General features: G+C 37.2%; 3 long non-coding RNA genes and 3 pseudogenes across 3 annotated transcripts; 2 read left to right on the top strand and 4 right to left on the bottom strand.

The window, feature by feature from the left end:
• Positions 1 to 12558: 12558 nt before the first annotated feature.
• LOC104103817 (very-long-chain aldehyde decarbonylase CER1-like) lies at positions 12559 to 71778 on the bottom strand (annotated as a pseudogene).
• LOC104103470 (very-long-chain aldehyde decarbonylase CER1-like) lies at positions 13127 to 15937 on the bottom strand (annotated as a pseudogene).
• Positions 32043 to 38675, top strand: LOC117278612 (uncharacterized). Its single transcript, XR_011408245.1, has 4 exons — positions 32043 to 34755; positions 35923 to 36033; positions 36678 to 36912; positions 38280 to 38675. It is a non-coding gene; the product is annotated as an uncharacterized lncRNA (long non-coding RNA).
• On the top strand, positions 65329 to 68229 carry LOC138893155 (uncharacterized). The gene is made up of 2 exons (XR_011408246.1): positions 65329 to 66150; positions 67617 to 68229. It is a non-coding gene; the product is annotated as an uncharacterized lncRNA (long non-coding RNA).
• Positions 71779 to 91149: 19371 nt separating the features above from the next.
• Positions 91150 to 91966, bottom strand: LOC138893150 (uncharacterized). The gene is made up of 3 exons (XR_011408244.1): positions 91825 to 91966; positions 91512 to 91731; positions 91150 to 91301 (listed from the first exon to the last, which is right to left on the bottom strand). It is a non-coding gene; the product is annotated as an uncharacterized lncRNA (long non-coding RNA).
• A 23110-nt stretch (positions 91967 to 115076) lies between these two features.
• LOC104107715 (very-long-chain aldehyde decarbonylase CER1-like) lies at positions 115077 to 119508 on the bottom strand (annotated as a pseudogene).
• Positions 119509 to 121083: the final 1575 nt, after the last annotated feature.

The following is a 121083-nucleotide window of genomic DNA, read 5'->3' as shown; positions in this document are numbered from 1 at the left end:
ATACTTCATATTAATAATAATTAAATTAAAGAAAATCAACTTCAAATAATGCACGGAATAAAAGAAACCAAGTTTCAACTAAACGGGTAAAACAATTAGCAGGAAAAGGTCAAGCAAATTTAAAGTATACAAATCAAATCAATGATGGAGAATATAACAAGATTTAATAATTTAATTAATATGCAACAGTGATCTTCACAATTTAAAAACATAATCCTTTACATTTAATTCGTGTACACACTTGTCACCTCGTGTACACGACTTTTATCACATTACAATTAGTACCAATGCTAGGGGAAATTTCTCCCACACAAGGTTAGACAAGTCACTTACCTCGACTTGCTCCAATTTAACCAAGTAGTATGTTTTTCCTCAATTTTCCGATTTCGGTCGACTCGTATCTAGTCATAATTAATTCGCTACAGTCAACAAAAATTATAGAATTAATACTATAAGAAAATACTATATTTTTCAATAAAAATCCGAAATTAACTCAAAAATAGCCTGTGGGCCCACGTCTCGGAATCCGGCGAAAGTTACGAAATATGAACGCCCATTCAACCACGAGTCTAACCATACCAAAATGAGTAAATTCCAATAACGATTTGACCCTCAAATCCTCAAATCTATCCAAGAGGGCTTTCAAATTTTTTCAACTTAAATCACCAATTAAATGTTAAAAATAGTGATGGATTCGGATAATCTAACCAAGATTGAGTTAAGAACACTTACCCCAATAGTTTTTCTTGAAAATATATCAAAAATCGCCTCTGCTCAAGCTTCAAGTTGTTAAAAATGGTGAATGGGATGAAGCCCCCCTGTTTTTATAACTTATAGATCTATCCAGGCTGACTTCGATCGTGGAGTCCGATCCTGGACCTCGATCATGGGAGTCCGATCATGGCCCTCGGCCCTGGGGCTCATTCACAGCCATCGATCATGGCTATTGATCATGTCTTCGATCTTCCCTTCGATCATGGCTCTCGAGCTTGCCTTCGACCATGGATCTTGAGCCTGCCTTAGATCCTCGGCTCGATTTCTGGCCTTCGATTTTTGGGCTCGATTACACAGCAAAAGAAAATTTGCAGCAGCTTTTGCAGCAACTGTTTAAGTCCCATTTTTGATCCGTTAACCATCCGAAACTGACCTCAACCAAACATACCAACAAGTCCTAAAACATCATACGAACTTATTTGAAATCTCAAATCACATAAAACGACGCTAACACCACGAATAATGCTCCAATTCAAGCTTAATGAAACTTAAAATTTCTAACTTCTACATTCGATGTCGAAACCTATCAAATCAAGTCCGATTGATCTCAAATTTTGTACACAAGTCATAAATGACATAACGGAGCTGTGAAAATTTGCAGAACTGGATTCCGACCCCGATATCAAAAAGTCAACTCCCCGGTCAAACTTCCAAACTTTAAATTCCTATTTTAGCTGTTTCAAGCCTAATTTTACTACGGACTTTCAAATAAAATTCCGATCATGCTTTGAAGTTCAAAATTCTCATACGGAGCTGTTGGAATCATCAAAATTTTATTCCGGGGTCGTTTGCACATAATTCGATATACGGTCACTATTTGAACTTAAACTTTTTAATTTTTCATCGCAATTCCATATCTCGGGTTAGGGACCTCGGAATATGATTCCGGGCATACGCCCAAGTTTCAAATCACGATACGGAGCTACCGGAACTGTCAAAATACTGATCCGAGTCCGTTTGCTCAAAATATTGACCAAAGTCACTCAGTTGAGTTTTAAAGCTAGAATTCACATTTTAATCCATTTCTTTTTCACATAAAAACTTTTCGAAAAATTTTAGGGACTGCGCACGCAAGTCGAGTATTGATAAATAGTTCTTTTCGAGGTCTTATAACACAAAATTAATTATTAAATTTAAAGATGGTATTTTGGGTCATCACATATATACACTCCAATCATGTGATTTGACCGAGTATATGTTGTTGTTGCTACAACTTAAGTTTTAATATAGCACTGCATCTTATAACACTATATATTTTATTTTTAAATGTGTTATAGAGTGTTAGATGCCGATTCTGTGTCAATTAATCCACTGATGAAGTATCCGAGCAAAGTACTAATAATTATATAAGGTGATTGAGAATAAAACATTCAAGACTGTGTCGATTGTACACATCTTGGAGCATCTAGTCACTCATTGTACCGGAGTATCTAATCACTTAAACTCCAAGATTTATTTTCTTATTTAGTCACCGATCAAGCATTCGAGTATGAACAGTTGAGAATAAATTATCAACGCTAGTCATATGTATGGAAGTGCAAATTATCATAAATGAAATAAAATCATACACTCTATTAGAATCTATTACACGTATACGGATATGAAGTGTAATTTATACGAAAGCACACGGATGATAAATATTATATATATAATTGATCGAGAATTGATCGAGTTTAATTGATATAGTCGTTATATATATATATATATATATATATATATATATATATATATATATATATATATATATATATATATATATATATATATATATTAAATAACAATAATTTATAAGTGGCTGACTATTTTTGACCACTAATACCGACTGGAATCAGTCGGTATATTCATAATAATTTTAAAAACTTATTTTGTTAATGGGAAAAAAATAATTGAGCCTGGACAAGAAAAATTAAATCAAAATTTTCGACTGAATTCGGTCGGTATACTTGAATATTTTTAATTAAACTTATTTTTGGTAGATAATATGCAAGTGTGACCATGACTTGGTCAAATATTGACCAATTTCCGACCGAAATCGGTCGAAATATTTATATGTGTCAGATAAAGTACTGTTTCTTTATTGTGGGACCAATTTTTCCGACCGAAAGTGGTCAATATGTTTTAGGAAAAAGAATTATTTGACTTTTGCGACCGATCTAGTTATTTTCCGACCGATTTCGGTCGGTATGGATTGGACGGATTTTGGCAAATTTCTAGTAGTGATTATTCTTAAATGTCAAAGGAGAAATGAACAATATAGGAATGGGGAACCGGGTACAGGGGCAGCGGAACTACAGTTCTGTGTAGAGTTCAGAAGAACTTAACATCTGTATTTGTATTAAAAATCTACTTAATATGTATGCATAATTTATATAGAATTAAAAAAATACCTTTTTAAAAATTTAAAATTCATAAACTTAAAATTCTAACTCCACTTCTGAGCGGGTACTGTTCTTTACCTACTTGTTGCTGCCAGTGTTTAATTGTGCTTTACAATCTTTAGAACAAGACTACTAGTGTGTTTAATTCTAGTAAAAGTTGGCAGCCAAATATAGCTGACATTATTATAATGCGAATGTCAAACTACAACAACTTAGCATTTGGTATCAATAAGATACTTTTCAGAAAATACGTCACCTTTTATATATAGTTGCCAAAAGCTATTTTTTAGGGAAAAAGTTTTTTCCATCAAATAGGAAGAAATGACTATACACACTTTTGGGTGGAAAACATATTCTTTCACAACTATCTCAATTATTAACTTTATATTATTATTTCAATCAACGCTTAATTAGACATGAATATCAAAATGTTATAATTAGTTTTTGCTAACAATATTATCAATATTTTAGTAAATAGTTTTTTGGAATATATTTTTCACTCCCAATCGAATACCATAAAACATTTTTCAAAAAATAAGTCATTTCCCCCAAATATATTGTTTGTCATAGAAAAAACACACCCACAAATAAAGGTAATGAATACAACTTGGTAATAAAATTTCTTTATTTACCAAAAAAAAAAAGTAATGAATACAACTCACATAGTGAATAGTAATATCATATTATTTATTAATCTCTTCTCTGTTCTTGTTACACTTGAGTCTTTTTAGCTCAACATATGCATGATAGATTGTAAAACTGTGATACACAAATTAAAGTTTAGGAAAGTTTTGATCAATACATCTATCTCTCCTTTTCAAGATTGTAACGACCTAATCGGTCGTTTTGACTGTTAGAACCTCGTTCCCCTAAATAAAACTCCCCGTATGTGCTTTTACTAATTTATGACTTGCGGGGATGGTTGGTTCGGGATTTGAAAGTGTTCGGGTTGAAATCAGAGCAATTGGTTCCTTAGTTGGCTTTAAAAAGGGCGAGTTTAACTTCGGTCAACATTAGTTTTAGAAAATAACTTCGGAATCGAGATTTGATGATTCCAATAGGTTCGTATAATGATTTTGGACTTGGGCGTATGTTCGGATCGGGTTTTGGATGACCTGGGAACGTTTCAGCGCCTATTGTAGAAGTTGGCATTTTGGAAGAATTTCATAAATTTGGGTTGAAGTGTACTTTAATGTTATAAATGTCCGTTTGGGATTTTGAGCCTGGGAATAGCTCAGTGTGATGATTCTGGTCTTAGGAGCGCATCCGAATATTAATTTGGAGGTCCGTAGGTTATTTCGGAGTCATTTGGCGGAAGTTAGAAATTTGAAAATTTTTAAAAAGTTTGACCGGGAGTGGATTTTTTGATATCGGGTTCGGATTCCTATTCCGGAAGTTGAAGTAGTTCCGTATGGTGATTTAATACTTGCACGCAAAATTTGGTGTCAATCCGAGTAGTTTAAGTATGTTTCGGTGCGTTCGGAATAAGTGTGAAAAATTTGAAAATTCTAAGTTGAATCAATTTGGTTTGAGGTATGATTTGTGATTTTGATGTTATTTGATGTGATTTGACGCCTCGAGCAAGTTTGTGTTAGGTTATGGGACTGGTTGGTGTGATTAGACGAGGTCCCGGGGGCCTCGGGTGTGTTTCAGGTTGGTTTCGGATCGAATTTGGATGAAAAGTTGTTGTTGGTTTGCTGGTTCTGGTTTTTTTCTTCGCGAATACGAAGGGAGTCACGCTTTCGCAAAGAAGGAAAATGGTGGCTGCTATCTTGTGCTTCGCGAATGTGAAGAAGGGCTCGTGAATACGGAGGAGTGCTTGATGAACCTACGCGAACACGGTGGGCCAGTCGCGAATGCATAGAAAAAATGGAGGAGATGTGCCTGAGGTCGTTGGCCTTCGCGAACGCGAACGTGAAGAAACAAGGTCAACTGGCCATCGCGAATGACGAGGAGGTCGCGAACGTGAAGAACAATTTTGGCCATTTTCACTTCATTTCCGCCATGGGAGCCGATCTTGGAGCGATTTTGGAGCTACATCTTCATCATCTATATCAAGATAAGTGATTCCCACCTATTGCAAGTTTAATACTTGGATTATATATGGATTTTGATAAGAAAATTTGTAGAAATTTCATATTTTGAAGAAAAACCTAGAAATTGGTATTTTTGGATTTTAACCACGAAAATGGCTATGGAATTGGATGGAAATGGTATATTTGAGTTCTTGAGGTTATGGGTAACGATTTCCACTGAATATTTCCGGAATCCGGGCACATGGGTCCAGGGTGAATTTTAAACATTTTACCATTTTGGATAGGGTAATTTATTTAATAGTCTAATTTTGAATTATTGAGCATGTATTAATTATTTTATATAACTTTTGGATAGTTTTGGATTTTCGGCACTGAATTGAGATTATTCGCGACATTGTGATCGGAAAGTGAGCTTTGAGACAAGGTAAATCTTTGTCTAACCTTATAACACGGAATTTACCCCATAGGTGATTTAAATTAATAATTGTTACTAATTGTGGGGGCTACGTACGCACGAGGTGATGAGAGTCCATGCGTAGCTAATAATATTGCTAAAGTCCGGGCAGTTTAGGACTCAAATCATGAATTACTTGTGATAATTGTATCCTTGTTTAATTAAAGCAATAGAATTATGTTGCAAATTGTTAGAGAAAATGATAATGAAATCTCACATACTTGAAATTTTGTTCAGAATATTTAACTGTTGTAGAAATTTGTACATTCTCCTGCGTTAAATCTCAAAAATGTATATATATATATTTTTATTCCGGAGGTTCATAATAAAATGTCTTCCTTTCTTGTGGAGCGGGCTGAACGCCTCGGTAGTATAGATGCATCTATGGATCACGCCGCACGTCTCTCGGCAGTGTACACGATACTCTGGATCGGGTCGAATGACCTTGGCAGACATCGTGCCTAATAATAATAATTACACGATGCCTTACATTTCTATAAATTATGTTGATTTAAATATTTCTATTTTTAATATTATTGACCCTTAGTGAGTGTCAAAGTCAACCTCTCGTCACTACTTCTTTGAGATTAGGCTTAATACTTATTGGGTACACATTTACGTACTCATCTACACTTGCTGCACATTTTTGTGCAGGTACAGATATGTCTAGCGGCCTTGTGGGCGCAGAGGTGTGGTTAAAATGCGGGGACTTAGGTAAGCTGCATTCTATATTACGATCCGCAGCCAACAGAGTCTCCTTCAGAGTTATTTATATTTTCCTGTCTAATTTGTATTCCGGTCAGATGTTGTATTTTATTTTACTCTCTAGTTAATGCTCATGCACTTGCGACACCGGGTTTTGGGAGTGGTTATGGGTTGTTTAGTAATTTTAGTTGCAAAAAAATATTTATCACTTACTCTGTGAGTTCTATCTTTACTATTTAATTGAAGAAAATTTCGATTCAAAAATACTAAATTGAGTAATTAAATTAATTAATCAAGGTTGGCTGGCCTGACATCGGTGTTAGATGCCATCACGATCTTCAATGAATTTTAGGTCGTGACAAAGATAATGGGAGAGATACACAAGATTATATATTAGATTTTGAGAGAGGTAGAGAGAGAGCCAAAAGAGAAAAAAGAAGGGGGTAGGATAGAGAATTCACTCATATAATTGAAGGAAGAAGAAGGTCATTTGGGGGATTAAATTTGTGAGGGGACTCAATTAGATATTTTGGCTAATTGGAAGATGAATCCTGGTGAAATACTTGAAGGACATGCACATATTGTGTGTCTATTCGCCACTAGAAGGCCTTAGGGGTAGTTTGGTTTCCAGGTAGGGATACACAATCTTATGGTTTGCCAAAAATGCATATATTTAACCATTGTTGCCTCATATTCTAGTACTTTTAATTATCTTTCGAGTATTAATTATATTACTTTATGCTTACTATTATATTTTAACTATGTAGGAATAAAGCGATGTGAAGATTAAGAGATTTGGAGCAAAATTAAATAAAATGCGAAAGAAAAAAAAACAAAATTAAAAGAATAAAAAAAGGGGATACCCTTTGGGTTTTGTCTCCCAAACAGAAGACAAGAGTAAGCTATGGAATGCCAAGCAAAATGCAGCAAAGAAGGATTGCAAAATGTTACTGGTTTCTGCGCTAGCCTTGGACGCTGGAGGCGAGATTTTTTCTAGTTCACTCGGGACAAGATTATTTCGGTCCTACATGGCCAAACTCATATAAAAGGGGTTCTAAACCTATTTTAATGGGGAGACGACATTTTTGAGAGGAAAACACAAGCACAAAGCCGTCGTGGAGGCCGGAATTCATCAAATTTCATCTTTCTTCCACCAAACTTAGTAATATTTATGTTTCTTTGTATGATTTGTTATTTGGCTACCATGTCTATGTGGAGCTAAACTTCACGTTCTAGGGTTGTGATTCTTTCATGACTATTATTATTCGGATATTGATTTTATTTTCTTGATTTATCATATTGATTTATTTATTCAATCTTGCGCTTAATTATTTAATTGCTTGATCACCAATTGAATACTATCTACGAATCTAGAGTTGAACTCGAAAGTGAGAATTCTAGATTACGCACATGATTGAGTAGAGCAAGTTCTTGAACTTGGGCATCGGGGAACAAATTTACAGTTAGGATAGACATATACCCAATTGCCTTGTTTGGTTGATGTACATAAATTATAAATGCGTTCTTGTTAGTCTAATTCCATAGACATATAGACTTTAGGTTAGCTTGAATAGGCGAGTACGAACTCGACAGATTCTTATGAGCAATATTAACCCTGTCAACCAATGAACTAGATGAATTAGTTAGTCAATTTAATTGAAGAATACAATAGGAATGTTAGATAGCCCATAACCCTAGATCGTTTTTAGTACATTGATAACATAAATATTTGCACTTCCTTTGTTCAGAGTTCATTATTTTTTTTTTTTAGTTTAATTACTTTAGCATCACTACTTTTGGGTTTAATCCTTATTTAGATAATTAGGATAGTCTAATCTAGTTAATAGTTGATAACAAATCTCCGTGCGAACGATACTTTACTCACTACTCTATTACTTGACGACCGCGTATACTTGAGTGTGCGTTTGGCCGCAATAAGTTTTTGGCGCCTTTGCCGGGGACTTAGAATTAGCTATTTTTCTAGATTATACATTTATTTTTTATTTTTTCAAGTTTTTTTGTTTTAATTTAGTTAGTATTTTTTATTTATTTTAACATGGTATCTTGGAATGAAAATTATTCGAATGATGGTTATTCTTATTTTGATGATCCTACTCCATATTGTGGAGGACCTCACTGGTGGAAAAATTATCATAATATTCCCGAAAGCGAGTTGTGCGCACAATCTCAATCCTTTGAGTTGAATATTTGTAATATGTGTGGTGGTCAAGATGGCCTTTGGGATGGTTGTCCTAATTCTTTTCATTCTTCTGTGAGCCCTTATTATGATCTTTCTAACAGTATTTGTGAGTTTGATAGGAGCAATGAAGTATAGGATATGGAACGTGATACATATATTAGGGATATTTTGAGGCAAGTAACAGAACAACAGGATGAACTCAAAAAAGATATGAAAAGAATGAGGGCAATAATCACAAGAATGAAGGCCAATATGGAAGAATTAAATGAAAAGAGCATGTACCAGCAAGAGAACAATTTTGAAAAAGAGGAGATTTTGAGCCAAACTTGGCTGGTGGAACAAGCTGAAAGATTAGAAATATATGAGACTCAATGTGAGGAAATTACAAATGAGATGAGATACATTATAGAAGTAAAAGTTGAACTGGGACAAGAGATCGATAAATTTGGCACTACTATTCACGACTTAGAGGCTCAATTGAATGCAAAGGTTGATACATCTAACGGACAACAAAATAGTAATGAGTTGTGTGAAGCTGAAAAGGAGCTTATACGCCAAATTGAGGAGCTAAAAGTGGAGAGCCAATCATTCGAGCATATTTTTGTTGATGATACCCATGTTGAGAAAAGTACACTAGAGCCATGTGAGGAAAAAAATAATGTTATATTTGAAGACTCTTGTGCATGTAAATATGAGGATGTAAAGAGTAATACAATTCTAGATTTAGGGCGTATTGGTCCTCATTCTATTCATTTTTCAACATTGTGTTTGGATGATGACATGGAAATCGAGTCATCTGAGCCTTTGGAGGAGCCAATGGACGAGGAACGGGGTGCTTACATTCTTGAATTCGTCGTGCCAGAGAGACAGAATTACATATCTCATCCGAAGGCCAAGAAGTGTAGAATGCGATATTGGTTGCTTGGCCCAATTAAATTTGTCTCACCGCCCCGGGAGCATAACAGAAAGCTTGAAGCCAAATTAGGGTCTCAATTCATAAGTTCGAGGTGGAGACAAAAAGTGATTCACGTTGTGCCGCGATGTTAAATTAGGCATTTGTTGAGAGGCAACCCAACTTTACTGCTTTCTTTTAGTTTTGATTTTTTTTTCTTATTGTATTATTTGTGTAGTGTTATTTTATTTTGTAGGATTTTGAGCATAGGGAGCAAAGCCATAGGAAGTGTGCAAAAGTGAGTCATGTGGCTGGAACTAAGTGTGGGGTGCCGGCACAAAGGCTCATACTTGGGAGAAATCTGAGTATCCCATGAGCTGCTAATGCTTCGGCCTTTGGCCTACCAAGGAGTCTCTTTTACCCTCTTGTTGTTTACAGTATGCATTGAGCACATTGCACAATTTTAAGTGTGGAGTGAGGAGATTGTTTGGATGATTTTTCGTGCTATCCTAGGTTAGTTGTAGTATTCTTTCTTAGTATAGTAGTTTTTGTGTAAAGAAAAAAAATATTTGAAAAAAAAAAAAAGAAAATTGAAAAAAAAGCAAAAATTTTGGATTTTTCCCGACGATAGATTTTGTGGACAGCTTTCTTGAGGGATTAAGGTTCAATGAAAAACAAATCTAAAAATATTTTCTTTTGTGTTCTAGTTAGTCTTAGTTAGATAATAATCCCCCTTTGATTTTTTTTTTTTTTGCATCGGTTTTCTCCAGGGGATGTAACTTGAACCAGGTAATTTTTTTTATTTTAAGGATTAGATTGTTTTTAGGAGTAGTAAAAGAGGGAGAAGAAAAACCTTTGTGACTTGTTTGATACTAGCATATTTAGGCCTGAGTTTGAGTAGTACTTTTCTCTAAGTGCTTGAGTAATGAATAAAATAGCAGATTTTCTGACACCTAAGCTCAGGGTTGCGACTCTATATATAGCTTATTCTTATTTTGTTGTTCGCTATGATCATGTCTGTCTTAGAGTAAAATTGATCCATCTTGATTGATACTTGTACCATGTGTGGTGAGGATTTCTTACATATATTCCATATTTTGCATCTTAGTCTAGAGCTTACCCTGCATGTTATTGAAGCGAAATAAAAGTGTTGCTCTGTTTAGTATATGATAATAGGCTTTCTTTGATATGTCTTGTAAATTTTAAGCTTTTCAGATATTGTACCACTAGTTAGCCCTTTGAGCCTATAACATTTTGTTTGGAAGCCGTATTTTTGCCTTGATCCATTTATTGAATTTCTAGTTTTTGCACCCTGCTTCCTTGAGCACTGTTGCTTAGATTGTGATATTAATTGATAAATTTGAAGAAAGGGATGATTAAGTGAAAAAGGTAACCAATGATAGCTACAAAGTGATAAAAAAGCCCTCTTGAAAAGAATGTGACATGAAAAAAAAATTAAAAAAATTGCTATGAAAAAAAAATAAAATGTTCATGATATGAGGGATATACTTGTGAAACAATTGATGAAGAGAGGGCTAAAAAATAAAATTAAGAGCTGAAAATAATGGGTGATGAAGTCTAAAGTGCAAAGTGCTTAGGGAAGTATAAGTCACTATTATATAGTTCTCCTACCCGTTCCCTAGCCAACATTACAACCCGTTAAAGTCATATTTGATTCTATTTGAGCATACTTAATTAGTATAGATATACATAATGGGCACGCCTATGGTTCTTTGTGTATACATATGAATTCGTTTCTGAGTGCAAGAGTTGTTCTTTGATGCTAAGTCCTTAAATTATATTCATTATTTGATTTGAGTGTATGGACTATTTATTCTTGTGAGGCTGGTTTCATGATAAATATGTGATGTTATTAGCTTTATTTGACAGAGTAGGTGAGCGAGCTTAAATTTGGTGAGTTAGAGTCCCTCTCTAGGTTAGGAGGTTAGAAGTTTGTTGTTTGTTTGTGACTTGTATATCTTGCACGATGATTAGGAAGTGTATATTTGATGGTTTGAGTTTCCATAGGACCTAGTTGTTAGTATCAACCGAAGTGGTGGTATTTCTAGGCTTGATTTATTGAGAATGATTTTAATGCTTACTCGAGGAGCAAGAGTTTAAGTGTGAGGTTGTGATGTTTGGCTAAAAATGCATATATTTAACTATTGTTGCCTCATATTCTAGTACTTTTAATCGTCTTTCGAGTATTAATTATATTACTTTATACTTAATATTATATTTTAACTGTGTAGGAATAAAGCGATATGAAGATGAAGAGATTTGGAGCAAAATTAAATAAAACGCAGAAGAAAAAGAAATAAAATTAAAAGAATAAAAAAAGGGGGGGACACCCTTTGGGTTTTGTCCCCCAAATGGAAGACAAAAGGGTAAGCTATGGAATGCAAAGCAATTTGCAGCAAAAAAAGGATTGCAAAACGTTACTGATTTTTGTGCCAGGGCCAGCGCGAGGCGCTGCCCTGGACGCAGGAGGCGGGATCTTTCCTAGTTCGCTCGGGACAAGGTTATTTCGGTCCTACACGGCCCCAACTCATATAAAAGGGGTTCTAAACCTATTTTAGAGGGGAGGAGACGTTTTTTAGAGGAAAACACAAACAGAGAGCCGTCGTGGAGGCCGGAATTCATCAAATTCCATCTTTCTTCCACTAAACTTAGTAATTTTTATGTTTCTTTGTATGATTTGCTGTTTGGCTACCATGTCTATGTGGAGCAAAACTTCACGTTCTAGGGTTGTGGTTCTTTCATGACTATTGTTATTCGGATATTGATTTTGCTTTCTTGATTTATCATATTGATTTATTTATTCAATCTTGCGCTTAATTATTTAATTGTTTGATCACCAATTGAATACTATCTACGAATCTAAAGTTGAACTCGAAAGTGGGAATTCTAGATTGCACACAGGATTGAGTAGAGAAAGTTCTTGAACCTGGGCATTGGGGAACGAATTCGCAGTTAGGATAGACATATACCTAATTGCCTTGCTTGGTTGATGTACAGGAATTATAAATGCGTTCTTGTTAGTCTAATTCCATAGACATATAGGCATTACGTTAGCTTGAGTAGGCGAGTAAGAACTCGACAGATTCTTATGCGCAATATTAACCTTGTCAACCAATGAACTAGATGAATTAGTTAGTCAATTCAATTGAAGAATACAATAGGAATGTTAGATAGCCCATAACCCTAGATCGTTTTCAGTACATTGATAAAATAAAATTTTCTTGGAACAACTTCTAGAAGGCAACACCTTGTGCAACAAAATAGTTCTGTTGCAAAAGTGTTGGAGGAAATATTTGACAAGCTTGTAAGTCACCACAGATCCAAGATACAATAATAGCAGGAGCAGTCTATTTATAATTTTAACCCTTTGAATAAGCAGCCGAAGTCATGGTTAATGGGTGAAATCCATGATCAAGACTAGCTTTCCACACTTTCTCAATATCAAGCATCATGTCACCACATTCATGTTCGTTCCAACCTTCCAATGCATGCAAAATTCCAGCTATTCTCCAGGCACTCATCACTCTTCTTGGCAGCCAATTCTAGAATTAAAACAAAATCACTCATGAATTTCTTTAATTATCAAAACACGATCAAATTAATATAGAGAATTAAGAAGATTAAATGATCTTTTCTAACCTCTCAAGAGTCTACATTTTCAAGATGTTTTGGAGTAATCATGGCTGCTGTGTTGAAGTAGAATCAATCTTTGCGAGCTTTTCTTGGTGGAAACTGTGAAAAGGGAATAAATAATGTTCCTTTTGGTGCTTTCAATTGTTCATCTTCACTCAACTCATCGCCTACTAGCCATGTCTGCAGTAAAGAATCTCTTTTGAAGTATATAGACAGAAGACAGGAGACGTGGGGGGAGGATTCTTTTCTATATTTAGACTTGCTAAACTCCATAATTGTTCAAAGCTCGACAAAATGACAAAACTTTGGGTTAGGAGAGGAGGGAGGGGGGAGGCGAAAGGAATTGTTATAAATTATCAAGATTTAGGTCAGTATTTTCAATGTAATTTGGTTTATACCTTTGATAAATAAGGTTTTGACAGGATCAAATTAGTTGCAGCCTCAGGGGTAAGCCTTGTTTTAAGTCTATTGTACTCTTCTTCATCTAACATGACAACCTATATATAAAAATATGATGAATGAGAAAAAGGGAAACCAAAATGATGGAGGAGATTAATAGTGAGAGATACCCGAATTCTTTCTTGGCACAAGGCTAGGGCAATGAAATAAGCAACTTTGGACAAACGGCCTCGAACGACAGCTTGGGAAGTTCCCTTAGGAATGGAATTTATGACCAAAGCAACAGCTAGGCTACTTCAGCTTCCCTCTTTAGTGACTTTTCATACAATGTATCTGACGACTTGTCCATTGTATCATAGATATAGTCATACATTGGCATAAAAAGCGAATAGTTTGTTCTGAATTAGGTGTGATGTAGTGAGTGGTACCTGTGCCATCAAAACATTGATATTAGTGGCAAAAGAATAAACATAATCTTGACAAATACAAAACTTCAGTGATTGCTAACCTGCTCAATCTATAGGAAAAGTACTTTTAAGAGAGGAATTTAATTTCTACTGTTTCTATTTATTTCCCCGAGTAACTAAAGTTGGAAGCAGAAGCCAAATTTAATAGAACTTTCCTGCTCGCTGTGCCCTCTCTTGTAGGTACAAGAGCTGCATCTCTCTTGTAACTTTAATCAGGCCACTGTACTACCGTTTAGATATGCATGATTAGTTACACCTTGGGATTCAGTGATTCTATATCTAAATAAAGTTTGAGATGTTTCAGAAGTTCCACCAGAAAATTTCTTAGCTGCAGGCTTACATAAAGGTCTAGTAAACAATGTAGACATCCTATAGAAATGTACTAATAATTCTTTTGAAACAAACATAAAAATTTAGATATGATAAAAATTATATATACTAATAGGATAAAGATCTTTTACAGCCCATAATAGTAGGTTAGTTACCATTTTTATCAGGTTACTAGTTAGTGTTTAATTTATCATAAAAATTTACTTGTAATTATCGTATAAATGACATGATGGCGTAAAAATCGTTGTATCATAGAACTTAATCTTATTAAGTATGTGGAAGAAGACTCACGAGGGCGTATACATCAAGTATTTGAGAGGGGGAAACATAGATAACATCCACTTAGGAATGAGCTCGAAGTTGCAATGACCCATGTTGTTCATGAAATCAATATAGGTGACATAAGCACCAAATGCAGCTATAGAGGCAGTCCCAGTGAATACAGTTGTGAGCGCTGGTATGGCAAAGAGCGTGTAATATGCTAGCATCTCAGCAAATGGATGAATCACAGCTGCAAAAATACAAATATTTACTTCCGCGCAAATTGGTAATTGATTGTCCTTTTCTTTTAACTATATTCCTTTTTCAGTTGTGGGATTACATATATCTAAACAATGGCTGTAAAGTTGTACATTTCATCCGTTAGTTATGTAATCTCTGAAATATTTTAATGATGACAAAAGCTGAAGCATTGTGAAATTTGACTAACTCACAGCTATTTGTATGACATGATACAGTAATATCAAAGTTGTATGATTAAATATGAAGAGATAAGTCAGAAGGAAAATATCTTCAAACAAGCTAAACCAACCTACAAAGTACTTCATTCTCATATATTTTATTTTACCTGACATCTTTTTTTTCTTTTGTTGTCTAAAACTGTAATACATTTTCTCCGGATTGATCATTCTAACTCTTGTTTGAAAAGACGACTTACAAGTGATGGGCTCAGTAACAATGGAGGAGTGATGATGGGAATGATAACGAGAATAGAGAAAATGGTGATGCAGAGCTCTGTGAAGCCAATAATAGAGAAACTCGACAGGACCAATATGAAGCAACGCAATAATAATGATGCCATCAGTTCTCCACAAAGGCATGAGATGAGCTTTTTCCAGCATCAGGTATCCCATATAGTAAAACAGCCCATTAATTAAGTATGATCTGATCATCCCTACAAAACCATATATTCAACCTTAAATCAATCATGTCATGTACACTTTAATTTACGGTGTCTTTTCCTTTTGTTAGATCCCTTTGTAGATACAGAAACTATCTATCAAGTACAATGTTGACGTTTTGTAAGGTAAAGCTTATATTATGAGAAATAGCTTTCAAACAATCTTTAGCTTACAGAAAATCTATATAAAAGGGCCTTAATAACCAATAGGGGTTCAAGTTTGCTGCCTAAACCTCCCGTACAAAACAGTGAAGAGCAGCTCGTCAAAATAGTAACTCTTTCATTTTAAACTTTCTTTGGGGAAAGAAGAGGGGGAACCCAGAATGGTAAAAATTGATGTTTACACCAAATTAAGAAATGCACAACATGTGTCTTTCTTATAACCATGGTTATGTTATATAAATTTCACTTTAACTTGGAATTGTAAAGGTTAAACTGATTGGTTTGATGTAAGAACTAGGTGCAAGTAAATATTTATTAGAACGATGGTGAGTATGTTAGCACTTACTACTATGTAGTGGGTGAAGAATGAAAGGGTGAGGGTGAAAAGTTCAGTTTGAAAATACAATAATTTAATACAATACAAAATTTCATAAATATTAACATGAACACTCCCCAAAACCTGGTGTCACTGAGTACATAAGCATCTAATATGAATACAAGTCTGAAAAATATTGTCTATAATAGTCTGAAACCAAATACAGTAAACAAGGAGATAGAAAAAGGAGAGACAAGGTTTGCGGAACAAAGCAGCAACCTCAAAAACTCCTAAAAATCAACTACGCGAAATGATCAACACCCGCTATGTTCAGGAATACCTGGATCTGCACACGAAACGCAGGGTGTAGTATGAGTACAACCAACTCAGCAAGTAAAAATAGTAACTAAGGAACTGAAGATAATGACGAGCTACACAATTATAGTTCACTTTCAGTAATTCCAGCAAAGAATAGACATTGTAACGACCCGACCGGTCGTTTCGAGATTATAGTCCCGTTCCCCCCATTTCTGCTTCTTTATGTGTTAATTAGATGTATTGTATTATACCGAGTTAGTTGGTTCGAGTCTGGAGTGGTTTCGGAGTGGAATGAGACACTTAATCTCTTATTTAGAACTTTAAGTTGAAAAAGTCAACCGGATGTTGACATATGTGTAAACGATCTCGGATTTGAATTCTGATGGTTCTGTTAGCTCCGTTAAGTGGTTTTGGACTTAGGAGTGCGTCCGGAATGTGATTTGGAGGTCCGTGGTAGAATTAGGCTTGAATTGGCGAAATTGGAAATTTGGCGATTTCGGTCGGCAGTGCAAAATTTGATATCGGGATCGGAATGGAATTTCAGAAGTTGGAGTAGGTTCGTAGTGTCATTTGTGACGTGTGTACAAAATTTGAGGTCATTCAGACGTAGTTTGGTCAGTTTCGGCATCGGTTACCGAATTTGAAAATTTAGAAGTTCTTAGGCTTGAATCCAAGGGTAATTTGGTGTTTGGATGTTGTTTTGAGTGATTCGATGGTTCGACTAAGTTTGTATGTTGATATATGACTTGTAAGTATTTTTGGTTGAGGTCTCGAGGGCCTCGGGTGAGTTTCGCGTGATTAACGGATAGTTTTTGGACTTTGCAAAATGGCTGGTATGAACTTTCTGGGTTCCTTATACACGATCGTGTGGGTAGGTCTGCGATCGTGTAGGCTTATTTGGGGGCATAGGCGAGTTGTTCTGTGCGATCGCAGGATTTGGGACGCGATCGCGTGCGTTTGAAATTCTTCCAGACACGCTCCTAAATCCAAAATTACCATACGGAGCTATTGTAATTATCAGAATTCGAATCCGAGGTCGTTTACACATAGGTCCATATCCGGGCAACTTTTCTATCTTAAAAGTTTTAATTATGAGACTAAGTGTCTCATTTCACTCCAAATTCCTTCCGGACCCGAACCAACTAACCCGATAAGTCATAAATTAATTGTAAGGCATAAATTGAACAGTAAATGGGGAAACGCGATTATAATATTCAAAATGATCGGCCGGACCGTTACACCATGCATGGTATTCTCCATCATGAAGTTCTATAATTTCATAGCAAGATTACGGGAGAAACTCTAAATCCTAATTCGCTGGGGAGGAGAAATCTGAAATATTATGAATTTCTTTATCACCTTTTTTTAATCTATCACTCATGCCCTCAAACCATATTCAGTAGTAGAATTGTAGAAACTGAAGCAAACCCACAAATGGCTATCGTCATTTGCATCAATTACTCATGCTTTACTACAACAACATACTAGTATAATTCTACATAGTGAGGGTTTGAGGAGAGTTGGGTGAACACAAACCTTACCTCTATCTTGTGGAGAAAGAGGGGTTGTTTTAAATTACTCATGCTTTACAACAATAACAAGAACAACAAAATTAGTGTAGTATTCCTGCTTTATTAATTTATTTATTTTATCAAAAGTAAAATATTAAATTTTATTGGTAGCAATCCCATAATATTTATTTTAGCGAGGAGAGTTGTGTGAACACAAGTCTTACTCTTATCTTGTGGAGATAGAGGGGTTGTTTCAAATTACTTTTATTTTACAACAACAACAACAAACCTAATGTAGTATTTCTGCTTTATTAGTTAATTAATTTTTATCAAAAGTAAAATATTAAACTTTATTGGTGGCAATCCTATAATATTTATTTTAGTCGTGATTGGGCCGAAAGATGATGATTTGGAGAAGGATAAACGGCATACTATAAAAGCGTATCAACCGGGAATCAAACTCACGCGCCTGGGGAGAAAAGGCCCTCTACCACTGGCACCTTACGCCAGCTTTTCAGTTGGGTGTAAACATTAATATTTAGTCAATGTCTTCTACATATATACAGCTACATGCATATATGCATAGAGTTTCAACCAAGTCGCCCGGGTGGCGTGGCACCCTCAAGCTTGTACATAGATCCGCCCCTGATTATAGTATAAGAATTTTTTGCTATTGTATATGAAAGTTAAATTTTTTACATTATTTTCGCATTTTTTGACCGTGGTATCACTTTAACAAAATCTACTTTCTAACAACATGTTTGATGATTCGTTTTTTTTTTCTTACTAAGAAAGTCAAAAAAATCAAAGCCTTCGTACACATATAGTTAATTGCAAGATACCCATAATCTGGACCATGTCATCAATTAGCAACTCTAGTCCACCTAGAAGTAGCTTATGCTACATTGTGTGCTTGCGTATAAATTGGAAATATGCATCAAATTAAAGTGTGAACACATGTCAATGCTATGATTCATGACAAGTTGGAGTAAACAGAAAGATGCAATTGTAATGTCTTATCCGCTTCCTATAGTACCATGCAATTGCTTCCTTTTTAGTAGCACTATCAGATTTTTCATTTGAGTTTAACTATAGTATGATCCACATATTACTAATCGATTTTTAATTCATACATATTAATTTGTATAATCATTTTATAGACATATTCTCTATAATGTTTGGTAATGTACTAATCTATTACTGAGTTTTACTAATTGTGAGGCTGCAGGACTTGCCAGTTATTTAAGCACGTATGTGTTTTCATTTAAACTTCAGTTCATCAGAGACAGTTTTGACAATCACCACAATGTTTATTTTGTATTTTTTTCACTTGATCATTATGTCTGAAAGTAGCACTAAATTGTGCATATAATTTGTTTCTATGCACGTAAGTGTTTTAACTTAAATTTCTTCGTCTTCTTTCCTTATCTCTTGAGGAAAACATAGGTTAAAGTCATGATCTGAATCAGATTGTTGAGGAATGTATTGATACAGGACAAGTAGTTAGTGGGAGTTAGTTGTTATTTAAACCATAGTTAGCTAACTAGAGTACATAATAGTAACTATAGTTGAATTAGAGGTTAGTTAGTATAAATACACTTAGTCGGTAGTTGTACATTATTTTTTCAATTGAATGGAATTATGAGCTTTCCATTTCCAGCTCTTCTTCCTCTCGTCTTCATCTTCTTATTCTCTCAGATCAAATTATCAATTGAATGAATTCATCAAATTGACATGGTATCAGAGCAGATAATCGATCAAATCTAGGGTTCTTCGCTGTGAATTTGTTGAAGAACGGGGGATTCATCGATCCTCTATTTTTTGTTTTTTGTTCAAAACCCTAATTTTTCTCCAATGGCGATTGATGAAGTTACTGATCAAAGCTCGATTGTGATTGATCACAATCATCCTCTATATTTACATCCATCCGATACACCTGGAGCGTTTTCATTAGGTTTCCAGTTGATTGGAATGGAAAATTACACTATGTGGAGCCAAGCTATGGAAGTTTCGCTGTTGACTCGCAATAAGCAGGGATTTGTTGATGGAACCATTACACGCGACACCTATGGAGATAAGTATGCTAACCTATGGGACCGATGTAATGCTATAGTTAAATCATGGATTATGCATAATGTTAGTCGTGATTTGTTAAGCGGTGTTCTATTTCATTCAAATGCATGTGCAATCTGGGCTGATCTGCGTAAATATTTTGACAAGGTGAATGCTTCACGCATGTATTATCTTCACAGAGAAATTTTCACATTGACTCAAGGAATGTCTACTGTGTCTGTATATTACTCTAAACTGAAGGACCTCTGGAATGAATATGATTCAATAATGCCACCTCCTATTTGCTGTGATAAGTCTAAAAAGTTTGTAGATCATCAACAATATCAGCGACTATGGCAATTTCTGATGGGGCTTAATGATAATTACAGCCAAGCCCGTAGTCAAATTCTCATGAAATCTAAAATTTCCACTATTAATCAAGCATATGCAATGATTCTGCAAGATGAAAGTCAAAACATTGTAGCTGGTAATAGTTCATATGTATTTGATTCCTCAGATCCCACAACCTTGTACTCATCAAAGGTGGGACAAAAGATGAAGAAAAACTACCATTTGGAGTGTGACTATTGTAATATGAAAGGGCTGCTGCAAATTATTGAGGTGTGAATATTGCAACATGAAAGGGCATTTGAAGACAAACTGTTATAAGTTGAATGGCTACCCTGCAGATTTTAAGCTAAAGAAGAAAGCAAACATGACCAGTAGTCTTCCAGGCCAAAATTCTTATACTTCATCAGATGGAATACCAACTAAGCCATAGAATTATGGTCAACAAGGCCTTGGACAAGGACAGTAGCGGTTAGGGAAACAACAGTATGCTCCTGCACCTATCTTTACACCTGAGCAATATCAACAGATCTTTACTATGCTGAACAAATCACATGTCTCAGAATCTCCTGCTCGTGCACATATGGCAGGTAATGTTTCATATGTTCAACAGTCTGATGAAAAGTGGATTGTAGATACTGGAGCTACTAATCACATGGTTGAAAATCAAAATGCTTTGCATGATAAAGTGACAATAGGAAATGCAGGCAGTGTATAGATTCCTACAGGTGATTCAGCTAAAGTGTCTCATGTTGGAACTTGCCAACTGAGTTGAGGAGAAACTATTACAGGTGTTTTATGTGTGCCAACATTCAAGTTTAACCTATTGTCTGTGTCTCAATTGACAAAGGCTTTTAAGTGTTGTGCTGCCTTTTATCCTGATTTCTGCATTTTACAGGATCTCTTCACTAGGAAGGTAGAGGAGATTGGTAAGAAGGAAGGGGAACTTTATGTGCTTCATACACAAAGAAGATTAAAGGATCCAGCTAAGTCATTTATAGTAGTAAGAGATGAGGTTGAATTGTGGCATAGGAGGCTGGGACATGTTTCAGTCATTAAGAAGTTGTCTAGTTTCAATTGTAGCTATAGTACTGGAATAAGCCATTGCGATATTTGTCCATTGGCAAGACAAGCTAGAATTTCATTTCCTATAAGTACTACTAGAGCAGCAAATTATTTTGATTTACTGCATATGGATGTATAGGGGCCTTACAAAGCTTTAACTCATAATGGAAAGAGATATTTTCTCACAATTATAGACGATTGTTCTAGATGGACTTGGGTTTTCTTATTTCATCTTAAATCTGGTGTAGTTACAGTACTCAAGCACTTCATTACTATGGTAAGAACACAGTTTGGCAAGATGATAAAATGTTTTAGATCTGATAATGGCACAGAGTTTTTTAATCAGAATTGCAATGAATTTTTCTCAGTGCACGACATTATACATCAAAGTTCTTGTCCATACACTCCACAATAAAATGGAGTGGTGGAAAGAATACACACACATATCTTAGAGACAGTAAGGGCTATAAAGTTTCAGGGTCACTTGCATATTCGATTCTGGGGGGAATGTGTGGAGGCAGCAGTGTATATCATCAACAGGATACCCTCCACTGTTCTGAACAACAGATCACCATTTGAAATATTGTTTGGCAGAAAAGCTTCTATATCTAATAAGAGAGTTCTAGGATGTCTATGTTTTGCCACTAATCTAGTGAGGGGAGACAAATTTGGTCCTCGTGCAATAAGATCTGTATTTTTGGGATATGCTCCTACACAAAAGGGTTACAAGTTATATAATATTGAGAAAATGTCTATATTTGTGAGCAGGGATGTAGTATTCCATGAAGATGCATATCATTTTCAACATATTACTGAAGATTTCAGAGCATTCCCTCAGACAACTTACACAGTCAACAATGATTGTATGGTGTCACTTGTTGATAGCAGGGGTGATGATTCTCTTGAGACTGCTCATAGGGGTGATGATTCTCTTGAGACTGCTCATATTGATACAGAAGCTAATGCACTTATACATGGGATGCATGCCACATCATCTTCTATTCCCAGCAATGCAGAAGAGGGTACTATTTCTGTTTCAGAGATACAGTCATCAGCTATTGAAAATGAGGCATCTGTTATGGGACAAAATGAGGCACCTCTTGTTTGTGATCAGAGAAAATATGGTAGGACCACTGGACCCCCTATTTAGCTCAAGGATTACATTGGACCTCAAAGAGGGTCAAGTTATGCAAATCATTACTTCTACCCAATTGGCAATGTCATACACTATGATAGCCTCTCAGCCAAATATCAAGCTTACGTTGCTAAGGTTTCATTAAAAACTGAACCTACATCTTATTATGAAGCAGCCAAAGATGCAAGATGGATTGAGGCCATGAAAGTAGAGATTCAAGCTGTAGAAGACAATCACACATGGGAAGTGGTAGCATTACCTCATAGTAAGAAGGCAATTGGTTGTAAATGGGTCTATAATATTAAGTATACAGCTTTTGGAGATATAGAAAGGTTCAAGGCTCGTTTGGTGGAAAAAGGGTATAGCCAAAAGGAAGGCTTGGATTATCAGGAAATTTTTTCACCTGTAGTGAAAATGGTCACAGTTAGGTCTGTGATTGCTATTGCAGCTACAAAAGGTTGGTTTTTGCACTAAATGGACATGTATAATGCTTTCCTGCAAGGTGATTTGGAAGAAGAAGTATATATGCATCTGCCTCAGGGATTCTCACATTCAGCAAAGACACAAGTTTGTCGACTGCACAAGTCTCTTTATTGACTTAAACAGGCTTCACGCCAATGGAACATCAAGTTAACCACTGCTCTTCTTCAGTCAGGATTCAAAAAAAGTCATCTAGATTATTCTTTGTTCACCAAACATATCAATAGGAGAATAGTCATCATTTTAGTGTATGTGGATGACTTGCTCATCACTGGAGATGGTGATGTCCTTATATCAGACACTAAAGCTACACTTCATCAAAATTTCAAAATCAAAGATTTGGGGGAGCTAAAATATTTTTTGGGAATTGAGTTTGCAAGGAGTAAGGAAGGGATTTTGTTACATCAAAGGAAGTATTCCCTTGCACTTATCTCTGATGTTGGTTTGGCAGGGGAAAAACCTGCAGGGGCTCCTGTTGAGGTGAATCAGAAGTTAACCACATCTGAATTTGATCATCAATTTGGACTTACCAATGATACTTTGCTTGCTGATCCTGGAGCTTATCAGAGATTGATTGGTAGGCTTCTTTACTTGACCATTACTAGGCCATATATCTCCTTTGCCGTGCAATGTTTGAGCCAGTTCATGCATGCTCCTAAGACATCGCACTTCGAAGCTGCCTTAAGAGTGATTAGATACATGAAAAAGACTCATGGTCTGGGAATCCTTATGTCATCTACAGCTTCTAACAAGTTGTAAGCTTATTGTGATGCTGATTGGGCCTTTTGCCCAAATAAAAGGAAGTATGTGACTGGTTATATGGTCACACTTGGTGATTATCTCATCTCTTGGAAATCCAAGAAGCAAAATACTATCTCTCGTAGTTCAACTAGGGCTGAGTACATGAGTTTGGTATCAACAGTGGCAGAGATAGTGTGGTTGGTTGGTCTGTTCAGTGAATTGGGGGTATCTATCACTCTGCCAATTCCACTCTATTGTGACAGTAAATCTGCTATGCAAATTGCTGCAAACCTAGTCTTTCACGAAAGAACTAAACACATTAATATAGATTGCCATTTCATTCATGAGAAGGTACAACAGGGATTAGTTGAGACTATGTACTTGCCTTCTGCCGAGCAGCCAGCTGATCTCTTGACAAAGGGGTTAAGTTGCCTTTAGCATGACCATTTGTTATCCAAGATAAGTGTGATGACCCAAAATGTCATATTTGAATTTAATAAGTAATTCTATATTCTAAGACCTCAAAAAGCACCATTTAGCTATCCTCGACTTACGTGCGCAGTCCGTATAATTTTCTGGAAAGTTTATATGTAAAAAATGGATTAAAATATAAAATAGAGCTTTAAAACTCAACTGAGTTGACTTTTGTTAATATTTTGAGAAAACAGACCCGGATCAGTATTTTGACAATTTTGGTAGATCCGTATCGTGATTTGGGACTTGGGCGTATGCCCGGAATCGAATTTCGAGGTCCCTAGCCCGAGATATGGAATGTTGATGAAAAATTAAAAGCTTGAAAGCTTAATGATTTTTAAGAAATTACTGATATTGGATTTATTGACCCCGGGTCCGTATTTTGGTTTCAGAGCTCGGTATAGGTCCACTATAATATTTATGACTTGTCTGCCGAATGTGATGAGAATCGAAGTTGATTTGACGTGATTCGGACGTCCGGTTGTGAAAATATAAGTTTTAAAGTTTTCTTGAAAACTTCCTTTGATTTGATGTCTGATTCGTAGTTCTAGGTGTTATTATGGCAATTTAATCGCGCGAGTAAGTTCATATGATATTTTAGGACTTGGGTGCATGTTTGGTTTGGAGTCCTGAGGATTCGGGTGAGTTTCGGATAGGCTACGGGATGATTTTGAACTTAGAAAATCTGGTTTTTGAGCTTTTGCTGTCATCTGGTGCATTGTGCTTCGCGATCGCGAAGAGAAAATTCTAAGCCGTGAGTTTTACTCTTCGCGTTCGCGAAGATAGGCACGCGAACGCGAAAGGCTAGCTCCCAGTGCACTGCGAACGCGAGCTCAAAACTGCGATCGCGAAGAAGGAATGAGGCAGAAGCTGAAGCAGTGAAATTGTGCTACGCGATCGCATAAACCTGTACGTGATCGCGTAAGGCTGAGAAATTATTCTCTACGATCGCATGGACTTATACGCGATCGCGTAGTGTTAAACAAACCTGGGCAAATTTTGTTCTACGCGATCTCGAATGAATTTTCGCGATCACGATGAATAAAAATCTGAAAAACAGAACTTTAAGTTCTGGAAATGGGGTTTCAACCCATTTTCAACTTTTTTCCATTTTTGAGCCCGGGTAAGGCGATTCTTGGGCAATTTTTACGGGAAAATATTGAGGTAAGTGTTCATTATCCTATATTGATTATATTTCATGATTTCATACTCATTTATATCATGAATCCGTGAATTTATGGAAGAAAATCAGATTTTTATAAAATCTTCCAAAAACGAAAATTTAAGATTTGAAGGTTTATTTGACATCGGAATTTGATAAATTTTGTATGGTTGGACTCGTATCGGAACGGGTGTTCGGATTTCGTAAGTGTTTTCGAGAATTGAGATGTGGGTCCCATTGTCGAATATTTTAATGAATTTCGGATTTTTATCCGAAAAATTAGTAAATTCATATGGAATTAATTCCTATGATTCGTATTGAGTATATTGAATTGTTTATGAATAGATTTGAAGCTTTTGGATACAAATTTAAAAGAAAAAGTTGTGGTCGAGTAATTGATTGGAATTTGGAAAGCAAGTGTCGTGGTTAACCTTGACTTGAGGGAATAGAACCCTTAAACTATTTGTTATGTGAAATGCATGTGAACGACGTATAAGTGAGGTGACGAGTGTCTATATGTCGTCAAATTAATTATTTGCATAAATACTTGAAAAATCATAAATTATTTTAAATCATGAATTAATTAGGATAATAATTGTTTCTCTCATATTCTTTGCCAAATATTAATTCTTGAATTCCTGCATTAATTGTTACATGCTACTTGAATTATTTGTCTTAATTGTTATTTGACATTTAGCATATTAAATATTAAAATATCTATTTTTTCCCTGATTTCCATAATAATTTGCTATTTGACATTGTTTGTTTCATAATTAAATCATAATTATTGTATGCTAGTTGTCTTATAATTTCATATTAATTGTTGTATTTATTGGGGAAATTTCTTCTATAAGAATTGGTAAATGAATATATTAGAGGATCGGGTAGCACGCCGCAACAGACTTAGTAAAAGGTCCATATTGGGGGATCGGGTTGCATGCCGCAGCAGACTTTATTAAAATAAATTTATGGGAGGAGCGGGTTGCACGCCGCAACAGAATGGAATATGAATATATTGTGAGAGCGGGTTGCATGCTGCAACGGAAATTGATGGAAATGATAATTGGTTATGATTACTGAGTTGGCTTCAATTATTATAAATGAGTTATCCGATTTATTTTGATTATTTGTTATTGTTACTAATATTGCGTACAGGTTAATGTGAGTGTCCCGCCTTAGCCTCGTCACAATTTCGTCGAGGTTAGGCTCAGCACTTACCAGTACATGGGGTCGGTTGTACTGATACTACACTCTGCACTTCTTGTGCAGATTTCGTAGTTGTTCCCAGCGGCGCACCATAGACTTGCTCGGATTTCAGCTACTAGAGGAGACTTGAGGTATAACTGCATGGCGTCCGCAGTTCTGAAGTCCCCGTCTATTTTACTTTAGCTGTGTATTTATTTCCAGATAGCTTTATTTTATTCAGACCTTTATTTGTATTATTCTAGAAGCTCGTGCACTTGTGACACCAATTCTGGGATGGTATTTAGACACTATTATTTTTAAGAATTATTCACTACATTTCAAACCTTACTTCTGCATTTGTTCTTTGTTATTAATAAATTTAAAAATTATTTTAAAAATGGATAATATTATTCTGACGTTGGCTTGCCTAGCAAGTGAAATATTAGTGTGATGACCCAAAATATCATCTTTAAATTTAATAAGTAATTCTGTATTCTAAGATCTCAAAAAGCACCATTTATCATTCCTCGACTTACGTGCGCAGTCCGTAAAATTTTCCGGAAAGTTTTCATGTGAAAAATGGATTAAAATGTGAAATAGAGCTTTAAAACTCAGCTGAGTTGACTTTGGTCAACCTTTTTAGCAAACGGACTCGGATCAGTGTTTTGATAGTTTCGGTAGCTCCGTATCGTAATTTGGAATTTGGACGTATGCCCGAAATTTAATTTGGAGGTCCCTAGCTCAAGTTATGACCATTTAACGGAACTAGCAATTTAAAGGCTAAAGACTTCCAAGTTTAACCACGGGATTGACTTTTTGATATCGGAGCCGGTATCCGATTCTGAAAATTTGAATAGCTCCGTTATGTCATTTAGGACTTGTGTGCCAAATTTGAAGTCATTCCGGATTCATTTAATATGTTTTGGCACGAGATTTGCAAATGAAAAAGTTTAAAACTCAAAGTTCGAATCGGGGTGTGAATTGTAATTTCAGCGTTGTTTGACGTGATTTTTGACCCCGAGTAAGTCCGTATTATTTTACGGGACTCGTTGGTATATTCGGACGGGGTCCCAAGTACCCCGAGTGTGACTCGAATTGAAATCGGAACAAGAATTGAACTTAAGCAAAATCTGAAATTTTGCCTTCTGTTGTTATCACACCTGCGGATTTTTGACCGCAGGTGCGAGCTCGCAAAAGCGAGCCTTCCATCACAGAAGCGGCCTGGGTAGGCTGGGCAAAGGTCCGCAGGTGCGAAAACTTGCACGCACTCGCGCGTCCGCAGAAGCGGACTTGGTAATCGCAGAAGCGGAAGGCAGCGCAGGTGCGCATTTTTCCTCCGTAGGTGCGAGGCCTCGCCTGGCAGCCCCCAATTCGCAGATGCGAGCTCGCATGTGTGAGTCCAGGCACCGCAGGTGCGGAAATGCCTGGGCAATGTATATATCGAAGAGTCCGATATTATTTTCACATTTTGGTCATTTTGAGCTCGGTTAAGGCGGAGTTTTGGGCGATTTTCACGGAAAACATTGGAGTAAGTGTTCCTTATCCTATATTAATTATATTTCATGATTCCATACTCGTTTATATCATGAATCCGTGAATTTATGGAAGAAAAATCAGATTTTTCTAAAATCTTCCAAAAACGAAAAATTTAGATTTGAAGGTCCATTTGTTATCGGAATTGGATAATTTTTGTATGGTTGAACTCGTAGCGGAACGGGTGTTCGGATTTCGTGAGTTTTTTCGGAATTTGAGACGTGGGTCCAACTGTCAAATATTTTAATAAATTTCAGATTTTTATCCGAAAAATTAGTAAATTCATATGGAATTAATTCCTATGATTCGTATTGAGTATATTGAATTGTTTATGAATAGATTTAAAGCTTTTGGAGATAAATTTAAAAGGAAAAGTTGTGGTTGAGTAATTGATTAGAATTTGCAAAGCGAGGTAAGTGTCGTGGTTAACATTGACTTGAGGGAATAGAACCTTTAAATTATTTATTATGTGAAATACATGTGAACAACGTATAGGCGATGTGACGAGTGTCTATACGTCGTCAAATTAATTGTTTGCATATTTACTTTAAAAATCATAAATTATTTTAAATCATGAATTAATTGTTATAATAATTATTTTTCTCCTATTCTTTGTCAAATATTAATTCTTGAATTCCTGTATTAATTGTTACATCTTATTTGAATTATGTGTATTAATTACTACTTGACATTTAGCATATTAAACATTAAACTGCCTATTTTCTCCATAATTTTCATAATAAATTGCTATTTGTCATTGTTTGTTTCATAATTAAATCATAATTATTCTATACTTGTTGTCTTAAAAGTTTTTATTAATTGTTGCATTTATTGGGGCAATTTCTTTTATAAGAATTGGTAAATGAATATATTGGGGGATCGGGTTACACGCCGCAACAGATTTATTAAAAAGTTCATATACATAATAGAATTGATTGAAATGAATATATTGGGGAATCGGGTTGTACGTCGCAACAGACTTATTAAAAAATTCATATACTTAATAGAATTGATTGAAATGAATATATTGGGGGATCGGGTTGCACGCCGCAATAGACTTATTAAAAAGTTCATATTGGAGGATTGGATTGCATGCTGCAATAGACTTATTTAAAAGTCAATATATATACTTGATTAAAAATAATTATATGAGAGGATTGAAAATGAATATATTGTGAGAGCGGGTTACACGTTGCAACAGAATTGAATTTGAATATATTGTGAGAGCGGGTTGCACGCTGCAACGGAAATTGATGGAAATGATAATTGGTTATGACTGCTGAGTTGGCTTCAATTATTATAAATGAGTTACCTGATTTATTTCTATTATTTGTTGTTGTTACTAATATTGCGTACAGGTTAATGTAAGTGACTTGCCTTAGCCTCGTCACTACTTCGTTGAGGTTAGGCTCAGCACTTACCAGTACATGGGGTCGGTTGTACTGATACTACACTCTGTACTTTTTGTGCAAATTTTAAAATTGGTCCTAGCAGCGTACCATAGACTTGCTCGGATTTCAGCTACCAGAGGAGACTTGAGGTATAACTGCATAGCGTTCGCAGTTCTAAAGTCGCCGTCTATTTTACTTTAGCTGTGTGTTTATTTTTAGACAGCTTTATTTTATTCAGACCTTTATTTGTATTTATTCTAGAAGCTCGTGCACTTGTGACACCAATTCTGGGATGGTATTTAGACACCATTATTTTTAAGGATTATTCACTACATTTCAGACTTTACTTCCGCATTTGTTCTTTGTTATTAATAAATTTAAAAATTATTTTAAAAATGGATAATATTATTCTAACATTGGCTTGCCTAACAAGTGAAATGTTAGGCGTCATCACGGTCCAAAGGTGGAAATTTTGGGTCGTGACAGTTATGCGCCATCACGGTCCGAAGGTGAGAATTTCGAGTCGTGACACTAGGCCTAAAGAACATCTTCCTTAGACCTAGCTTGATTGGAGGGTGGGGTGTTAGAGGAATGTATTGATATAGGACAAGTAGTTAGTGGGAATTAGTTGTTATTTAAACCATAGTTAGCTAACTAGAGTATATAATAGTAACTATAGTTGAATCAGAGGTTAGTTAGTATAAATACACTAGGGTCGGTGGTTGTACAATATGTTTTCAATTGAATGGAATTATGAGCTTTCCATTTCCAGCTCTTCTTCCTCTCGTCTTCATCTTCTTATTCTCTCAGATCAAATTACCAATTGAATAAATTCATCAAATTGACACAGATGAGCTAAATTTAAATTAGATTAATGTTTTAAATTTTTTTAAGATAACTGTTCGCGATTCAAGAATCTAAGAAATGATCAAAATATATTTTCATATACTATTGTTTAAGAAAATAGCATTTTTGGGAGTCCATCACTCAAATGGTCACTCGGCTATTCGAAATTATCTAGTAAACCTATATTTCTTTTATTTGTAAGAGAAAAATTACCTAACTATGCCTATAGCACTAAAAAAATCACTCAACCAAATTTCTCAAACTTTCGTTGGTCAAATACTTATTTTACCCTCTAAATTATCATCTTGTCTTTTATTTTTTTTACTTTTTAAATTTTATGGTATTTTTTCCTCCTTTTAATCTGTATTATGACTTATCTATAGAACAAATAAATATTATTTTTAACATAAAAATGTGGAATATAATTTTCAAGGTATATTCCAAGCATATATAAATTTGGAATATAAAATTATTAAACATAATTTTTAAGCATATATAATGTTGGAATAAAAAAATTGAGCATAATTTTGAAGAATATATAATGTATGTTATAAATTATGCCTCTATTTTAAATAATTGTTTTTTTTGTATTACTTGCATAGAATATATGTTTAAAAAGCTTTTATTCTTTTTCTTTCTCAATTGTGTAAATAAATTTTTGAGAGTTTGTTATCAAAATTGTTGATACGAATAAATAATTCTATTTAAATTTTGTGTTGTGCTAAATTATTTTATTATTTCAATATTATACATGTTTGAAAAATCTTTTTAAATTTTACTTTATAAATAAGATTTATTGTTTTAATTAGACACGTTTTTAGTGTTCGTGTTGTTTAATGGAGCATTTAATTTCAAGTGAACGTAGAGAGACATTTGGTCCCTGTTAGGTGAAAGCCGACTTTCTTGTCGTAATTAAAGGCATTTCAGGTTTCTGGTTCAAAAGGAGACAAGTAGTAGAAGCAAAAAATGGTTCTCTGACATCCACGGTGATTTTACGAAGTTTTAATTTGGCTATTACAAGTAGTAGCTTGTTCTCTCTCTAGGGTGTCAATGGTTTTTAGAAAAAAGGATTACACTAAATAATGGGTTAAAATAAAGGTTAGTTGTATTAATCATCATACTATACTATATTAAAAGTAGAAACATTGTAAGTCAAAAGTTAATTTATAAATTCACCCATAAAAAATTAAGTGACAATTTTGCCCTTTCAATCAATCACTATTTCAACAATATTTGTATAAAAAGAGGTAAATATATATTCTAATGAAGATTAAAAAAGTGTTAAATTAAAGAAAGAATTACAAGAAAATACACGTGATTTCACACCATAACAAAAAATTGCCCATGTTTTTAAATTTTACCCGACCTAGCCCATATTGTATATATATTGAAATCACTAGCAAATTCAAAATTTGTGTTCTTACAACCATTGCTTCTAAAAACTATAGAGTTAAATCTGTGTTCTTACAACCATTGCTTTCACTCTCTCTTCTTCTTACATCTTCTACATATGCTTCAAGGGGTCGTGTATTTTCTGCTTCTCCCCATGTGTCACCTGGTTGCAATATAAGAAAGTTGAAGAGTAGAAGTCCACCATTGAAGGCCATTCAAAGTTTTATTTTGAAAAATAGGATTTTTTGAGTTTGTTACTTGTTTGGATTGGGTGTTGTTCCAATTGATTGAAAATATCAAAAGGAGTTCAAATTTTAAATTTGAAGTGATTTGGAGTAGATTTAAGCAAGATTTGAGTTAAATTTCAAAAAATACGCACGGAAGAAGACGAAGTCAGTTTTTTGTATAATTATGTATAATCTTCTATAATAGTGTATATGAGTGTATAAACACGTCTTATACACTATTATACACTTTTATACAAGCTTCTGTAGATGAACTTCTTCCACGATTTTCAGTTGCAATTCCTGTTCAAAGCTAGTCCAAATCTCCATTAAATGACTTCAAATTTTATATACAACCTCCTTATACTATTTATAACAAGTCTAAATAATACCCACTCCAAATTTCTCACAAAATCAAATTCGGAATTTAAATTCACATATTTAAGCTTATTAAAAAGCAATTTTTTACCATTCAAATGGATTTGGTTTGTTGAACTAATATTTGAATCACAGTTACTGATTCGAAAATTAACTTAAAAGCTTGAGCAATCTTTTTTTAAAAATTAAACAGTAATTTCGAGAATCTATTTGAGTTGAATGTTGAATGTTAGCATATTATTTTTGGGCTAGTTGGTTGTAAATTAAAATATGGGCTATAAAATTGAAAAGTAGGAAGCCCACTTGTTCTTATGTGAAATTTTCCAAAAATTAAAACTAAAAGACACAAATGTGGACACATTGGCATTGAGATGGTCAGCTTTTAACAAAGCCTTTGGGCTTCTTCGGAGAACGGTGCATGTAAGCTTGAGCATTTTATTTCTTCCGCATTCAAAATTGCAACAGTACGAAGTGCATTGAACATAACAATTATAATTGAGAAAACTGTTACTCAAAATAAATTACTTCATCTGTCAAAGAAAACCAACATATATACAATTAAAATTGTTAATTAATTATCTCATCTGTTGAAGAAACCCATCAAACACTCAATAAAATTCTTATCAAACATCTGCATATATAAATTGCCTTTGAAATCGAATTGAAATTTTCTGCTTCGGTAAAAATATTGTAAATTTTAGTTAAGCTTATATGTTCGCCTCCTGCAACATACAAATCTTCTACTATATACGTCAACTCAAGTAAGTAATTTTTTTTCTCTTATTACTCTCCATGAAAAACACTAGAACACTTCCTACAATTATTTTGTTCTATGAAGTAGTGCTATCATTTTTTTTTTGTGGTAACTATATATGTGTAACAAATGATATATCAAGCATTTGGAAGTTTATTGTCATATTTGGTATAAGAGTAAACTTAGTTTGGTTATCCAGAAACGTAGAAACAACCAAAGATAATTTTGTTATCAAACTGTTTTAGATATTCAAGGCATCTACTCTTTTCATGTACACATTATTCTCGATCGGGCCGCACGACCTCGGCATAATCGTGCGTTATATCGCTGATAGTCCGAATGTTCACGAGATTATTCTTCCACTGATGCATGGTCTTTTATATGGTATTCCATATCCGTTTGATACTGGCACTTGATATATCTGAGTTGTTGAGGTAGAATATAAGACTGAGAAAATCATACCCTTTAAAAGAAGTTTTGGAAGATTATGTAACTTACAGATTTACCCCATTATTGATGTGTGCTTCATATCTGCTATGATTTATTATATTGCTTTATTGGACCTCTAGTAAGTGTCGATTTCGACCCCTCGTGACTACTTCTCTGAGGTTAGGCTAGACATTTACTGGGGTATGAGTTGATTTACGTATGTAAGCACGTAATTTTTGACTCGCGCAACTTTTAAAACTAGTATTTTTAAAATATTTACTTATTTTTAATTTGATAGGATTTAGCCTATTTTTCACTTTTAATCTAATAGTAGAACATAAAATTCGAAAACACAAAAAAATAGTTTCACTTTGTTTTTTACCTCATTACATATCTTTTTCAAGAATATTAGTATTTTTGGTAGAAGTATTATTTTAATTTTGCGATGATTTTAATCTAATCCTATTTTTATTTTTAGTATGATATTTGAAAAAATACCAAAAATAGTTTTGTTTTAACGGTTAGTTTTATTTTAATAGTTATTTCTACTTAAGTAGGGCTAATTAATATTTTGGTAGTATTTTATCTTTGTTTTTTATTTAATAGGCAAGAGTTGATGTGGGGTGGATAAATTTTTGGTTAATTAGATCCATTTTAAGCACAAATCTGGCCAAAAAAGTCTAAAGTGGATGGCCCATTCCCTCATATAACACCCTAGAACTAACCCTAGAGAGACCGAATTCCTCCACCCCTAAGACAGACCACCCTTCACTAACTCTAGGCACACAAAAAAAGCAGCAGCACGCCCCACAAAAATACATACGCCTCTGCTGCCCCATTCCCCCCCCTCCCCCCAAAAAAAACCAAATAAATCCATATCTTCCAAAAACTTTGAGAAATCAGCCGCCCACCTCCCATAGGAAACCCTTCAACTCCTCCATTCTAAGCCGACCTCCCCCGGATTTTCAGGTCTTCAGCCGCATCTCCTCCGCCTTTCAACCATGAAACCACCATTGAAGCCTTCTTCTTCCGCGTTCTCAATCATAATAGTCACAGAACTTTAAAGAACTCAAGAGATTTTATTCAGGTTTACTATTTCAGAATCTGGCGAGCTCTCAAAAACCGACGATATCCGTCGAAACAGGTTGGTTTCAACTGGAAACCTTCATATCTGCTCAAATCTGGCCGGTTTTAGGATTTTCCGGTGAGGTATCCAAACAAAAGGGAGTTTGAGTCAGTGAGGTTGTCCGCTTGGATTCGCCGTTCGAGGTCTTTGTTCGATTTTTCCGGTCCAGGCTCTGTTCCACAGTTTCGGTCAAGTATTTGTACGCGATTTTGTTGCTTTCGCGTTTCAAAGCTTTCAACAGTCACGGTCAGATTCTGTTTTGAGGTCCATTTCCTAACACACTCTCCAACTTTATTAACCTTGTATGCCCATAATTTTGTTTGACTGATTATGTGAGATGATGCTCTTTATTTTGCTCTTGGTATGATTATGTGTTACATATGCTTAATTTTGTGTAAATCTTCTGAGTTTAAATTAAGTATATTGTGGATGATCTATCATTTTTATGGTGTGTAGCCTTAACGGAAGTATTTACTGTGTTTTGAGAAACTGTTCCATTTAGTTGATAACATGAAGGTGAATTAAGTCTTAAGATACTCTTTTGGAAAAAGAAGAGTTACGGAATTAAGATGCAGAGATTCTAAGTTGGAAAACTAACGAGAAATAATAGGCTGTGAGATTTGTGAACTAAAATGAAAGTGAATTAGGCCAAAGTGATACTGGATTTGAATTTTGTTTGGCATGTGACAATTTGAGCTGTGAAAGATTTTTGTCAATTCTTTATTTTTGCGTTACTAATTTAACCGCTAGTAGCATGTTTAGGCCGTCAATATTTGAGTAGGTAAACTTTTTGGGTGTTTATGTTTTAGCTTTTTCGAGGTGAGAGGTCGTTCCCTTTAGTTCATATTCAGGGGAATGCACCATAGACTTTGTATATATTTTTATCCGGGGTATGCCCCGTAATATCATGTATTTGGAGGCCGCGACGAACCTCGTGGAAAAGCACTGCATATATTAGTATTTAGGACTTTAATTTACTTTTCTTTTTCTATTTTCTTTTATTAAGTGGGGACGACCTCGAGCCTCTTTTGTGATTGCTTTCCTTTTTCTGTGTTTTAACCTCAATTTGAATATTTTAAGAGCAAACTTGATCATGTGCGCAACCGTACTAGTTACGGGACTCGGGGAATGCCTAACACCTTCTCCCCGAGTCAAATGAACCCCCTTACCTGAATCTCTAGTGCAGTCAGTTTTAGAGTCTAAACGTGTTTCGAAAGAACAAATCATTTCTAAAAATGGTGACCTGACACACCGAAACCAAATGTTAGGTGGCGATTCTGAAAATCTTTTGAACACAATTTTTTGTCACTTTCTAATTGAAAACCCTTGTGATCTTTACAAATCATCTTTTTATCATTTCTAAGATGGTTAAGTGAGTGAAAAAAGGGTGTGACAACGTATTCATGCTACACTTCTGCACTAAATGTGCAGGATCTGACAGGTTCAATTTGTGATCATCTTGGCGCGTAAGCGCAGCTGTTGAGGAGACTTTATGGTGAGCTGCATTCCAGGCTACGTATCACAGCCCACAGAGTCTCCATCGTAATTTACGCTATCCTGTCTTATTTACATTCCAGACAGATGTTGTATTATTATTGTACTACTTAATAAATGTTCATGCATTTGTGACACCGAGTTTTGGGATGTTCTAGAAGTTGTTTGTGATTTTGCTTAGCATTTACATACTTTTATTATCTATTCTGTTAAAATTTTAAGTTTCCATGATTTTAATGCGTTGATTTCTTTATCTAATAAAATTCACGATTTTGAGAATAATAAAGTTCATAATTAAGTTGGTAGTTCACCGTTGGCTTGCCTAACAGTGACGTTGGGCGCATGTTGAAGACTGAAGCTACAATGTACAAAAGCTAGGGACTAAACTGCACTTTAGCAAACTTGTAACTGAAATTAGGAAAGTAGTTATTAACTACCTTGTGTTAGTTACAGATATGAAAGAATATGTAGAGCAAATTCTCCATGTATATATACTCTTGATCCGCTTATTGTATAGAATACAATTGAATGAAATGAATATAATACACTTTACTTCCTCTTCTCTCAAGATCATCTAATTCTCTCTTCTTCCTCGACTCTATTTCTACTTCTATTCTTTCTTCTTCTTCTATATTTCTTTCTAGAGTTCTTAGCTTACATAGTACTCAAATAAGTTCATGGTATCATAACAGCAAAGCCTCAGAGCTTGAAGATTTAATCAATTCCGCAAATCATTTGAAGAAAGAAAGATCTTTCAAATCAAAGAAACAAGAATGAGTAATACTGCAGATCAAGAAGCAGTTGCAAGTGCTACTGCGTCTGGAGGAGGAAACAATCAAGCTTCTCTGGGAATCGACTATATTCACCCTTTGTTTCTTCATCCATCAGATTTTAGTGGTATACAAATTATCTCATTTCAACTTACAGGTATCGAAAACTATTCTATTTGGTTTCATTCAATGAGAATTTCTCTGTTAGGAAGGAATAAACTAGGACTTGTGGATGGCTCTTGTAAAAAAGAAGATTTTTCTGAAGCTATGAGAAATCATTAGGAAAAGGGTTAATGCCATAATTCTTTCTTGAATAATGAGTTTAGTTGCTAAAGGACTTCTAGGAGGTATTATGTATGCTACTAATGCCTAGGTTGTTTGGGAAGAATTGTATTAACGATTTAACAAAATTGATTGTTCGAGAACCTTTAATATCCATAAAGAGATTTCTACTTTCACCCAAGGAACTACTTATGTGTCTAGCTATTTCTCAAAATTAAAATACTTATGGGAAGAGTTTGAGGCATTAGTTCATGCTCCTAGCTGCAATTGTGAAAAATCCAAAGAGTTTAGACTGAATCTGCAGAAACTGAAGTTGTTTCAATTCTTAATGGGGCTTAATGACTCATATGCCCAGGCAAGAAGCCAAATCTTGCTCATGAGCCCAATACAATCTGTAAACCAAGCCTACTCTATGGTTATAAGTGATGAAAGCCAAAAATCAGTCAAAATGTGACTTGTATCCTAGGTGCTAATCCTGCAGTAATGCTAGAAAACTATGAAGCTGCTATGTTCAACAGAAATGGTGGTGGAAATCAGAACCACATGTTCAAGAAGAACTATAATTTGTAGTGTGAAGTATACAAACTTAAGGGGAATACCAAAGAAACCTGCTATAGGGTGGTAGGATACCCTCCTTAATTTAAGAAAAGAAAGTTTGGACAATCTGCAACTTATAATGTACAGATGGACAGTTGTACTTCTCAGGCTAGACAAAATAGTGGCTACAATGATTTTTCACAAGCAAGCTTTTTATCGACTAAATCAAGAGTGGATTACTCTGACATGTAGCACAAATCAGACACTCTTAATAGACAGAATACCAACATTGTCCCTACATAGTTTACCAAAGAACAGTGCAATAAGCTTCTACAAATGATAAACAAAGAAGAAGCAACATCAACTTACTCAGCTAATATAGCAGGTAAGCATAATGAGTGCATTGCTACTAAGACTCTTCAGGAATGGATCAGTGACACAGGTGCAACTAGTCATATGGTGTCAAGATTAAGCTGCATGAATAGTGATACTATAATTAAGTCTGAAATACCAAAAAAAAGTGTTCCTACCAAATGGTGATGTGTCTCTAGTCACACATGTAGGAACAAGTAGTCTGTTTAACAAAGATACTATCACAAATATTTTTCATCTACACAGTTTAAGTACAACCTTATAGCTGTATCTAAACTAACTAAAGAGCTAAATTGGATGGTTGCTTTCTTCTCTGAATTTTGTGTTTTTCAGGATCTCTTGAGTGGGAAGGTGAAAGGAGTTGGTAGAGAAAAGGATGGGCTATATCTGTTTGTGACTGGTGCAAATGAACACACAAAGCTTGCAGGCTTAAATGTTCAAGACTCAGACTGCAGAATCAACAGTAATGAAGTTGATATATAACTATGGCATAGTCGACTAGGACATGTTTCTATTTCTGTAATGAAGAAACTTTGATCTGTTTCTCAAGAGGCTATAGCAAATAGACTAGCTAATTGCAAAGTATGCCCATGTGCAAAGCAGACTAGGCTTCCATTCCCTAACAATAATATTAGAACTAATAAGTGTTTTGAACTAGTTCATATGGATGTATGGGGGCCTTACAAAGTCTCTACTTTTCATGGATATAAATACTTTTTGACTATAGTCGATGATCACTCAAGAATGACATGGATTTATCTATTTGCTTTGAAGTCTGATGTGTGTGTACTCATTTAATAATTTGTTCAACTCATTAAAACACACTTTGATAGAACTATAAAGGTGGTCAAAATAGATAATGGCTCTGAGTTTGTCAACTTAGTTTGTAGTGAATTTTTCAGCAAATGTGGGATCATTCATCAAAAGACTTTTGTTTATACACCCCAATAGAATAGGATAGCATAAAGAAAATATAGATATATTTTGGATGTCACTAGAGCTATAAGATTTCAAGGTGCTATACCAATCAGGTTCTGGGGACTATGTGTACTAGCAGTTGTTTACATTATTAATAGAATGCCTAGTTCAATACTACAACACAAGTCTCCATTTGAAAAGCTATACAAAAAAAAGCCATCCATTCAACATCTGAGAGTCTTAGGGTGTCTATGTTTTGCTAAACATGTGCAAGAAACTGATAAAATGTTATCTAGAACAAGAGTTGCAGTGCATATGGTGTATGTAGAAAATTAGAAAGGATATACTCTTTATGATATTGAGAAAAATGAGTTTTTCATCAATAAAGATGTAATATTCAAAGAAATTGTCTTTCCATTCTCTCTTAGTACAAGCAAACAACAAAATCAGTCCATCTTCAATGATACTACACAAGGCCAGCAATATCTATATACAGAAATGTATACTACATATGTGTCACGATTCAAAATTCTCACCTTCGGAACCGTGATGGCACCTAACATTTCACTTGCTAGGCAAGCCAACGTTAGAATATAATTAGCAATTTTACCAAAATTTTAAATTAATTAATACCAAGGAAACAAATACAGAAATAATGTCTGTAATAATCCATAATAATCGTGATATCTAAATACCATTCCAGAACTGTAGTCACAAGTGCGCGGGCTTCTAGAATAATACAAATAAAGGTTTGAATAAAATTCAAGCTGTTTGAAATATAATACACAGCTGAGATTATATAGAAGGGGACTTCAGAATTGCGAACGATGTGCAGTTATACCTCAAGTCTTCACTGGTAGTTGTATTCAGGCAAATCTACAGTACGCCGCTGGGACCAACTCTGAAATCTGCACAAGAAGTGCACAGTGCAGTATCAATACAACCGACCCCATGTACTGGTAAGTGTCGAGCCTAACCATGACGAAGTAGTGACAAGGCTATGACAAGACACGTATGTAAACCACCTGTACAAGTATATACAAATACAAAGTGACAATAATACAACAAATAACAATTTATAAATTTGGAGGGAACAAGCGTAGGGGAAGGATATAATAATTTCAGCAGGAGTAGTGTCACTTAGCAGCCAATTAATTTATCAACAATAAAATGAGCAGATGATAATACTATGAAAATGGCATGACACCACCCTTCGTGCTTTTACTCTCATTTGATACGACATCACCCTTCGTGCTTTTACACTCACAAATGGCACGGCAACACCCTTCGTGCTTTTACACTCACAAATGGCACGACAACACCCTTCGTGCTTTACACTTTTCCTTACAATAAAAATAATAATATTAATTCTGAAGAGTATTTAAGTGCGGGGATATACACTTATCAATCAATTCAATACCAAAATACCGACTTCACCTTCCAAAATATTCATAATAATATGAATAATAATTTCACGAATAATGATCAAATAAGCATGTGACAATTATTGTAGGAATTCAAGAATTAATATTTGACAAGGAATATGAGTGAAATAATTAATATAATAATTAATTCATGATTTAAAACGATTTATCATTTTTCAAGTAATTATACAAATAATTAATTTGACGACGTATAGACACTCGTCACCTTGCCTATACGTCATACACATGCATCTCACATAACAAATAAATTAAGGGTTATATTCTCTCAAGTCAAGGTTAACCACGACACTTACCTCACTTTGCAACCAAATTTCAAGTTTCCAATACACCATTGCCTCGCAAATTAGTGTCCGAAATCCTCAAATCTAGTCATAAAAAATTCAATATAATCAATACAAATTGTAGAAATTAATTCCATATGAATTTATTAATTTTCTGGATTAAAATCCGAAATTCATCTCAAAACTTAATAGTGGGGCCCACGTCTCGAATCTCAGAAAACTTATGAAATCCGAACACCCATTCCGATACGAGTCCAACCATACAAAAATTATCCAATTCCGATGTCAAATGGACCTTCAAATCTAAATTTTTTTATTTTTGGAAAGTTTTACAAAAATTCCAATTTCATCCATCTAAATCCGAAATAAAGGATGAATATAGACATGGGTTCATGAAATATAATCACTATTGGTTATAGAACACTTACCCAATTCAAAGTCGTGAAAATCTCCCCTTTGAAATCGCCCAAATCCGAGACTTGAAATGTCTAAAAATAAGAAAAATCTCGGACTCTTCGATTTATACACTGCCCAGGTTTTTCGCACATGCGGTGCCTAGGCTCGCACCTGCGCATCCGCTTTTGCGGAAGGAGTTTCACTTCTGCGACCCTCACTTGCCCAGCCTCCGCTTCTGTGATGTTTAGGACCGCATATGCAGTCGCGCTTTTGCGCAAAAATGGTCGCACCTGCGAAGACCCCAGGCCAGCCCAATCCCGCATCTGCGATGGAAGGCTCGCTTCTACGAGCTCGCACCTGCGATGAAAATTCTGCAGGTGCGATTACATCAGATGGCAGAACCTTCAGATTTCCTTCTAAATCCAAATTTGATCCGTTAACCTTCTGAAACTCACCCGAGACCCCTGGGACCTCAACCAAATATACCAACAGGTCCTAAAATATTAACACGGACTTACTCGGGGTCTCAAATCACATCAAATAATATCAAAATTACAAATCACATCTCGATTCGAACTTTGAGTTTTAAACTTTTTAATTTGCAAATGTCGTGCTGAAACATGTTAAATGAATCCGGAATGACATCAAATTTGGTACACAAGTCATAAATGACAAATCAGAGCTATTCAAATTTCCAGAATCAGATTCCGGCCCCGATATCAAAAAGTCAACTCCGTTGTCAAACTTGAAAATCTTTAGCTTTAAATTTCTAGTTTCCGTTAAATGATCATAACTTGAGCTAGGGATCTCCAAATTAAATTTCGGGCATATGCCCAAGTCCCAAATCACGATATGGATCCATCGGAACTTTCAAAATACTAATCCGGGTCCGTTTACTAAAAATATTGACCAAAGTCAACTCAGTTGAGTTTTAAGGCTCTATTTCACATTTTAGTCCATATTTCACATAAAAACTTTCCGAAAAATTATACGGACTGCGCACACAAGTCAAGGAATGATAAATAGTGCTTTTCGAGATCTTAGAACACATAATTAATTATTAAATTTAAAAATGAACTTTTGGGTCATCACATTCTCCACCTCTAAAATAAACGTTCGTCCTCGAACGGAATTAGAAAAAGTACTTGAGCTGGTAAAAAGGTGTGGTTATTTACTCTGCATGTCCAACTCAGACTCCTAGGTAGATGCTTCTACCGGTTGGCCTCTCCATTATACCCGAACTGAAGGATAACTCTTAGACCTCAACAGCCGAACCTGCCGGGCTAGAATAGCTACCGGCTCCTGCTCATAAGTCAAATCCTTGTCCAATTGGACTGAGCTGAAATCTAACACATGAGACAGATCACCATGATATTTCCGGAGCATAGACACATGGAACACCGGATGAATTGCTGATAAACTAGGTGGTAGTACAAGCCTGTAGGCTACTTCACCCACCCTTTCAAGAATTTCGAATGGTCCGATATACCTAAGGCTCAACCTACCCTTCTTTCCGAACATCATTACACCTTTCATAGGTGAAACCTGGAGCAATATTCTTTCTCCAACCTTGAATACAACATCACGAACTTTACGGTCGGTATAACTCTTTTGCCTAGATTGAGCTATGCGAAGTCGATCTTGAATAACTTTGACTTTGTCCAAAGCATCCTGTACCAAATCGATACCCAACAACCGAGCCTCTCCTGGTTCAAACCAGCCAACTGGCGAATGACATCGCCTTCCTATTATTATAAGAAAACTCCACAAGTGGCAAGAACTGATCCCAAGAACCTCTAAAGTCTATAACACATGCGCGAAACAAATCTTCCAATATCTGAATAGTGCACTCTGACTGTCCGTATGTCTGTGGATGAAATGTTATACTCAACTCAACCTGCGTGCCTAACTTATGCTGTACAACCCTTCAAAAGTGTGAGGTAAATTGCGTACCTCGATATGAAATAATAGACACGGGCACACCATGAAGGCGAACAATCTCACGAATGTAAATTTCAGCTAACCGCTCTGAAGAATAGGTAACTGCCACTGGAATGAAATGTGCTGACTTGGTTAACCTGTCCACAATGACCCAAACTGCATCAAAGTTTCTCTGAGTCCGTGGAAGCCCAACAACAAAATCCATAGTGATACGCTCCCACTTCCACTCAGGAATTTCTAACTTCTGAAGCAAACCACCAGGTCTCTGATGCTCGTACTTAACTTGCTGGCAATTCAGATACTGAGATACAAATACAACTATATCCTTCTTCATTCTCCTCCACCAATAATGTTGTCACAAATCTTAATACATTTTGGCTGCACCTAGATAAATAGAATACTTGAAACTATGTGCCTCTTCAAGAATTAATACCCGAAGCCCATACACATTAGGCACACAAATATGACCCTGCATTCGCAGAACTCCATCTTCCCCCACAACAACCTGTTTGGCATCACCGTACCGCACCGTGTCCTTAAGGATAAGTAAATGAGAATCATCATACTGTCTCTCTCCGATGCGCTCATATAAAGAATACCAAGCGACTATGCAAGCTAGAACCCGATTGGGTTCCAAAACATCTAACCTCACGAACTGATTAGCCAAAGTTTGAACATCTGCAGCTAACAGTCTCTCACCATCCGGAATATATGCAAGACTGCCCATACTCACGGCCTTTCTACTCAAAGCATCAACCATTGGCCTTTCCGGGGTGATACAAAATAGTGATATCATAATCTTTCAACAACTCTAACCATCTTCTCTGCCTCAAATTGAGATATTTTTTCCTGAACAGATACTGCATGCTACGATGATCAGTAAATACCTCACACGAAACACCGTAAAGGTAATGTCTCCAATTCTTCAAAGCATGGACAATGGCTGCCGATTCTAAGTCATGAACACGATAATTCTTCTCGTGAACTTTCAACTAGGCGACGCATATGCAATCACCCTGCCATCTTGCATCAATACTGCACCAATCCCAATGCGAGATGCATCACAATACACCGTATAATATCCTGAACCTGTGGGTAATACCAACATTAGCGCCGTAGTCAAAGCAATCTTGAGCTTCTGAAAGCTCAACTCACACTCTTCTGACCATCCGAATGGAACACCTTTCTAGGTCAGTCTGGTCAATGGGCTTGCTATAGATGAAAACCCTTCCACGAACCGAGGATAATAACCTGCCAAACCCAGGAAACTTCGGATCTCTATAACTGAAGTAGGTCTAGGCCAATTCTGAACAGCCTCAACCTTCTTAGGATCCATTTTTTTGCCTTCTGCCGATACAACATGCCCCCAAAAAGCAACTAAGTCTAACCAAAATTCACATTTTGAAAATTTGGTATATAACTGATTATTCTTCAAAGTCTGAAGCACACTCCGAAGATGCTGCTCATGCTCCTCTCGACTGCTGGAGTAAATCAAGATATCATCAATGAATACAACCACAAAAGAATCCAAATAGGGTTTGAACACCCAATTCATCAAATCCATAAATGTTGCTGGGCCATTTGTCAACCCAAATGACATCACTAGGAATTCGTAATGCTCATACCGAGTCTGAAAAGCTATCTTAGGGACATCTGATGCCCTAATCTTCAACTGATGGTATCCAGACCTCAAGTCGATCTTTGAAAACACCTTGGCACCCTGAAGTTGACCGAATAAGTCATCCATTCTTGGCAGTGGATACTTGTTCTTGATAGTAGCCTTATTCAACTACCGATAATCTATACACATTCACATTGAACCATCTTTCTTCTTTACAAATAGTACTGGTGCACCACAGGGAAAAACACTGGGTCTACTGAATCCCTGATCAAGTAAGTCTTATAACTGCCCATTTAATTCTTTCAACTCTGGCGGGACCATACGGTATGGTAAGATAGAAATGGGCTGAGTGCCCGGAGCTAAATCAATACATAAGTTAATATCTCTGTCGGGTGGCATTCCAGGCAAATCTGCAGGAAATACTTCTGGAAATTCACGAACAACTGGTACTGAGTCCATAAGAAGGAACATCCGCACTGGGATTGCGAATTTAAGGCAAATAGGCTAGACACCCTTTCTCGACCATACGCCGAGCCTTCATATAAGAAATAACCCTTCTGGTAGAATGATCAAGAGTTCCTTTCCACTCTAATCGAGGTAAACCCGGCATGGCTAGGGTCACTATCTTGGCATGACAATCCAATATAGCATGATAAGGTGACAGCCAATCCATTCCCAAGATGACATCAAAACCTACCATATCAACAAATAGAAGATCCACACTAGTCTCAAGACTCCTAATAGTAACCACACACGAATAATAAACATGATCTACCATGATAGAATCTCCCACCAGAGTGGACACATACACAGGAGCACTCAGAGAATCACCAGATATGAAACAAAATAAGAGGACCCATAAGAATAAGTAGATCCTGGATCAAATAGAACTAAAGCATCTCCATGGCAAACTGGAATAATACATGTAATCACGGCATTGGATGATTCAGCCTCAGGCCTAACTGGAAAAGCATAAAATCAGGGATGTGCACCACCACTATGAACTGTGTCCCTGGGACGGCCTCTAACTGGTTGGCCTCTACCTCTAACGGTCTGACCTCCATCTCTATCTGCTTGTCCCCTACCTCTATCTGGCTGAGCAGGCGGTGAAGCAACCGGTGTTGGAACCATAGCACGAGAACCCTGCTATTGCATGTTTCCCTGAGACATGGGGCAGAATCTAGAAATGTGCCTCGGATCACCACAAGTATAACAGGACCTCGACTGTTGTGACTGCTGACCCGAACGGACCGAATAACCGCTGTAGTGATTCTGGAGTGGTGGTGCACTGATAGGAGCTAAATGTGCACTAAATGCTAGCTGCCCAGAGTAAGGCATAATAGGGTCATGACTCCCTGAAGCACCGGGAGATGCCTGGAGTGCTGAATGAAACGGTCTGGGAGGATGACCCCTACCAAAATTACCCTTGCCTCCAGACGAGGCACCACTGAAACCAGCGAACTGATGAGGCCTTTTATTAGACCTCTGCCCTATCTCCTATGCAAGAACCATCTTGATCCTCCTCGTGACATTAGCAGCTGCCTGAAAGGAAATCTCACTTCCGGTCTCCTTGGCCATCTGAAGCCTGATAGGGTGAGTGAGTCCCTCAATAAACCTCCTCACTCTCTCTCCCTCAGTAGGTAGTAAAAGGAGAGCATGACAGGCTAAATCCACAAAATGGGATTCATACTGAGTAACAGTCATACTGCCCTATTGTAGATGCTCAAATTGCCTGCGGTAATCCTCTCTCAATGTGATAGGGAGAAACTTCTCTAGGAATAGCCGTGAGAACTATTCCTAGGTCAATGCAGGCAACCGAACTGGTCTGGTCAATGTATAATCTCTCCACCACCTCTTGGAGGAACCCGTCATCTGAAATACAGCAAAATCGACCCCATTGGTCTCAACTATACCCATGTTCCGTAGTACCTCATGGTAGCGGTCAAGATAATTTTGTGGGTCCTCAGAAGGTGTACCACTGAAGTGAACTGGAAAGAGCTTAGTAAACTTATCCGGTCTCAATAAGGCCTCAGAAGACATGGCTGGCCTATCACCGACCTGTGCCGCAATAACTAGCTGAACTACCCCAACTGGCGGGACTGCTGGATCCTAATTCTAGGGAGTCATCTGCTCCAGAGCAGGAGTAGTGGGAGTTTGTACTCCCTCACATCCCGTGAGATGGCTGGTGCCACTGGAAATGTACCATTCTGGGCCACGCTCTCCATAAGACTTACCAAACAGACTAGAGCATCCTGAAGCACTAGAATAGCTATAAATCCTTCCAGGACCTGAACTGGTCTAACCGGAACAGTCTGAACGGGAACCTCCTCCTGAAGATCCACCTGAGGTTGTACAACAGGTGTTGTTGCTCGAGCTCTAGACTGAGCTCTACCTCTACCTTTGCCCCTAGCACGACCTCGGCCTCGACCTCTACCCCTAGTCATAGTTTCCACGGGGGGATCTAGCCCCTGTCCGTCGGTAGATGAGTACAGACGTCTCCGTACCGATCCTTCAGACTCTACTAAGTTTGCTCGTGACTCGTGAGACATATGTAACTTAGTGCTCTGATACCAATGGTCATGACCCGAAATTTTCACCTTCAGAACCGTGATGGCGCCAAACATTTCACTTGCTAGGCAAGCCAACGTTAGAATATAATTAGCCATTTTAACAAAATTTTAAATTAATTAATACCAAGGAAACAAATGCAGAAATAATGTCTGAAATAATCCATAATAATCGCGATATCTAAATATCATCCTAGAACAGGAGTCACAAGTGCACAAGCTTCTAGAATAATACAAATAAAGGTCTTAATAAAATTCAAGCTATTTGAAATATAATACACTGGTGAGATAATATAGAAGGGGACTTCAGAACTGCGAACGATGTGCAATTATACCTCAAGTCTCCACTGGTAGCTGTATCCGGGCAAATCTACAGTGCGCCGCTGGGACCAACTCTGAAATCTGCACAAGAAGTGCACAGTGCAGTATCAATACAACCGACCCCATGTACTGGTAAGTGTCGAGCCTAACCACGACGAAGTAGTGACGAGGCTATGACAAGACACGTATGTAAACCACCTGTACAAGTACATACAAATACAAAGTGACAATAATACAACAAATAACAATTTATAAATTTGGAGGGAACAAGCGTAGGGGAAGGATATAATAATTTCAGCAGGAGTAGTGTCACTTAGCAGCCAATTAATTTATCAACAATAAAATGAGCAAATGATAATACTATGAAAATGGCATGACACCACCCTTCGTGCTTTTACTCTCATTTGACACGACATCACCCTTCGTGCTTTTACACTCACAAATGGCACGGCAACACCCTTCGTGCTCTTACACTCACAAATGGCATGACAACACCCTTCATGCTTTTACACTCACAAATGGCACGATAACACACTTCGTGCTTTTACACTCTTCCTTACCATGAAAATAATAATATAAATTCAGAAGAGTATTTAAGTGTGGGGATATACACTTATCAATGAATTCAATACCAAAATACCGACTTCACCTTCCAAAATATTCATCAATAATTAAATGAATAATAATTTCACAAATAATGATCAAATAAGCATGTGACAATTATTGCAGGAATTCAAGAATTAATATTTGACAAGGAATATGAGTGAAACAATTAATATAATAATTAATTCATGATGTAAAATGATTTATGATTTTTCAAGTAATTATGCAAACAATTAATTTGACGACGTATAGACACTCGTCACCTTGCCTATATGTCATACATATGCATCTCACATAACAAATAAATTAAGTGTTCTATTCCCTCAAATCAAGGTTAACCACGACACTTACCTCGCTTTGCAACCAAATTTCAAGTTTCCAATACACCCTTGCCTCTCGAATTAGTGTTCAAAATCCTCAAATCTAGTCATAGACAATTCAATATATTCAATACAAATCGTAGGAATTAATTCCATATGAATTTACTAATTTTCTGGATTAAAATCTTAAATTCATCTCAAAACTAACAGTGGGGCGCACGTATCGAATCTCGGAAAAACTTACGAAATCCGAACACCCATTCCGATACGAGTCCAACCATACAAAAATTATCCAATTCCGATATCAAATGAACCTTCAAATCTAAATTTTTCGTTTTTGGAAAGTTTTACAAAAATTCTAATTTTTTCCATCTAAATCTGAAATAAAGGATGAATATAGACATGTTTTCATGAAATATAATCACTGTTGGTTATAGAACACTTACCCAATTCAAATTCGTGAACATCCCCTTTGAAATCGCCCAAATTCGAGACTTGAAATGTCTAAAAATGAGAAAAATCTCGGACTTTTCGATTTATACACTACCTAGGAATTTTCACACCTGCAGTGCCTGGGCTCGCACCTGCGCATCCTCTTTGCGGAAGGAATTTCGCTTCTGCGACCCGCACTTGCCCAACCTCCGCTTCTATGATGCTTAGGACCACATATGCGGTCGCGCCTTTGCGCAAATATAGCCGCACTTGCGAAGACCCCAGGCCAGCCCAATCCCGCATCTGCGATGGAAGGATCGCTTCTGCGAGCTCGCACCTGCGATGGAAATTCCGCAGGTGCGGTTACATCAGATGGCAGGACCTTCAGATTTCCTTCTAAATCTAAATTCGATCCGTTAACCCTCCGAAACTCACCTGAGGCCCACTGGACCTCAACCAAATATACCAACAAGTCCTAAAACATAACACAGACTTACTCGAGGTCTCAAATCACATCAAATAACATCGAAGTTACAATTCACACCTCGATTCGAACTTTGAGTTTTAAACTTTTTAATTTGTTAATGTCGTGCCGAAATATGTTAAATGAATCCGGAATGACTTCAAATTTGGCACACAAGTCATAAATGACATAATGGAGCTATTCAAATTTCCGGAATCAGATTCCGGCCCCAATATTAAAAGTCAACTCCGTGGTCAAACTTAAAAATCTTTAGCCTTTAAATTTCTAGTTTCTGTTAAATAGTCATAACTTGAGCTAGGGACCTTCAAATTAAATTCCGGGCATACGCCCAAGTTTTAAATCACGATATGGGCCTACCGAAACTGTCAAAATACTGATTCGTGTTTGTTTGCTCAAAATGTTGACCAAAGTCAACTTAGTTCAGTTTTAAGGCTCTATTTCACATTTTAATCTATTTTTCACATAAAAACTTTTCAAAAAATTATACGGAATGTGCACGCAAGTCGAGGAATGATAAATAGTACTTTTCGAAGTCTTAGAACACATAATTAATTATTAAATTTAAAGATGACCTTTTGGGTCATCACAATATGATAGACAACACTTCAATTTCGCTACTCCTAATGATCATCAAGCTGAAAAACAAGATATCCCTATACAACATGTTCAACAAATTTTAGAGCCAGAAGGTGATATAGCTGCATCTCCATCACCAGTGTCAGTACCTCAGAAAGACACAATGCAACTATCCACTCAAGATAATCCAGTAGAGCCACACATAGATATTCCTGCAAAACCACAAGTAAATCAAAGAGAATCAGAAAGGGAAAAACAACCACCTATATGGATGAAAGATTTTGTGTCACTCAATATTCACAAAGACACACCTTATGCCCTATCTAACTACATCACCTATGACATACTAAATCCACAACATCAAGCCTACATTGCAAAAATTTCAACTTTGATAGAACCTAAGTCTTACTCTGAAGCATTAAAAGATCCAATATGGGTAGATGCGATGAAAGATGAGATTGAAGAATTACAGAAAAATCATACATAGGAGATCACTTCACTACCAGTTGGAAAACACCTATAGGTTGTAAATGGATCTATAAAGTAAAATACAAGTCCACAGGTGAAATTGAAATATTCAAGAAAATGCTAGTTGCCAATGAATATAGTCAACAAGAAGGGATAGATTATCATAAAATATTTTCTCCAGTTGTAAAGATGAAGACAGTTAGAAAAATTCTAACACTTGCTGCACAGAAAAGATGGTTCATACACCAAATAGATGTATATAATGCATTCCTACAAGGTGATCTTGATAATGCGATATACATGGTATTTCCAAAGGGATTTAGGACTCAAGTGGAGAACAATAAATTAGTATGTAGACTCCTTAAATCCCTGTATGGACTAAAACAGGCTCCTAGATAGTGAAATACAAAACTATCAGAAGCTCTGCTGAGAATGGGGTCAAAACAACTACGGAATAGAGTTTAGTCGGTTCCGTTAACTCCGTTGGGTGATTTTGAACTTAGGAGCATGTCCAGACTGTGTATCTGAGGTCTGTAGCTGATTTAGGCTTGAAATGGCGAAAGTCGAATTTTTGAAAATTTGGACTGGAAGTGGACTTTTTGATATCAGGGTTGGAATATGATTCAGAGAGTTGGAACATCTTTGTTATGTTATTTGGGACTTGCCTACAAAATTTGACGTCATTCCGGGTTGATTTGATAGGTTTCGGTGCGAGTTTTAGAAGTTGGAAGATTTGAAAGTTCTTAAGTTCGATTCTTGGTTCGATTCATAGTTTTGCCATTGTTTGATGTGATTTGAGACCTCGAGCGAGTCCGTATTAGGTTATGGAAGTTGGTTGTATGCTTAGACAGGGTCCCAAGGTGTGTTTCGGACGCGTTTGGGTGGTTTTTCGTGGTTATGAAGAGGTCTACGTTCAGGTGTAATCGTACCTGCGGACCTTGGGCGCAGTTGCGAAGATGGAGGCGCAAGTGCGAGAAAAGCTGGACTTGGCAGTCTCCGCAGGTGCGGAAAGTTTGTGCGCATCAGCGGCTCCGCAGAAGCGGATTCTGGGACACAGAAGCGAGAGGAAATGCAGGTGCGGTTGGACATACGCACCTGCGGTTGTGCAGATGTGCCTAATTATGTCGCAGGTGCGATCACGCCTGGGCAGAAAAGAGAAATTCGAGGGTTTGATTTCATTCTTCGTTTTTGGATTTGAGAGCTCGAAATTTTGCAATTTTTCGAGGGGTTTTCAGAGGAAGCTTTGGGGGTAATGATTCCTAACTCGTTTTTGGTTGTATTCCATTAATCTATAGTTATTTTCTCCATTTAATTTCGGATTTGGGCTGAAAGGTTGGGAAAATGGGGGAAACATTCTTCAATCGAATTTCTGAGTTTTGATTGGGATTTAAGCATTGGATTTGGATAATTTTGGTATGAGTGAACTCGTGAGAGAATGGTTGTTCGTATTTTGTGATTTTTACCCAATTCCGAGACGTGGGCCCGAGTCGACTTTTTAGGATGGATTTCGGATTTTTTATTAAAATCTTGATTTCATTAATTAGATTAGCCTATTATAGTTGTATTTATGATATTTAATTGTTTTGGCTAAATTTGGGCCATTCGGAGTCGGATATTCATGGGAAAGGCATTGTGACCGATTGATTGAGCTTGGTTCGAGGTAAGTATCTTACATAACCTTGTGGGGGGGGGGGGGATTTTCCCTTAGGATTTGAGTCTTCTGTTTTGACTTTAGTCTGTGTACGCGAGGTGACGAGTGCGTGCTCGGACTTATTTGTGGAAAGTTGGCCTTTTAGGATTGTTAGGTCCTTATATTCACTGAGTATGAAGTTTTTCTTGATATGATTAATATCCTATTTACTAGTTTCACCTCTACATGATTTAATTAGAACTAATTGTTTTCAGGATTCACTATTATTGCCTATTTAACTCTTATTTGACTTAACTGAAAATTTTACCTCCTCTATTGTCATGCTATCTTTTCATAACTGTTTATTTTTGTTTGGAATTATTAATATCTCATATTATATTTTGTTCAGTCTTAATTTAGGTTATGATTATCTTTCCGCTGCTTATCCTTAATTGAATTGTTTAATATCCTTTGAAATTCCTCAACCTTAAAAGAAGTTTTAGATATCCTATATCTTAGTCGACTTGTTTTATTTGGAATTATTTGACTCATGTTAGATTCCATATTGTTGAAATGTATATATTGGGAAAGTTGCTACATATTAGTTTTCCCTTATTGAGTTGTTCTCTTTATGCCTAGCATTCTTTACTATGGTTATTCCTTGTGAATTGGTCTACCGTTTATTTGTTATTTAAAGCTCTTGAGTTGATTTACTTGTCGTACTTTGTATTATTGTCATTGTTGTTATTGTACTTGTGGTGGTAAAGCACGAGGTTTCTGCCGTGCGGTTGTTATTATTGTGATGCACGAGGTTTCTGTTGTGCGGTTGTTGTATGAGGTTGCACGTGGTTTCTACCGTGCTATTGTTACTATTGATATTTGCACATGCGGCGTGACAAGGAGGGATATATATATATATATATATATATATATATATATATAGCATGTGGCGAGATAAGATGGGAACATTGTTATGCACGTGTGGCGAGACAAGGCGGGCACTTACTTTATTACTGCACACATGGTGGACAAGGTGGGCTGTCTTAGGGATTGAATTGTGATGATTTGTGGCCTGTGGGTTTTCTAGTTATTGATATTTGTGTAGTGGTATATGTACCTGTATGAGCTTTATCTTGTGAAAGCTGTGAGAAAATATTCTACATGATCTCCGTTCTTTTTCCTTATGCTTATTTGCTGATATGGACTATGGTAGGACACTTGCACAAGCATACACGTAGTTAAGCACTCTTATCAGATAAGAGGTGTTCTTGATATTGTTGAGCATAGATGCTCACCCTTGTTTACTTGCCTTCTATGTGAGAATGACTCTATTGGCACGTGAGTCGTCAGTGCGGTTCTGGGGTGTTATGAGAGCACAGGATGCCAAGTGTTAGTGTTCAAGTATTGAGACCCGTGAGTTGTGATTTCTCCAAGGTTCGGTACCTCGTGGAGTTGTTGACTAAAACCTGATGTAAAAGCGGTTGTAGTCACTGAGTTATTATTTGTCCTTGCTGTATTTGTGATTCCGGATTTAGGTTGTGCTCCATTCACTTTGTCTGTGTCATTTTTATGATATTCCGCTGATACTTGTTATTTCCTTCCTGGTTGCCATTACTGTATTGTGAGCCATATTGCATAGTCTTTATGTAGACATCATACTTCTATTGTTCATATACTTATACATGTTCAGTTTATTAGACCAGTGGGTGTCTTGACTATTCCTCATCACTACTCTACTGGAGGTTAGTCTTGATACTTATTGGGCACCACTGTGGTGTGCTCATTCTACACTTCTGCACATTTTTGTACAGATCCAGGTACTTGTTCGTTAGCTAGCTGTGTGGAATGTTGCTGTGGAGACTCAAGGTAAACATGTTGCTACGTTCGCAGGCTTTGGAGTCACCTTCAAGTTTTCATTTTGCACTGTTTATTCCTATTTCTGAACAATTGTATTTAGAGGTTTTCTAGCAAATACTCTGTAGAGCTTATGACTTGTACTACCGGTTTTGGGAATTGTAAGGGATTTCTATTTAAATTGTTAGATTGTATTTAAATAATATTGTTGTTTCAATTAATGTTAGGCTTACCTAATCCCTAAGACTAGGTGTCATCACGATACCAAACGGAGGGAAAATTGGGTCGTGACAAGTTGGTATCAGAGCTCTAGGTTCATAGGTGATACGAGTCATAAGCGAGTTTAGTAGAGTCTTGCAGATCGGTACGGAGACATCTGTACTTATCTTTGAGAGGCTACGAAACTATTAGGACAATCTTACTTCTCACATTCCTATTGTGCGGGATTATTGATCTTGGAGTTTGAACTTTTATCATTCCATTCTCGACAGATGGTGAGGACACGAGCTACAGTTATCGACGATGCTGCTCCCGGAGCAGGTATCGCTAGAGGCAGAGGCCAACGAGGAGTAAGTGCCACAGCCAGAGCACCTACCAGAGCAGCAGTTGAGGAGCCGCCAGTAGTTCAAGTTGGGGAGAAGGTACCGGAGGTGCCTACTGTTACCCCCAGACTTCAGGAGACCTTAGCACAATTCTTGAGCATGTTTGGTACACTGGATAAGGCGGGGTTGATTCCGGTTGCACCAGCTACTTCACAGACTGGGGGAGGAACCCAGACTCTCGCCGCCCACACCCTAGAGCAGCTAGTTCATGTTGGTCAGGTTCCAGGTGTCATGGCGACACAGCCTGTGGTTCCAGTTCAGCCTATGGTCAGGGCAGCAACATCTGAGGAAGAGTAGCTTAGACTTGCAAGGTTCAAGAAATATGACCCTCCTACATTCAGTGATTTGGCTTCAGAGAGTGCACAAGATTTTCTGGAGAAGTGCCATCGCATTCTCCGCACTATGGGTATTATTAAGACAAGTGGGGTTGCTTTTACTACGTTCCAGCTTAAGAGAACGGCTTATCAGTGGTGGCGGGCATAAGAGTTGGGCAGCCCGGCCGATGCAGTTCCACTTACGTAGGTGCAATTTTCAGAGATGTTCTTGAAATAGTTTGTACCTCAGCCCCTTCAAGATGCATGGCACGTAGAGTTTGAGCAGCTGCGCCAGGGCACTATGTTAGTGTCAGAGTATGCCGTGAGATTCAATGATTTGGCCAGGCATGCACCTGCTTTGGTCGCTACCGTTAGAGAGCGTGTTTGTAGATTCATTGAGGGACTCAGGCATGATATTCGGTTCAACATGGCTCGAGAGTTAGATTCAGATGTTTCATTTCAGCAGGTGGTAGGGATCGCTCGCCGCGTAAAGGGAATGTGGGATTAGGAGAAAGAGGACAGGCGGGGCCATAAGGGAGAGTACAGGCGAGGTCCATAGAGAGAGAGGACAGGTAGGCGAGGAGGCCTCGTAGACCAGAGAGATCCACTGGTCCTTATTTTGGAGGTAGGGTACGACATGGTAGAGGTTTTGTGGGTCAGCTAATTCAGTTTGCACTTTAGGCTTCACACAGTGTTTTAGGTGCTCATGGGTCTCAGAGTACCCGTACCGCATAGTTCCCACATCCACGTCAGCAGAAAGGTTGCTTCGAGTGTGGAGATACCAGACACAGGGTGAGAGATTATCCTAGACTCCGGGCAGGTGTGTCACAGCGGAGTATTCAAGCGGATAGAGGGCGCCCAAGAGGGGAAGGCCCGACCCGTTGAGGTGTCTCATATAGTAGGCTGGGGGCCGCTGCTCCAGATGATGTCATATAAGTATGCTTTTGATTTTTTATAGAAGGGCACCATTCATATTTTGATTCAGTTCTGCTTATTGGGGTGAGTTCCCCTATTAGTTGTTCCACCTATGGGTGAGTTCATGACTCAGTATTGTGTATATGTGTTTGCCCTGTTGGGAGATTCTATGAGTGATAGCCGCGTCTATCGTTATTTTAAATTCATTATTGAAAGTTACAAGACTAGAAGTAAATACATGTGATCTATTATTGTAGGTTTGATGTGATTCCTGAGTAATTGGTTACGATTTGTGATTTGATACTCTACCGGGGTGAGAGTTCAGTAAGTATTGTAATTTTATTGTCAGAACTGAGTTAGTGGAAGATTTCAATTGGTATGATGTGTATTCGGCTTGTGATTCGGAGTTGAGGGTGAGACTCTTGCGATTTCATGTGATTTGATATGTTTAAGTCGGGATGTGTGCCGCGGTGGAAGGTTATACCAGGATGAGATCCTTATGATTTGTTCATGTACTTTGATTTTTCCTTTTGAATTGATTCGTAGTATGGTACTGTTAGAGAGTTGTGCATGTCAGGCTTGTTTGATATTTCCCTTATGTGTTTCTCATTACATATTCAGTCATTTTCATTCTGTGCTTCTTGAGTTTTAGCTTACGGGGTGTGTGCCCGGTGGTGTCAGTTGTGACTTGTTGATCCGGGTGTATAGTTATGAGGTCTTCTTGTTTCTTGCATCATTGTCAGCGTTGTGGAGGTTTGAAACGGGTTCTAACGGATATGAGGCTAATTATCTGTGTTGGTTTTGATTACGGGCAGCTATTGTGATCAGAAATGTTATTATGGGCCTATGTGTGGTGTGTCTTGTTGTGTGGTCGTACCTTGTGGGTGTAGGCATGAGTTGTTACAGCTGGTTGAGACTTATACCGGTTATGGATTTAGAATCCGATCTTTTGAAGATAAATGGAAGGTGAGAATTTAGACTCTAAGGCTTATTGGTATTAATAGAAAGGATAAATTACAGTTGGGATGGTGTCATCGGGCTTATGTGGATTGGGGTGACGTGGGGTTCCCCGCGGGTGTATGTTGGATATGTACTTTCAGTGATTTGATGATTTCGAGGAAATTCTTAGCACGTTCGAGGATGAACGTTTGTTTCAGAGGGAAAAGATGTAATGACCCGGCCGGTCATTTTTAGAATGTAAGTACCGTCCGGCGGCATAAGGCTCTGAGCAGCTTCATATTAGGTATATTTACTTGTGTGCGTGGTTGGTTTTAGTTACCGGATGATTCGGAGTGATTTGGGACACTTGATCCCTAAAAAAAAAGCTTAAGTCTTAGGATTTTGACCGTAGTTGGAACTATGTGAAGACGACTCCGGAATAGAGTTCTGTTGGTTCGGTTAGCTCCGTTGGGTGATTTTGGACTTAGGAGCGTGTCCGGACTGTGAATCAGAGGTATGTAGCTGATTTAGGCTTGAAATGGCGAAAATCAAATTTTTGGAGATTTGGACCGGAAGTGGACTTTTTGATATCAGGGTCGGAATGCGATTCTGAGAGTTGGAACAACTCCGTTATGTTATTTAGGACTTGCCTGCAAAATTTGATGTCATTCTGGGTTGATTTGTTAGGTTTCGGCGCGAGTTTTAGAAGTTGGAAGATTTGAAAGTTCTTAAGTTCGATTCGTAGTTTCGCCGTTGTTTGATGTGATTTGAGACCTTGAGCGAGTCCGTATTAGGTTATGGAACATGGTTGTATGCTTGGACGGGGTCCCGGGGGTCCGAGGTGTGTTTCAGACGAGTTTCAGATGGTTTTTCGTGGTTGTGAAGAGGTCTGCGTTCTGGTGTAATCGCACCTGCGGACCTTGGACGCAGGTGCGAAGATGGAGGCGCAGGTGCGAGAAGAGCTGGACTTGGCAGTCTCCGCAGGTGCGAAATATTTGTGCGCATCAGCGGCTCCGCAGAAGCGGATTCTGGGACGCAAGAGCGAGAGGAAATGCAGGTGCAGTTAGACATGCGCACCTGCGGTTGTGCAGATGCGGCTAATTATTTCTTACCCAGACTTTATTTTCGCAGACTAATAATAATAGAGTCAAGCCTTTCTTTGACTAGGGATTCAAAAAAGGGTGATTTGGAACACACCAAAACTCAATTCCAAGTGGCGACTCAGTAAATAAAATAATCTCTACTCAAGTTTGTCACTTTAATTGGAAAAACTCTTTAACCCACAATCCATAACATATTATCTTTTCTGGGGGGTATAAAAGGGGTGTGACAGCTATGACGACTCTACTGGGGACAACCAGAGTTCGAGCTTGTACATGTTGACTTTTTATTTGGCTTTATTAATTTTGTATATACTGTGATTTATTTGGGCCTAATGTGTTACTCGTCTTCTTTTTATCGCTTTGATATTGTTGAACTGTACATATAAATTGTCTTCTCACGCACTCCTCTAAGTCTTCTTGAAATTAAAAATTGGACATTTGCTTGACATAGTCCGCTTTCTTTGAGATAGCCGAGGTGTTTGTCACCTGGTGAAAAATTTTAGTCACACATGTTTTAGGCGGGGAGCGCCACCAGCTAAGCCGGAAAGCAATGCTACCGGTACGCTGACCCTCCTCGGCTCGAGTTGTCTACTTGAGTAAGCCAATCTAGATACCTTCTCCAATAGGATTTAAACCTAGAAGAACAAACCTCATGTCTGATATCCCTAGTAGGTTCGCTTTATTTGCATCCCATGCATTTGACTAGCGAAACTCGACTCAGGGGCCGGGTCCGTATAAAACATGTATCCCCTTTGAGACCATCATGTTCATGTATGTGCTACTTGCTACATCATTTGGAAGGCTTGCTTGCATTGTTGACCGACTTTAGAAAATTAGTTGAGCGGAATTAATCCTTTTTTACTAAAGATTTTTTAGTAGTGTGGCATGAGGTGTAAAGATTAATTTTCATAAAATTTAAAAGAGAACATAGTCGGTTTGACAGAACTATGTGAGTCTGATTCTCATCGGATGTGAGATACGTAGGCAAACCTCATCGCTTCCGGCCCCTAATTTTCAAAAATCCAAAAAGATATTTTCCTTTAATTCCTTATTTAGAAGTTTTTCTTTGAGACCAAAACTCCAAAAATATTTTCTTCCTTTTTTTAAAAAAGTCTTTCTCCCAAAATTCAAATAAAGAAAATCAAAATCCAAAAAATTATTTTCTTTCTTTGGAAATTTAACAAACAAAAAAATTCAAAATTCAAAAATATTTTCTTTCTTTTTTAGAAGTCTTTCTTTCACCAATTCCCAAAAAAAAAATCGAAAAAAAAATACATAAGTATTTTCCTTGCTAGGAGCTTTCGTGTTATTATTTTTATATGAAAAAAAAAGATTTAGTTTATCTATTTTATTTCTGATCTTCACGAACTACGGAATGATCTGATTCATGCGACGTCATGATACGTAGGCAATCTCCATCGGATTCGATCATTGCCATTAAAAATAAATTGAATGAAAAAAAACAAGAAAGAAAAAGAAAAGAAAAAAGTGACTAAAATAATAGGGATTCGATCATTTCCACTAAATAAACTGTGTAAAAAAAAAAGCAAAAGAAAAATAAAGAAAGGGGTGACAAAAAATAACAAAGAAAAACAAAGAGCGGAAAAAACAAAAAGCAAGAGTGAAAAAAAAAGAACTCTTTGTCCAATTTGAAAAAGAAAATCGCGGAAAACTTTTGTGGGTATATGCTGTCAAATGACGCGAGTAGGCCGCCAGGGTAAAGCCTCTAATGGAAGAAGCAGAAATGGTGACGATCTTTCCACAGGCCCAAGAGGCGGACTACTTCCAGAACATGATGTCCGCTATGGGTAATCAGTTCGCCGAAGCTATTAAAATTGGGGAGATAGTCGAAAATGGTTTAAAACAGGACGAATCTTGAGTCATGCTGCCTTTAACGCCACATCACAGACCGTTCAGAATGGTTCGGGGGGTTTGATGAACATAAACACGAGGGAAGAGGGACCCATGATGGCTTCGAGCTTAAGGGGAGCCCGCTGGTCATTCAACCAATCATATATGATTCCTAAGGTCCCACAACAGTATTATCCCCATCAAGATGATGCTTATGCCGTGACACCGCCTCTCTATGCGGTGATGAACGCGCAACCTTACATGCGGTTAGAGCATTATACACAAAATCGAGCTCCATAACCCAGAAATGTTCGTCCCTACCATGCTCCATATAATCCCCAACCAAATGTTCCCCAATACAATCCTCACCCAAGAGAGCCCCTCAGAAGGAATCAGTTCACCCATATTGGTGAATCATATTCAAGTTTGTTTCAAAAGCTAATCAAGACTAGGTATGCTGCAACCAGTGGCCTCGAATCGGCCGAACCCCGAGTCCCCCTCACACCGAGCTAATGCTAGATGTGAATACCACTCTGGAGCAGTGGGACATGATACTGAAGATTGTTGGACTCTCAAAAGAGAAGTGGAGGACCCCATTGAGGTTAAGTCAATAGTTCTCAGGGAAGAAGATGCCCCAAATATGATGAACAATATGATGCTTGTTCATAACGCTGGGTTAGTCGTTGGAATGATCTGTGATGATGGAGAATTTGATCTGGCACTGAAGTCCATTGCATCTATTGCCGAGACAGAAGAAAAGCCAAAAACCAGTAGCCAAACTTAAAATCTCCCTATCAGACGGTAGTCTCGGTAGCCGGTCTTGCTGTCCTTTCTGCGTACAGATTATTTCAGGGTATGATCTGGATGTTTTACTTTATTGTCTTACTTTCCGATGCAAACTCTTCTATCTTTAAAATTCCAAGAAAAAAAAATGAATCAAAAAACAAATCAAATGAAATTAATATTTCATTGTCTAGGAGTGTCTCTCTTCTTAATCTTGTCACTTTTCTTATTCTATTTTCAGTTCTATTAATGCAGATTTTAATGATATGACATGCTTGCAGACTTTATGCTCAGATCCTAAAACGTTGTCAGACCCCGAAATAATGAATCAAGAAACATAATGTTTTGAAGACAAGGCTTGTAAGAAAATAAATAGAAAATTGGAACGAAGTTGAGATTCCCTCTCTTCGGATCATTGTTGAAGCCGAGATTGAGTATAAATATTGGGTCAAGAACCGATTGGAACAATTGACACTGATTGATAAAAAACGATTGGCCGCAGTTTGCCGCGGGCAACTATACCAACAAACAATGACCTGTGTCTACAACAAGAAAGTGCGGTCTAGAAAATTTGAAATAGGACAACTCATTCTGAGACATATCCTCCCACCTTATGAAGAAGCTAAAGGAAAATTGGCTCCAAATTGGGAAGGTCCATACATTATAACGAGAGTACTGTCAAAAGAGAATGTTGTATCTGGGAAGCATCGAAGGAAATATCCCTTAAATAACTGTCAACACGGATACAATCAAAGGTACTATGTTTGATCCTCTATATATCATTAATGTTCTCTGAATGGGATGACAAAGGCTTTCATTCTTGCTATCCTAATACTATCAACCTGTTGCTAACCCTTTTGAGATGGTTACCTTTCTTTGATTACCCTCTTTGGAACCTGAAGATGTTATTAAAAAAGAAAATAAAAGACAGAAAAAAGTAAAAAAAAAAAAAAAAAAGAAGAAGAAAAAGAAAACAAAACAAAAATCCAAACAATTCATGTTCATTGAACTACGTTCGACTTGATTCTGAAAGGATACATAGGTAGCCTCTCTCTGGGGTTCAGTTACACCAAAATAAAAATCCACATTCCTCCAAAAGTAGAAACTGGGGCAGATGTTACAATGGTTCGACGATGGCCTCGCCTATGAGGTTCCAAAGTTGTGATTCAATCCAAATTCTTTTTACCCAAATCCTTTTCAAGTCCTTCCGATCAATCAACGAGAATGTTCAAAATTGGAGGATACAGTCACTTGGATCTGGTGCAACCGAAATGAGAGAAATAAAATGAGAGAGTCTTATCGGTGAAAACCCTTATGGACATCGTAAGGTAATGGTGAATAAAGAAACTAAAATGAGAGAATCTTTTAAGTGAAAACTCGCAAGAAGCACTATAAGGCGATGGTGAGAAGAGAGAGGCCAACTGGTGAAAACCCACAAAGGGCGCCACTGGTCGAAAAGAGGATCCTCACAGCCATTGGCATCGACACAGTCCTGGGCAATGTTTCTTGATTTCGATGCAAATGTTGTGATGAATTTTTGAGAGTCGGACGGTTTACACAGATCATGCATCCAGTACAAAAGGCATGTCATGTTCATTGAAGTCTGCATGTACTCCCATATAAGTCCTTTAATTTCTGTTCCCCAAAAAGGACATATTTTGTTTAAACTCATTCCCCATTCCATTGTTGTTTTTCTTTGAATCCTTTTTGGTATAACTTTGTGTCAAAATAAAGGCAAAGAAGGGATGGCAAGACTGATTTACAAGGCTTTTGTTTGATACAAGCTAATATTCAAGAGGCACCCAGCCTCGGCAAGGGCATTAAGTCAACCCCAACTGGCTATGATGGCTGATGATTTGAAATCAAAAAATTTCGAAAGGAGGAAATCAAATTGAAAATGCCTACAATGGCAAAATAAAGTTGAAAAGATTAAGTCCCAAGTGGCTAACCGTTTTGGCAAAGTTTGAAAAGCCAAAGGTTCCCCAATGTTAAAATTGAATGTTTTGGAGGCAAGAAGTCGAAAGTGAAATGCCACCAAGGTAAAATAAAGTTAAAAAGGTTAAATCCCACGCGACCAACCATCATGTAAAAGTTTGAAAAGTCACAGTCTCTCAGGGGACAGAAATGCAAATGGTATTCAGGAAACAACTAGTGGCAGGTTGAAATCATCATCAAAAGAAGATGGGAACAAAGCCAAGCTGTCAAAGACATCAAGGCTACACTGACCTCCACTTTTAAAACTCACAATTTTTCTTTGTTTTGAAGCAGGAACAAAGCAGTGCAAAATGGCGATTCTTAAAGGACGAATGTCACCAAAGGTAAGTTTTCGCAAAATCTCCATTTTCTCTTATGTTCAGCATGCATCATTGTTGTTCATACATATCATTTTGGTAGCTTAACCCAGGTAGAACCTTTTCGCCTAGGGGGATCCTACTCATAGTTCCGGGTAGAAGTATTATTCGCTCATATTGTTTTACATAGCTTAACCCAGGTAGAAACTTTTTGCCTAGGGGGATCCAACTCATAGTTTCAGGTAGAAGTACACTTCACTCAGGCTGTTTTACGTAGCTTAACCCATGTAGAGCCTTTTCGCCTATGGGGATCCAACTCATAGTTCCGGGTAGAAGTACTCTTCGCTTAGGATATATTACGTAGCTTAACCCAGGTAGAACCTTTTCGCCTAGGGGGATCCAGCTCATAGTTCCGAGTAGAAGTACTCTTCGCTCGGGATAGTTTACGTAGCTTAACCCAGGTATAAACTTTTTGCCTAGGGGGATCCAGCTCATAGTTTTGGGTAGAAGTACTATTCGCTCATGCTGTTTTACATAGCTTAACCCATGTAGAACATTTTCGCCTATGTGAATCTAACTCATAGTTCTGGGTAGAAGTACTCTTCGCTCAGGATGTTTTACGTAGCTTAACCCAGGTAGAACCTTTTCGCCTAGGGGGGTCCAGCTCATAGTTCCGGGTAGAAGTACTATTCTCTCAGGATGTTTTATGTAGCTTAACCCAGGTAGAAACCTTTCGCCTAAGGGGATCTAGCTCATAGTTCCGGGTAGAAGTACTCTTCGCTCAGGATGTTTTACGTAGCTTAACCCAGTATAACCTTTTCGCCTAGGGGGATCCAGCTCATAGTTCCGGATAGAGGTACTCTTCGCTCAAGATGTTTTACATAGCTTAACCTAGGTAATACCTTTTCGCCTAGGGGGATCCAGCTCATAGTTCCGGTTAGAAGTACTCTTCGTTCATGCTGATTTATGTAGCTTAACCCAAGTAAAACCTTTTTGCCCAGGGGGATCCAACTCATAGTTTCGGGTAGAAGTACTCTTCTCTCAGGATGTTTTACGTAGCTTAACCAAGGTAGAACCTTTTCGCCTAGGGGGACCCAGCTCATATTTTCGGGTAGAAGTACTCTTCGCCCAGGCTGTTTTATGTAGCTTAACCCAGGTAGAGCCTTTTCGCCTAGGGGGATCCATCTCATAGTTCCGGGTAGAAGTATTATTTGCTCAGGATGTTTTACGTAGCTTAACCCAGGTAGAACCTTTTCGCTTGGGGGGATCCAGCTCATAGTTCCAGGTAGAAGTACTCTTCGCTTAGGATGTTTTACGTAGCTTTACCCAGGTAGAAGCTTTTTGCCTAGGGGGATCTAGCTCATTGTTCCGGGTAGAAGTACTCCTCGCTCAAGCTTGTTTTACGTAGCTTAACCTAGGTAGAACCCTATCACCTAGGGGGATCCAGCTTATAGTTCAGAGTAGAAGTACTCTTCACTTAGGATGTTTTACGTAGCTAAACCCAAGTAGAAACTTTTCACCTAGAGGGATCCATCTCATATTCCGGGTAGAAATACTCTTCGCCTAGGCTCGCTTTTCGCAGTTTAACAGAGGTAGAACCTTTTCGCCAGTGGGATTCATTTTCATTTTAGTAATACAGGGCACCAACCCCTGGTTACAGTTCTTTTTCGTAATACAAGGTGTCATCTCCTGGTTATATTTCCTTTCAGTAATACATGATGCCATCCCATGATTACATTATTTTCAGTAATACAGGGTACCAACCCCTGATTACATTCCTTTTCCGTAATATAGGGTACCAACCCCTGGTTATATTTTCGTACCAGTATCAAGGTACACCAATCCCTAGTCTCTTTTCCAACATAGGGTCTCCACTCCCTAGTTGATTTTATTTTAGACATGAGGTCTCCACTCCCTAGTCTCTTTTCCAACATAGGGTCTCCACTCCCTAGTTGATATTTATTTTAGACATAAGGTCTCCACTTCATAGTATCTTTTCTAACATAGGGTCTCCACTCCCTAGTTTCTTTCATTGTAGACATAGGATCTACATTCCCTAGTCTCTGTTTTTTTCAGGGTATACCATTCCCAACCTTTTATTGCTTTCAATAAGAAAGTAGTTTAGAATTTTGTAACAATAACTCACAAAATTTTCCTAGTGCAAACTGGGGCAGAAAAATTTCATTCATTTGTTTGTTTTGGTGTCTGAGTAGGTTTTACCTCGAGGCACATGGTTCGAGATAACCAAAATAAGTCTCAATCCAAAATAAAGGAAAGAAAACAAAAAGAAGTGAATCCAGATTGCATAAGCTGATGAAAAGATGTGAATTGCTCAAGACATGACTGAAATCACGAGCATTGCTTTTCCCGTCTTCATAAGAAGAGGCCGTAGAAGAATGAATTGACACCTGTATCGACCAAGCATCAAGGTTCAGACCAGAGTCTGCGTGAATAACCAATCAAGACTCAAGATCATGTTTTAGAAGACTTATAAATAGGAATCTTGTAACTCATAGCTTATAGGCTTGTTTAGTTTCTTTTGAGTTTGATGTAATAACAGGACCACAGATCGGAGCCTCGACGGAACATCACTCGACTCTCCAACTCATCATTCCATCACTCTTCTTGAACTACACTGGCCTGATTCCCTTATAAACGGTGATATGTAGGCCGTCCAAAACTAGGACTTAGTTGCACTTTTCTCTCTCTTCCCTTTTGAATAATGGTATGACCAAAAATTAGTCGTATCGCTCACCTTGTCTTTGCTTGAAAACTCTTCATGTTTCCAAGCAAAGAGGGGCATGTTGTAAGCACATAATTTTTGACTATGCATGAATACATTTCCACTCACACTCTCACTTTCCACATGCACTTCCCTCACATAATCTCTCCACGAACACACACAGACACTGACAAAAATAAAAGGAGATTCATCTCTATCCCAAACGCATACAACAAAAAATTAGAAAGGGGAGTAGGAAAATCAAAAAAGGGAGAAGGAAAAAAAAAAAAAAAGGAGAGAAGGAAAGTCAAAGAGGGGGAGATTCTTTGCACAAGAGAAAATGAGAGCAAAAAGGACTGGTCTACTCCTCCTTCAACAGCAGAGGCTTCTTCTTCCTCAAAAACTTAATCAACCCATCGATGAAACTCCACTAAGCTCTATCACCATGAACACCAAGCCAAACCTAGTTGAAATAACTCCCAAAAGTACTTCACTTTCAGCTGAAAACAAGCTAGAAGGCAGCTTCATTTTTTAGTCAAACACGACCTCAAAATGCTGTCAAAACCCAGCTCGTGAAACCACCACAAAACCAGCCCCAAAACGACCCTTTAACACTCCAAAAACGCTGCCAGAAAATCAGTTGAAATACCTCGTCAAAACAGCCATAAAACCCGTCCAATACAACCCCAAAACAGCTTCAAAATAGCCTTTACTCACTTCAAAAATCGAGTTTCGGCGAGGTCAGTTGAGTTTGTCAAACTCCGTTCGGTGGTCCGGTCTGCTTTCAAGTTTAGATTAGTGGCTCTGCTAGCGTTCGAGTTTTAAAGGTCCCATTCTAACTCTATCCATTTTATTTTATCTTTTGATTTTCATATCTTACTTTGTTTATGTTTGAATAATGTTTGGAGAAGTTCTCTGTTTACTCTATGCCTCTAGACGAGAATTTTGTCTTTATTTGTTTAATGGAGATTAGCTCATGACCATTTAGCTAACTTGTCTTGTTGAGAATATTACTAATTAACTACTAATTTTTAAGTTCATATTTGGTGTGCTCATGACATACAGTGAATCCGTTTGTAAATTTTTAGGGGGTAGATGAATATTTTTGTTTTTCTTATGAATTTGTAGTAATATGTAGTAGGAAGGGGCTGTTTGATTTGTTGAGTTTGAAATAAAATAATTTGAAATATATTGAATTTAGAAAAGAATTCATGTCTGCCAATTGATGTCTATGAGCTAATTTGAACATGGGTTCTGATATAGGCGTATGTGTTGTGACCGACAAAATGATGCTAATTAGATTTTGGTAATGGACTATTATTTGTTAGCTTTAAGGGACTGTAGGCTTGGTTTGGATTCTTAGAAGAAAGCATGTACATGCTCATGTAATAGGGTTGCATAATAATCCCAAAGTTTAGTTCAAATAACTCACAAACACGTTAGTCGCTTTAAGCGCATCTTCATAAGATAATCGTAATTATGGATACGGTTCCGTAGCATAGTCATGATACGCAATCTTCAATTCGAGTGCGCGTTTCACGTGACTTGACCATAATTTCAAATAATTAAAATAAGCATGTTGCGAATCCGTTTCTCGTGGCGTGATTTGCAAATTATCTCCCAAAACTTTTGGAAATGCTATCATTATTATGGGTAAAATTGTAAAATACATACTTCATATATATTTCTTTAAAGGGTGTGCAAAGTCAAAAGTGAACAACTAAAAGTGAACGGAGAGGGTACTAAAAAAAAAGGTTGTTATTTCGATATACTAAAAAAGGTAAAGAAGACAGCACATACAAAAACAGCAGGTTTGGTCATTGAATTCATTATACTCGTTTTTAGTGCTCTGATCTTCAAATTAAGCTAGCAAAATTGGTCGTTCTATTACTGTGCAGAATAATACTAAAATTGTATTCAGCAACGAAAGAATCCAAGTCAATAGACTCATCAAGTTGTTGTCATATTAGCAAGGTTACGTTATGGAAGAATGCCTTTCTACAATAGTAGGAGAACAAGAGCCGTGGCCGTGCAGGGCTGTAAAGTTGAAGTGACTAAGTCATGGTCCAATGCTTAGTGCATCGTTGTATTTATGGTATGGTTCGGAGATGATGGTAGTATGCATATATGTGCGCATTGTGTGTAATATGTGGCATACATACTACTAAATGAAATTAAAATTAATGAAATCCTGTTCATATCGACTTTTGAAGTCATAGTAAAATGAAGTCTCATGCCTATTCAAGAGACCTAATTAGTGAAATCTGAGAAACAGGCTTCAATTTTTTTGCAGAATCTGTCGCAACAGATGTGAAAGACAGCAGCCAATTGCAAGATGCTTTGGTTTGAGTCCTTGTCCAATTCGGAATTACATAAATGGTTCAGGATTAATTCGAAATCAATAAGCTCCTTGATTAATGTATTTATACGTCCTGGATTCATAAGCATCCTTAAAAACTTAACGCTCTAGTTGATTTCCAGAAGCCTGTACGTTCAACCTGCGGTTCCCATACTAAGTCACTGATCCATTTATGAAAGTAGTGACAACAGTATTCAGGTGGAAATCCTCCGACAAATCAACTGGCAAATAGTTAAATGCAAAAATACAAAGCTCTTCTAGGGAAGCTCTATCTTGTTCAATAGAAGTCATCACTAATGCTCCCAAATGGTTCATATTACATTTTATATAATACATACCGAGCTCTGGACAGAATAACCTAATGCAAATGGCTGATATACTTGACCATGGATCCAAGATAAGATCATATATCAAAAACAATCTATAGCTCTAGTTCTTGGATTCAGTAGCAGAAGCCGTGATTAATGGGCAAAAACCATGATCAAGACTAGCTTTCCATACTTTGTCAATATCAAACATCATGTTGCCACACTCGTGTTCTTTCCAACCTTCCAACACGTGCAAAATTCCAGCTATTCTCCAGGCACTCATTACTCTCCTTGGCAACCAGTTCTGGAATTATATTGTGAATTACTATAATAAGAAGATCTACAAAATTAAAGAGAAATTAAGGATATTTGATAGCCGTTTCTAACCTCACAAGAGTCTACATTTTCAAGATGTTTTGGAGTAATCATAGCTGGTGTGCTGAAGTAGAAGCAATCCCTACGAGCTTTCTTTGGTGGGAATTGTGAATAAGGAATGAATAATGTTCCTTTTGGTGCTTTCAATTGTTCATCTTCACTCAATCCATCCCCTACTAGCCATGTCTGCAGCATAATCAAGAACCTTTTTTGATTGTTATGAATTATCAAGATTCAGGACAATATACTTTTCCATATATTTTGGTTTATACGTACCTTTGAAACATTATAAGATTTCAACAGGACCAACTTAGTTGCAGCCTCAGGTGTTAGATTTGTTTTAAGTCTCTTGTACTCCTCTTCGTCTAACATGGCAACCTATATACACAAAAATTACATTCAAGATGAGAGAAAGGAAAACAAATATCGTTGAGTAGATTAATAATCAAATATACCTGAATTCCTCCTTTGCACAAGGCTAAGGCAATGGAGTAAGCAACTTTTGATAAATGGCCGCGAAGGACAACTTGGGAAGTTCCTTTAGGAATGGAATTTACGACCACAGCAGAAGCTAGGCTACTTCCATCTTCCACCTTCACTTTCAGCTGAGGATTTCTCCTTATGTAAAGTTGGCCATTGCTATTCAGTTTCTCTTCCTGGAAAGTTACATTTGTATAAAAAAACATACAAACCTTGATATCGGGTGAGGGGTGAATTTTCTTTAAATCTTTTTCTCCATAATAACAATTTTGTGATAGCTTACATAAAATTTTGCAGAGCTTGCAACAAAATTACCAGTTAAGAGTATGTCATGCACTTTTCTCATAGATAAAGTAAGGATGAGTATTATTAGACTTTTTAGATTGGCATACATTGGCATGAAAAAAGAATAATTTGTCCTGAATTGAGTGTGATGTAGTGAGTGGTACCTGTGCCATCAAAACGTAGATATTAGTGGCAAAAGAATAAACAGGATCTTCACATATGGAGTACAGAATTTCAGCGATTACAAACGTGCCCAATATTCTATAGGAATTTTACATTGCTTGTTATAAGAATATAGTGTAGTTATAATTACCATATACGTGACCTGATTGGGTAAATATATTATGTAGAATTAAGCTCGTTGAAATATAGGGAAGAAGACTCACGAGGGCGTATAAATCAAGTACTTGAGAGGGGGAAATACAGAGAACATCCACTTAGGGATGAGCTCAAAGTTGCAATGACCCATGTTGTTCATGAAATCAATATAGGTGACATAAGTACGAACTGCAGCTATAGGAACAGTCCCAGTGAATACAGTTGTGAGCAATGGTATGACAAAGAGCGTGAAATATGATAAGTGCTCAGCAAATGGATGAATTACAGCTGCCAAATTAAATAAAATTAGTTCTTTGTAAGTCCTCATCACTAAAATATAGAAAAATGATACAAAATGACGTTTTTGAGAGGACAACTTACAAGTGATGGGCTCAGTAGCAATGGAAGAGTGGTGATGGGAATGGTAACGAGAGTAGAGAAAATGGTGGTGCAGAGCTCTGTGAAGCCAGTAATAGAGAAACTCGACAGGACCAATATGAAGCAACGCAATAATAATGATGTTCTCCACAAAGGCGGGTGATGAGCTTGTTCCAACATCAGGCATGCGATATAATATAACAGCCCATTAAGTATGATCTGATCATCCCTACAACATGCCAACACCATATATATATATGTTTAACCTTTAATGGATAGTGCCATGTACAATTTAATTTGTTTTGTCCAATAATACAATACAGTCAAACCTCTTTATAACAGACAATTATGTCTTTGTTAAGAGTACAAATATTTGATGTATTGTATAGTAGTAGTTATTAATTAGTAATTGTAGGGTGGGCGGGTCCTTTTTTCAATTTGGTCGGGTATTTATTAGATTTAAAACTGGATTAAATGTGGGATGTGGCAATTTAAACCAGTAACGAAAATTTTGGTGCATCGAAAGGGTTGGATTTTCTCGCATTGTGACTTTTTTTTTGCTATGAAAAGTTTTATGTTACAAAACAAAGTTATGTAACTTTTGGAAAGACATACTAGTTGTCTGACCTTTTCTGAAATTTACCCGTCAATATTAGTGCTAAAAATGGGCCTTAATTAATAACTACTAGGGGTTGGATTCCTTTCAACAGTGATGAAAGTCACTTTTCTTGTTTTGATAGAAAAATGTATCCTAATCAAACCTTAAAAAATAACTTTCATGGAAAATATATTTTTTTTAAAATGTACTTCAGTTATACCAAAACCTTAATGTTTGCTTTCTCTTGGAATTGGGTTGTCCGTGGGGCACGAGGGTGTGTAACTTAACGCTTACTACTATTTAGTGTGGAGCAGAATGCAAATGAAGAATGAATTAAGGCGTAAGGATAGGAAATGACATACCAATTGCTTTCTCTATCAACTTGATCAAATTCAATGCTTTTATCAACAATCCGATTATTACCCTTGGCAGTCCTGTAGCGAGATAGAGATATCCATATCTGGTTGTGAATCACTCTCGAGAGTAGAAGCGGGAGTATAATTATGTATACAAGATCCCTCTGGCTTTCATCTTTGCTCATAAAATATGTGTATATGCTATGAGCCACAAATGGTGCCAAAACCAAGTACTTCATCCCGCACAAATCAATATTCTAAAAAAGTCAGCAGAATCCTTGCTACAATAAATTAACGAGTAAAAAAAACCACAAAAAAAAAGAGAGGAGAAGAAATTGAAGAAGTGTTGCATGAAGCTAATTAGTTACGTTTACCTTTAAAAGAAAAAGGTAAGGAGTTACGTTGCCAATATATGCTATGAGAGAATTCCAAAAGACCGCAATTAATTATTCTGTAGAACTTTTTTAATACACAAACTACGCACTTACTCTTATTATAAGAAAGGCATATTTTCCTGTAACTTGTCAAATTTAATAAATCGGTAGGGAAAAAAGCTCAAAAGAATTCCTTTTCTCGTACATCTCCCTAGCTCCATATTAGTACCACTTTTCCAAAGAAAAAAGGAAAAGAACAGGAAAAACGAAACAAAAACATATGTTGTACTGGAACTCGGAGCAATATATAGTACCGTAGAAGAAAGAAGAAAGCAAATTGTTAAGATACATCAAGAAAGCCACATGCTCTCGAATATATATATTCTTGAAAAACACATATATGATGTTTTGACTGCAAAAGAAACGTGGAAAATAGTCGGGTAATTCAAGAAAGAGTACCTTGAAATTTCCAAGAAATGTCCATGGCCATTCAGTGAGAATGCCAGGTTTAGAAGCCATGCTTTTGTACAGCTTCTTCCTCGCAAAATAAAGTCCTTGTAGTTTTGTTCTTCCTCTGTCTTCTCTTAAAAGCCTTTGCTTCCACTGCATTATATAGAGAACTCTATTACATCTATTAACCGTCCAATTAATGGCACCCTCGGCTGCATCTGACAGTAGAAGCACTATCATGCTTAATAAATATAGTTTACCTTTTCCTCTTTGTTTCGGTTCATAACAAAACCTCCAAAAAAGGTTTTGCTGGCTACTCTTCTTTTTTCCGTATTTTGAGGCTGCCTTTTAAAAACATATAAAGATAAATTTTAACAACTTTTTATCGATTTTCTTAGATTTAACAATTTGTTATATAAATTTTTAATAATTTTATTTAACAATCATCAATATTGATACCAAAATACTAAATTCTAGTACTTATATATATTTGTTTAAATTTTACAAATTCAAAATTATTTTATTTTTATAAGCTAATTATTGCAAACAATAACAAATAAAAGAGAACTATAAACTAAACTGGATGAATAACTTCTTTAATATAAGAATTTTGGAACTATGAAAATATTTTAAATTTAAATAAATAAAAAGTAAATAAATAATAAGTATTATGTAAACCACGAGAAAGAGGCAAGCAGGATACTTTAAAAGATTTCTAAACAAGTGTGAAATTGAGATAGAAGAATACTCTAACAGAAAGAGAAAAAAAAAAATAATACATATATATTTAAGTAAATGGTATAATATCTTAGGCATTGGGTCTTTAAAAGATTAATCTGAATAGTTTTATTCTTAAATAAATCTTCCAAAGATTAAAATGGTAAAGTTGGGTGGTGGGTCTTTTAAATCTACCCATTTTTGGAAAAACCAAAATATACTTGAAAACGAAGGAACTAAGATTCAAACCCCGAACCTTCCACTCTTGTTGGCACTCCACTTGGTGCTTGAAAAAATAATTTACATATAAAAATAGTACTCCGTTTTAATTTAGATGAGTAAGTTTGACTCGGCACGGAGTTTAACAAAAAAAATAACTTTTGAAACTTGTGATCTTAAAAGCTTAAGAGGTAAAAGCTTTGTGAGACCATGACATTTGTGTGATTATAAAAGCTTCTTATTAAAGGTAAATGAGTAAAATTAAGAGTTTAAAGTTGAATTATTTCCAAATTTAGAAATGTGTCATTTATTTTGGAACAGACTAAAATGGAAAGTAACTCATCTAATTTAAAACGGATGAAGTATAATTTTTTTACGAAGCGGGTTCAACTGAACCCGCTTGAACCAATGTGGGACCGCCCCTGCGGGGCCCACCCACCCAGGAGCATAAGCACATGTTGACAAGGGAGTTCATCACTTGAACTTGACAACTTGTAGCTAAAATAAAAAATATAAACTTAATTATTTTCAAATTTAAAAGTATGTAATTATATTTAGAACATATTTAAAAGGAGTGTGTCACATAAACAGACCTAGAGGGAGTATTGTAATTCAGGATGTATTGTACAAGCAAATCAAGTTATAGCTCTTGTTCTACATCTTTAGTCTTAATGTAAAAGAATGTTTGTTTGAGTTGGTTTTGCAAAATTTCTTCTTCTTTTTTTTTTTTAAAAGATTTCCAAACTGATTTTTCAAAAATCTATCAGAAAAACCTCCAAAAGTTAGTTTTCGAGTTTTTTCGAAGTTTTTAAATAAATGAGTTTGGAAACTTTCAAAATGATTTTTTTTTCTTCAAAAACAACTCAAAAGAAGAAGAGTTTAGTGCAAAATGTCAAAGACTTGAAAATTTAGTTTTTGCATAATTTTCAAAATAATGCCGTCACATGGATTTTAGTAGTCTCTTTTCAGGCAGAGACATAGACGTTCTTGATTTTGAACAGCTATTTTGGGAAAGTTTTGACCAATACATTTATGATTGTCAACCACCAACTTAAAAGGAAAAGGGATGGTAAGGATGGAGAGTTGGGTTGGCGCAGGTTTCTGAATTTTTGCAGGTAGAACTTCTACCTGCAATAATATTAGGTGTCTCATTGCAAGTGGTCTGCTATTACTTCTACCGTAGAAGTAATAGCAGACCACCTAATAATGTCACTTAATTACCAATAGTTCTTAATAGTGCTTCACAGATCATATACTTACAATTCAGTAAACATATCTCGCAACCCACTATATTAGGACTGGAACGCCAACCAACACTCAAGACTTATAATTTTATCCAAGATGTCTCAGGGCGAAATGATGTAATCGACACAACGTGATTAAAATGAATGAGATGCATGTTTGTTAGAACTAATCTCCTAAGTCTCACAACTAAGAGGTACGTTCGACCAACTCGAACAAAACCTCTCGGTCCTCTGCCACGTCTTAACTATGAAGACATACGTTCGACCAGCTCGAACAAGACTTCTCGGCCCTTGGCCACTTCTCAACTAAGAGGTACGTTCGGCCAGCTCGAATAAAACCTCTCGGCCCTTGGTCACATCTTAACTTTGAAGACATATGTTCGACCAGCCCGAACGAAACCCCTCGGCCCATGGCCACTCTACACTTGCACAAAAGCCATTCACTCAACCCGATTGAGTAGAACTCCCCCAGCCCCGCAGACATAGCAACCAAGAGGGAAAGAACAAAGGGAAGAAGTGAGGAAGAAAAGCACACAATCACAAATATATATATATATATATATATATATATATATATATATATATAAAGACAGGAAAGGTACGTATAAAATATAAGCCAATTTTGATATTTAAATAAGAGTCTTTACGAGGGCGCACGAAAACGCCAACAAAAAAAAAAGAAAAAAAAGAAGAAGAAAAGAGTACAAAAAATCTAAACAAAACAAAGGTGGAATGTCTAGTGACCATCATCGCCTTGGTCTTCACCGCCCTCTTCACCCTCGCCTCGGCTGTAAGCAGAGTCACACCAGGCGCTTTCTTTAAGCTCAGGGAGGCCTTCTTCATCATCTATCTCTGCATCAAGCTGAGGCTTGTCAGGGTCGTAACCGCAGTCCAATTGAGCTTCACGAGCTTTAACTCGAGCCTCCTCCAAAGACATCTCATAGACAAAGCCCGTCTGGCCCAACTCTCGGACCACTTCTACTCGAGCCTCAGCAAGGATCCACTCCTCGTACTGCTCTCGAGGAATGGCCGAAAACTCAGAGTAATGAGAAGTAAAGGGCAGTTCGAGTAACCTAACTTTCTCGTCCTCCGCAACAGAGATCCACCTGTAAAGCTCGACATTCTCTCCCTCCAACTCGCCAATCCTCTCCTCGATCCGAGTCTCTTTAGCATCAACTGTCGACCGAATATTATCCCGGTCAGCATGGAGACTTCGATTCGCCAACTCAACAAGAGCGGCCTTTCTCCGATCTTGTCTCCGGGAGGATTCTGCCTCCTCAATCAGTTGTTGCTTACCAGCTACCTCTTCCCTGATCCCGTCCACTTACAACTGGCGCTCATTCAACTGACCTTGCAATTGGCCAACCCGACTCTGGAGGTCGCGGCACTCCCCTGCTCAGCTCAACGCCCCTTTAAGGGCACTGAGCCGCTCCACGGATGCGAACAACTCTTCAGCCTTCTTTTTTAGCTCCTCCTTCAGGGCAGTCACATCAACCCCCCCCCCCCAAAACCCACCCCCCTCATCTCAGCCTCTCTGTACCGCCCTGAGAACTCTTCATACTTCATCCGCACTTTCGAGACCGGGAGACCAATGGATACGCAACTTTGAGTCCACCTAGCAATAGCTAATGCTACATCAATTGTGTGTTTGTGTAGGAAGTTTGAAATTTATGTATTGAAAGTGTATTAGATCATACCAATGTTGCGGTCCAGTTCAAGTTGCAGCAAATAGGAAGAGGGGCTAATATGTATCATAACAAAATAAAATGATAGAAATACTGATAATGATAAAAAATAATGATGTTAAATTTTCAAAGCTCCCAAGGTTAAAATATTTCGACCAAGAGGTAGAGGTGTTAAAAAAATATATTCTTGCTAATGTTTAGTTTAACAAATGAGACATCGTTGTATCATTGAGATTTTTATGTGTTTTATATTTTAAATAAAATATCAGAAGTTATTCGGATTTAACTGATATCAAGAGAAATCAATGTTATTGTGACCATTTGAAAAAGCCTAATTTAGTATAAAATAAATTTCTTCGGATAGCCAATTACTCGTTTACAAACTAACAAACCTACTGAGAGGCACACATATTTTAAGTGAGTCCCTTTTCTAGCTCACACATAGCCAGCCTTTAGCACCAATTTTTGCAAATTGTTGACTTTTGATTCATACATTTATTCACGGCTAGAAAACTGCCAAAAATTATCCACGAAAACCGATCGAAATCGGTCAGAAATATAGGAAAAACGACCGATTTTCGATCGATTTCAATTCATCATAACAATAGTGGTCGCTAAGGTGTGGCGATCGAAGACGGTCGCAATTTTTCGACCGAAGTCGGTCAGTTAATTCAACCTTTAGTTAACCACTTTAACTGACAACTTTTGTTGAAAAAATAAATGTACCGATCGAACTCGGTTGGTATTATTTAAATTATTTTTTATTTATTTTTCAAAATAGCAACCAATTTCGCTCGAAAATATAATTTTGCATTTCTTTTTAAATCTTAATAGACCGACCGAAATCGGTCGGAATAATTAAAAATTAAATAAATAAACATGTTATTTTCGACCGACTTCGGTCGGTAATTTCAGATTTCTGCAGATTTCACATTGAAAATACCGACCGAAGTCGGTCGGAAAAGATAAATTTATGGGTTTTAATATGAGAATTCCGACCGAAATCGGTTGGTTTTCTGTGTAAAAATATGGTAGAATATGCCTGCTTTTAAGCTACACCGCCTGCCATTTACAACCATAACCATCTTATAATGGCAGCATTACATTGCTGCCATTCAACCACAATTAACCAATAATAACAACAATTAACCAACAACAACAACAATGCTAATAACAACAACCACAACAACAATGCTAATAACAACCACAACAACAATGCCAACCACAACAACAACAATACAAATATTCAATAACAAAATAATATAAACAATACAATCATCATTCAAAATTATTCCAACTAAATATTCATAAGTTCAATACTTTGTTTAGCAATACACACCATTCAATGAGTGTTTTGTATTGCATCACCTCCATCTTCACTACTAGAAGCTTCATCGTCGGCATGGTTCGATGGATCACAATGAGAAGGATTAGCATCTGGGAAAGGCTCACGAGACCGGGGAATGAGGAAAGCACCACTAGCAAGAAGATTGGCCAGCTGACCTTGAAAGAGATTAAATTATTGGTCCCTCTTTTCTAGCTGAACTTGAAGGGTATGAAATTGTCTATCTCTTTTTTGTTCTCTAGCCTTTATCTCTTTAAGCTCCGCTGTCAGCTTTGCGATCTTCTTCTCCATAGACGAGATAGTCGACCTATCAATTGCCTCTCCTTGGACGAAAGTCCCTATACCTTGCAATCCATCCCTGTAGCGCCGCAATGATATCTCTGGAAGGTCGTATGATATCCCCCTTTTAGGACCACCACCAACATCTAACCACAACTGCTTTAGCTCATCAATCAGAGGTTGCAAATATAAATCAATCAAACTCTTTGGATTGCGGGGACCGGGAATAACACAATTTAAAAAAATATATGGACTAGTCATACACATTTTAGGCGAAAGATTATACGGCATAATAAAGACTAGCCAGCATGAATATGGTGTTGCAGAAACAGAAAATAGCGTGAAACCATCAGCACACAAGCCCAACCGAACATTCCTCGGTTCAATAGCATAATCTGGATATGTCCTATCAAAATGCTTCCAAGCTTCCCCATCTGAAGGATGACACATAACACTAGGTGGCCTTCTATTTTCATAGTTCCATATCATATGAGGAGCAGAACTCATCGATGCGTACAACCTCTTTAATCTAGGAATAAGAGGTAAATAATGCATCGACTTTACAGCAACCTTCTTCACATTAGAAACCCGCTTAAAACGAGGTTTTTAACAAAATTTACAACTTTCTAAATCTACAGCACCCTTATAATACAACATGTAACCATCTTCACAACAATCGATTCTCATAGATGAGAGTCCTAACTTAGAAACCAATCTTTTAGCCTTATAGAAATCTGCAGGTATGTTGAAAGTTGGGTCAACTAGTTCACTCATAAGGCCAATGAAAGAATCCATTCCCGCTTGAGAAATATTGGTATCTGATTTGATACTTAATAATCTCAGAGTAACAGACAACTGAGAGTGCATACTCCTTTTACTTAGTGGACGACTAGCAGCCTCTAATTGTTCATAAATATGTTTTGCCTCTTCATTAGGAGCTTGTTCAACACTTTCATGGGATTCAGACTCGAAGTGCATCCCAAAAGCATCCACAACCATTTCATGGTATCTAGGATGTTGAACGTTATTCCTCATCGACCTACTACTTTCGTCACAGACATATCACCATGACGAAGCTGCTCGAACTGCCTGCGCAGCTTCTCTCTACGGGACTGAGGCACGAACTTCTCCAGAAAGAGAACGGAGAACTCCTGCCAGTAAGGGGTTCTGCTCCGACTAGCCTACGCCTCTCGTAAGCCTCCCACTAACTGAAATCAGCCCCAGAGAACTGAAAGGTAGTGAACGAGACCCTACTGGTCTCTAGAATACCGGTTGTACGGAGTATCCTCTGACACCTGTCCAAGAAGCCCTGCGCATCCTCTCCCTATACACCACTTAAAGATGGAGTCCGGAGCCTCCCAAACCTCTCCAATCTACGCTGCTCATCCTCGGGCATAGCAGGAACCACCTAGTCCTGAGCAGCTGCAATCGGCTGGGCTGGTAGTGCCCCCGGTGTCTACAGTCCCTGTACCACCTGCTCTGGTGTGCGGGCGATGGGAGTCTGAGTGCTTCCCCTGACCTGAGAAGTGGCTACTGCGGCCGAAACAGAGACCGCCTGAGCAAGACTAGTGCACATGGTCAGAATCTGAGCTAAAGCCTCCTGAAGGCCTGGAATCACAATGGGCACTGGTGGTGCCTGAGCTGGTCCTACAGGCTCATCCACAACTGGAGCCTGCTCCTGAACTAGGGCAATGGGTGGATCTGCAGGCACTACCCTAGCTGCGGTGCGAGCTGCACCTCTGCCCCTACCGCTGCCTCTACCGCGACCTCGACCTCTTGCAGCCATGATTGGTGGTACCGGTTGTTGTCTATCCTGCCCCATAGTACGCGTCCTCACCATGTGTGAGAGAATTAGAACAATAAAAATTTGGATACCAGAATCAAAAGATTCGCCCGAAAAGAATTCAAGATTGTGAAGTTTCCTAATGGTTCGACAGCCTCTCGAAGATACGTACAGATGTCTCCGTACCGATCCGCAAGACTCTCCTAAACCTGCTCATAACTCGTGAGACCTTTGTAACCTAGGCTCTGATACCAACTTGTCACGATCCAAAATCTAACCGGCGTGATGATGCCTATCGTGGAACTAGGCAAGCCACAACTCAACATCTCAACACAGAAGAAACAAAAAAATCTTTGAACATGAAGACGGAAGAAATTTAATAATTTAGGAAAAATATTTTTGAAAACAGAAATATCCAAAATACGATACAATCCATCCCAAAATCGGGATGTCGCAAAGTACATGAGCGTCTATATCAGAGTACAGTCTACTACAGTGTCTAGAGAAATAAACTGAAAATACAACTAGTGATAAAGAAGGAGAGTCAAGGCCTGCGAACGCCATGCAGCTACGTTGGTAGTCTCCGAACTTTGGAGTCGCAATCAGCAACCACCGCCATGACCAAAAATGCCTGGATCTGCACATGAGGTGCAAGGAGTAACGTGAGTACATCCAACTCAGTAAGTAACAAGTCCAAACTTTGGACTGAAAGATAGTGACGAACGCAACCGGTACAAATAAAATAGAAATAACTGAATAGAAACGTAGGCATGCTTTCAAATTAAAACAGTAAAGTGAAGCAGATCCGAATAGTGTAAACCATCTAACTCTGCTATCTCTACATGCTGTATGTGATGCACCATTCTGTCAGCCTCATGTGCTCACACTCTCGATTGCTCAACCACTCGGTATTGTATATGGCCCATACTGCCCAGGGAAGATCCATCTCGGAACATATACATCACTGACTATAAGTTACCCAGTACCGATGAAGGCCAATCCAGCCCTGTGGAGAAGATCCATCTCCAGGTATCAAGTACTTCGGACAAGATCCATGTCCAGGGAAGATCCATCCCTCAATAATATCAACCGCACTCACTGGGGGTGTGTACAGACTCCGGAGGGGCTCCTACAGGCCAAGCGTTATCATAAAATCAGTGTAACCGCTGCGGCGTGCAGCCCGATCCCATAACTGTCACTCATAATCAGGCTCTCAGCCTCACTTAGTCATCCATCTCTCCAGTCTCACTCACGGGCTCACAATATCATGAAAACTAGTCCGAAACAATGATATGATGTATCAATAAATAACAACTGCGACGGAGATATGATATGAAATGCATGAACATGACTGAGTACATAATATCAGTGAAATCAGTGAGATGACAGCAAGAAATGACAACTAGGGGTCCCAACAGTACCGGCATAAAGCCTAAACATGATATCTAGCATGATTGACAGCTCAATTACTTTATCACAATATGAAAACACGGATATCAAGAAAATAGAGTCACTATACAGTGCCATGGAATCAACCAGGACATAATTTTCACGGTGCACGCTCGCATGCCCGTCACTTGGCATGTGCGTCACCTCAATACCAATCGTATAGCACATAGTTCGGGGTTTTGAACCCTCAGAACCTAGTTTGAAAGCGTTACTTACCTAAAACCAAGAAAATCCTACTCTAAAATGCCTTTGCCCCTCGAATCAGTCTCCAAATGCCCCAAATCTCACCACAAGCAGTACAGTATAATTAATATAGGCTAAAGGAATCAATTCCACAAGAAAAACACGAAATTATAAGCCAAAAATCCGAAATCGGCTGAACCCGGCCCCTGGGCTCACGTCTCAAAATCCGAAAAAAGTCACAAAACCCGAAAGCCCATTCACTCACGAGCCTAACCATACCAAAATTATTCCAATCCGATAATAAAATTCCATTCAAAACCTCAAAATTCTAATTCAAGAGTTCTTCCTCTTTTTCCCCAATTTCTCACCCCAAATCACAAATTAGATGATAAAGTTAAAGATGAAATCATGGGATTTAACCAAAACAAAGTAGGAATCACTTGCCCCAATCAACTCCCCAAATATCCCTTCAAGAATTGCCCAATTCCGTGTTCTCTAGCTCAAAATATGAAAAATGGATTCAAACCCTCGTTTTTGAAATTAATACTGTTTGCCCAGATTTCCTTAACCGCGAACGCGACCGTCCTTTCGCGTTCGCGTAGGCCAACTCAAACAGCCTCCCAGTTTACTCTTCGGGAACGCGATCAACTCTTCGCGAACGCGAAGCTTTACATGCTCAACTCTTGGTGAACACGGCCCACACCTCGCAAACGCGTAGACCAAAGACCTGGGGTCCCCAGCTGCCTCACTTCTCTTCGCGAACAAGACACCACTCACGCATTCGTGATGCACACACAGACCACACCTACGCGTTCGCGTCCTCTTCTTCGCGAACGCGAAGAACAAAATCTTCCTAGCTCACATTAACCCTCCGCGAATGCGAGGCTCCTCTCGCAAACGGGTAAGAGGAAACCAGAAAATATACACTAGTAGATATCAGCCATCAACCAAAGTCCAAAAATGATCCGTTAACCACCCAAAACTCACCCGAGGCCCCCGGGACCTCAACCAAACATACCATCAAGTCCCAAAATACTATACGAACTTAGTCGAATCCTCAAACCACCTCAAATAAAATCAAAAATACGAATCACTCTCCAATCCAAACTTAATGAACTTCGAAATTTCCAAATTCTACAAACGATGCCGAACCATACCAAACCACGTCCGATTGACCTCAAACTTTGCACACAAGTCATATTCAACATTACGGACCTACTCCAACTTCTGAAATAAAAATCCGACCCCGATATCAAAAAGTCAATCCCCCGGTCAAACTTCCCAGAAATTCGACTTTCGCTATTTCAATCCTAAATCAGCTACAGACCTCAAATTCATAGTCCGGACACACTCCTAAGTATAAAATCACCCAATGGAGCTAACGGAACCAACAAAACTCCATTTTGGAGTTTTCTTCACACCATTCCGACTACGGTCAAAATCCTAAGACTTAAGCTTCCGTTTTAGAGACTAAGTGTCTCAAAATACTCCGAAACCAAAACAAGACCTCTCGGCAAGTCACATAAGTAGAAACAGATATGGGGAATGCAGTAAATAGGGGATCGGAGCTAATACGCTCAAAATAACCAGCCGGATCGTTACAATTATCCAATAATCATTAGGTGTTATTAGCCGCAGAAGGAGTGAAACTCATATATATTAAGCTAGTTCTCAATCTAATACTAAGTGTAACGATACAATCTAAGCTAATTGAATTTATTTAGGGATATATATGAACTTTTAAATTACTTCTTTTAATTGAATTCTAAAAGAACTTATCTAGGGATATATGTGAACTTTCAAATTACTTCTTATAATTGAATTTTAAAAGAACTTATTTAGGGATATATGTGGAATTTCAAATTAATATAACATGCAATTTATTTGTTCTCTGTGTAGATGAAATATCATAGTTTGATGTACAATAGGAATTATCCTAATCGTCGGTTTTTGTGGGAGGAATTTATAGAAGGGGTTAATGAATTTATTATCCATGCAATGTCACTTGAACCATTTCAAATCGGAGGGATGATTATGTGTCCTTGTGTGAAGTGCAAGTATTTGCGTTTTTATGGATCGAAGGATATTAAGACTCATCTTTATAAAAAAAGGTTTATGGATAATTATTTTGTGTGGACTAGTCATGGAGAGGTTGAGCAGTATGAGATGAGATTTTCAGAGTTGGCCCATCATGCTATCTGGTTGGTTCCCACAGACAGGGAAAGGATCAGAGGTTCATAGATAGCCTCACTTTTCAGCTGCGATTGCTTATGACTAGAGAGAGAGTGTCTGGTGCTACATTTGATGAGGTTGTCGATATTGCTCATCAGATTAAGATGGTTCGCAGCCAGGAGCGGGTTGAGAGGGAGGCCAAGAGGCCTCGTGGACAGGGTGGATTCAGCGGTGTTCCTTCTGGGGGTCAGTTCTACCACGGTAGGGGTCGTCCTTTCATACATGCTCAGACAACTCGCCCAGTTCACCGTGGTGCATCATCTGGCCATGGGTCATATCAATAGGCATTGTCCCCGCCTTTCGGGAGATTAATCTCAGCAGAGGAGTCAGCTTTCGACTTCGGCACCAGTTACTTCACCACCCGCCCAGCCAGATCGGGGTAGAGCTCAGTCAGCTAGGGGTCTCCCTAGAGGGGGAGGTCGATCAGGTGGCGGTCAAGCCCGTTTCTACGCACTCCCTGCCAGACCAGATGCCATTGCTTCGGATGCTGTGATTGCAGGTATTGTCTTAGTTTGCCATAGAGATGCCTCTGTATTATTTGACCCTGGTCCCACGTATTCATATGTGTCCTCGCATTTCGCTCATTATCTGGATATGCCGCGTGAGTCTCTAGTTTCATCTGTTCATGTTTCTACGCTAGTGGGCGATACTGTCATTGTGAACCATGTATATCGGTCATGTGTGGTGACAATTGGGAGTCTGGAGACTAGAGTAGATCTCTTATTACTTAGTATGGTCAATTTAGATGTTATCTTGAGTATGGTGAGTTATCAGATGTTTTGTTATATGGCTTTGAGCCAAGTGGGGGAGTCTGTTATCTATGATTTGATTGCACGATTTTGTATGATATTAGTTTTTGGGCTGAGGCATACTTGTTGATTGGTTATGACTTGCAGAGGTTGATATCGGGGATGGCTTGAGTAAGAAAATTTCTTGAATGCGGGTTATATTGAAGGATGTAGTGCGCACGGAGTGTGAATTTCTTGCTAGTGTTCTTATAGGCGAGTATTGTTGTGTGATGGTTAGAAGACTTAAGTATTTGTATGTTATATTACAACATAGGAAATAATATATAGATAATATGCATACTAGTTAGGGCAGCATAAGTAATGCCTTCAGCGGAGGCATAGAGTGATGATTCATACACACCAATACAAAAATAAGTCTAAAAACAAAAGCAAGCACCAAAAAGATTATTTTTAACACACACAAACACGCCTTAATTTCTCCTCAGGAAGTACTTGAAGGTATTGATCACTTTGGTACAAAAGGAGTCATAGGAGGTTTCAACAACTTTGACGAGCTTGTCCATTTTTTCTGTCATGGAGTTAAATGCCCTGGTTCCTTGTCTCCGTGTGGCTCCCATATTCATCCTAATCTTTGCCACATCTGTACCTGTTTCCTTGGTGACTTCCCTGATTTTGTCTACCTGCTCTTTCATCTCAACGAGCATAAATTTTACACTATCTAGATATGCAGTTGACTGAGACTCTGGAGGTTCAGTGGGAGCTTTAACTTGCGCTGGGACACTTTCAACTTTGGCGCGCTTGACCCATCCATCATCACTTAAAGTGTAACCCATCATAGAGAAGGCTTTCTTGTCATAGGTACTGGTAATATGCTTGGGTGTAAAAGGTGCCAAATCAACCTTCATTACTCCAAGAATATATGAGATAAGAAGGCCATAGGGTAGACAAGCAGCAGAAGAGGATATATCCATGATACTCTCAAGCATATATTGACGAATCCATACAAACCAGTTGAGTCTTTTGTCGTTCACTAGACAGTAAAGAACAAGGATATCTCTGGTAGACAAAGTGCTGAGGGACCAAGTTTTAGGAAGTAAAGTAGTGGCTATCATGTGGGCCAAAACCCGGTGTTCAAACTTTAAATTTTTAGGACCAATGTCGGGAGGATTATCAGACATGAAGGTTTTTGCTTCTTCTAGGAAAACTTCAAAATCTTTTGGCCAGGAATTTTGCACAAAAACCTCATACCCGTTAAACTTAGCAGAAAAAATCTTCTTAAATTGATAAGCGTCAAGAACAACTCGAGTGCCTAGAACCATGGACTCCAAGTCATCTTTATCATTCACAAATAAATTTGCGTATAACATTCTCACAGGCTCTTCATACACGGAGCTCCCAATAGTATCGAACAGAGAGGAAAGTCGTTGAAAATCAAAAACAGCAATCACATCACAGTGCAAATTTTTTAAAAGAGAGAGACTTATAGTGCATCCATAAGCCATAGATTTCGACTTATAGGACTCAAATCTTGATTTCTCACTTGGTCCATAGAAGATTAATTTGTCCTCTTGCCCAAATTTTGTACTCTTCACTTTTCCTTTCTTGCATGCTGATTTTTTAGGGGTTTGCTCCATGGGCCTCTTTCCTGCCTTTTTCTGGCTAATGGGAAGGTCCTCAGAAGATTTACTGCTTTCATTGTCGGTCTTGAGGAAATCTGAGTCGATGGATGATTCCAAGTCTACAGTTTCTTCAGGGTTGAGGGTTTTCTTTAACCTTCTGCTTCTTCTAGTGGCAGTGAAAAATTAGAGGTTTCTTTTCACCATGGTGAGGGTTTCTTTGGATAGGGAGAGAAGAGGGTTCTTATCTAGACGTTGGGAAGGTTGAAGGGTTGCATTAGTTAAAGGAAAGAACGGATTCAAAAAGAAGTGACTCTTCTGAGGAGATGTTTTGACGGTACTGATGGAGGTGTAATAATTACACTTACATCAAAGTAAAATTAAACACACATAAGAAAGAAAATAAAATAGTTTAAACATATACAAAATATTTGTTTTATATAACAGACATAATGCCAATATGTTTTTGTAGTAGACAAAATTTTTCTTCTAAAAGAGGTTATGTAAAAATATCATCAAGTTCAGATTCAGTACTAATGAATACTAATACAATATCACCTTTAGCAATATGATCACGGATAAAATAATGCTTGATTTCTATATGCTTTGCTCTGGAGTGATGCACAGAATGTTTTGCCAAACATATAGCACTAGTATTATCACAAAATATAGGAGTAGAGGTAAGAGATAAATCATAGTCTAAACGTTGATGCATGATCCAAAGAACTCGTGTACAGCAACTTTCAACAGCTAAATATTCTGGTTCAGTTATTGACAGGGCAACACAATTTTGTTTCTTGCTATGACAGGAAACTAATGCATTTCCCAAAAGTTGGCATGTGCCACTAGTACTTTTCCTGTCGATCTTATCACCTTCAAAATCTGAATCTGAAAAACCTTTCAAGAAAAAATTGTTAGAGTGAACATACCATAATCCTAATTCAAAGGTCCCAATAAAATATCTTATAATGTGTTTAACGGTAGTAAGATGGGATTCCTTTGGAGCTGACTGAAACCTTGCACATTTACACACACTGAACATTATATCTGGTCGACTGGCAGTGAGATATAATAAGGATCCAATCATTCCTCTATACATAGTTTCATCAATACTTTTTCCATTATTATTTTCATCAAGTGTAGTTGTTGGACTCATTGGAGTCCCAATGGGCTTTGCGTTCTCCATGCCAAATTTCTTTATAAGCTCCTTGATGTACTTGGTTTGACTGATAAAGATCCCTTTGAGAGATTTTTTGATTTGTAGTCCAAGAAAGTAAGTTAGCTCTCCCATCATACTCATTTTAAATTCTCCTTTCATAGACTGAGCAAATTCTTCACATAGAACAGAGCTAGGATTTTCAAAAATAATATCGTCAATATAAATTTGAGTAATAAGATTAACTGAATTTGAGCACTTAATAAACATAGTTGTATCGATATTACCTCGTTTGAAACCTTGATTTAGAAAGAAGGAACTTAATCTTTCATAGCAGGCTCGGGGAGCTTGCTTGAGTCCGTATAGAGCTTTAGTCAACTTGTATACATGATCTGGGAGAGTATCATTTACAAATCAGGGAGGTTGCTTTATGTAAACTTCTTCAGAGATGTATCCATTTAGAAATGCACTTTTTACATCCATTTAGAATAGTTTGAATCCTTTATGAGCAACAAAGGTAAGTAATATTCGAATAGATTCTAATCTTGCTACAGGTGCGAATGTTTCATCGTAGTCAATTCCTTCTTGCTGAGAATAACCTTGCGCAACAAGCTGTGCTTTATTTCGTACCACTAGTCCGGATTCATTTAGCTTATTTTTGTAAACCCGTTTGGTTCCTACAATAGAAGTACTTGAAGGTTTTGGATCAATTTTCCATACTTTATTTCTTTCAAATTAATCAAGTTCATCTTTCATTGCTTTGATCCAGTAAACGTCTTTTAGTGCTTCATCCACTTTCTTTGGCTCAAGTTGAGAAATTAGAGTCATGTGAGAGTTGAGTTTTTGAGATCTTCTGGTAGTGATTCCTTCCTGTGGATTTCCAATAATGAATTTGTAAGGATATCCAGGTTCACTTTTTCATTCATTTGGAATATTTGTGGTTGGTTCCCTTTCCTCAGTAGTCGATTATTCTATTGAAGAAGATTCTTGGATTTCATTATGTTCCTCAGTTGACTAATTTCGATGAACATTGACTCCTTTTGACAGTCTTTTCCTACAATAACAGACTTTGGAATAATAGAAATTTCCTCATCTTCAGAAAGTTTTTCATTCCTTGAGCGAGGGTTAATATAAAAAAAAATAACATGAATTGATTCTTCAATGCATAAGGTTATTTTATTGTAAATTCTATATGCTCTACTTGAGGGAGAATATCCAAGGAATATACCTTCGTCGCTTTTTGGATCAAACTTACCCAAATTGTCCTTTCCATTATTGTGAATGAAGCATTTGCATCCAAAAGGATGAAAGTAACTAATGTTGGGGTTTTTACCATTCCATAGCTCATATGAAGTCTTTTTAAGAATGGGTCGAATTAAACACCTGTTGATAATATGACATGTTGTGCTTACAGCTTCTGCCCAGAAATGGTGAGGTAGAGAGTTTTTCACAATCATGGTTCTTGCCATGTCCTGTAATGTTTTATTTTTATGTTCCACCACTCCATTTTGTTGAGGGGATCTTGGTGAAGAGAAGTTGTGAGAGATTCCTTGGTCATTGCAAAAGTTTTCAAAGGTTCTGCTTTCAAATTCTCCTCCGTTATCACTTCTGATAGTGGAAATGTAGTATCCTTTTTCATATTGGACCTTCTTACATAAAACTTCAAAATTTTTTAGGGCTTCATCTTTATAACTTAGAAAAATAACTCACGTAAATCGAGACCACAATGATAAAAGTATATTTTCTACCACTTATACTAGCAGTTCTAGTTGGACCAAACAAATTCATATGCAATAGTTTAAGTGGTTTAGTAATAGAAATAATATTTTTTATTTTGATTGATGAGCGAGTTTGTTTTCCTAATTGACATGCAACACAAATATGATCTTTTGAAAAATCTAGCTTTGGAAGACCAATGACAAGAACATGTTTAGAAAGTTTTAAAATAGTATGCATGCTAGCATGTCCAAACTTTCTATACCAAACCCAAGGGTCATCAATCACATAAACAAGACAAATTTGATTACCAAGACTATCTATATTACTGATAGTATAGACATTCCTGTCTTTATTCCCTGAGAGAATAACTTTACCTGATTTGTCTTCTATAAACTAGCCATGTTTCTTAAAATGAACCCCATAGTCATTGTCACACAGTTGACTGATACTTAGAAGATTACAACCGAGCTTATCATCTATGTATACTTCATCCACATCACATGTTGAGCTTAGAGCAACTTTTTTAACTCCAATTACGTTTCCTTTTGATTTATCTCCAAAGGTAATTGTTACTCCATCTAGTTTGGTGACTGTTTTGAACAATTGTTTATCACCAGTCATATGTTTGGAACACGCACTGTCAAGATACGATTTTCCTTTTCGATTTATCTTGCGGTGTTCCTTCAAAACAAGATTATTTGTTTTTAGGTACCCAAGCCTGCTTAGGTCCTGAATGGTTAGATTTTTGAGTGTTAGCTTGACTAGAGGATTTAGGTCGCCAGAGCCATCTCCTATTGTCCTTGAACTTGCAATGGTTAGAAGTGTGACCATGTTTTTCACAATAAAAACATGATGGATTATTGGTATTTTTAGAGCCTTTTTCTATTCTGATTTTGTTCCTGCATTGGTTAATGTTGTGATCATTTTTACCACAGTAAGAGCATGCATGAGAGTTTCTAGTTTTAATCAAAGAGTTATGAGGTGTTGTCTGATTTGATTTGACGGAACTATGACTAGTGGATCTTTGTAATCCATTCAGTTAAAGTTGAAGTTCATTTACTTCATCTTGAAGCATGTCATGCTCAATTTCACAAACTTCCAGTTTCAAGGCCCAGTCCGTTTTTTCTCTTTGGATTTTTCTGAGTTCATTTAAAACTCTTTCAATATCTGCAAGAGCAATATCAACAAATTTTTGAAGTTCATAACAGTTGGAACATGTAGGAAGACGTACCGCACTAGTTCCCTCGACTGCCATAAGACCAAGTTCACCTGAGTCTTCTTCTTCATCTGCTCCTTCATTTTTCATGAGCCCAAGCTCTCCTGAGTCCCCATTGCTATCTTCTTTTATGGCTATGAAATACATATTTGCAATTTCTTCATGGTCAGACTCTTCTTCATCACTCCAGGCTCCAAAAGACTTTAACTTTTGAAAGTTTCTGCTGAGTTTCTTCTTCGGTACACGACAATCAGCTTGAATGTGTCCATGTTTTCCACATTCATAGCATCTTCCATCATTTTTATCATTTTCATTATTTGTCCTTCCTTTTCTGAAGTTTGATTTCCCTCTTCTGCTATTTCTGTTCTTCCTTATCATGCTTGCTACAACTTAGGAAAGCATGGCTATGTTTTCATCATGTTCTTCTTCTTCCTCTTCCTCTTCATTTTCTGGCTCAGCCACGGTTGCTTTAAAGGCTACAATTTTTTTCTTTTCTTGTTGAATTTGCATGTCCAATTGAGTTTTCTCAAAGGCAATTAGATCACCTCTAAGTTCATTATAAGATATTTTGTCAAGGTCCTGACATTCCAGAGCAATAACCTTGGGCTGCCAAATTGTGGGCAGAATTCTAAGGATTTTTCTGACCTGTTCTCGGCTCTTTATTGATCTACCAAAGAATTTTAGATCTCCAAGAATTTTGCTAAACCTGGTGAACATTTCTTCCACTGATTCTTTATCCTTCATTTGAAATAGCTCATAGTCATGAACTAGAAGATTGATCCTTGTTTCTTTCACCTTGTTGGTTCCTTCATATGTGATCTCCAATTTATCTCACATTTCTTTGACAATTTTACAGCTTGAAATCTTTTCATACTCTTCTCCATTGATAGCATTATACAGTAGATTGTTTTCTTTGGCATTAACAGTTATAGCAACAGTTTGTTCATCAGTGTAATCATCTAATTCAAGTGGATCAGTTGATACAATGACTTGACAATCCGCATCTTTCTTTGGCGGAATTGAAAAATTTTCCTTTTTGATAACACGCCAAACTTTGATGTCATATGACATAGTGTATGTTTCCATACGAACTTTTCAGTGAGAAAAATGTTGAAATGTTGTCTGTTGAAATACGGAGGTCGTACTTGAAAGGTTCCTTCTTGAAATAATACACCGACGACTGTGTTTGATCCCATGATCTTTTCCTCACTAGTTGTTAAACAAAGTTAGTGAGCCTCGCTCTGATACCAATTGAAAGTACAAGAGGGAGGAATGAATTGTGGACTATTAAAACTTAGTTAACTAAGTTTGAGTTTAGTCGACTAGTTTTCGTACAACACACGAATAGAATAAGGATGAATACAATGAATTTAAAGTAAAACATGACGCATCAGTTTTTATACTGGTTCGGTACCGGTGTGGTACTTACGTCCAGTTTCCCTTGGGTCACAAGGGTTCTCTTAGATCTTGAGAAAGAATTACAATAGTGATAGTTTTAGCTCGTTCACCACCAACGATGTTTAGCAACAATAATTTCTGGATGTTGACACAACTCTCTTTTGTGTTCTAACTCTTTCTATATTTTATGACACTTGTAAACTTAAGAAAACAGTGCTTGTATTGAGAACTAGAGAGACTAAGAAGACAGTGTTTGTAGTTGCGTGCCTTCAATCCTTGAGCTTGCCAGTGTTCTTATAGGCGAGTATTGTTGTGTATTGGTATTTCGAGAAAGGTGTCTTTGATCTCTTCAAGAGAGATGGGCTAGATTTATTATTCCAAAGAGTGCTCTTGTTCCATACCGAAATGCTCCATGCTTTATTGAGGAGATGGGCAGCATTTCAATTTGTCTCCGTGGAGTGGATTAATTAATCCAAAGGAGTGCTTCATGTTTTATCAAATAAAGGAGCAGCACTTTTAATTGTCTCCTACTATGATATGCTTCCCACTCAAGTTGTTTCCTATTACTTTCGTCCTTCCTTTCGTCCTTCTTGGTCTTCTTGGCTTGAGTTTCTGCTGAATCTTCTGTGATTCAGTTTTCTTTTTGTCCAGGCATCGTCTCATTTGATTTGATTTGATTCCATTTCCTTCTGTTGATGTCTTGATTCCTACAATTAATATAGATAGGATTTAGTTTTGCACAATTGTCATCATTGAAACTTAGATGTAACTATTACAAATGTGCCAGATATTCTATAGGAATTTTACATTGCTTGTTATAAGAATGTAGTGTAGTTATAATTGCCATATACGTGAGCTGATTGGGTAAATATATTGTGTAGAATTAAGCTCGCTGAAATATAGGGAAGAAGACTCACGAGGGCGTATACATCAAGTACTTGAGAGGGGGAAATACAGAGAATATCTACTTAGGGATGAGCTCAAAGTTGCAATGCCCCATGTTGTTCATGAAATCAATATAGGTGACATAAGTACCAACTGCAGCTATAGAAACAGTCCCAGTGAATACAGTTGTGAGCAATGGTATGGCAAAGAGCGAGAAATATGATAAGTGCTCAGCAAATGGATGAATTACAGCTGCCAAATTAAATACAATAAGTACTTTGTAAGTCCTCATCACTAAAATATAGAAAAATGATACAAAACGACGTTTTTCAGAGGACAACTTACAAGTGATGGGCTCAGTAGCAATGGAGGAGTGGTGATGGGAATGGTAACGAGAGTAGAGAAAATGGTGGTGCAGAGCTCTGTGAAGCCAGTAATAGAGAAACTCGACAGGACCAATATGAAGTAACGCAATCATAATGATGCCATCAGTTCTCCACAAAGGCGGGTGATGAGTTAGTTCCAGCATCAAGTATGCGATATAATATAACAGCCCATTAAGTATGATCTGATCATTCCTACAACATGCCAACACCATATACATATATATATATATATATATATATATATATATATATATATATATATGTTCAACCTTTAATGAATAGTGCCATGTACAATTTAATTTGTTTTGTCCAAGAATAAAATACGTCACGCAATTATGTCTTTGTTAAGAGTACAAATATTTGATATATTGTATAGTAGTTATCTATCTATAGAGGAGGTGATGTGGCACTCTTCCCAAGTCGGAATTTGGGTTTATCTTTTATCTCATTTTTTTAAGTTTTCGTTTATATTTTTCAATTTAGGTGCTGAAAAGTCACGCCTTTACACCAATAAGCTTGAGAGAATTCCAGTAAATAAGTTTGTCCCTTACCTGAAAAGCAGGGACAAGCTTATTTACCTGAAAAGTCACGCCTTTAAAAGGAAAAAGGTAAGGAGCTACTTTGCATTATTCTTTGCTTTCCGGTCCACAATAAGTAATCAATTTACTTTTTTTATTTTGATCCAAAATAAGTATTCATTTATATAATCAAGAAAAAATTCAATTTATTTACGTATCCCTAAAAAATCTTTTACTCCTCACATTAACTATGTTACAACATTTAATTAAGAATAATTTAGTCACACTAATATTTTCATCTAAAATTTTGTATTTTTTTAATGGATGTGCCAAAACAAATTGATCACTTATTGTGGACCGGTATATGCTACGAGAGAATTCCAAAAAACCGCAATTAATTATTCTGTAGAACTTTTTTAAAACACAAACTACGCACTTACTCTTATTATAAGAAAGGCATATTTTCCTGTAACTTGTCAAATTTAATAAATCGGTAGGGAAAAAAGCTCAAAAGAATTCCTTTTCTCGTACATCTCCCTAGCTCCATATTAGTACCATTTTTCCAAAGAAAAAAGGAAAAGAACAGGAAAAACGAAACAAAAACATATGTTGTACTGGAACTCAGAGCAATATATAGTACCGTAGAAGAAAGAAGAAAGCAAATTGTTAAGATACATCAAGAAAGCCACATGCTCTCGAATATATATACTTGAAAAACATATATATGTTGTTTGACTGCAAAAGAAACGTGGAAAATAGTCGGGAATTCAAGAAAGAGTACCTTGAAATTTCCAAGAAATGTCAATGGCCATTCAGTGAGAATGCCAGGTTTAGAAGCCATGCTTTTGTACAGCTTCTTCTTCGCAAAATAAAGTCCTTGTAGTTTTGGCCACCTTATGTAGAACTGCATTGTAATTTAATATCCGTCCAATTAATGGCCTCTCCTGCAAAGTCTACTCAGGATCAGTAAGCACATGATGTAACCAGACGTTCGTACGACACTTTGCTAACGTGGAGTATTAAAAATGGACTACTTAATTATTTTTGTACTTTAGCTTGCAAAGAAATTTCCTTAGAGATTTTGGTCGATTCATTTTTGTCCTTTAAATATATAAAGCATCTTTAATACCTAAGTTTGTTAAGTCTTCTAACGAAATCTGTCTAAAACTAACGGTACTAACCATGTGACACTGTACAAAAAATAAAACCCAGCAGTTAAAAGAAGAAAAAGCCATTTAGGATTTCCCCCAACCCTGATTCACGAAGAACCCCAACCTTCTGAAGTAAAATTTCCCCTTAAGATTGAAATTGTCGTTGGTTTGTTTGTCTGTGCCTAAGTCCCTCCATAACTGATTCTCAACGTACAAACTTTTGATTTTTTACCACTTCTTTGATTATGTTCATCGTTTTCTATCAACCCTTGTCCAATGGCTGCCACTAAACCCTCATTTGATCTTTCTGTCTTTTTTTTAGTTCCATCCTTATTGTCTTAGTCTGAAAGAAAACCACAAAAAATTATATTCAGCCAAAGATGATCAATAAAATAATATCTGAATCACAATATATAGAAAACGACAATGGAATTGAACCTCTTTTTTTTTTGCAGACTTACTGTTATTCCCGGTCAATATTGCTGTATTTGTAAATATTAATTCTGCAAAATATAAGTTAACGTAATGAAACAATAATAATAAATTCGAGCCCACTGAATTCACAGTGTTTCCTTAAGGAATTTAATCCCCTCCTAGTACCCAAGGTAATGGATTATTTCCTCCCAGGATAGAACGAATAACACACTGGTGTAGCGGTACTTCAAACCCCAGTGTTTCGGCGAACACAAAGTTCGGTAGCAAATCACACTTACAGTTGCTTTGTTTGAAGTTAAAAAACAATGCAGAACGAAGGAGTATATACTCAGAAAAACGTATGGAAGTTCTGAGAGGAAGGAGTGCAATGTATAGCCAATTTGTTGAGCGAATTGTATGTTGAGTTTTTTATTTCTTCAACATTTGCTGCTCATATATATAGCAGCCAAGAAGGAGTGCAAGACCAAACGTCCACCCTTCATGGTGGATCAAGCATTACATATTTGTGGAGCAAGCACTTCATATTTGTGGAGCAAGCACTTCATGGTGGGAAGACCATTATCCGGCTGCCAAATTATCAATACACGGATTGGAAAATATCCGTTTACAAATACGGATAATCTTACGTTAATATTTACTATTAACAAATAAATTTGGTCCAAAAAATTAATCAATCAATCGATCATTTGACCAAATCCAAATCCAAATCCGAATCCGAATCCGAATCCGAATCCGAATCCGAAGCCGAAGCCGTAGCCGTAGCCGTAGCCGAAGCCGAGCCGAGCGAGCGACGACGACGACGGCGCGAGGCTTGCTTTCTTCTTAACTCTTTAAGAGCTACAAGAAGAGCAATTATATATATACCCACCAAAAATGTCTTCCACTTCCAATATGGGACAATGTCTCATTGTTAAGAGGGAAAAACTTAAAATTTTACTCAAAATTTCATTTTCCCTCCATTTCCCATTCACCCTCATTTTAAGAATATTACATCTTAAAAAATAAAACCTCAACAATCCCCCACATGAATGGGGAATGGCTATATCACGGAAGTATGCATGAAAAACTGTGTGATTTACAAGCAAGGATTAATTGCATCTGGATAAGTAGGTTTTCCTTTGAACTTTCCGTAGTAAACTTATGTCGGATATACTCGGTCAATCGGTAGATTTGATATCTTTGAACCGTCGATCTTTGGTGTATACCTAGACAACCATAAGTCACACAATCAACCCTTAACCGTCTTTGGTTCTCATTGTTGTGTTCGTTTCAGCCATGAACACCGCCTGGTTTCATAAGTGCGTAGAGAACTGGCCTTACAAAGTTCTCCTTGAAGCGGCTCACACTTCACACTTAAATAGGTGATTCCTAAACGTGTCATCCTGTAGATACACTATTTGATATACCCCGTATCAAATTTAGAAATCATTAAAAAGCCTTAATGCTTTATCCTTGGTACTGAACATTGTCTCATCACGAGAATGGACTAAAATTTTATTTGACAATGTTGAACCGTCATTAATGACTTTGTTTGATCTCTTTGAACCTAGATCTTGGGATCTCCAGTCTTCTAGGTAGAGTTACCGCCACAATGACTTGTTCTCGGCCATAGCCCCATTCCCCTTGATGATTTCTCAACTACCTCTCTAGTTAGGCCTTTTGTAAGTGGATCCGACACATTATCACTTGACTTTACATAGTCAATTGTGATAATTCCTCTAGAGAGTAATTGCCTAACGGTTTTATGTCTTCGTCGTATATGACGAGATTTACCGTTATACATGACGCTCCCAGCCCTTCCAATTGCCGCTTGACTATCACAATGTATGCATATTGGTGCCAACGGTTTGGGCCAAAATGGAATGTCTTCCAAGAAATTCCGGAGCCATTCAGCTTCTTCACCGGCTTTATCTAAGGCTATGAATTCAGCCTCCATTGTAGAGCGGGCAATACATGTTTGTTTGGACGACTTCCAAGATACCGCTCCTCCACCAATAGTGAATACATATCCACTCGTGGACTTAGAATCAGTTGAACCGGTGATCCAATTTGCATCACAGTATCCCTCAATCACCGCAGGGAAATTACTGTAGTGCAATTCAAAGTTCTGGGTATGTTCTAAATATCCCAAAACTCGTTTCATTGCCATCCAATGAGATTGGCCTGGATTGCTCGTATATCGACTCAGTTTACTTATAGCACAAGCTATGTCTGGTCGTGTACAATTCATGATATACATTAAGCATCCCAATACACGAGCATAATCCAATTGTGATATGCTTTGGCCTTTGTTCTTTGCTAATGCAAGATTCACGTCAATTGGAGTCTTTGCAACTTTAAAGCCCAAGTGCTTGAATTTTTCAAGTACTGTCTTAATATAATGAGATTGTGACAATGCCAGACCTTGAGGAGTCTTATTGATCTTAATTCCCAGAATTAAATCAGCAACTCCCAAGTCTTTCATATCAAACTTGCTATTGAGCATACGCTTAGTAGCATTTATGTTGGCAATGTCATTACTCATTATCAACATATCATCCACATATAGGCAAACAATGACTATGTGATTTGGAACATTTTTAATGTACACGCATTTATCACATTCATTTATCTTAAAACCATTTGACAACATTGTTTGGTCAAATTTCGCATGCCATTGTTTGGGTGCTTGTTTTAGTCCGTAAAGAGACTTAACAAGTCTACATACCTTCTTTTCTTTACCTGGAACCACAAACCCTTCAGGTTGTTCCATGTAAATTTCTTCCTCCAACTCTCCATTTAAGAAGGCCGTCTTAACATCCATTTGATGAATTTCAAGACCATACACTGCAGCTAATGCTACTAACATCCGTATGGACGTAATTCTTGTAACTGGAGAGTATGTATCAAAGTAGTCTAGACCTTCTCGTTGTCTATACCCTTTGACTACGAGCCTTGCCTTGAATTTATCAATAGTGCCATCATCTTTGATTTTTCTCTTAAAAATCCATTTAGAACCCAAAGGTTTATTTTCAGGAGGAAGATCAACCAATTCCCATGTATGGTTGTTCAATATGGATTCTATTTCACTATTGACTGCCTCTTTCCAAAACAATGATTCCGAAGAAGTCATAGCTTCTTTAAATGTTTGAGGCTCATTCTCCAATAAGAAAGTCACAAAATCTGGTCCAAATGAAGTAGACGTTCTTTGACGTTTACTACGTCTTGGATTCTCCTGATTACATGTACTTTCTTTTGTTTCTTCCCGAGGTCGTTTAGATCCTTCACCAAACGACTCACATTCCTTTTTATACGGATATATATTTTCAAAAAACTCAGCATTATCTGATTCTATAACCGTATTATTATGAATGTCGGGATTTTCTGATTTATGAACCAGAAATCGATATGCTTTACTATTTGTCGCATATCCTATGAAAACACAATCAACGGTTTTCGGTCCTATCTTTACCCTTTTGGGTTTAGGAACTTGCACTTTTGCCAAACACCCCCACACTTTAAAATAATTCAAGTTGGGCTTCCTTCCTTTCCATTGTTCATAAGGAATGGATTGTGTTTTGCTATGGGGCACTCGATTTAATATTCGATTAGCCGTAAGAATGGCTTCCCCCCACAAGTTCTGTGGCAAACCAGAACTTATCAACAACGCATTCATCATCTCCTTTAATGTGCGATTCTTTCTTTCCGCAATCCCATTAGATTGGGGCGTGTAAGGGGCTGTTGTTTGATGAATAATTCCATATTCTAAACATATTTCTTCAAAAGGAGATTCATATTCACCACCCCTATCACTTCTTATCATTTTTACTTTCTTGTTAAGTTGCGTTTCAACTTCATTTTTGTATTGCCTGAATGCGTCTATTGCTTCATCTTTACTATTCAGTAAGTAAACATAGCAATATCGAGTACCATCGTCAATAAAAGTTATGAAATACTTCTTTCCACCGCGAGATGGTATTGACTTCATGTCACAAATATCTGTGTGAATTAAGTCTAAAGGATTTGAATTCCTTTCAACTGACTTATAAGGATGTTTAACATACTTAGATTCCACACATGTTTGACATTTTGATTTTTCGCATTCAAACTTGGGCAGTACTTCCAAGTTAATCATTTTCCGTAAGGTTTTATAATTGACATGACCCAAACGTACATGCCATAAATCATTTGACTCAAGTAAGTAAGAAGAAGCTGAAATATTATTATTATTTTCAACAACCATTACATTTAGGTTGAAAAGGCCCTCGGTGAGGTAACCTTTTCCCACAAATATTTCATTCTTACTAATTACAACCTTGTTGGATACAAAAACGCACTTAAAACCGTGCTTAACAAGAAGTCCAGTAGAGACTAAATTCTTTCTCATTTCGGGAACATGAAGGACATTGTTCAAAGTCATGACCTTGCCAGAAGTCATTTTTAGAAATACCTTCCCATATCCTTCAACTTTTGCTGTTGAAGCATTTCCCATATAAACTGTCTCTCCGGGTTCAGCAAGAGCATAGGTAGCAAAAGCCTCTCTAACTGCACAAACATGGCGAGTGGCTCCTGAATCAAACCACCACAGTTTAGGATTTCCCACCAAGTTACATTCAGAGAGCATGGCACACAAGTTATCAACATCATCATGGTTTACTACCATGTTTGCTTGACCCCTTTTCTTGTCTTTCTTCGGAGCACGACACTCCGTAGATTTGTGTCCGGTTTTCCCACAGTTGTAGCAGTTTCCACTGAACCGCTTCTTGCTTGGGTTGTATTTCGGACCAGAAGCCTTCTTCCTCTTTTTGTTAGCTTCAACAATATTTGCTCCCATTATTGTTGAATTTCCACGGCCTCTCCTTTCAGCAGCTTTATTGTCCTCTTCGATTCTCAACCGAACAATGAGATCTTCAAGGGACATTTCCTTTCGTTTGTGTTTCAAATAATTTTTGAAGTCCTTCCACAACGGAGGCAACTTCCCAATCATTGCTGCTACTTGGAATGCTTCGTTGATTACAAGACCTTCAACAAGTAGATCATGAATAATCACTTGCAATTCCTGGACTTGAGTAATAACAGACTTGCTATCTATCATTTTGTAGTCCAGAAATTTTGCGGCAACGAATTTCTTTCATCCCGGCATCTTCAGTCTTATATTTCTTTTCAAGCGCATTCCACAATTCTTTGGATGTCTCCATGCTACTGTATACATTATACAGATTATCATCCAGTCCGCTAAGAATATAATTCTTGCATAAAAAATCAGAATGCTTCCACGCTTCAATCACGAGAAAGCGTTCATTATCTGGAGTTTTATCCGGCAGATCAGGAATATCTTCCTTGATGAACTTCTGTAGACATAACGTAGTTAAGTAGAAGAACATCTTCTGCTGCCAGCTTTTGAAATCAATCCCGGAAAATTTTTCGGGTTTTTCTGCCGGTGCCAACGCCGGTATTCGGCTTGTCGTTGCGTTGGCAGTCGCCATCGGAACAGCTTGGTTTTCGTTTTCAGTCATCATCTTTTTCAGAAAAGAATGACACAAACAAACGTTTAATACACGTTTTCAAACTGGAGTAAAAATCACGTAGATTTTAATATCCAACAAAACGCCACGAAGGCTTAACTCTCCAAAACGGGAGTACACAAACCACAAAGGTTTTAGTTTGCAGAATAATAAGAATAACACAAGTACAGAAATAAATATTAAATTCCTTAAGATTGTTATTCCCGGTCAATATTGCTGTATTTGTAAATATTAATTCTGCAAAATATAAGTTAACGTAATGAAACAATAATAATAAATTCGAGCCCACTGAATTCACAGTGTTTCCTTAAGGAATTTAATCCCCTCCTAGTACCCAAGGTAATGGATTATTTCCTCCCAGGATAGAACGAATAATACACTGGTGTAGCGGTACTTCAAACCCCAGTGTTTCGGCGAACACAAAGTTCGGTAGCAAATCACACTTACAGTTGCTTTGTTTGAAGTTAAAAAACAATGCAGAACGAAGGAGTATATACTCAGAAAAACGTATGGAAGTTCTGAGAGGAAGGAGTGCAATGTATAGCCAATTTGTTGAGCGAATTGTATGTTGAGTTTTTTATTTCTTCAACATTTGCTGCTCATATATATAGCAGCCAAGAAGGAGTGCAAGACCAAACGTCCACCCTTCATGGTGGATCAAGCACTTCATGGTGGGAAGACCATTATTCGGCTGCCAAATTATCAATATACGGATTGGAAAATATCCGTTTATAAATACGGATAATCTTACGTTAATATTTACTATTAACAAATAAATTTGGTCCAAATCCGAAGCCGAAGCCGAAGCCGAAGCCGAAGCCGAAGCCGTAGCCGTAGCCGTAGCCGTAGCCGAAGCCGAGCCGAGCGAGCGACGACGACGACGGCGCGAGGCTTGCTTTCTTCTTAACTCTTTAAGAGCTACAAGAAGAGCAATTATATATATACCCACCAAAAATGTCTTCCACTTCCAATATGGGACAATGTCTCATTGTTAAGAGGGGAAAACTTAAAATTTTACTCAAAATTTCATTTTCCCTCCATTTCCCATTCACCCTCATTTTAAGAATATTACATCTTAAAAAATAAAATCTCAACACTTACATGGTGTGAAATGACAGATCGACATCCAACTGGTATTGTTGGAGCAGTTGCAAAACGCCATCTCAACTAAACGAACTTATTTAACGAATCCCTTGAACCTTCCTTTAGGGGGTCGTTTGATATTATGTATAAGGTGGGATAAGATGTAGGTGTAAATTTAATCCCAGACTTAATTCAGGATATTCATTCTTATTCCACCTTATCCCATCAAATGTGGTATTATTTTATCCTATCTCTTATGTGGTATAAATTATACTTGAATTGTAATTTCGGGATAATTTAGTACGTGTACCAAACGACCTCTTAGTTTTTAAACAAATTCTGTTAGTGGGACTAAAAATGCTCTACTTTAGCAAAAATAAGAGACTAAAAATGCTCAGTGCAATATTTAAAAAATAAAAATGAATCTACTATCAAAACAAGGGATAATTTTGACCAAAAGCTCAATTTACTTATGCACTTTAACTTTGCTGATGACTTGTTACACACTCACTAGCTAGACCCCCTTTCACTATCACGTGACAAGCGCGTGTTAAGCAAAAAAAAGTATTAAAGTGCGTGAAAGCATACAAAAATAACTATTTTTATATTTTGGATTTTTCAATTATCAAACCAAACCAATGACGTCGAGTTTTTAAATTTATAAATCAAACCAAACCAAACCAACAAAGTCGGATTTTTCAATCTTGATTTTTCTCGGGTTTTTTCGGGTTTTTTTCGATAAAGTCTTCGTAGCATAAAATATGTAACTTGTGCTCCAAATATTTCTTAAGTCCTAGTAAAATACAACTATATAATGTATTTTCCAAGAAACTAACACAATAATATGAGATAAGTCATAGCATTATACTAAAATATTCAATAACAAAGAAAAAATAATAAAATTACATAAAATAAATATTGCTAATTAATAAGCCATAATAAAAATTAACATAATCTAAAAATACTATATATGTCATGCTAAAATAAGTATAGCTAATAAGTATTAATTACATAACTAAGCACTAAAGAAAAAGATAAACAAAGTTATGCATTTTCATTATAAACCAATGTAAAACTAAAAATATTATCCAACACTATCGTCATTCCTAGAATTGAATTGAATTTCTTTTGTTAGCATTAGTATTGATTTGAACTTTGTTTGAGTTACTACATTTATGGGTTTTAAAATTTATTTACCATTCAAGAATGTTAAATCTAAACTTGAAATAGTATGTTAAAAGATAAAACTGTGAATAAGTTTAAGAAATATTTATAAATTACATTACAAGAAATATATATATATATATAAATATAATATTTTTAAAAATTATATAAATGTACTATCGGGTTGGTTTGGTTTCGGTTTGACTTTTTTAGTTAAAACCAAACCAAACCAATTATGGTCGGGTTTTATTTTTCAATATCAAACCACATCGAATTTTTTTTTTCGGTTTGACTCGAATTATCGATTTGATGCGGTTATCGGTTTTATTTGTACACCCCTATTTTGTAGCACTACTGTCCATACAAATAGTCAAGACAAGAAGCTATCGAGGTATAAGGAGTAGTACCTCAGGTACAACTATTTGTCCCAAAATCTGTAGCAAGAACGGCTCAGAAAGAATTCGAAGTTAATAAGGGGTAGAAGGTCTTGATTGTAACTTGGCAAAGATGCGGAGAACCTACGTCTTGCTTTTGTAATTTTGTAGTTCCATTAATTCATTTCCAAAAGCATTTCTGCTGTATGTGTATGTAAAGTTTACTGGATAAAGTTCTTTTTAATCACTGATTATGATATCAATAACCATGACTGATTATGATATCAACAATGGAAATAAGTTCCTTGATCACTGTATTAATTAGCGCTTCCTGTATTCGTATAAGAACTTGTGCAACCTTCTTTGGAAAATATTTATTTTATATCCTTACTTCCTTGTCCAGTTCTCACTTATCAGTTCAGTTTCAGTATTTACAGTTTTTTCTTTCAGTTGCTTTACATGCCAGTGCAATTCAAATGTACTGATGTCCCTTTCGCCCGGGGCCTGCATCTCCCGATGCAGGTAGCGCGATTTACAGGTTGACGATTCAGAGCGCTAAGATTCTCGTACCAACTATTTGGTGAGCCCCAGTTCTTTCGGGGCATTATCATTACTTTACAGTCTTTCAGTATTTACAGTCAGTATTTTCACTACTTCAATAGAGGCTTCATAGACTAGAGTAACAGTTAGGTAAAGTCGCAGGCTTTACATGTTAAGCATTGTTGGCTATAGATATATTTTAGACTTGTATTAGTGTTTTCGCACTTTGACTTATATCATTCAAACTTCCGGTATTTCAGCATGTGTTAGTTTATCTTCCGCATTCAGTATTGTAAGCACCTAATTTTTGACCGTGCTTGAATATTTTCCGCTTTCAGGCGTGTCCCCACTAAACTTTTCTTTGTCCCCCATGCTTATCCCCCCACACTTTGCTCCCTACTCTCTCCATTGTTCCCCACTCCTTGTCCCCCATGCTTGTCTCCTATCACAAATCTCATACCCCATTTTCAGCTATAAAACACACACATAACATACAAAAAAGGGGAGGAACTAGCAAAGAAAACGACCTGCAAATCCAGCCCCAAAACTCCCTCAAAACAACTAAAAACGAGCTGAAAACAGCCCAAAAAACGAGCTGAAAACCAGTCCACACACAGCTGCCGATAACACCCCAAAACAGTCACTTTTCTCCAGTTCAACACCTTTAAAAACGAGCTGAAAATCCAGCCCCAAAGACGACCTCAAATGCTCCAAAAAAGAAGCTGAAAATCTGCTCGAAAACGCAGCCATGAACCTCCATTAAACATCACCCAAATCAGCCCCGAAACAGCCCCCAAGCACAAGCTAAAAACTGCTGAAATCAGCTGGAAAACGAAGCAAACAGAATTGCAAAACACCACATAAAATCCAGCGTTAGAGAGCAGCAAAATCAGCTGCGAATCTGCTGAAAAATCTGACCAAAAGTAGTGAAACAAGCTGCGAAATTGCTCGAAATCCAGCCACAAACCTCTATTGAAACGACCCTTTTACACCCGAAACGGTTGTCCAAATATAGTCGAGTTGGTATAGTCTTTTACTGGATCCTGATTCGTGGTCGTAGTCGGGTTCATGGTCAATTGGCTCTATTCCGTTCGAGGTCCGAACTTTGTTTCGCTATTGTGTTTCGAAAGCAACAAGGCCACACTCTTGTATTGAAGGTCGGTTTTTCTAATTTTCACTTTGTTACAGTATTTTGAATCTTGTTGTTCACCGCTGAATCTGTTAATCTCTACTTCTCTGGCCTTTGTTTGGCATTCCTAAGCTGTTTTTTGCACAATCAGGTATTGGATCATGAATTCAAGCCTTTGATTTGTAAAATGTTGAGTTCCTATGCTTGATAATAAAATTCTAGATCTCTATTGCTATATGCATTTAGTTTCATTTATGATTTCATTTTGTTTAGTTTTAATCTGACCATGCTGCAGTAGTACAACATTGTTTATGACAAATAAAATAAAAGGATGGATTCTGGATTAATGTACTATGTGTGCACTTAAATCTATAATGGCATGAACAATATATGATTTTAGTTAGTGCTTAACTCTTGTCACATTGATGTTTTGTCCTAAGCCAGTTTTGGGTTTCAATAACGATGCACCTGCAGTTTATGAATTTGGACTCAAATCGTCCACACATTAATTCCACAAGTTATGGGACCTCTAATCTCAAACAAATTTTGAAAAAATTAGTTAAACTCTTGAATATGCGTAGCTTGCTTTAAAGCGCGATTAATAAATTATCGTGGCCATGGATACGATTCCCGTGGTATAGTCACGATACGTAATCTCCAAGTCGAGTGTGCGTTTCACGTGATTCGACCATCACTTCAAATAAAAATAAAAATTAACATACTGTAAATCGCGGGTGCATTTCACGTGACGCTATTCGCAATGTGTACAAAAAAAAAACGAGTGTGCGACATCGCGACTTGTTCAAACAAATTTCATAAACACTAAAAGCGGTTAATTAATTAAAAGCGGTAAACGATTAAATGCACTATAAGTTTTTAAACATGTTAATAAATCATATAATTAAGCCAAGTTTAAGTCAATAAAGCGACCGTGCTAGAACCACCGGACTCGGAGAATGCCTTACACCTTCTCCCCGGTCAACAGAATTCCTTACCCGGACTTTATTTTTGCAGACCAATAATAATAGAGTCAAACCTTCCTTTGACTAGGGATTCAAATAAAAGGTGACTTGGAACACCCGAAAATCAATTCCAAGTGGCGACTCTGAACAATAAGATAATCCCTATTTCAAATTGTCACTTTAATTAGATAAAACTCTTTAACCTACAACAATCCAATAACGCACATATTTATCTTTGTGGGGGGTAAAAAAGAGGTGTGACAGCTCTGGCGACTCTGCTGGGGATTTCAAGAATTCAAACTTGTACATTGACTTTATTTGACTTTATTAATTTTTGTATATATTGTGATTTATTTGGGACTAATGTGCTACTTGTCCAGTTTTCACTGTCTTGATATTGTTGAACTGTACATATAAATTGTATCCTCTCTCGCATCCCACTGAGTCTTCTGATAATTAATTATGTTGTGTTCGCCTACCAGCATCACAAAATTTCTGTCTTGAGATAAAGCCAGTTAGCCTACCAGCTTCTGGTGAAGGATTTAGTCACACATGTTTAGGCGGGAGAGCCGTTAGCTAGCCAGTGCTATTCTACTACTGGTAATGCTTGACGCTCCTCGGCTCGGGTTGTCCGCCCGGGTAAGCCAGGTCTAGATGCCATCTCCTTTAGGATTTACAAACTTACAAGAACAAGCCACAAATAATGAATATCCCTAGTAGGCTACGCTTTATTTGCATCATGTGCATTTGACTTAGCAGCGCTCGACTCATGGGCCGAGTTCTGTTTTAGGACAGGTACCTTGTTGAGACCATTATGTCATGTTATGTACTACTTGTTGCATTATTTGGGAGGCTTGCATGCTGACCGACTTTAGCATATATCGGTTGAACGAAGAGAGAAAAAATGATGTGGTTTAGTGCATATGGTTTTTAAAGATTAATTTTCATATTAAAAAAAAAACATAGTCAATTTTTACCGAACTACGCGGGTCTGATTCTCACCAGATGTGAGATACGTAGGCAAACCTCGTCGGTTCCGGCCCCCAATTTTTTAAAATCCAAAAAGATATTTTCCTTTAATTACTTCTTTAGAAGTTTCTTTTTTTGAGACCAAAAATCCAAAAATATTTTCTTCCTTTTTTTTTAAAAGTCTTTCTCCCAAAATCTAAAAAAAAAATATTTTCTTTCTTTTGAAATTTAAAAAAAAAAATTAAAATCCAAAAATATTTTTTTTCTTCTTTAGAAGTTTTTCTTTCACCAATTCTAAAAAACAAAAAAATTAAAAAAAATTAAAAATATTTTCTTTGCTAGGAAATTTTGTCGGATTAATTGTACATGAAAAAGAGTTAGTTTATCTATTTTATTTCTGATCCACCGAACTACGCTGGTCTAATTCTCACCGGATGTGAGATACGTAGGCAAACCTCATCGGTTCCAGACCCCAATTTTCAAAAAATCCAAAAAAAAATAAAATTTATTTAATTCCTTCTTTAGAAGTCTTTCTTTGAGACGCCAAATCCAAAATTCCAATAATATTTTTTTTCCTTTTTTTAAAAAAAAGAGTCTTTCTCCCAAAACTCAAAAAAATTCAAAATCCAAAAAATATTTTCTGTCTTTTTAAATTTACAAAAAGAAAATTCAAAATATTTTCTATCTTTTTTTAAAAAGTATTTCTTTCGAAGATTCCAAAAAAAAAAAGCAAAAAAAAAAAAAACAAATATGTGATTATTTGTATATGAGTAAAAATAAAAGAGCTAGCTGATGTACTTTGTTCCCGGTATTCCTGAACTACGTAATAATCTGATTCATGTGGTGTCATGATACGTAGGCAATCCCCATCGGGTTCAATCATAGTCATAAATAAATTGAGTGAAAAAATAAATCGAAAAAAAAGAACAAAAAAATAAATTGAGTGAAAAAGAAAAGTGTGACAAAAAATAACAGAGAAAAACAAAGAGCGAAAAACAACAAAAAGAGAAAGAAAAAAAATCAAAAAACAAATTCAAAAAAAAAAGAAAAGAAAAAAAGAAAAAGAAAAAAAGAGAGCCCCCCGAGATGGAATCAGTTCTCCCATGTTGGTGAATCATACTCAAGTTTGTTCTAAAGCTAGTCAGGCTAGGTCTACTGCAACCAATAGCCCTGAACCGGCCAATCTCTGAGTCCCCCTCGCACCGGCTAATGCTAGATGTGAATACCACTCTAGAGTAGTGGGACATGATACGGAAGACTGTTGGACTCTTAAGAGAGCAGTGGAAGACCTCATCGAGGTCCAGGCAATAATGCTTAGGGATGAAGAAGCCCCTAATATGATGAACAATCTTCTGCCTACTCACACCAATGGGCCAGTAGTCGGAATGATCTGTGAAGATGATGAATTTGATCTGACACTGAAGGCCATTGCAACCATTGCCGAGATAGAAGAAAAGCCAAAAAAACGGTCGCCAAGCCTGAAAGTCCCCCATCAGACGGGAGTCTCGGTAGCCAATCTTGCTACCATTTCTGTGTTTGGATTTATCTCAGGGTGTGATCCGGATATTTTACTTTATTGTCTTACTTTCTGATGTAAACCCTTCTATCTTTAATTTTTTTTTTAAAAAAATCAAATCAAATGAAATTAATATTTCGTTGAATGTTTCTTTTCTTAATCTTGTCACCTTTCTTATTCTCTTTTCAGTTCTGTCAATGCAGATTTTAATGACATGACATGCTTGCGGACTTCATGCTTAGATCCTAAAATGCTGTCAGACCTCGAAATAATGAATCAAGAAGCAAAATGTGTTGAAGATAAGGTTTGTGAGAAAATAAACAAAGAATTAGAATAGTAGGCCTGGGGCCAAGTCCGAATGAAATCAGAAAAAGTTGAAATTCCCTCTCTTCTGATCATTCTTGAAGCCGAGATTGAGGATAAAGATTGGGTCAAGAATCGATTGGAACAATTGACACTGATTGATGAAAAACGATTGGCCGCAGTTTTTTACGGGCAGTTGTACCAACAAAGAATGGCCAGTGCCTACAACAAGAAAATACGGCCTAGGAAATTTGAAGTGCGGCAACTCGTTGTGAGATGTATCCTCCCGCATCATGAAGAAGCTAAAGGAAATTGATGTAGTCAAAAAGGTACTATGTTTGACCCTTCACGCACCTTTAATTCTCTTTGATTGGGATGACGAAGGCTTTCATTCAACCTACCCAAACACCATTAACCCTTTTTGCCAACCCATTGAGCCGGTTACCTTTCTTTGATTACCCTCTTTGGAACCTGAAGGAGTTATTAAAAAGAAAAGAAAAAAAATAGTTCATGTTACCTTGAACTACGTTCGACTTGATTCCGAAAGGATACGTAGGCAGCCTCTCTCTAGGGTTCAGTCACACCAAAATAAAAATCCACATTCCTCAAAAAAAAAAAATTGAAACTTAGGCAGATGTTACAATGGTTTAGCGGTGGTTTCGCCTGAAAGGTTCCAAAGTTGTAATTCAATCCAAATCCTTTTTACCCAAATCCTTTTCAAGTCCTTTTGATCGATCAATGAGAATGTTAAAGAATTGGAGGATACAGTCATTTGGATCTGATGCAACCAAAATGAGAGAAATAAAATGAGAGAGTCTTATTGGTGAAAACTCTCACGGGCACCATAGGGCGATGACGAGTAGAGAAAATGAAAATGAGAGTCTTGTAGTGAAAACTTGCAAAGTGCACTACAAGGCGATGCTGAGAAGTGAAATAAGAGAGGTCGGCTGGTGAAAACCCGCAAAGGGCACTACTGATCGAAAAGAGGATCCTCACAGTCACTAGCATCGACACAATCCCAAGCAAGGTTTCTCGGTTTTGAAGCAAAAGTTGTGATGAATATTTAAGGGTCAGACGGTTTACAATGATCGGGCGTCCAGTCCAAGGCATGTCATGTTCATTGAAGTGTGCATGTACTCCAGATAAGTCCTTCTTTCCTTCCTCGAAAGGGATACCTCTTGTCTAAATTCATTGTCCATTCCATTGTTTGTTTTTCTTCGAATCTATTTTGGTCTAACTCTGTTCCAAAACTAAGGCAAAGAAGGGATAGCAAGATTGATTTACAGGGCTTTCGTTTGATATAAGCTAATATGCAAAAAAGGCACCCAGACTCGGCAACGACATCAAGTCGACCCCGACTGGCCATGGCGGCTGATGCTTAGAAATCAAAAACTCTTGTAAAAAGGAAATCAAATTGAAAGTGCCTACAAGGCAAAATGAAGTTGAATAGGTTAAGTCCCAAGTGGCTAACCGTTTTGGCAAAGTTTGAAAAGCTAAAGGTTCCCCAATTCTCAGAAATTGAAAGTTTCGGAGGAAAGAAGTCGAAAGTGAAATTCCACAAAGGCAAAACAAAGTTGAAAAGGTTAAGTCTCACGCGACCAACCGTCATATAAAAGTTTGAAAAGTCAAAGGCTCTCTGGGGCCAGACATGCTAGTGGTATTCAGGAAACATCTAGTGGCAGGTTGAAATCATCATAAAAAGAAGATGGGCACAAAGCCAAGCTGCCAAAGACATCAAGGCCACACACAGACCACCATTTTTTTAAAAAAAAACTCACAATCTTTCTTTGTTTGAAGCAGGAACAAAGCAGTGCGGAATGGTTATTCCTAAAGGACAATGTCACCAAAGGTGAGTTTCCTTAAAATCTCCAATTTTCCTTTATTTTTAGCATGCATCACTACTGTTCATACCTCTTATTTTTCGTAGCTTAACCCAGGTAGAACTTTTTCGCCAGGGGGATCCAGCTCACAGTTCCGGGTAGAAGTACTCTTCGCCCAGGTTGTTTTTCGTAGCTTAACCCAAGTAGAACCTTTTCGCCTAGGGGGATCCAGCTCATAGTTCCGGATAGAGGTACTCTTCGCCCAGGCTTATTTTTCGTAGCTTAACCCAGGTAGAACCTTTTCGCCTAGGGGGATCCAGCTCATAGTTTCGGGTAGAAGTACTCTTCGCCCAGGCTTGTTTTTCGTAGCTTAACCCAGGTACAACACTTTCGCCTAGGGGGATCCAGCTCACAGTTCCGGGTAGAAGTACTCTTCTCTCAGGTTGTTTTACGTAGCTTAACCCAGGTAGAACCTTTTCGCCTAGGGGGATCTAGCTCACAGTTCTGGGTAGAAGTACTCTTCGCTCAGGATGTTTTTCGTAGCTTAACCCCGGTAGAACATTTTCTCCTAGGGGGATCCAGCTCATAGTTCCGGGTAGAAGTACTCTTCGCCCAGGATTGTTTTTCGTTGCTTAACCCAGGTAGAACCTTTTTGCTTAGGGGGATCCAGCTCATAGTTCCGGGTAGAAGTACTCTTCGCTCAGGATGTTTTACGTAGCTTAACCCAGGTAGAACCTTTTTCGGCTAGGGGGATCCAGCTCATAGTTCCGGGTAGAAGTACTCTTCGTCCAGGCTTGTTTTTCATAGCTTAACCCAGGTAGAACATTTTTGCCTAGGGGGATCCAGCTCACAGTTCCGGGTAGAAGTACTCTTCGCCAAAGTTGTTTTTTCGTAGCTTAACCCAGGTAGAACCTTTTTGCCTAGGGAGATCCAGCTCATAGTTCCGAGTAGAAGTACTCTTCGCCCAGGCTTGTTTTTCGTAGCTTAACCCAGGTAGAACATTTTCGCCTAGGGGGATCCAGCTCACAGTTCCGGGTAGAAGTACTCTTCGCTCAGGTTGTTTTACGTAGCTTAACCCAGGTAGAACCTTTTCGCCTAGGGGGATCCAGCTCATAGTTTCCGGGTAGAAATACTATTCGCCCAGGATTAGTTTTTGTAGCTTATCCCAGATAGAACTTTTTCGCCTAGGGGGATCCAGCTCATAGTTCCGGCTGGAAGTACTTTTTGCCCATGCTGTCTTTCGTAGCTTAACTCAGGTAGAACCTTGTCACCTAGGGGGATACAACTCATAGTTTTGGGTAGAAGTACTCTTCGCCCAGGTTGTTTTATGTAGCTTAACCCAGGTAGAACCATTTCGCCTAGGGGGATCGAGCTCATATTTGCGGGTAGAAGTACTTTTCGCTCAGGTTTTTAATCATAGCTTAACCCAGGTAGAACCTTCTCGCCAAGGGGGATCCAGCTCATAGTTCCGGGTAGAAGTACTCTTCGCCCAGGTTATTTTTCGTAGCTTAACCTAGGTAGAACATTTTCGCCTAGGCGGATCCAGCTCATAGTTCCGGGTAAAAGTACTCTTTGCTCAGGTTGTCTTACGTAGTTTAACCCGGGTAGAAACTTTTCGCCTATGGGGATACAACTCATATTCCGAGTAGAAGCACTCTTCGCCCAGGTTTGTTTTTCGTAGTTTAACCCAGGTAGACCCTTTTTGCCCCGGGGATTCAGCATTTTTTCAGTAATACAGGGCGCCAACCCCTAGTTACATTATCCTTTTTAGTAATACAGGGCGCCAACCCCTGGTTACATTATCCTTTTCAGTAATACAGGGTGCCGACCCCTGGTTACATTTCCTTTTCAGTAATACAGGGCACCAACCCCTGATTACCTTTCCTTTTTCAGTAATATAGGGCGCCAACCCCTGGTTATCTTTCTTTTTCAGTAATACAGGGCGTCATCCCCTGATTACATTTTCTTACCAGTATAGGATACACCAATCTCTGATCTCCTTACCAGTATAGGGTACACCAATCCCTTGTTGTGTTCTCCAACATAGGGTACACCACTCCCTAGTTGATTTGATTTTAAATGCAGGATACACCACTCCCTGGTATCATTACCAATATAGGGTATCCCATTCTCTAACCACAGTTTCCCAACATAAGGCACACAAATCCTTAGTTGAGACATTCTTTTGGGACAATAAAAAATAAAATCATCATGACCTTTTCAGGGTACACCATTACTTTATTTTATTTTATTTCTTTCAATAAAGAAGTAGTTTAGAATTTTATTACAATAACTCACGAAATATTTCTAGTGAAAACTGGGGCAGAAAAATTTCGTTCGTTTGTTTGTTGTGATGTCTGAGCAGGTTTTACCTCGAGGCACAAGGTTCGAGATGAACAAAAGAAGAAGTTTTAATCCACAATAAAGAAAAGAAAAAAAAAAGAGAATCCAAATGCAGAAGCAGATGGAAATGATATGGACTACTCAAAACATGACTGAAGTTACGAGCTTCACATTTCCCGTTTTGCTCAGAAGAAGCCGTAGAAGAATGAACTAACACCTACAGCTAGCAAGCATCAAGATTTAGATCAGAGTCTGTATGAACAACCAGTCAAGACTTAAGATCAAGGTTCAGAAGACTTATAAATAGGAATCTTGTAACTTATAACTGATAGGCTTGTTTAGTTCCTTTATATTTTGATGTAATAACAGGGCCACGGACCGGAGCCTCGACGGAACCTAGCTCGAATTTCGAACTCATCACTCCATCATTTTTCTTGAACTACACGCGACCTGATTCCCTTATAACCCGGGATATGTAGGCTGTCCAAAACCAGGACTCGGTTGCACCTTTTTCTTTTATTTTCTTCCTCTTTTGAATAACGATATGGTCAAAACTTAGTCACACGGCTCACTTTATCTTTGCCTGAAAACTTTTAATGTTTTCAAGCAAAGAGGGGCATGTTGTGAGCACCTAATTTTTGACTGTACTTGAATATTTCCCGCTTCCAGGCGTGTCCCCACTAAACTTTTCTTTGTCCCCCATGCTTATCCCCCCACACTTTGCTCCCTACTCTCTCCATTGTTCCTCACTCCTTGTCCCCCATGCTTGTCTCCTATCACAAACTCCATACCCCATTTTCAGCTATAAAACACACACATAACATACAAAAAAGGGGAGAAACCAGCAAAGAAAACGAGCTGCAAATTCAGCCCCAAAACTCCCTCAAAACAGCTAAAAAATGAGCTGAAAACAGCCCAAAAAACGAGCTGAAAACCAGTCCACACACAGCTGCCGATAACACCCCAAAACAGTCACTTTTCTCCAGTTCAACACCCCCAAAAACGAGCTGAAAATCCAGCCCCAAAGATGACCTCAAATGCTCCAAAAAAGAAGCTGAAAATCTGCCCGAAAACGCAGCCATGAACCTCCATTAAATATCACCCAAATCAGCCCCGAAACAGCCCCCAAGCACAAGCTAAAAACTGCTGAAATTAGCTGGAAAACGCAGCAAACAGAATTGCAAAACACCACCCAAAATCCAACGTTAGAGAGCAGCAAAATCAGCTGCGAATCTGCTGAAAAATCTGACCAAAAGTAGTGAAACAAGCTGCGAAATAGCTCGAAATCTAGCCACAAACCTCTATTGAAACGACCCTTTTACACCCGAAACGGTTGTCCAAATATAGTCGAGTTGGTATAGTCTTTTCCTGGATCCTGATTTGTGGTCGTAGTCGGGTTCATGGTCAATTGGCTCTGTTCCGTTCGAGGTCCGAGCTTTGTTTCGCTATTGTGTTTCGAAAGCAACAAGGCCACACTCTTGTATTGAAGGTCGGTTTTTCTAATTTTCACTTTGTTACAGTATTTTGAATCTTGTTGTTCACTGCTGAATCTGTTAATCTCTACTTCTCTGGCCTTTGTTTGGCATTCCTAAGCTGTTTTCTGCACAATCAGGTATTGGATCATGAATTCAAGCCTTTGATTTGTAAAATGTTGAGTTCCTATGCTTGATAATAAAATTCTAGATCTCTATTGCTATATGCATTTAGTTTCATTTATGATTTCATTTTGTTTAGTTTTAATCTGACCATGCTGCAGTAGTACAACATTGTTTATGACAAATAAAATAAAAGGATGGATTCTGGATTAATGTACTATGTGTGCACTTAAATCTATAATGGCATGAACAATATATTATTTTAGTTAGTGCTAGACTCTTGTCACATTGATGTTTTTTCCTAAGCCAGTTTTGGGTTTCAATAACGATGCACCTGCAGTTTATGAATTTGGACTCAAATCGTCCACACATTAATTCCACAAGTTATGGGACCTCTAATCTCAAACAAGTTTTGGCAAAATTAGTTAAACTCTTGAATATGCGTAGCTTGCTTTAAAGCGCGATTAATAAATTATCGTGGCCATGGGTACGATTCCCGTGGTATGGTTACGATACGTAATCTCCAAGTCGAGTGTGCGTTTCACGTGATTCGACCATCACTTCAAATAATAATAAAAATTAACATATTGTAAATCGCGGGTGCGTTTCACGTGACGCTATTCGCAACGTGTACAAAAAAAAAAAAAAATGAGTGTGCGACATCGCGACTTGTTCAAACAAATTTCATAAACACTAAAAGCGGTTAATTAATTAAAAGCGGTAAACGATTAAATGCACTATAGGTTTTTAAACATGTTAATAAATCATATAATTAAGCCAAGTTTAAGTCAATAAAGCGACTGTGCTAGAACCACCGGATTCGGGGAATGCCTTACACCTTCTCCCCTGTCAACAGAATTCCTTACCCGGACTTTATTTTCGCAAACCAATAATAATAGAGTCAAACCTTCCTTTGACTAGGGATTCAAATAAAAGGTGACTTGGAACACCCGAAAATCAATTCCAAGTGGCGACTCTGAACAATAAGATAATCCCTATTTCAAATTGTCACTTTAATTAGATAAAACTCTTTAACATACAACAATCCAATAACGCACATATTTATCTTTGTGGGGGGTAAAAAGGAGGTGTGACAAGTATGTTATGATATCACGTGTTGATCCAGCCAGGCAGTTGGTTCGCTTGGTCACATGTAGTCAGGCACCGGATGCCGTGTTACGTCCAGGCCCAGCTTTGGGGCGTGACAGCAACTAACGATGGTGACCGATAGTTGTGGCTATGTGGTAAGGGTGGACAGATTTTGAAGCCTGCAAATCATTCTGGATGTTCATATAATTGGTTGCATTGTAATGCTCTGAATGTCTCTTGACATTTGCGATAAGTTTAATTTGGCTTGCCATCTTTTAAGTGAATGCCAAAGTTAACAATGGATACTTGCATTTATTATTGTAGATTTTTTAGGTTCAGGCAATTGGGAATTGACATTGGCATGCCAACTTTTTTTACTCATATCCCTTGAAAACCATACCCTGTTCTTTTTCTTTGAGCATTAATTTTAGCTTTCATTTTTATTAGCTTATAATTGTTGCGACCAGTAAGACTTATAAATGACTTTTATGATTTGTTCACAGGCTAACTCTTGCTCTTTTTTTGTTTGATGTAGGTTGGGCATACCTCTCAACTGTGGATGAGACTATCGCTAGGTGAAGGTTACAACCAATAACAATGGATACTCTTTGTGTAATTAATTGAGAGTTCTCAATTCACGAAGGAAACCTGGAAATCCAATGAAGAATGAAGGAAAATAAAGTTAATGGAAAAGAAAAGGGAGATTAACAAAAAGATTGTTAATCAATAGAAGTCACCATTCATGCTCCAAAATTTGTTCATATTACATCTTATATAATGCATACAGAGTTCTGGAAAGATCACCTAATGCAAATGGCTGATATACTTGACCACGGATCCAAGATATGATCATATATATATATATATAAAAACAATCTGTATCTCTAGTTCTTGGATTCAGTAACAGAAGCCATGGTTAATGGGCAAAAACCATGATCAAGACTAGCTTTCCATACTTTGTCAATATCAAACATCATGTTACCACACTCGTGCTCTTTCCAACCTTCCAACGCGTGCAAAATCCCAGCTATTCTCCACGCACTCATCACTCTTCGCGGCAACCAATTCTGGAATTATATTGTGAATTACTATAAGAAGAAGATCAACAAAATTAAAGAGAAATTAAGGATATTAGATAACCGTCTCTAACCTCACAAGAGTCTACATTTTCAAGATGTTTTGGAGTAATCATAGCTGGTGTGCTGAAGTAGAAGCAATCCTTGCGAGCTTTCTTTGGTGGGAATTGTGAATAAGGAATGAATATTGTTCCTTTTGGTGCTTTCAATTGTTCATCTTCACTCAATCCATCCCTTACTAGCCATGTCTGCAACATAATCATGAACCTCTTTTGATTGTCATGAATTATCAAGATTCAGGACTGTATACTTTTCCATGTATTTTGGTTTATACGTACCTTTGAAACATTATAAGATTTCGACAGGACCAGTTTAGTTGCAGCCTCGGGGGTTAGCTTTGTTTTAAGTCTCTTGTACTCTTCGTCATCTAACGTGACAACCTATATATAAAAAATTACATTCAAAATGAGAAAAAGGAAAACGAATATTGTGGACGAGATTGATAGTGATCACATATACCTGAATTCCTCCTTGACACAAGGCTAAGGCAATGGAGTAAGCAACTTTGGACAAACGGCCTCGAAGGACAACTTGGGAAGTTCCTTTAGGAATGGAATTTATGACCACAGCAACAGCTAGGCTACTTCCATCTACCACCTTTACTTTCAGCTGAGGATTCCTTCTTATGTAAAGTTCCCCACTATTATTCAGCTGCTCTTCCTAGAAAGTTACATTTATTTAGATGCGTTAACTAGTACAACTGAGGCTCTCTTTGGTTCAGCCAACAAACAATGGATATAGGGTGAGAGGAGAATTCTTTTCAATTCTTTTTCGCCCTAATATTAGTCAATGTTTGTGATAGCTGACAGACGTTTTGCTAGATGTATGCATGCAAGAAAAGCATACGGTTAAGAAGAATCATGTAATTCTCTCATATATTTTGACTTACTTGATTTAAGAGTCCAAGGCTCAATACTTTTATGCCTTTCTGATCTGCTTCCATGATGGCTTCCTCAATCAACTTGTTAATAGTCTCTCTTTGCCATTTCATAAAGTACTGCAACAACATTTAGAATCAGGCCAAACAATCGCATTAACAACAGATCCAAAATATGAAACAATCTTGAATACTATTTCATTGCTTACTTGTATGCGATACTTTGGAATAGCCCAAGTTTGCAATTTGAGATTCTTGAACAAATTTCTCTCGACAATAAACGTGTGACCATAAATCCATGTGATCATTATCGACCATAGTGTGACAGGCCACATTAACCAGAAATACCATTTAGAGGACTGAGGCTTCGAGGCCAAGGATGCTAACCCCAGGCGGAGATGGTAAATGGATTCAGGGGTTGTTAGATGTGTAAGGTGCACTACATCAGGCAATTCAGCTTCTCTCTCTAACTGACTTTACGTACAATGTATTTGATGACTTGTCCAGTGTATCATAGATATAGTCATACATTGGCATGAAAAGTGAATAATTTGTCCTAAATTGAGTGTGATGTAGTGAGTGGTACCTGTGCCATCAACACAAATGATCTTAGCGGCAAAAGAACAAACAAAATCTTCACAAATACAAAACTTCAGTGATCACTAATGTGCCCAATAATCTATAGGAATTTTACATTCAAAAGAAGACTTTCTTTTCCATAAAATTTCGGTAACAATTGCCTTATAAGTGATCTAATTGTGTAAATATTTTGCATTAAATTAAGCTCAATGAAATATAGGGCCAGAAGACTCACGAGGGTGTATACATCAAGTACTTGAGAGGGGAAAATATAGAGAATATCCACTTAGGAATGAGCTCAAAGTTGCAATGCCCCATGTTGTTCATGAAATCAATGTAGGTGATGTACGCACCAAATGCAGTTATAGAAGCAGTTCCAGTGAGTGTAGCGGTGAGCAATGGTATGGCAAAGAGCAAGAAATATGATATGTGCTCGGCAAACGGGTGAATTACAGCTGCCAAAATACAAAAAAATATCCTTTTATAAGACCTCACAAAATATATAAAAAAAGATGATGGTAAAACGGTTTTGAGAGGACGACGTACAAGTGATGGGCTCAGTAACAATGGAGGAATGGTGATGCGAATGATAACGAGAGTAGAGAAAATGGTGGTGCAGAGCTCTGTGAAGCCAATAATAGAGAAACTCGACAGGACCAATATGAAGCAACGCAATAATAATGATGCCATCAGTTCTCCACAAAGGCAAGTGATGAGCTTGTTCCAGCAACAGGTATCCGATATAGTATATCAGTCCATTAAATATGATCTGATCATCCCTACAAAATCATATATTCAACCTTAAATCAGTCATGCCATGTACAATTAAATTTGCATTTGCTTGCCTTTTGTTGGATCGACCCTTTTAGTTAAGAGTCCAAGAACATAATAAAATGGAGTACAAAGTTTAGGTATGCGCCTACCGAGTCCAAAACTAATTAATTCTGTAAGTAAAGCTTATATTATGAGTGGGGTGGCAAACGGGGGTCGGGTCGGATATGGGCGGGTCAGATTTTAGGTTTCTTACGGTAACTTTACATTATTTTTCAACATATTCTAAAGATGAATAATAATATAAGTGAATCGGTGATTCTTAAAATCTTTGAATACTAATGATTAATATTTTATTTGTTTATCCAAATGTCTGGTGCCCGCTTTGAAGCTCGATTAATCTCGATTTGCGCCATAAAATTTTACTTTGGAGGTAGCACGCTCCCTACAAAAGGCAACACCAATCTCAGGGCTCAACCAAAGACCTTTACTTGAGAATTTAGAAGTACATATCACTCCACATCTTTTAGTGGTATAATAGTATCTTAGTGTTAGTGGAGCAAGTAATGTGAAGTTAAAATTAAAATAATTACAATAAAATTAACACCTGACCTTAAGAAGTGAGAGAAGTCATTTTTTTCCTTTTAGTTTGTAGTCACTTACTACTACTACTACTAATTATGGAGTAGATGAATGAAGGCGTAAGGCTAGGAAGTACATACCAGTTGCTTTCCCTGTCAACTTGATCAAATTCTATGCTTTTATCAACAATTCGATTATTACCCTTGGCAGTCCTGTAACGAGATAGAGATATCCATATCTGGTTGTGAATCACTCTCGACAGTAGAAGTGGGAGTATGATTATGTATACAATGTCCCTCTGGCTTTCATCTTTGCTCATAAAGTATGTGTATATGCTGTGACCCACAAATGGTGCCAAAACCAAGTACTTCATCCCATACAAATCAATATTGTTAAAAAGTTAGCAGAATCCTTACTATAATAAATTAATGATTAAAACAAAAACAAAACAAAAAGGTAATGAGTTGCCAGTACTAATACCAAAACAGACCGTAATTATTTTGTAGAATTAATAAGAAAATATTACAATGTTTTCCTGGAACTTTGTCACATTTAATAAATCTTTATTAAAGATAAAAAGGCTCAAAAGAATTCTTTTTTTCTCTTTTGGCCAACCGTTCATCTCCCTAGCTAGCTCCCGCACATGAATATTCTTTCAAAGAAATGATACGGAAATGAAAAGGCAAAACACAAACAATTAAACACAATATAATCTTCTCGTAATGTTGGACTGAAAGAACTCAGTGCAACGTCGGAGACATCTGATGCATTAAATGAATAAGTTATTTCCAAGTCCAACAACAGAAGAAGAAAGAAGAGAAGCAAGTTGTTAAGTTACTTTAACAAAAATCAAGGATTTGAAATTTATGGATTCAAGTTTGAAATTCTATGAGTTTGATTTATTGGGTTCAGATTCTATTATTTGTACTTATTTAGTTAATTTTCTGCGTCCGTCTATGTCTGAATATACTTAATTTAAAGATATGAAAAGAATAACGGGGAAAAATTTGTTGGAGAATTCAAGAAATTAAAGAGTACCTTGAAGTTTCCAAGAAATGTCCATGGCCATTCAGTGAGAATGCCAGGTTTAGAAGCCATGCTTTTGTACAGCTTCTTCCTCGCAAAATAAAGTCCTTGTAGTTTTGTTCTTCCTCTGTCTTCTCTTAAAAGCCTTTGCTTCCACTGCATTATATAGAGAACTCTATTACATCTATTAACCGTCCAATTAATGGCACCCTCGGCTGCATCTGACAGTAGAAGCACTATCATGCTTAATAAATATAGTTTACCTTTTCCTCTTTGTTTCGGTTCATAACAAAACCTCCAAAAAAGGTTTTGCTGGCTACTCTTCTTTTTTCCGTATTTTGAGGCTGCCTTTTAAAAACATATAAAGATAAATTTTAACAACTTTTTATCTATTTTCTTAGATTTAACAATTTGTTATATAAATTTTTAATAATTTTATTTAACAATCATCAATATTGATACCAAAATACTAAATTCTAGTACTTATATATATTTGTTTAAATTTTACAAATTCAAAATTATTTTATTTTTATAAGCTAATTATTGCAAACAATAACAAATAAAAGAGAACTATAAACTAAACTGGATGAATAACTTCTTTAATATAAGAATTTTGGAACTATGAAAATATTTTAAATTTAAATAAATAAAAAGTAAATAAATAATAAGTATTATGTAAACCACGAGAAAGAGGCAAGCAGGATACTTTAAAAGATTTCTAAACAAGTGTGAAATTGAGATAGAAGAATACTCTAACAGAAAGAGAGAAAAAAAATAATACATATATATTTAAGTAAATGGTATAATATCTTAGGCATTGGGTCTTTAAAAGATTAATCTGAATAGTTTTATTCTTAAATAAATCTTCCAAAGATTAAAATGGTAAAGTTGGGTGGTGGGTCTTTTAAATCTACCCATTTTTGGAAAAACCAAAATATACTTGAAAACGAAGGAACTAAGATTCAAACCCCGAACCTTCCACTCTTGTTGGCACTCCACTTGGTGCTTGAAAAAATAATTTACATATAAAAATAGTACTCCGTTTTAATTTAGATGAGTTAGTTTGACTCGGCACGGAGTTTAACAAAAAAAATAACTTTTGAAACTTGTGATCTTAAAAGCTTAAGAGGTAAAAGCTTTGTGAGACCATGACATTTGTGTGATTATAAAAGCTTCTTATTAAAGGTAAATGAGTAAAATTAAGAGTTTAAAGTTGAATTATTTCCAAATTTAGAAATGTGTCATTTATTTTGGAACAGACTAAAATGGAAAGTAACTCATCTAATTTAAAACGGATGAAGTATAATTTTTTTACGAAGCGGGTTCAACTGAACCCGCTTGAACCAATGTGGGACCGCCCCTGCGGGGCCCACCCACCCAGGAGCATAAGCACATGTTGACAAGGGAGTTCATCACTTGAACTTGACAACTTGTAGCTAAAATAAAAAATATAAACTTAATTATTTTCAAATTTAAAAGTATGTAATTATATTTAGAACATATTTAAAAGGAGTGTGTCACATAAACAGACCTAGAGGGAGTATTGTAATTCAGGATGTATTGTACAAGCAAATCAAGTTATAGCTCTTGTTCTACATCTTTAGTCTTAATGTAAAAGAATGTTTGTTTGAGTTGGTTTTGCAAAATTTCTTCTTCTTTTTTTTTTTTAAAAGATTTCCAAACTGATTTTTCAAAAATCTATCAGAAAAACCTCCAAAAGTTAGTTTTCGAGTTTTTTCGAAGTTTTTAAAT

This window comes from Nicotiana tomentosiformis, chromosome 1 (genome assembly GCF_000390325.3).
Source record: "Nicotiana tomentosiformis chromosome 1, ASM39032v3, whole genome shotgun sequence".
Lineage (NCBI taxonomy): Eukaryota > Viridiplantae > Streptophyta > Magnoliopsida > Solanales > Solanaceae > Nicotiana > Nicotiana tomentosiformis.
The sequence above is the reverse complement of the archived record's forward strand: the minus strand, read 5'-3'. Positions and strand labels throughout refer to the sequence as shown.